This window comes from Salmo salar, unplaced genomic scaffold, assembly GCF_905237065.1.
Source record: "Salmo salar unplaced genomic scaffold, Ssal_v3.1, whole genome shotgun sequence".
NCBI lineage: Eukaryota > Metazoa > Chordata > Actinopteri > Salmoniformes > Salmonidae > Salmo > Salmo salar.
This window is the reverse complement of record NW_025549156.1, coordinates 15,219-159,397: the sequence shown is the minus strand read 5'-3', so window position 1 is coordinate 159,397 and position 144,179 is coordinate 15,219. Positions and strand designations below refer to the sequence as shown.

The 144,179-nt window shown below is 43.5% G+C and overlaps 5 protein-coding genes and 1 long non-coding RNA gene across 13 annotated transcripts in view; 3 read left to right on the top strand and 3 right to left on the bottom strand.

Annotated features, from left to right (window-relative positions):
* The window catches only part of LOC106592660 (protein NLRC3-like), a 72,280-nt gene extending 42,631 nt beyond the window's left edge, over positions 1-29,649 (bottom strand). Inside the window, exons 1-2 of the mRNA XM_045713053.1 lie at positions 29,573-29,649; positions 19,871-20,148 (exon numbers count right to left, since the gene is read on the bottom strand). Coding sequence (XP_045569009.1) covers positions 19,871-20,076 — 206 coding nt within the window. The 5' untranslated portion in view covers positions 20,077-20,148; positions 29,573-29,649. The remainder of the gene's footprint in view (positions 1-19,870; positions 20,149-29,572) is intronic.
* A 9,063-nt stretch (positions 29,650-38,712) lies between these two features.
* LOC106591772 (uncharacterized) lies at positions 38,713-40,892 on the top strand. The gene is made up of 3 exons (XR_001325485.2): positions 38,713-39,143; positions 39,707-39,825; positions 40,007-40,892. It is a non-coding gene; the product is annotated as an uncharacterized lncRNA (long non-coding RNA).
* Positions 40,893-41,521: 629 nt separating this feature from the next.
* Positions 41,522-46,997, bottom strand: LOC123735853 (uncharacterized). Of its 7 annotated transcripts, XR_006765807.1 has the most exons (7): positions 45,930-46,986; positions 45,228-45,659; positions 44,768-44,924; positions 44,384-44,606; positions 43,517-43,701; positions 41,777-42,993; positions 41,522-41,574 (listed from the first exon to the last, which is right to left on the bottom strand). XR_006765807.1 is itself a non-coding variant. In XM_045713055.1 (5 exons), the coding sequence occupies exons 1-4, from the start codon at positions 46,096-46,098 to the stop codon at positions 44,432-44,434; spliced, it is 933 nt and encodes a 310-aa protein (XP_045569011.1). In that variant the 5' UTR covers positions 46,099-46,986; the 3' UTR covers positions 43,463-43,701; positions 44,384-44,431. The 7 variants fall into 7 exon arrangements, 2 of the variants coding, with proteins under 2 accessions (XP_045569011.1, XP_045569010.1); XR_006765810.1 differs by lacking the exon at positions 45,228-45,659 and having other exon boundaries at positions 41,777-44,606; positions 45,930-46,063; positions 46,479-46,997; XR_006765808.1 differs by lacking the exon at positions 45,228-45,659 and having other exon boundaries at positions 41,777-44,606; positions 45,930-46,063; positions 46,693-46,997.
* Positions 46,998-50,339: 3,342 nt separating this feature from the next.
* Positions 50,340-76,534, top strand: LOC106594467 (NACHT, LRR and PYD domains-containing protein 12-like). 2 transcript variants are annotated; one of them, XM_045713051.1, is made up of 20 exons: positions 50,340-50,518; positions 52,143-52,465; positions 60,109-60,275; positions 60,379-62,176; positions 62,260-62,433; positions 62,713-62,886; positions 62,965-63,138; positions 65,106-65,279; positions 65,448-65,621; positions 68,223-68,269; positions 68,406-68,961; positions 71,046-71,092; positions 71,718-71,755; positions 72,482-72,546; positions 72,679-72,893; positions 73,080-73,336; positions 73,578-73,712; positions 73,840-73,972; positions 74,054-74,083; positions 74,577-76,534. In XM_045713051.1, exons 2-20 carry the CDS (start codon positions 52,170-52,172, stop codon positions 74,957-74,959), a joined length of 5,037 nt encoding a protein of 1,678 aa, XP_045569007.1. In that variant the 5' UTR covers positions 50,340-50,518; positions 52,143-52,169; the 3' UTR covers positions 74,960-76,534. The 2 variants fall into 2 exon arrangements, with proteins under 2 accessions (XP_045569007.1, XP_045569006.1); XM_045713050.1 differs by having other exon boundaries at positions 74,559-76,534.
* A 6,645-nt stretch (positions 76,535-83,179) lies between these two features.
* On the top strand, positions 83,180-111,572 carry LOC106597344 (uncharacterized). Its single transcript, XM_045713052.1, has 18 exons — positions 83,180-83,237; positions 93,987-94,153; positions 94,257-96,108; positions 96,192-96,365; positions 97,805-97,978; positions 98,242-98,415; positions 98,995-99,041; positions 99,178-99,724; positions 101,310-101,353; positions 101,977-102,014; positions 102,741-102,805; positions 102,938-103,152; positions 103,341-103,600; positions 104,213-104,347; positions 104,484-104,616; positions 104,715-104,744; positions 110,110-110,392; positions 110,838-111,572. The coding sequence occupies exons 1-18, from the start codon at positions 83,212-83,214 to the stop codon at positions 110,842-110,844; spliced, it is 4,371 nt and encodes a 1,456-aa protein (XP_045569008.1). The 5' UTR covers positions 83,180-83,211; the 3' UTR covers positions 110,845-111,572.
* A 32,483-nt stretch (positions 111,573-144,055) lies between these two features.
* The window catches only part of LOC123735854 (apoptosis-associated speck-like protein containing a CARD), a 4,646-nt gene continuing 4,522 nt past the window's right edge, over positions 144,056-144,179 (bottom strand). Inside the window, exon 5 of the mRNA XM_045713056.1 lies at positions 144,056-144,179. This exon is cut by the window's right edge and continues 525 nt beyond it. The gene's annotated coding sequence lies outside the window, so the exon portion shown is untranslated.

Sequence of the window (144,179 nt, the reverse complement as noted above, 5' to 3'; positions counted from 1 at the left end):
CTCTCTATGGGCCATGTGGCAAGAGATTCTCCTGGAATGTTAGAGTTTTTACAACCCTTTCACACAGGGCCTGGGTGGAGGGAGGTAGGTTGGGGGATGGTGCAAAGGGGGGGAGGGGGTCAACTGTCCTCCCTGTACTCAAAGAGGCCAACGTCATGACAGAATCTAAGGAAGGTCTTTGGTCAAGATGTCAACATGGTGGTGTGTATCTTTGACTAGCCTGACTATCAGCCTCCCCATCTGTATAGAACAAGAGATCATTCCAGTTCATTCCCTTAATTGTGTTTTCAAAATCGTTGTGGAAATTCTTTCACACAGAGACACTCGAAGTCAATCTGAAATGAATCATTGTTTATTGTCAGCAAGCTGGAGAGGTTCCAACCAATCAGGAGCTCTCCCTAGTCAGACCCAACTCAATGTACCATAGTACACATGTCAATCAGGATCTCTCCCTGGTCAGACCCAACTCAATGTACCATAGTACACATGTCAATCAGGATCTCTCCCTGGTCAGACCCAACTCAATGTACCATAGTACACATGTCAATCAGGATCTCTCCCTGGTCAGACCCAACTCAATGTACCATAGTACACATGTCAATCAGGATCTCTCCCTGGTCAGACCCAACTCAATGTACCATAGTACACATGTCAATCAGGATCTCTCCCTGGTCAGACCCAACTCAATGTACCATAGTACACATGTCAATCAGGATCTCTCCCTGGTCAGACCCAACTCAATGTACCATAGTACACATGTCAATCAGGATCTCTCCCTGGTCAGACCCAACTCAATGTACCATAGAACACATGTCAATCAGGATCTCTCCCTGGTCAGACCCAGCAGTCGTCTTATATACGGCTATACACAGACAAGTTATATTTGCATGATTTAGCATAATTAATGAATCATTACCGTTTTGTTCCATTCATGTGACCGACCAATACTGGTTAATAGCATTTAACAGACCAATACTGGTTCATAACATTTGACAGACCGACACCTCACCAGTCTTCTTCTCTCTAAGCTGAGACCTTGAAACTGAGATATCTCCTTCTCAAAACAACATCTGGGCTTACTGCCAAATTACAGCTACTGATAGTGAGGATTTGTACAGTCAGCCACTTGATGAACACACAAATTAGTTTATAGAACAGCACATTAATAAAACACAGACATTTGTTAAAAGAATAGCACAAACATAAACATTTTCCTTACAATCATTTAAGTGTCTTTGTCCACAGACCAGGAGACAGGTCTCAGCGTCTTCAGATTAGGTGAAGAAGTGTCTTTGTCCACAGACTAGGAGACAGGCCTCAGCATCTTCAGATTAGGTGAAGAAGTGCCTTTGTCCACAGACTAGGAGACAGGCCTCAGCATCTTCAGATTAGGTGAAGAAGTGTCTTTGTCCACAGACTAGGAGACAGGCCTCAGCATCTTCAGATTAGGTGAAGAAGTGTCTTTGTCCACAGACTAGGAGACAGGCCTCAGCATCTTCAGATTAGGTGAAGAAGTGTCTTTGTCCACAGACTAGGAGACAAGCCTCAGCATCTTCAGATTAGGTGAAAAGTGTCTTTGTCCACAGACTAGGAGACAGGCCTCAGCATCTTCAGATTAGGTGCTACAAGACAGAGGATGGAGGAGAAGGGAAGAGAGAGATCAAAAAGTATGGAGAAGAATGAGGACTGAGATACACCTGAGATAATGATGTGATGAAGGTCCTATGATACACCTGAGATAATGATGTGATGATTGTCCTATGATACACCTGAGATAATGATGTGATGATGGTCCTATGATAGAACTATAACAAGATACATTTATTACAGACAGCAACACAAAAACATGCTTCCATTCTGAAAAAGACTTTCTCTTTGATCTGGGTAGCTATGTTTTTATTTGACCTATATTTAATCATTCCACATACTGAAGGGAGGGAGAAAAGAAAACGGTCTTACCTAGATTCACTCAAGTGCTTAACAAGATGGTGTTCATGTTCAATGAGAGCTTTGAGACAAGCTCCCGTCACTTCTGGTCCTTTAGGGAGGACTGCATTCAGTAGTTCTCTCATTCGGTCCTGTTCAGTTGTTTCAGCTTTTATTCTGGAGTACTCTTCATCACCAATCATGCCCTTTGACGACAGATCATCTGCTATTGGCATTGGGTTTTTGACTCGCTGAATGAGTATAGCCCTGTGATTCTTCAGAAACTCCTCAGCAGGAATCCCAGGGAGTGTTAATGCTGAAGGGGGGTGAATTAAATGAATATGTCTTTAGGGTGAACAGCAGCTGTTTCTACATCTAACAGTCTCTCCAGTTATCATTCCCCTGATAGTCATTTCTTGTATAGAGCTGATTCCAGGGTTGTAGTCAATTCAGACTCAAGTCAGTCAAAATGAAACCATTTTATTTATCTTCCTATTAGTCATTGAAAATTGATGCCCTTTTCTGGTTATTGAATTGGAATTTCAGTTTACTTCCGGAATTGACTGATTTATTTGGTATTGACGCCTACCCTGGCTGACACGATTGCCTATTCTACATAACATACAGAGCCTTACAAAAGTGTTCATACCCCTTGGATTTCTCTATTGTGTTACATAGTGGGATTAAAATGTATTTAATTGTAGTGTTTAGTCAAACATCTATTGAAAATACTCTGTAATGTCAAAGTGGACCTGTCCCCCATACATTCAACATCTGGAAGGTCCCTCAGTCCAGTATCACATTTCAAGCACAGATTCAACTATACACAAAGACCAGGGATGTTTTTGAAAGCCTCATATACAGCGCCTTCAGAAATATTCAGACCCCTTGACTTTTCCTCACAATCCTCAGCAATCTAGTGACACAGCTCAGTGCTAGAGGAATCACTACAGACCCTGGTTCGATTCCTGGCTGTATCACAACCGGCCGTGATTGGGAGTCCCATAGGGCGGCGCACACATTGTAAATAAGAATTTGTTCTTAACTGGCTAGTTAAATAACAGTTAATCAAAAAATTATACACACAATACCCCATAACGACATCACAATAGTCCATAATGACATCACAATACCCCATAATGACATCACAATACCACATAACGACAAAGTGAAAACAGGTGTAGAATTTTTTTGCAAATGTATAAAAAATAAGACACAGAAATTCCTTATTTACATAAGTATTCAGACCGTTTGCTATGAGACTCGAAATTTAGCTCAGGTGAATCCTGTTTCCATTGATCATCCTTAAGATGTTTCTACAACTTGATTGGAGTCCACCTGTGGTAAATTCAATTGATTGGATATGATTTGGGAAGGCACACACCTGTCTATATAAGGTCCCACAGTTGACTGTGCATGTCAGAGCAAAAACCAAGCCATGAGGTCTCAGGAATTGTCCGTAGAGCTCTGATATAGGAATGTGTCGAGGCACAGATCTGGGGAAGGGTACCAAAACATTTCTGCAGCATTGAAGGTTCCCCAAGAACACAGTGGCCTCCATCATTCTTAAATGGAAGAAGTTTGGAACCACCAAGACTCTTCCTAGAGCTGGCCACCCGGCCAAACTGAGCAATCGGGGGAGAAGAGCCTTGGTCAGGGAGGTGACCAAGAACCCGATGGTCACTCTGACAGAGCTACAGAGTTCCTCTGTGGAGATGGGAGAACCTTCCAGAAGGACAACCATCTCTGCAGCACTCCACCAATAAGGCCTTTATGGTAGAGCGGCCATACGGAAGCCACTCCTCAGTAAACGGCACATGACAGCCCGCTTGGAGTTTGCCAAAAGGCACAAAGAGACTTTCAGATCATGAGAAACAAGATTCTCTGGTCTGATGAAACCAAGATTGAACTCTTTGGCCTGAATGCCAATCGTCTGGAAGAAACCTGGCACCATCCCTACGGTGAAGCATGGTGGTGGCAGCATCATGTTGTGGGGATGTTTTTCTGCAGCAGGGACTGGGAGACTAGTCAGGATTGAGGGAAAGATGAATGGAGCAAAGTACAGAGATATCCTTGATGAAAACCTGCTCCAGAGTGCTCAGGACCTCAGACTGGGGTGAAGGTTCACCTTCCAAGAGGACAACTACTCTAAGCACACAGACAAGACAACGCAGGAGTGGCTTCGGTACAAGTCTCTGAATGTCTATGAGAGGCCCAGCCAGAGCCCGGACTTGAACCCGATCTAACATCTCTGGAGAGACCTGAAAATCACTGTGCAGCGATGCTCCCCATCCAACCTATCAGAGCTTGAGAGGATCTGCAGAGAAGAATGGGAGAAACTCCCCAAATACAGGTGTGACAAGCTTGTAGCGTCATACTGTGACGGCCCTGAATTTTCCTGAACCGTCTCAGTGCTTCTCCTTCCAATAGGGCGCTTCCCCTATGTATTCCCAATTAAATAGCCAGCATCAGCTGCGCAAAAGTGGGGTTGTGATGGAGACGTGAATGAGGATGTGTTCAACCCTCAGTTCCGAAGCTTCTCTCTTCCGTTTGTTTTGTTGCAGTTAAAAGTGTGCTTTGTAGCCTAATAGAAAGTCTACTCAGGATCGGATCCACTCTTTGCGTCAGTGGACTACACCTCTCCGTTGTTTTTTGTGGCCTTTCTCCGCTGGAGATCTGTCGGCTGATTGTATGTTTGACTGACTACAACCTTTTTGTATAGGGCATTTCATTTGTTTTGGTGTGATGTATACCGTGATGATTTATGTAGTTAGTTGTAGTTGAGGACTTATTAAGATGTGATACGCTTTATAGTTGTGTGGTAAAATATTTGTTATTTTGATTGTATTGTAATGACCTGACTAGATCATGAAGGAACAATTGTCCAGAAAGAGGATGGAGTTCACGAATGGACGGTTTATTAACACAACTTAACACAGGCTACTGTTTGGCCGTAGCCCATGCCAAATAAATGAAAGGTACACTACAAAACGAACCGTGACCTTCTCTTGTGAAGCCCAGACGTAAGAGAGAGAACAATGGCTAAACCCGGTCTTAACTTCCAATGCTCCATCCCCCTGCCCAACCCCCCTTCACGCCACTCCGCCAACCACCAGGCTGCCCGGTATCCGAACATTCCAGGCAATCCGTGATTGGCAGATAGCAGGTTGATTGGCATGACCCCGCGAACACTGGTAAGTACGACACAACCCACTAATAGCCTAACACATAACCCACAACTGTCTGTGCGGGTCGCTACACAGCCCCCCCCACCACAAAGTCCCTCGTCCCCGAGGGAACAAACAAAGTCTCTGAAGCGAACCGGAGGTCTCCTTTGCCTGCGTGGCCATGATGGTCGCAGAGTGTCCAGATGTGAAACAGGGGGCTCCATCCGTGGCAGGGGGCTGCCCCTCAGGGACCCAGGGGATGAAGGAAGGGATATGGGGGACAAGGAAGCGGGAACGGGGAATACAGTCCGTGGCACCGGGGAACCACGCGGTGACACAGGGAGGGAGACAGGGGGAGTGGGCCGTCTGGAGCCTTGTCGACGGCCCCTGGGGGTGGGTGCCTGGAGAATGTCCTTGCCAGAGAGGGGAATTGTGGGGGTCCCTGGGGTTTGGGGAGAAGCGGCCCTTCTGTATGGGGCTAACCTGTCCCGGTGCAGTGCCACCTTTCTCCCCCTGGAAGGAAGCTGCACCCGGTACACAACCTCCCCTACCCTCTCCAGGATGCTGCAGGGCCCCACCCAGTGACTGTCCAACTTGGGGCATCTGCCTTTTTTTCCTTAGGGGGCTGTAGACCCAGACCAGCTCCCCAGCCACAAAGTGCCTTCCTCGGGTGTGCACGTCATAGTTCCTCTTCTGCCTCACACCTGCATTCACCAGCTGCTCTCTGGCGAAGTTGTGGGCTGTCTCCAGGCGGTCCTGGAGTCTCCGGGCATACTCCGGCCCCCGGGGGGAACATGAGGGCTATCCAGGGGACGACCAAACGCCATCTCCGCAGGGGTGCGGATCCCTCTCCCCAGCATGAGGAGGGCAGGCGTGCAGGAGGTGGAGTCTTGGACAGCGGAACGGCATGCCATGAGGACCATAGGCAGGTGCTTGTCCCAGTCACGCTGGTGTTTGGCAGAGACGATGGCCAGCTGCTGTCCAAGCGTTTTGTTGAAGCGCTCCACAAGACCATCACTTTGAGGATGGAGAAGAGTAGTGCGGGTCTTGTGCATACCCAGCCTCTCACACATGGTGGCGAACACACGGGACTCAAAGTTTCTGCCTTGGTCGCTGTGGATGGACTCCGCAGCTCCAAACCTGCTGAACATCCCCGCTGTCAGGGCGTCGACGATGGTCTCTGCCTCCTGGTCAGGCAGAGCATAGGCCTCAGGCCATTTTGTGAAATAGTCCATAGCTGTGAGCACCCAGCGGTTTCCACTGTCTGTGGTGGGGAACGGCCCAACTACATCCACTCCCACCCTCTCCATGGGAGCCCCCACTGGGAACTGTTGGAGCTGAGCATGAGAGCGGCCTGGGGGGCCCTTTCTCGCTGTGCAGTTGTCACAGCGGTGGCAAAAGTCCTCCACATCCCTCTTGTGCTGCCCCCAGTAAAAGCCCTGACGGAGGCGGCGGAGTGTTTTTGTAACCCCAAAGTGTCCAGTCCCCACCCCCCCATGAGTACTCTGGAGCACCGCCTCCCGCAGTGCTTTTGGGACCACCACCTGCCACCTCTCCTCTCCCGTAGCTGACTCCTTCCATGCCACCTGTAGCACGCCATCAGCCAGCCGCAGTCTCTCAAACTTTGACCACAACCCTTTGGTCGCGAGTGAGAGCGCTGTCACCTCTTCCCGTGGTGGCCTCACTTGTGCCTATACCCACTGTAGCACTGGCTGTAGGTCTGTGTCCCGTCCCTGCTGCTGCCCCCATTCAGCCACGTCGACAGTCTGCAGCTCACAGCAGACAGGGCCGCTCACCCGACACACCGTGGCACAGACCCCCTCCTCTGCACTCAGCGCTCTCTCCCGTCCCTCTCTCTGTTCACAGTGGTGGCAGCCAACCGCAGTACAGGGCCGACGGGACATGGCGTCGGCGTTGGAGTGGCGTGCCCCTGCCCTGTGCACCACTGTGAAGTCATACGGCTGAAGCTCCTCCAACCAGCGTGCCACCTGCCCCTCTGGTTCTCTGAACGACATGAGCCACTGGAGAGCAGAGTGGTCAGTCCTCACAGTAAATGGCAGGCCACCCAGGTAGTACTTGAAGTGTTTGATGGAAGCCACAACAGCCAAGAGCTCCCGCCGGGTGACACAGTAGCGGCGCTCATGTTTGTTAAATGTTCTGCTGAAGTACGCCACCACTCTCTCCCCCTCTGGCCCCACCTGGGCCAGCACCCCACCCATGCCCACATTGCTCGCGTCTGTGTCCAGGATAAAGGGCAAGGTGAGGTCAGGGGGGACGAGCACAGGGGCCTCGATCAGTGCACATTTGAGGGTGTTGAAGGCCTCCTCACACTCCCCTGTCCAAGTGAAGGCCTTGTCCTTCTGCAGCAGGCGGTTCAGGGGAGCAGCGACGCTTGAGAAGCCCCGTACAAACCTCCTGTAGTACGAGGCCAGGCCCAGGAAGCTCTTCAGCTGATGCTGGTCGGTGGGGGTGGGCCAGTCTCGGACAGCCCCCACCTTGTCCTCCATGGTGCTGATCCCCTCCTTCCCCACTCGGTGGCCCAGGAAGGACACCTCTCTCCTCATGAAGTGGCACTTCTCGGGGTGGAGCTTCAGACCTGCGGCAGCCACCCGCTCCAGCACACTCCGTAGCGCCACCAGAGCTGACTGGAAGGAGATGCCATGGGCCAGGATGTCATCGAGGTATACCAGACACTGCTGTCGGGGGATGCCATCCAGCACCCTGTCCATCAAACGCTCAAAAGTAGCTGGAGCGTTGCACAGGCCGAAGCACAGGACCTTGAACTGCCAGTGTCCTCTGTTAGTGGAGAACGCAGTTTTGGCTCTGGCCTCTGGGGAGAGGGGCACCTGCCAGTAGCCACTGCGGAGGTCTAGTGAGGAGAACCAGGAGGACCCCTAACCAGGTCCAGCGACTCATCGATACGTGGTATGGGGTATGAGTCCTTTCTGGTTACCTCATTCAGCCGCCTGTAGTCCGCACAGAACCTCAGCTTGCCCCCCTTCTTAGGAACCATGACAACCGGCGCCGCCCAGGGGCTGTCTGAGGGCTCGATGAAGTCTGCCCGCTGCATCTCCAACACAGCCTTGTCTGCCGCCTCCTGGCGTGCCAGCGGGATACGGCGGGGACGCATCTTGATGGGTCGAGCATCACCTGTGTCGATCTCATGCTGCACCAGATGAGTCTGACCCACCTCTCCCTCACTCAGCGCAAAGCTGTCTCTGAATTCAAACAGCAACTGCCACAACCGTTCCTGCTGCTCAGGGTCAAGACCAACACAGTTCCTCCCCCATATCTCCCTCACTGCAGACAGTGTCCTCTCCTCTCCCATCTGGGGTAGCTGGGCTGGGGGGTGCGGCCCGGGCTCACGGAGGGCTGTGTCGTGGGGGTAGCTGGGGGAATGTAACACACAGCCGTAGGTGACAGGGGGGCTGGGGAAAAGTCACACACAGATGTGGGGGAGGGGGGGCAGCCATGAGTCTCTGCTGCTTTAACTGTTGGAGTAAAGGGTTTGTTGGGTTGAGTGTATGTGATATTAGGGGGGCCATGATGACTGCAGGCCCTCCCTGGAAGCTCAGTGTGCCCCCATTTAGGTCTAACTGGCAGCCTGTGCTCCTAAGAAAGTCCAACCCCAGGATACAAGGGTCCTGCACAGCCGCCACCCACACGGGATGACGCACAGTCCTGCCCCCCTACTGACAGAGTCATTATTCCCTTCCCTTTCATGGGTGCCAGCTCACCTGTGACTGTGCAGAGCTGCACAGTTGTGGGCTCACACTGAATCCAACCTGGTACAATATCTGGCCTCACCAGGGTTACTGTGGACCCAGTGTCCACCAGGGCAGAGCAGGGCACCCCCTCCACAGTGACAGGGACATGACAAAAGTCCCCAACACAGGTCCGGCCCACCACGACAACAGGCTCCGTCCGCTTGCCCACGTCTGCTTCTGGGGGAAGTGGAGCCTTGCTTCCCCGTCTGGGCCGGTGGGCTCCTCCTGAAGAAGATGGTGGTGGTTGGGATAGAAAGCCAGGGGTCCGCACTACCCGGTCAATGCGGACCCCGAGCCGTTTCCCTGAGCTCCGGGGACTTGGGGCAATCTCGGCGCAGATGGCCTGTCTGGCCACAACCCCAGCAGACCCGGGGACACCGGCGCGTGTTTCGTTCCACCTGTAGCGACACAGCACGAATGAGTTCTGTCATATCAGCCACGCATGCAGGCTTTTCCGGCTCTGGGCTGCTCTGCCCCCCAGCTCTCCCAGAGGGTCTGCCTCCCTGCGCCCCCACCAAAGACCCAGCTGAAGCCCCAGCCCACACCAGCTCCCTCTCCAAAGCCATCTCCAAGGCTATCTGCAATGACTCAGGATGAGCCAGCTGGGTCTGTATGCGCAGCTCCGTAGGAGAAAGCGCCTGTATGAACTGGTCCGGTGCTAGCTCGCTCTGCACGTAGGGGGGCATGTGAGCATATGCCCGCCGAGAGAGGCTCTCAATGTCATTAGGTAGCACCCATAGAGGCTCTCCAGGCTGCCTGCGTCTATTACTCAGTTCGGAGCGCAGCAGCCCGGGCTGTACACACTGTCCATAGCGCCTCCTCAGTGCTCCCACTAAGGCACCATAATCGCGTCTGTCCTCGGGGCTAATCAATAACAAACAGGCCAGAGCATCATCCGTCAGGCATAAAGCCAACTGCAGTGCCCTATCTTCATTCGACCACCCCCTAAAATGAGCTAACAGTTCAAACTGAGCATGAAAAGCTTCCCAATCCGCCTTACCGGAATACTTTGGGGTCTTAACGGATACGGACGCAGCCGGGGGGCTGGGCGCCGCCATGTTTGTTTACATCCCGAGCCCCAGATTCCTCGTCCCGCCGCGTCGACATCACCCCTTCGGTCCGCCCACCAGAATCCGCGCGAAACACGTTAGACGAAGCACTCATGCCCGCTTTAGCCGCCATCACTCTAACGTCCTCCCTCAAGCGGCCTCTGGGATCCCGACGCCCTGGCGATCTCCTCAGCCAGATCCTCCGACGTCCATGCACACGCACCTCCTTGGCCATAACCGTCCCCTACCTCCACCGTCACTTTTGGATTCCCTTGAAGCATTTTCAACCCCGTTCTCACCCACGTTAGCTAGCCACCGACGTCAGCTAGCTGGCTAACTACTATACACGTTTTTACTTCTGACACCAGTGTAATGACCTGACTAGATCATGAAGGAACAATTGTCCAGACAGAGGATGGAGTTCACGAATGGACGGTTTATTAACACAACTTAACACAGGCTACTGTTTGGCCGTAGCCCATGCCAAATAAATGAAAGGTACACTACACAACGAACCGTGGCCTTCTCTTGTGAAGCCCAGACGTAAGAGAGAGAACAATGGCTAAACCCGGTCTTAACTTCCAATGCTCCATCCCCCTGCCCAACCCCCCTTCACGCCACTCCGCCAACCACCAGGCTGCCCGGTATCCGAACATTCCAGGCAATCCCGTGATTGGCAGATAGCAGGTTGATTGGCATGACCCCGCGAACACTGGTAAGTACGACACAACCCACTAATAGCCTAACACATAACCCACAACTGTCTGTGCGGGTCGCTACAGTATGATTGACACTGGGTTTACGCTACACTGGTATGAACGGACAAACATTGCGTGACTAAGGTCACTTGAGTTCCCTGAACTTGTTTACCGGGCTGGACTCTCTTTAGGCCCGAGGTACAGGACATTTCTGGAGGAACCAGAGCTCTTTAAAGCTCATCGTTGTTATATTGTTGTGTGTGTGTGATCATTTGTTGTTGATACAACCCACGCAAAAGAATAGTTGTTTTTGAGGTTCTTTCCAATGTTTTAAGGGTTTATGAAAAGTGTATTTCCATCCTGACTTTTACATGAGTCCTTTGTATTGGTGTAGACTTGACGGACCAGATGGGACTCATTCCCTCCCAAACCAAAAGGAGAAACCAATATTTCCTCTGGTAGGCACAACCTACCTGGCACCCCTATAAACGATAACCTCAAGTCAAAACCGTTACAATACCCAAGAAGATTCTAGGCTGTAATTTCTGCTAAAGGTGCTTCAACAAAGTACTGAGTAAAGGGTATGAATACTTATGTAAATGTGATATTTTATTTTTAATAAACCTGTTTTTGCTTTGTCGTTATGGGGTGTTGTGATGTCATTATGGGGTATTGTGATGTCATTATGGGGTATTGGGTGTACATTGATGAGGAAAAAAAACAACTGAATCCATTTTAGAACAAGGCTGTAATGTAAGAAAATGTGGAAAAGTCAAGGGGTCTGAATACTTTCCTAATGCACAGTAAACTCTCATGTTTACTTACTTGTTGAATGGGTGTCAGAGACGTATTCTGTCACACCCTGTTCTGTTTCACCTGTCTTTGTGATTGTCTCCACCCCCCTCCAGGTGTCGCCCATCTCCCCATTAACCCCTGTGTACTTATTCCTCTGTTTGTCTGTTGCAAGTTTGTCTTGCCAGTCAATGTATAGTCTAATTCAAACATTATTCAGAAAACTACCAACACACTTATCTTCATTTAATGAGTGTCAACATAAACTGCACCACTGGTTAGTTAAGGTCACCTCTATAATAATGGAACCTCACCTGCATTTGGCCGGGGTTACTGGGGAACAGGTATAGACGTGGAATTAGTGTTTCCCTTTTCACTGTCAGATAGAGCATCAGCTCACAGTGGACATCTACGTTCCAAGAAAGGATATAGCTCAGTATAACAGAGATAGCTGAGAACTTGGGATGGAGAATCTTAGCATGGAATCTGGTGACCTCATGCACTTCCTCTAAAGACACTCCATGTTCCTCTACATGAAGAATCTTCATCTCATTCCTCAGGGAAGGGTTGGTCCCTGAACAACACAATAAAAATGAGACAGAAAGACAAATATTGTATTATTCATCCAACTACAACACAAAGAATATGCAGTACCAGATCACAGTAAACTCAAACTCCCAGAATAGTTCATTCATTCATTCAGGAAGTGAAACTCAGTTACATGGAAATGTCTTTCTGAATACTATTTCTATATGGTTTTACCTAAACAGACAAAGTGTGGCAGATGAACTTCCTCCAGTTCACCTAACTCCATAGTGATGTCCAGCAATGGACCACCTTGTGTGTACTGCATGTCTTTCAGAAGTTGACTGCAGGGTTCCCAGTTCCTGAAGTGATACTTCAGAATGACATCTCTCTCACACAGCCAGCGGAGCCCAGACACTGTGCACTCATAACTCCCTTTGGGTGTCCTGTGCCTGAGGGCAACAACAAGATATGGTAGAGAGGGTCAATCGTCAAATGGAGAGGTTGGATTAGAAGACTATTCCCAAAGGTAATGGGGAAATACTCTAGCAAGTGGAATGAAATGTTAAAAGTAGTTATTTTACCTGAACATTTTCACTCCCTGGACAGTGGAAGTCAAGGGTTCAATCTGAAGCCAGTGTGTGGAGTCCTGAACAAGGACAAGCATGTCAGTAATACATATGGGGCCTGTTTCCTGGACACAGATTGAGTCTAGTGCTGGACTAAAAAGCATGCTCAATGGAAGTTTCAATAGAAAGATCTTTAGGGTCCAGGACAAGACTTAATCTGTGTCTGGGGAACTGGCCCATTAACCAAAGTAACTAATCTAATGTATTTATTCAATGGTGATTTCTCAATTAAACTGTCTAATGACAAAATATGAAACCAGCTAAAATCCTGCATGCCTACAAGCAGAACACAGGACTGTCTATATCCCAGTATGAATGGTTGGTCAGTACACACCTGGCTTTGAGACTGTGTTTATATTATTAAAGCAGAACACAGGACTGTCTATATCCCAGTATGAATGGTTGGTCAGTACACACCTGGCTTTGAGACTGTACCTGACTCCTGCAGGTATGTAAAAGTAAGAATTGACATTATGACTTACCTCAACATGGTCACAAGTCTTACAGCTCTGAGGAATCCCTGAAGCCAAAAGTAGTTATTTAAGACTGACAATCTCATGTAATAATGAATTCATAATTATTAAATAGACTTGTAATAAAAATGAATATAAGTGATCAACAGTCTCAGAATGTACACTCATTAGCATACCATAATCTGACATTAGTGTTATATTAATTCATGTTTATGGAAGCAGGAAACAACATCGTTCTGGTCCATGTTTTGTAGATGTTGGGGGCCTGATTTCTGGTAGATCCTAGGATGAGAGCTTAAAGGTAGAGTCAGCTAAATGATGATGTACGAGCAGCATCACAGATATTGTGATGAGCAAGATGCCTGACTTCTCTCTCACACAGTCACACACAGTATTTGCCCATGTGCAAGGGTTCTCTTCACTCTCTTACAGAGTGTTAGCCACCGGACCAAAACAGCGGAGAAGTTTAGCATTGTGCTACAACACTTTTAGTTGTTGTAGAAATTGACCCACTATGCCGTTTACTTTGTGCATCTACGTCATATCGCTGACTCTTCCTTTAAGTTTGTTTTGACCAAATAGATCATGATTGTGTTCCTTGCCTGGGACTCAAGGATAATGAACGCTTTAAAACTATTTTGAGTAAAAAAAACAATTATCAGTTAACTCACATTTCTCAGGTCCAGGCTTGATCCAACTCTCTCCACCATGGTCTCTGGTGTTCTCAGGTCCAGGCTTGATCCAACTCTCTCCACCATGGTCTCTGGTGTTCTCAGGTCCAGGCTTGATACAACTCTCTCCACCATGGTCTCTGGTGTTGGAGAAGCAGAAGGATAGACTGTGATTAAACTAAATACAACTTATAAAGGCTTTATATAGCATACATACAGTCTTCATAACAATACAAAGGGTGACAGACCAGCTCCCTATGTAGGGTGCATACAAACACATTAAAACACACCACTACTACTAATCTAACTGCCTGTAGGTCCAACAGAACACATTCATTCCAGAGGAAACAAATGATGAAACATTGCTATGACTCACCTCTGAATGTGTTGGTCATCTATCTGACACAGGGTCACTGAGGAGGAGGAGGAGTTAACCTCAAACCCAAATACAGGATGGAGGGGTTCAGTGAATGTGGTGTGTTCTGTGTAAAGGTGTGTCAGTGTACCAGAGGAGGACACACTATAGAAGGACAAAGTACCAGCTGGCCAGTCCAGATACACTCCAACTCTGTTAGAATCAGGATGAGGGATGATACTGCCGACTCCAGCATGGTAAATGTCATAAGTACTATCATTGCAGTATAAACACCAGGACTTCCTATTGAGTCCAGTCCTACTGTCAACCTCTTCTCCCTTCCTCTTCATTCCTTTGTACACCACACCAATGTCAGCCATGTCACCATCCATCTCCACCTCCCAGTAATAACGAGATTCAGATAAGCCTTCTCTGCAGAGAACGTGGGAATGATAGTCAAATCTGTCTGGATGGTTTTCATAATCCTGCTTCTCTTTCACCAATGTCAACTTCCTGTTTCCCTCAGACAGTATCAGGTTTGGGTGTGCTGTATTTGGATCCAAGGTGAGATGACAGGCGTCTGTAGATAAAAGGAGAGTTTAATGAAACCACATCTTCATGTAAAATGTTGTTTTGTAGGAACAGAACAAGTATTGATTAGTTACTATGTTGCTATAGTTCTGAATATGTAGTTCATTAGGATTGAAGAGACTTACATTTCCTCAGCCCTGATTTCAGCCTGCAATCTCCACCATGATCCACACTGTAGAAGAAAAAGGTTATTGACTGACAAAGACCTAATAAAGCAGTCAACATTTAAACCATATTGTTGTGTTCTGGTGCACTATCCAAGTTCATCACTAGAGACATACAGGTATTCTATCCTACCTACTGCATACAGAACAGAGTACAATTCATTACTAGAGACATACAGGTATTCTATCCTACCTACTACATACAGAACAGAGTACAATTCATTACTAGAGACATACAGGTATTCTATCCTACCTACTGCATACAGAACGGAGTACAATTCCAACAGGATATCAGAGATGCAGAAGAAGAGTATTCATGTAGTGATGATGTATGCTGTGTTGGAGTGCTCAGTCTGCTGAGTAAACTTCCCCTTAATTCTACCATCATGTCCTCATCTTACTGACAATACTACACTACATATGACACAACCACTGCTCACACTATTAGGACATCAATTATGACTTACTTCAGCTTCATCAGTTTATATGTGGGATCCACCAGAGCAGCTGAAAGCAGTCCTCCTGCAGAGTCTCCTGGGTGATTGTAGCTCAGGTCCAGCTCTTTCAGGTGGGAGGGGTTTGACCTCAGAGCTGAAGACAGAGCAGCACAGCCCTTCTCTGTGACCAGACAGCCAGACAGCCTACAGAGAGACACACAACAGCTGTCTAGGTTGGTGTACTGGTGTCAATCATCTTGTAGGACACCAATACATTTGTCCATGACACAAACATTGTCATGAAACATCAGATTTTCAGAGTATTTGTTTTACTAAGCTCAGTACCGACCTGACTGAAACAGCTGTACTTACCCCAGTGTGTGTAGTTTACAGTCTGGATCCTCCAGTCCAGCAGACAGCAGTGTAACTCAGCTCAGTACAGACCTGACTGAAACAGCTGTACTTACCCCAGTGTGTGTAGTTTACAGTCTGGATCCTCCAGTCCAGCAGACAGCAGTGTAACTCCTGAGTCCTGCAGGTCATTGTCTCTCAGCTCCAGTTGTTTCAGTTGTGAGTTGGGTGAACTCAGGACTGAGGCCAGATCTGAACAGCAACCCTCTGTCAGACCACACTGACCTAGACTAGAGGGCAGAAGAGCACATGATTAACACATGTTTAAAACATCCACATAATAACTCATACTGAAGATATTTAACTCACACTAGTGTCTGTATGTTGCAGAGTGGACTGGTTAGTCCAACACAGAGCAGCTCCACTCCTCTGTCTCCCAGGTCATTGTAGCTGAGGTCCAGTTCTCTCAGGGGGGAGTTTGGTGTCTGCAGAGCTGAGGTCAGAGTCTCACAGGATTCATAAGTGAGTTTACAGCCAGCCAGTCTGGAGAGAGGAGATATGTTGATACACTGTTAAACATGCAAAACATTAAGAATAATGAGATGCATTAAGACAATAACAGAAGGACATGACTAGACTGTTAAAAACATACTAACTCAAGATATTTAATTTTAGTTTCATATATTTATCACATCGTATGTATGTTTCTGCATATTTACCAAGATGTTCAAATAATGTTAAAAACATAATAACACATAATTACTACAACTATATATAAACACTATAAAGACAGTGGATAGTGAAGATATTTAACTCACACAAGTGTCTGTATGTTGCAGAGTGGACTGGTTAGTCCAACACAGAGCACCTCCACTCCTCTGTCTCCCAGGTCATTGTTGCTGAGGTCCAGGTCTCTCAGGGGGGAGTTTGGTGTCTGCAGAGGTGAGGCCAGAGACTCACAGGATTCATATGTGAGTTTACAGCCAGCTAGTCTGGAGAGAGGAGATATGTCGATACACTGTTAAATATTTATTGCTTTAAGAATAATGAGATGCATTAAGACAATAACTGAAGGACATTATGAACCAATGTTAAAAACATACTAACTCACTAAAGATATTTAACCTTTGTTTCATATATTTATCACATTGTATGTATGTGTCTGCGTATTTCCCAAGATGTTCAAATAATGTTAAAAACTAAATAACTAGAAATATATAAACACTATATTGTCATGTCTTCCACCGAAGTCAGTCCCTCTCCTTTTTCGGGCGGCGTTCGGCGGTCGACGTCACTGGCCTTCTAGCCACCGCCGATCCACTTTTCATTTTCCATTTGTTTTGTCTTACACATCTGGTTTCACTCACCCAATTACCTGTTTATTATTTAACCCTCTGTTCCCCATGTTTGTTTATGAGTGATTGTTTGTTGTATTCGGTCCGTATTTGTGGGCTCATGATTATACTTTGTATATTTGTCTTTTGTGTAAAATAACGTTGATTACTCATATCGGCTGTCCTGCGCCTGACTCTCTACACCAGCTACACACAGGACCCTTACATATAAAGAAAGTGGATACTGAAGATATTTAACTCACACTAGTGTCTGTATGTTGCGGAGTGGACTGGTTAGTCCAACACAGAGCAGCTTCACTCCTCTGTCTCCCAGGTCATTGTAGCTGAGGTCCAGTTCTCTCAGGGGGGAGTTTGGTGTCTGCAGAACTGAGGCCAGAGTCTCACAGGATTCATATGCAAGTTTACAGCGATCCAGTCTGGAGAGAGGAGATAATCTGTTAGATATACAAATCCTTCATTGTAATGATACTGTATATATCAACTCAATAACAGAACTTACAGTGCTCTCTTGCAGGTTTTCACTACTGGCAGCAACCTCTGATAACCTTCATCTGATGTGTTGTATGTCTTCAGGTCAAACTCCTCCAGCACCTCCTCTGACATCAGTAACAGGTAGGCCAGGGCTGAACATTGGTCAGGTTTTAGCTCTGTTTCTGAAAGACTTCCTGATCGCAGGGAGGTCTGCATGTCTTCAACTAGAGAGTTGGCACCAAGTTCATTCAGACAGTGGAACAAGTTGATGATCCTTTCTGGTGAGGATTCCTCCTTGATCTTGACTGAAAGGTACCTGACTGTTCTCTCAACTGTTTCCTCATTGGTCTGTGTTGTACTGACTGTCTGTGTCAGAAGGCCTCGTAACAGATTCTGATTGGACTCCAGTGAGAGACCCAGAAGGAAGCGGAGGAACAGGTCCAGGTGTCCATTCTCACTCTTCAAGGCCTGGTCCACTGCTCTCCTGTGTCAGTCAGACAACTGGAATGACTCATTCTCTTCATCATTGTTATCATCATCCTCATCTTCATCATCCTTCTCCTCCTCCTCGTCCTGCTTATCATCAATATCCTCCTCCTCCTCCTCCTCATCATCACTGGTGACTGCTTTGGGGGGGAAAACATTTTCCTTCTTGTCCAGACATGATTCTAAAGCATGCACTGCTGCTAGAAACTCCTGAATGCTCAGATGCACAAAGCTGTAGACCTTCTCTTGGTACAGCCCAGATTCTTCTTTAAAGATCTCTGTACACAATGCTGAGTACTCTGATGCCTCTGTGACATCAAGGCCACACTCTCTCAGGTCCTCCTCATAGAAGATCAGGTTGCCCTTCTGCAGCTGTTGGAAAGCCAGCTTTGCCAGTTTCATGATAATCTCTTTGTCTGACTGAGACAGTTCCTTTGGGTTTGTCTCTGTGGCTTTGTTATACTTCTTGTTCTTCACAATGATTTGGATGAGTATGAAGTGTGAGTACATCTGGGTCAGAGTTTTGGGGACTTCATCCTTCTCTGCCTCTTTCAGTATCATCTCAAGGACAGTGGCTGATATCCAACAGAAGACTGGCATGTGGCACATGATGTGGAGGCTCCTTGATGTCTTCATGTGTTGGATGATTTCATTGGCCAGATTCTGATCTGGGATTTTCTTCCTGAAGTACTCGTCCTTCTGTGGATCATTGAACCCTCGTACTTCTGTCACCTGGTCAACACACTCGGGAGGGATCTGATTGGCAGCTGCAGGCCGTGTGGTTATCCAGAGGAGAGCAGAGGGAAGCAGATTCCCCTTGATGAGGTTTGTCAGCAGCACGTCCACTGAGGTTGGCTTCGTGACATCACAGCACTTCTCAGTTTTTTTGAAGTCTAGAGGAAGTCGACACTCATCCAGACCATCAAAAATGAAAACAGTTTTGGTTTCACCATCTTCAATGCTGTCAATCTCTTTCAGCTCTGAGAAGTAGTGGGAAAGAAGTTGCATCAGACTGTATTGGTCCTTTTTCAGGTTCAGATCACGGAAAGGAAGAGGAAACATGAAATGAACGTCCTGATTTGCTTTTCCCTCTGCCCAGTCAAGGATGACCTTCTGCACAGAGACGGTTTTTCCAATGCCAGCGATTCCTTTTGTCAGCACAGTTCTGATAGGTTTATCTTGTCCCGGTAAAGGCTTGAAGATGTCGTTGCATTTGATTGGTGTCTCTTGTCTGGTTTGTTTCTTGGATGCCATCTCTATCTGTCTAACCTCATGTTCATTATTGAGCCCTCCACTTCCACCCTCTGTGATGTAGAGCTCTGTGTAGATGTCCTTTAACAGACTTTGGTTTCCATGGTGTCCAATTCCTTCAGATATGTGTTGATACTTGTGTTTCAGTTTAGCCTTAATGTCTTGTTGGACTGTCAGCAGAGTTTGACCTGTAGGAAAACAATGAGAGTTGGGACTCATAAGTTTGTGTGTGTTTTATAAGGGTCTTTGTACCGTTCTTTGTAATATTGTATGAAACACAGTCTTACTTCTTCTGTCCAGAAGGTTGTGTGTGATCTTTAATGCATCCTCACTGTCCAAACTCTCCACTTCCTTATTGTCATCTGGTAATGGTTCCTGGCTGAAAGCAGGTGGCTGATCACTATTCATTGATAGCAGGCTGGTTGTAGGTGACTCTGCTCTGGGCTTCTGGACACTGAACAAAACAGGGAGACAGATCACCTCATCAATATCTCATCAATACCTCATCTACTTCCTTTTAACAACTGTATAATGGAACATCTAGAAGTCCTGATGTTTCTTTATAAAGATACAGTCTGCAATTGGTAAATCCATTTCTGGCCTTTTAAGTGAATGATATAGACCTACATTTTATGTAATTTGTAATTTGGGAACACTTTTCATTAGTTTGATATTTTTAAGAGCAATATACATTTTGCAAATCATCTCTTACCTCTTAGAACTGGTGTCTTGAGTCATTTTAGAGGCAGTGGTCTCTTCCTCTCTCTCCCCAGAGAGACTCATTTTAGAGGCAGTGGTCTCCTCCTCTCTCTCCCCAGAGAGACTCGTTTTAGAGGCAGTGGTCTCCTCCTCTCTCTCCCCAGAGAGACTCATTTTAGAGGCAGTGGTCTCCTCCTCTCTCTCCCCAGAGAGACTCATTTTAGAGGCAGTGGTCTCCTCATCTCTCTCCCCAGAGAGACTCGTATTAGATGTAAGTCACAGCTCACTCAGCTACAATAACCAATAAGAAATAACAGAACAGTCAATATTTCTAAACATTGAAGATCCATTAACAATGACAACACGTTTACTGTCTGAGGTCAGAGTTCAGATACTTCTTGTTGCATTTAAACATACACAGTCCAATATTATTAATTTGATTTGGATCCCCACTAGCTGACTCCATAACAACAGCTAGTCTACCTGGTTGGATCCCCTGACTCCCTAACAACAGCTAGTCTACCTGGTTGGATCCCCTGACTCCATAACAACAGCTAGTCTACCTGGTTGGATCCCCTGACTCCATAACAACAGCTAGTCTACCTGGTTGGATCCCTGACTCCATAACAACAGCTAGTCTACCTGGTTGGATCCCCTGACTCCATAACAACAGCTAGTCTACCTGGTTGGATCCCCTGACTCCCTAACAACAGCTAGTCTACCTGGTTGGATCCCCTGACTCCATAACAACAGCTAGTCTACCTGGTTGGATCCCCTGACTCCATAACAACAGCTAGTCTACCTGGTTGGATCCCCTGACTCCATAACAACAGCTAGTCTACCTGGTTGGATCCCCTGACTCCATAACAACAGCTAGTCTACCTGGTTGGATCCCCTGACTCCCTAACAACAGCTAGTCTACCTGGTTGGATCCCCTGACTCCATAACAACAGCTGTCTACATGGGCTCTTTTTGAGAAGATCAGGGAGTTTTGCTACGAACAAGCTATGGACATCACATGCCCTGCACCAAAGTCAAGGGCAGGACAGAAACAGCCTCTCCGAATATAGATTCCCTTGTTCATGCGTGGTTCGGACAGACCAGTTCATCACTGGGGAGAGTTCCCAGTCATCACCACTATCTACAGTGCCTCTTGTCACATGACTCTCTCCTAACACACACCATACGTTGCTGCTACTATAAAAAAATGTATCCTGCTGCTCAGCCACTTCACCCCTGATTGTCTACATATAACTACCTCATCTATCACCAGTATCACTGATATGGTTATTGATATTGTACATTTATTTTATTTATTTATTTTATTTCACCTTCATTTAAGGACAACAAGGTCAAGGTATTGGAGTTGCCATCACAAAGCCCTGACCTCAATCCCATAGAAAATTTGTGGGCAGAACTGAAAAAGCATGTGCGAGCAAGGAAGCCTACAAACCTGACTCAGTTACACCAGCGCTGTCAGGAGGAATGGGCAAAATTCACCCAACTTATTGTGGGAAGCTTGTGGAAGGCTACCCAACACGTTTGACCCAGGTTAAACAATTTAAAGGCAATGCTACCAAATACTAATTGAGTGTATGTAAAATTCGGACCCACTGGGAATGTGATGAAAGAAATAAAAGCTGAAATAAACCATTCTCCCTACTATTATTCTGACATTTCAAATTTTTGTTAATAAAGTGGTGATCCTAACTGACCTAAGACAGAGAATTTTTACTAGGACTAAATGTCAGGAATTGGGAAAAACTGAGTTTAAATGTATTTGGCTAAGGAGTATGTAAACTTCCGACTTCAACTGTATGTATGTATGTATGCATGCATGCATGCATGCATGCATGCATGCATGCATGCATGCATGTATGTATGTATACATTTTTTTATGAGATATCTTGGCATAGGTTATTGGTGTACTGTTGGAATCATGGAAATATAATGATTGTAATTAAATAGTTGGAATATAGTGGGCAGCACATTGAATGCATTGTTGTTTGACATAACAAATGAATAAGCCAGGGAAGATGTGTGTAAGGAATGGAACCAAAGTGTTGGTCAGTGTTTCCCAGGGGTCCCTATACGATGTTCCGTTCCTCTTTATGTGGCTAGCTAGCTAGCTAACATATTCATGCTTCGCCTATTCCTCTGATTTAGTAGATACCATTACACAAACATGCAGATCTAGGCCTACACCAGCACTGGTTTCAGGCTGTAATTAGACATTAGGTTTGCGCCAACTCCGATTACATTTAGCTAGCCAGCTAACTAGCAGTTAGCATTAGCTCCAGAGTGAACAGCAAGTGAAGTGCCTGTGACTACACCGCCAAGCAACACCTGCTCTCCTTGAGTGACAGGGGGCAGGGCTTGGTGTGGGAAGTGGAATGCAGGAACAGGAGAGACGACTTGCAAGTAGCAAACGGAGTGAACTCTAAAAATGGACATTACGGACACGCTGGTGTTGCGCGTCACATTCGGCCAACCAAACATTAAAATACTGTTATAGAAGGTGAAGTAAAAACACAAATCGGTCTGTGCATCAATACCAGTATACTGCCCAGCCCAACTGTTTATTACGTATAAAATAATTTATTTACATTACTTTAATAAAATATTTCAGTTCTCTATATAACATTTGATGACTGTAATTTCATTCCAAGTCCTTATCGATAGAGTTGCTGTAAAACTACAAAAAAATGGATATTGTCAAAGTAAGTAAAGCCTACTTTTGTGAATCCTGAATACCAACTATCACATAGATCATGTATTTTCAAGTAGAGAAGCAACTGCTCTCTAACCCTCTCGATCAGTGTTCTTGTCTCTTCTCTCGGTCTGCCCCACACAGACGGTCTGTGCTATAGACTGAAAAAGTAGTCTCGCAATGGATTATGGTCATTACCATGTATAATATTGGCCTGTAGGAAACTACAACTCCCTACTATATCACCCAGTTCGGACTAGTTCCGATTTCAAGAGAGAAACTGTGCATTGAGCTCACAGAAACACTAAATAGAATTCAAATAGTTAAAACAATTAAAAAATAACAAGTGTTGGTTAATCGCTCAGAACTACTGCCATCGGATGGTGGTGGGTTGGACACCAAAGGGCTTGGCGCAAAAGGCTGCCATTGCCTTTCCGGCTCTGTAGGCCTGGGAATGACGGGGACAGAGTGGGCTAAAATGGTGCTGCTATGTGCTCCTACCACCCACATCAGGTTCCAGAGTCGCCCAAGACCAGAGCACTCCATTAGTCATCCATATCAGACAAGGCCCTTCACATTTCTCCTTCATTCCTCATTGCATTGAAAGTAAAGAGAGCCCTTGTCTTCAACAACAGCCCAGCCCTGATATGGAGAAAATGGGGCAATAGACTCCCCACTGTATGAAAATGATTAAACTGAACAGTCGACAGCTTTTTTACTTATTTTTAATAAGTAAAAAATAATAATTTGCCGTATGGGTGAGAGGGAAGTGTCAAGGATAGAAATTTCCGGTAATATCTACAAGGCAGCTCTCGGAATTACAACAACCAATTGCAGCTGATGAAACACCATAAAAAGGCACAATTTGTCAATCAATAACGTTGGTAGCGTAGTATGATAATTCTACTCTAACTTGGGCAGCAGGACTGCACAGGGTGTGATTGTGGGATAACAACGCTCATATCAGGCTCCTGTAATATAATACAGAGAAGTAAAACAGGTCACTGCACAATGAGTGCAAGTGAGCTCCTTCAGCTCTCAGCCTGTTTAAAATATCTACTGATAATATCTCCCTACTTGCCGGCCCGGTTTCTGATCCCTTTAACCAGGTAGGCCAGTTGAGAACAAGTTCTCATTTACAACTGCGACCTGGCCAAGATAAAACAAAGCAGTGCAACACAAACAACAACACAGAGTTACACATGGAATAAACAAACAAAGGCAATAACACAATAGAAAAGTATATATACAGTGTGTGCAAATGAAGTAAGATAAGGGAGGTAAGGCAATAAATAGGCCATAGTGGCGAAATAATTACAAATTAGCAATTAAAACACTGGAGTTGATAGATGTGCAAAAGATGAATGTGCAAGTAGAGATACTGGGGTGCAAAGGAGCAAGATAAATAAAAAAATACAGTATGGGGATGAGGTAGTTGGATGGGCTATTTACAGATGGGCTATGTTCAGGTGCAGTGATATGTGAGCTGCTCTGACAGCTGTTGCTTAAAGTTAATGAGGGAGATATGAGTCTCCAGCTTCAGTGATTTTTGCAATTCGTTCCAGTCATTGGCAGCAGAGAACTGGAAGGAAAGGCGGCCAAATGAGAAATTGGCTTTGGGGGTAACCAGTGAAATATACCGGCTGGAGCGCGTTCTATGGGTGGGTGCTGCTATGGTGACCAGTGAGCTGAGATAAGGCGGGGCTTTACCTAGCAAAGACTTATAGATGTCCTGGAGCCAGTGGGTTTGGCGACGAATATGAAGCGAGGGCCAGCCAACGAGAGCATACAGGTCGCAGTGGTGGGTAGTATATGGGGCTTTGGTGACAAAACGGATGGCACTGTGATAGACTGCATCCAATTTGCTGCATCCAATCGCCGAAGTTAAGGATCGGTAAGATATCAAATCAAAGTTTATTTGTCACGTGTGCCGAATACAACAGGTGTAGACATTACAGTGAAATGCTTACTTACAGGCTCTAACCAATAGTGCGAAAAAAAGGTATGTGTGTGTGTGTGTAGGTAAGTAAAGAAATAAAACAACAGTAAAAAGACATTTGAAAATAAGAGTAGCAAGGCTATATACAGACACCGGTTAGTCAGGTTTATTGAGGTAGTATGTACATGTAGGTTTGGTTAAAGTGACTATGCATATATGATGAACAGAGAGTAGCAGTAGCGTAAAAAGAGGGGTTGGCGGGTGGTGGGTGGGACACAATGCAGACAGCCCGGTTAGCCAATGTGCGGGAGCACTGGTTGGTCGGGCCAATTGAGGTAGTATGTACATGAATGTATAGTTAAAGTGATTATGCATATTAGATAAACAGAGAGTAGCAGCAGCGTAAAAGAGGGGTTGGGGGGGGCAAATAGTCCGGGTAACAATTTGGTTACCTGTTCAGGAGTCTTATGGCTTGGGGGTAAAAACTGTTCAGAAGCCTTTTTGTCCAAGACTTGGCACTCCGGTACCGCTTACAATGCGGTAGTAGAGAGAACAGTCTATGACTGGGGTCTTTGACAATTTTTAGGGCCTTCCTCTGACACCGCCTGGTGTAGAGGTCCTGGATGGCAGGCAGCTTTGCCTCAGTGATGTACTGGGCCGTACGCACTACCCTCAGAAGTGCCTTGCGGTCGGAGGCAGAGCAATTGCCGTACCAGGAGGTGACGCAACCGGTCAGGATGCTCTCGATGTTGCAACTGTAGAACCTTCTGAGGATCTCAGATAGTCAGTTTTACAAGGGTATGTTTGGCAGCATGAGTGAAGGATGCTTGGTTGGGAAATAGGAAGCCGATTGTAGATTTAATTTTGGATTGTATATTGGTATTTGTAGATGTCCAAATATTCTAAGTCAGAACCGTCCAGAGTGCTGGACGGGCGGGCAGGTGCGGGTAGCGATTGGTTGAAGAGCATGTATTTAGTTTTACTTGCATTTAAGAGCAGTTGGAGGCCACAGAAGGAGAGTTGTATGGCATTGAGGCTCGTCTGGAGGTTAGTTAACACAGTGTCCAAAGAAGGGCCAGAAGTATACAGAATGGTGTCGTCCGCGTAGAGGTGGATCAGAGAATCACCAGCAGCAATAGCGACATCATTGATGTATACAGAGAAAAGAGTCGGCCCGAGAATTGAACCCTGTGGCACCCCCATAGAGACTGCCCGACATACTGTATAACTACCTCATCTATCACCAGTATCACTGATATGGTTATTGATATTGTTCTTCTACATACTGTATATTATGTAGTTCTTTCTCTATATTGACACTTGTTATTTTTGTATTTATATTATTTATATTGACACTATCTATTTCTGATATTGCTACTACGTAAGTAACCATTTGTCTGTACAGTTTCCACCTTCTGTAGAGACCCATCCACTTAGCTAGACGTGGCTGGGGGATATAGCATTTCTTTCACATGAACCATCAGTTTAGTGTCTGGATTAGCGTCATCTAACATTTATACAATATTTTTATCTGGACACTTTCTGCTTACCTGGGATTGTTCCTTATTGTAGGCTACTACTTTTAGTCTTAATCTTTACTACACTACTCACTGTTTATCACATGACCTCACATGTGAATCCTTCAACAGATGGGTGGGGCTAAGGCTTAAGAGGGTGTGAACAATGCTGAATGGGTGGAGACAAAGGAGAGCTCTCCAGTAGGCGCACCAAAAACATTCAGGGGCCATTTTCACAAAGGTGGGGTTTCAGGTTTATCAACTTTCAAAGCAGAATTACTTTCCCATTGTTCCTCAAATGCAGTGTATGATATACCTTTTTGTGCCTCTGACTCTGCTTTTTTTTCAATGTAAAAAACACAATTTCAAATGTTGCTACGTAAGACCGAATCAAGTCTGTCGGTCACATTTAGTTTCAATGCCCATTACCGCATGTCACTTTTTACCGAATTGACAAGAGCGACAATTATTTTTCTACAAAGAAACTAGATGACGTGACACACGTCTTCCTCCGGGATGTGAAAGAGCGCAAATAAATCAATCGCCCATACCCTACCTCATAACCCTGTAGCCTATATTATAACCCCATACCCTACCTCACAGCCCTGTAGCCTATATTATAACCCCATACCCTACCTCATAACCCTGTAGCCTATAATATAACCCCATACCCTACCTCATAACCCTGTAGACTATATTATAACCCCATACCCTACCTCACAGCCCTGTAGACTATAACATAACCCCATACCCTACCTCACAGCCCTGTAGACTATAACATAACCCCATACCCTACCTCATAACCCTGTAGACTATAATATAACCCCATACCCTACCTCATAACCCTGTAGACTATAACATAACCCCATACCCTACCTCACAGCCCTGTAGACTATAATATAACCCCATACCCTACCTCATAACCCTGTAGCCTATAATATAACCCCATACCCTACCTCACAGCCCTGTAGACTATAATATAACCCCATACCCTACCTCATAACCCTGTAGACTATATTATAACCCCATACCCTACCTCACAGCCCTGTAGACTATAATATAACCCCATACCCTACCTCATAGCCCTGTAGCCTATAATATAACCCCATACCCTACCTCATAACCCTGTAGACTATAATATAACCCCATACCCTACCTCACAGCCCTGTAGACTATAATATAACCCCATACCCTACCTCATAACCCTGTAGAATATAATATAACCCCATACCCTACCTCATAACCCTGTAGACTATAATATAACCCCATACCCTACCTCACAGCCCTGTAGACTATAATATAACCCCATACCCTACCTCATAACCCTGTAGACTATAATATAAACCCATACCCTACCTCACAGCCCTGTAGACTATAATATAACCCCTTACCCTACCTCATAGCCCTGTAGACTATAATATAACCCCATAACCTACCTCATAACCCTGTAGCCTATAATATAACCCCATACCCTACCTCATAACCCTGTAGACTATAATATAACCCCATACCCTACCTCATAGCCCTGTAGCCTATAATATAACCCCATACCCTACCTCATAGCCCTGTAGACTATAATATAACCCCATACCCTACCTCATAGCCCTGTAGACTATAATATAACCCCATACCCTACCTCATAACCCTGTAGACTATAATATAACCCCATACCCTACCTCACAGCCCTGTAGACTATAATATAACCCCATACCCTACCTCATAGCCCTGTAGACTATAATATAACCCCATACCTTACCTCACAGCCCTGTAGCCTATAATATAACCCCATACCCTACCTCATAGCCCTGTAGACTATAATATAACCCCATACCCTACCTCATAACCCTGTAGCCTATAATATAACCCCATACCCTACCTCACAGCCCTGTAGACTATAATATAACCCCATACCCTACCTCATAACCCTGTAGACTATATTATAACCCCATACCCTACCTCACAGCCCTGTAGACTATAATATAACCCCATACCCTACCTCATAGCCCTGTAGCCTATAATATAACCCCATACCCTACCTCATAACCCTGTAGACTATAATATAACCCCATACCCTACCTCACAGCCCTGTAGACTATAATATAACCCCATACCCTACCTCATAACCCTGTAGAATATAATATAACCCCATACCCTACCTCACAACCCTGTAGACTATAATATAACCCCACACCCTACCTCATAACCCCTGTAGACTATAATATAACCCCATACCCTACCTCACAGCCCTGTAGACTATAATATAACCCCTTACCCTACCTCATAGCCCTGTAGACTATAATATAACCCCATAACCTACCTCATAACCCTGTAGCCTATAATATAACCCCATACCCTACCTCATAACCCTGTAGACTATAATATAACCCCATACCCTACCTCATAGCCCTGTAGCCTATAATATAACCCCATACCCTACCTCATAGCCCTGTAGACTATAATATAACCCCATACCCTACCTCATAGCCCTGTAGACTATAATATAACCCCATACCCTACCTCATAACCCTGTAGACTATAATATAACCCCATACCCTACCTCACAGCCCTGTAGACTATAATATAACCCCATACCCTACCTCATAGCCCTGTAGACTATAATATAACCCCATACCTTACCTCACAGCCCTGTAGCCTATAATATAACCCCATACCCTACCTCATAGCCCTGTAGACTATAATATAACCCCATACCCTACCTCATAACCCTGTAGACTATAATATAACCCCATACCCTACCTCATAACCCTGTAGACTATAATATAACCCCATACCCTACCTCATAACCCTGTAGACTATAATATAACCCCATACCCTACCTCATAGCCCTGTAGACTATAATATAACCCCATACCCTACCTCATAACCCTGTAGACTATAATATAACCCCATACCCTACCTCATAACCCTGTAGACTATAATATAACCCCATACCATACTTCACAGCCCTGTAGACTATAATATAACCCCATACCCTACCTCACAGCCCTGTAGACTATAATATAACCCCATACCCTACCTCATAGCCCTGTAGACTATAATATAAACCCATACCCTACCTCATAGCCCTGTAGCCTATAATATAACCCCATACCCTACCTCATAGCCCTGTAGACTATAATATAACCCCATACCCTACCTCATAACCCTGTAGACTATAATATAACCCCATACCCTACCTCATAGCCCTGTAGACTATAATGTAACCCCATACCCTACCTCATAACCATGTAGACTATAATATAACCCCATACCCTACCTCATAACGCTGTAGACTATAATATAACCCCATAACCTACCTCATAGCCCTGTAGCCTATAATATAACATTGATACATATTGACTAGGCTGATCAATATGAATCAGCATCAATGTAAGGAAGCCTAAAATGATCATTATTGAAAGTTGAAATCAGTATTGTAATAACTTAACAATTCTGTGGATGTCTTACCCCCTAAATCACCTCTCTCTGCGATGGCCTAACTTCTCCAAAACACTTTTTGTCATAAAATGGTAAAAGAACGCTACAAACCTCAGAAACATTTTTCTTCGACCGACAGTGTCCAGTTCTGCCTCTACTTCCTTATAAATGTACTTCCTTGTTTCAACACAGTGGGCGGGTTCAACAGGTATAGGTTTATGTGAAGACACACAAACACAAAACACACGCGCAGACAGACACACACACACACACACACACACACTCACACACACCTTTCCGCTAACTTTAGACCATGTGTATGCACAGTTTCTAGTGGTTGAAGTATTGCATTTCAAGAAGGCCAGTAGATTAGTATTTAGTGTAAATGTGGGATATGATGGACACGCTTATTCATAACAATAAAAAGTTTAATAACAAGATGCAACAATTTGCCGTTACTGAGACATCCATTCCGTTTATCTTTGCATTTTAAAATAATTAGAAATAGCCATCTATTTCCTAGGCTTCTATTTATTTCGTTTCCATGATCGTTGCATAATACATTTCTCACCTTTTCTGTGATGTTTTCATACTCACGAGGTAGAATATAGGCCTACAACAAGGTTACCATTCGTCCCATCTCTCGTTTAATTGGACCGACTTCACAACAGTAAATAGATAAGCTATTTCAAGTATTTTGCTCTATGTAAAATACCAGGGACCACATTTGTAAACGTTGTCTACACACAAAATATGCCACAAAACATGCATGTGCCAGTTTTCACGCAAATGTTGTCATTTATAAAAAGTGAACTTGACATGAGAATTTGCTAATCCTCCTGCTAACTTTAGACCAGGCGTCCTTCCAGTTTCTAGTGGTTGAAGTCTTGCATTGCAAGAAGACAAAAGTAGACTAGTAGTAGCCTGGTGCAGATGGGGAATATATGACGAGACTCTTATTCAGAACTAAAGAACAGGTAGACCTGGCTAAATATAATAACAAGATGCAATCATTAGCTGTAAGTGAGAAGAGCGTTAATCGATGTGTCTTTACATTCTATAATAATTAGAAGTAGGCATATATTTCCTGTTATTTATTTCATTTCCATGATCATTGCAGAATAATTCCTATACTCGCCAAATATCCTATAGGCCTATAACAAGTTAGGATTGGCTACCATTCCTCCCATCTCTCATTTAATTGGATCCACTTCACAGTAGTAACTAGATAAACTACGGTATTTCAAGCAGACTATTTTGCTCTGTGCCAGTGGCCACCAACCGGTTTATCGCGATCGACTTGTCGATCTCCAAGGCATTTCTAGTTGATCGCCAAACGTTTCTGTAAAAACCCAACGATAAATCCTTGTGTTTCTATTCTTTGTTATTAGTCTCGGGCTGTTGGTGGTAGGTTCAGACAATTCAGCTGCTGTCCTGCGCGCCGGGTTGGCAAACTGTTGCCATTTCGTGTGTCTGAATGTAGAAACTGTTTCCTTTTCATGTGTCTGAATGTACAATCTGTTTCCATTTCATGTGTCTGAAGGTACAAACTGTTTCCATTTCATGTGTCTGAAGGTACAAACTGTTTCCATTTCATGTGTCTGAATGTACAAACTGTTTCCATTTCATGTGTCTGAAGGTACAAACTGTTTCCATTTCATGTGTCTGAATGTACAAACTGTTTCCATTTCATGTGTCTGAATGTACAAACTGTTTCCATTTCATGTGTCTGAAGGTACAAACTGTTTCCATTTCATGTGTCTGAATGTACAACCTGTTTCCATTTCATGTGTCTGAAGGTACCAACTGTTTCCATTTCATGTGTCTGAATGTACAAACTGTTTCCATTTCATGTGTCTGAAGGTTCAAACTGTTTCCATTTCATGTGTCTGAAGGTACAAACTGTTTCCATTTCATGTGTCTGAATGTACAAACTGTTTCCATTTCATGTGTCTGAATGTACAAACTGTTTCCATTTCATGTGTCTGAAGGTACAAACTGTTTCCATTTCATGTGTCTGAATGTACATACTGTTTCCATTCCATGTCTCTGAAGGTACAAACTGTTTCCATTTAATGTGTCTGAAGGTACAAACTGTTTCCATTTCATGTGTCTGAAGGTACAAACTGTTTCCATTTCATGTGTCTGAATGTACAACCTGTTTCCATTTCATGTGTCTGAAGGTACCAACTGTTTCCATTTCATGTGTCTGAATGTACAAACTGTTTCCATTTCATGTGTCTGAATGTACAAACTGTTTCCATTCCATGTCTCTGAAGGTACAAACTGTTTCCATTTAATGTGTCTGAAGGTACAAACTGTTTCCATTTCATGTGTCTGAATGTACAAACTGTTTCCATTTCATGTGTCTGAAGGTACAAACTGTTTCCATTTAATGTGTCTGAAGGTACAAACTGTTTCCATTTCATGTGTCTGAATGTACAAACTGTTTCCATTTCATGTGTCTGAAGGTACAAACTGTTTCCATGTCATGTGTCTGAAGGTACAAACTGTTTCCATTTCATGTGTCTGAATGTACAAACTGTTTCCATTTCATGTGTCTGAAGGTACAAACTGTTTCCATTTCATGTGTCTGAATGTACAAACTGTTTCCATTTCATGTGTCTAAATGTACAAACTGTTTCCATTTAATGTGTCTGAAGGTACAAACTGTTTCCATTTCATGTGTCTGAATGTACAAACTGTTTCCATTTCATGTGTCTGAAGGTACAAACTGTTTCCATTTCATGTGTCTGAATGTACAAACTGTTTCCATTTCATGTGTCTGAAGGTACAAACTGTTTCCATTTCATGTGTCTGAAGGTACAAACTCTGCTTCCCGGTGGGCCTGGGGAGGAAATCAAGTGCACCATGTGTCCGCTGGCCAATCAGATTGCACAGATGACCGAGTCTACAGTGACGTAGCAGACATAAAATAAAGCTACGGCAAAATTGATATTGTGAGATTCCAAAACGTTTAAAACCATGACTAGAGAGAGACTGTCAACGAATGCAGCAAAGAGCTGCTGTTTTTATGAGTGAGTTCATGTTAAGTTTTTACTCAGCGCTGTCAACACTTTGTATTCAACACTTTTATAAGCCATAAAATGCGCGTTGTTCCTATTTCCACTCAGCGCTACAACAAGCAGTGCAGCAGTAATGAATGAGGAGGAAAGTGGATCTATAGGCCTTGTTATTATTAGCGGCTTGGGTCTTTTTTAATATCAATAAATATTTCACTTTCTCTGTTCATAGGAGTAACAACATGAATTTGTGCATGAAGCAGAAATAATGAGGTGCGACTCGAGTTTCGCCATCAGCTGGAAGACGGTGTCCCTTTTTGGTCAGTGTCAGTGGAGGAAAGGGAGAGCGGAGGGATGTTGAGAGACTGACCCTCAGTCTGCTGCTCTCACCCTCTGCTGAGACAGACCCTCAGTCTGCTGCTCTCTCCCTCTGCTGAGACTGACCCTCATTCTGCTGCTCTCTCCCTCTGCTGAGACTGACCCTAAGTCTGCTGCTCTCTCCCTCTGCTGAGACTGACCCTCAGTCTGCTGCTCTCTCCCTCTGCTGAGACGGACCCTCAGTCTGCTGCTCTCTCCCTTTGCTGAGACGGACCCTCAGTCTGCTGCTCTCTCCCTCTGCTGAGACGGACCCTCAGTCTGCTGCTCTCTCCCTCTGCTGAGACTGACCCTCAGTCTGCTGCTCTCTCCCTCTGCTGAGACTGACCCTCAGTCTGCTGCTCTCTCCCTCTGCTGAGACGGACCCTCAGTCTGCTGCTCTCTCCCTCTGCTGAGACGGACCCTCAGTCTGCTGCTCTCTTCCTCTGCTGAGACTGACCCTCAGTCTGCTGCTCTCTCCCTCTGCTGACGGACCCTCAGTCTGCTGCTCTCTCCCTCTGCTGAGACTGACCCTCAGTCTGCTGCTCTCTCCCTCTGATGAGACTGACCATCAGATGCAGGCACCATCAGCCCAGTAAAATAAAAAGCTAATTATTTAAACGTATGCTCACTCAGCTGTGCCTCAAAAGTAATACAACAATGGATCTATTACCGGTGTGATCATATAGACTACCTCAAATATATATATTTTTAGATGTCCCGAACAACAATGCATTGGCAGGTAAATTCAAGCAAAGCCAGTATGCGGTGATAATGTATTGGGCCTGTAGTTTACTGCACAAACCTCATTGCTACAGAACTGTTTTTAATTGGTTAATGTTGCATGGGCTTACGTTTTATAAGTCATGGTAATAAAATATCAGAGCGGTAGATCTCTGCTTGCATTTTGACTCAGAAAGTGATCTTGACTCAGAAAAGGTTGGTGACCACTGCTCTGTGCGATCCGATCCGAAGTGCATTTTAACGTTGGAACAGACGACTCACCTTTTCCATTGACTTTTGTAGGTACGTCTGAATATTGTAATGTGACATTTCTTGCGTAGACAATTTAATTTATAAACATAAAACATTGTCATAATCATTGCGTAATAAATTCCTCACCTTTTGTGGCCATGATGAGTTCATATTCCCGATGTAGCCATACAACTAATTACCATGCGCATTTCTCATTGAATTGGGCCTATTAGATAGGCTATTATTTAAAGTTTATGCAGATGACATGGTGCGCGGTTTATAACATACAGCAGAATGTAACAGGTGAACAGACAGCTGATCTGGTTTATAACATACAGCAGAATGTAACAGGTGAACAGACAGCTGATCTGGTTTATAACATACAGCAGAATGTAACAGGTGAACAGACAGCTGATCTGGTTTATAACATACAGCAGAATGTAACAGGTGAACAGACAGCTGATCTGGTTTATAACATACAGCAGAATGTAACAGGTGAACAGACAGCTGATCTGGTTTATAACATACAGCAGAATGTAACAGGTGAACAGACAGCTGATCTGGTTTATAACATACAGCAGAATGTAACAGGTGAACAGACAGCTGATCTGGTTTATAACATACAGCAGAATGTAACAGGTGAACAGACAGCTGATCTGGTTTATAACATACAGCAGAATGTAACAGGTGAACAGACAGCTGATCTGGTTTATAACATACAGCAGAATGTAACAGGTGAACAGACAGCTGATCTGGTTTATAACATACAGCAGAATGTAACAGGTGAACAGACAGCTGATCTGGTTTATAACATACAGCAGAATGTAACAGGTGAACAGACAGCTGATCTGGTTTATAACATACAGCAGAATGTAACAGGTGAACAGACAGCTGATCTGGTTTATAACATACAGCAGAATGTAACAGGTGAACAGACAGCTGATCTGGTTTATAACATACAGCAGAATGTAACAGGTGAACAGACAGCTGATGTTTTACATTGAAGTGTCTAGGCTACCTATAAACTGTCGTTGATTTATTTTTTTCAAGTAGACAATGTTTCAGAAATTGTGGGCACTGCAGCATATTTAGGTTCGGGAAAAAGTCAATGCAAAAATTACTGAATTCAAACGATCAGTTTGTAGGTCCACAACAGTTTGCAATTGTTTTTGTCTTTCAGAAACGGTCAGATATGCCTACAGCAAATGTCACTGTAAAAGAAAACATTCTGCCAACACCTCCAAATATCACATCCTGACCAGTAAAGGGGTTATTTGTTATTGTAGTTTGGTCAGGACGTGGCAGGGGGTGTTTGTTTAGAGTGTTTCAGGGTTTGTTGGGCTATGTGTTTATGTAGAGAGGTGTTTGTTTAGAGTGTTCCGGGGTTTTTGTATTATGTTCTATGTTAGTATATTTCTATGTTCTAGTCTAGTCTTTCTATTTCTATGTTTAGGGTTGTTAATTGACCTTCAACTGGAGGCAGCTGTTCCTGACGGGACTGTTTAGTGTCGTTTATTGTTTTTGTATACGTGTTGATTTTGTTTTCCTTCTTCAAACAAAAAAGAAGATGAGTATACATATTCCCGCTGCGTTTTGGTCTACTCCTTACGACGCCCGTGACAGAACTACCCACCACCAAAGGACCAAGCAGCGGAGGAAGGAGCAGCAGAGGGACTATGGGGAATCATGGACATGGGAGGAAATTCTGGACGGGGCTGGACCATGGCACCAGGCTGGTGAATACCGTCGCCCACTGGAGGAAATAGAGGCAGCCAAGGCGGAGCGATGCCGTTATGAGGCATTATACGCGCCGATGGGCAAGTACGAGAGGCACCCCCAAGAAATGTTTTTGGGGGGGCACACGAGGAGATTGGCTATGGCAAGCAGTAGACCTGATCCAACTCCCCGTGCTTATTATGGGGAGCGCGTGGAGACAAGAGCGCCGGTGTATGCGGAAGTGCGCACGATCTCGCCCATGCGCACGTACAGTCCGGTGCGAGAGATCCCAGCCCCTCGCAAGTGCCGTGCTAGAGTGGGCATCCAGCCTGGAAGGAGGATGCCTGCGCAACGCATCTGGCCACCAGTGCGCATCCTAGGCCCAGGCTACCCTACGCCTGCTCTACGCACGGCAACCATCAGCCCTCTGCACATCCCAGTTCGCCCTGTGCCAGCATTCTACTCGTGCAGGGCTACTATTACCATCCATCCAGGACGGGTTGTGCAGGAGGTGCGCTCCAGACCTCCAGTGCTTACCCATGGCCCGGTGTATCCAGTTCCTGCTCCTCGTACTAGCCCTGAGGTGCGTGTCTCTAGTCTGGTGCCTCCTAAGCCAGCACCACGCACCAGGCCTCCAGTGCGTCAGCCCAGTCTAGTACGTCATGTTCCCGCTCCTCGCACTAGCATTGGGGTGCGTGTCTGCAGTCTGGTACCTCCAGTACCAGCTCCATGCACCAGGCCTCCAGTGCGTCAGCCCAGTCCAGCTCCTCCTGCTCCTGCTCCTCGCACTAGCCCTGTGGTGCGTGTTCCTAGTCTGGCGCCTCCGAAGCCAGCCCCACGCATCAGGCCTTCAGTGCGCAGTCCCCATCCAGAGTGTCCGGCAACAGTGCCCCGTCCAGAGTGTCCGGCAACAGTGCCCCGTCCAGAGTGTCTGGCAACAGTGCCCCGTCCAGAGTGTCCGGCAACAGTGCCCCGTCCAGAGTGTCCGGCAACAGTGCCCCATCCAGAGACGGCCCACAGTCCAGAGCCTGCAGAGACGGCCCACAGTCCGGAATCGGCGCAGCCAGAGTCGCCCTCCAGTCCAGAATCGGAGCTCCCAGAGTTGCCCTCCAGTCCGAGGTCTCCAGCGACGCGCATCAGCCCGAGGTCTCCAGCGACGTGCATCAGCCCGAGGTCTCCAGCGACGCGCATTAGCCCGAGGTCTCCAGCGACGCGCATCTTAGCCCTGAGCCTTCAGCGGGGTGGACAGGTTAGGTCTGAGACCTAGGCCGAAGCCTGAGCCACCTCCATAGTAGGTGGGTTGGGGAGGGGGGGTGTAGCACAAGAACCGTTGGTGAAGGTGGCCACCCTCCCTTTCCCTCCCTTTAGTTGGGGATTATATTTTTTGGTGTGTTTAGAGTTATTGGATTAGGTTTTGTTTTGTTGTTTTAGGTTTTACTGCTTGGTCTATCCGGGGTCTGCACCTTTGGGGGGGGAATGGGGGTACTGTCACGTCCTGACCAGTAAAGGGGTTATTTGTTATTGTAGTTTGGTCAGGACGTGGCAGGGGGTGTTTGTTTAGAGTGTTTCGGGGTTTGTTGGGCTATGTGTTTATGTAGAGGGGTGTTTGTTTAGAGTGTTCCGGGGTTTTTGTATTATGTTCTATGTTAGTATATTTCTATGTTCTAGTCTAGTATTTCTATGTTTAGGGTTGTTGATTGACCTTCAATTGGAGGCAGCTGTTCCTCGTTGCCTCTGATTGAAGGTCCTATGTATAGGGGTGTTTTTGTAATGGGATTTGTGGGTAGTTGTCTCCTGTTTTGTGTTTGTGCACCTGACGGGACTGTTTAGTGTCGTTTATTGTTTTTGTATACGTGTTGATTTTGTTTTCCTTCTTCAAATAAAAAAGATGAGTATACATATTCCCGCTGCGTTTTGGTCTACTCCTTACGACGCCCGTGACACCAAAGACATTTAATCAAGTTCACCATCGATATTTCCTTTAGATATACTGTCTTGGCCTAATTTCAATACGTCCAAAGTATACAGCAAATAAGGGCGTTATTGTCACCATAAAGGGTGAATAACGGGCGTATTTCACCTGAAGTTATAACCGGTGCCCTGGATTTACAATATTTTTGTGAATGCACATTTATCAATGTATAAATATTGTGTAGAAACTATTCAAAAATACTACTTATAAACGCAATATTTAATGTTGGAATGCCTAGAAAGTGTGATTTATCAAACAATCCAATGACGCAAACTTAGGAGATCTCCATTGATAAATACCAATTGTTCTCAGCCTCAGTTCTTGTGTATTACCTTGGCTATTTAGCGTTTAGAAACGCCCCTAACTAACCATATATGGTCAAAACCATGCCTTTAAAGCCCATGTGGAATATACTAAACCTTACAATTATTTTCCTAGATTGAATTATTATTTTTTTTTAACCAGGCAAGTCAGTTAAGAACAAATTTCTTATTTACAATGACAGCTACCCCCTGCCAAACCCGGACATGTGAGATTTAGACCAACCCCACAAAAAGTTTGTGCAATGTGTGTCCATGCCATCGGGTTAGCTAGAACCAGTTTTGAAAGTTTTAGGAGTAATGGCTAAAGCTATTGAAATTTGACAAATTTGATTTGTCACTATGTTGATGGTCCCTAACTGCTGTTGGTGGACGTAAGGAAAACTACAGGTGAATATCGGTCGAATATCCAACCTGAATCTGTCTTTACCTCGGTCAGAAAACCCTTCTAACCTGTTGCGCGATGGTGGAAATGGTATGTTACACGTGTTGCTGATGATTGCATCCAAAACATCGAGGGATGTGAGATGCCACTGGCCGATCGGCAAGCTCCCGCTGAAAAGTGCCTGTTGACAAAATCCATAGGGTGGATATGGAACGCCGTTTGGGTCTTAAAGCACCTGGTCAAAACGCGATCTTTTTAATGCTACGTGTGTAAAGTAAATAGGTGCACGAGTTAAATTAATGTCTTCACGCACTAAATTAACGCCTACACACGTCAAATAAGCGTGTGCAAATGTGCTTGCAGGCGATTCAACATGTGCTAAATAAACGGCTGCAAGCGGTCCTGCACACATCAAGTTAACGCCTACAGCTGCTAAATATACACCTACACACGCTAACTTAACACGTTCTTTAATATGCTAATTTTACTAGCCAATTTCCCTAGCTCCTCCTTTCAACCAGATTTCACAGATTGAAGGAACTTCCTTTTCCACTGCAAGCAGAGTTTGAACCTTTACAAGGGAACGGTTTTGTCTTTGAAATTTGTTGTTACTGAATCGTAAAGTTTATCAGCTAGTTTACAGTGGAAGGATCTGTTTCTTATCACTGGCTATAAAATTCAGCTAACATTAATCTAGCACCAGGATCAGCAGTGCTTAGCATAAGCTAAGTCAGATATTTTGCTAGCTAATTTAGCTAACGTCGGTAGCCTCGAACCCTGGCCATATTATATCATATAGTTAGCCTCAAACTTTGCCCGGTCATACTGCTAGCCGCAGTGAACGGCACCGTCTTGTGTTTTATTAAAAGCCCTGCTGAAAAAACATGTAAACTATAACAGCCACGGAAACACATTGGACTGTGTTGATACTATCAAGGTAAATTAACTTACATACTAGCAATATTGTTGCTTGCATGCAGGGCCAGGCATACATAGATTAGACAACTGAGATGCTCAAAATCCTGGTAGTTCTCGATTTTTGGACTATTGTCTTTATTTTGCTTTATCATTGACTAAAGGAAGACAAGCTACCTAAATGTGACTTACCGGCTAGTACTGAAGCAGGAAAAGTTTTGAGTTATGTTTTTAGCCCAAAATCTTGTATTTAAGCAAAACAACTTAAGGTAGGCAACTTCTTCAGCCTGACTGGCTTTCGTTTCAATGCTAGCGTTAGCCGCGCTAGCTCGTGATTAGCATGAAGACAGAAGAGCTCACATAAAGCAAATTTGGCTAGTGACAACCTTGTAAAACCTTTGCTAACATCTAACGTTACATGTCAGCTTTCAAACAGAGTAGACTTTAATGTGCACGTTCACTTTTTGAATATATTCCATCAAAGCTTATTAGGGTAAAATAACTTCAGGCATATACCCAGTACTGCTTCAAAGGAATAGGGTTCCCTTTCCTTCCGCTTTATTTTCACACAATTGTGTCTTGCAGAAGGGAACCATGAAGAGGAGCTTGGAGTGGGCAAGATAAAGCAGCAGAGAAGACTTGATTCATCAAGTATCAATTAATTTAGGTGATTCTCACCTGGTCGGCATGCACAACACGACAAGGTATGCAACATTAAGCCCAATCAAATTTACAGTCAAGCAACGTTTGTCAGTTGTGTTAATGTTATGAACTACAATCTATGGTTCTTGGAGTCAACGACTACAATTAGACATTTTAAAACTGTGCCAGTAAAGATGACAAAAAAGTAATCTGCTCTTATGGTTCTGTTTACATTTCTTCCAGACACTTCAATCCGACACTCTTGTTAATGTTTGACGTCAGGCAGAACGTCTTCAGCCACAGTAGGACGGAGAGCCGCTGGTTGGCATGTGACTGCAGTGTCTGTGGGTGAACCAGGAAAGGACGTTAGAAATTAGGTCCCCATGACATCGAAGCTTCTTACCGTCTCCACTGCAGCCCAGTCGATATCGATTAAAAAAACTGGAACAACAGATTGTGCTACACTATGTACTACTCCACTTTGCCTATTGTCCCAACAAATGTCAATTATACATTTTTAAATACGTCAGAGTGCATTTTCTTTTATAGCTCTGCTTTCAACGCCATCCTTACCCACAAACTGGTTAGCAGGCTCTGGGTGTAAATCCTGTAATAACAAATTCGATTTTTTACATTATAAGAATGTGTATCCCCAGAATGGACCCGACACTACCATGGTACACATGAGTACATGGAGGAGCTGTGGGGTCTGACATAATGGTGATAGGACAACAGTCTCAGCGTAAACAAAACAAAGTCAATGGTGATACTTGACCATTCTCCCATCTACTGTACATTAACATGGAGATGATCAGCAGCTTCAAGTTCCTGGGCACCCTGATATCCTTTTCTGCCCTCAGTTACTTCACTCAAAGTCCCACCAGTGCTTCTCCACTACCCTCAAAACTTGCTGCACCACGACCTATGTACCAACTACAGTGTCTTATTGCCATAACACATGCAAATGAAATGTCCATAATTACTGTAAGATTTATTTATGGTAACATTGCACATATTGTAACATAGTCCCTTGACATACATGACTTAACTACTATGCATAATGCTCAGTTCACCCACTAAGAAATCATACATGTATTTAAATATTAAAGCTGCATTATGTATTACTGTGTCCAATTGATTCTGGTTGGTTGTAATGTTTTTGAAAACTTTCATTACACAACTTTTTTTTGCTGATGGACAATCCTGTCAGAAACTTTCGTAATATCAATTATTTTGGGACACATCAATTAACATTGGCTGCAGTATTCTGAACTCACTAGGTAGTCATGCAATAAACATTTTGGATAATTCCCCTTAAATTAATTATTTAAATCAAATCAAATTGTATTTGTCACATGCGCCAAATACAACAGGTAGACCTTACAGTGAAATGCTTACTTACAAGCCCTTAACCAACAATGCAGTTACAAAAAAGTAAATAATTAAAGAGCATCAGTAAAATAACAATAGCGAGACTATATAGAGGGGATACCGGTACAGAGAATGTGCAGGGGCACTGGTTAGTCGAGTTAATAAATACATGTAGGTAGAGATATTAAAGTGACTATGCATAGATAGAGTAGCAGCAAATAGTCTGGGTAGCCATTTGATTAGATGTTCAATAGTCTTATGGCTTGTGGGGTAGAATCTGTTTAGAAGCCTCTTGGACCTAGACTTGGCGCTCCGGTACCGCTTGCCGTGCGGTTGCAGAGAACTGTAACTGGCTCCACTGGCTATCCCAGCCTAGGAATGCTGAAGCCCCGAAGTGAAAATGAAAACCTTCTCCATGGTTAAAGGGTATGTGCTCCTCCCTGAAAAAAGGAAAGGGGGGGGACATTAAAGTCCATAAGTAACACTTGTTGGAGAACACAATACACTTAAGTGAAAGTAGTTTGGGATTTAATTTTTCTTATTACATTCTTATGGGGGCCCATGGAAGAATAAGGCTACAAAATGCTGTCCCACAGTTGTGAGAGTGATTAGGTGATGTTTTACTGATGTGGGCCGTGTTACCTCAATGATCATGGTTTTGCATCGAACTTTCCACCTCCAGAAGTCAGTCCCTCCAGAAACATATGACTCTTCTCTCTATTGCTCTTTGATTGGTACCAGGTGGGGAGCGCTCTGCTTTGAAGAGAGAAGCTGTCTTTGGCCAAAACAGGTTTCTCAGCGTAGATGAAAACCTCTCTGGAGAGGCTTGAGTGTCTATTCATGTAAGGCAGGAGACCTAGACACTCCAGACCCTCTTTGAATCTATAAAGTAAAACAAGTCAATGAATTTGCCCTGAAGAATTTAACTAAACTTGAGATTCCTTAGATATATGGAAACTCACTGTTCAAGAGCATCCTGTATCCTGCTTTCTAAGTAGAACTTTGTGGCTGACTCCACCAGGGCATCCCTCTCCAATGTACGAATGTATCCCACTGGACCCAACATGACCGCTTCCTGTGCCTTGTCAACAGTTTGTGCTAACTGAATCTTAGATTGTTTATTGAAATGTGTTTTGGGGCAAATTATCAAAACAAAAACTGATTATCACTACCCTTAAAAAAGATTGACTGCCAACAAAAGGAAACCAAATCCATATGGAAAAGTATTCATGAACTACAGCACAACTTTGTGCAAATTAACAGTAATGTAACATCCATCACAGTATACAGTTACTTACCTTCTCCCTGAAGTCATATTCCACAATTTCTTTCATTTCTGGCACAGGAGGTTGTAGGCCAGACACTTGCCTGTATAGCCTCTCTGAAAAAAATGTGGCTCTACACCCCATGTACCAGACAGTAATCATACGGCCCACCTGCTAGTATACGCCATCATAGAGTGCTGTCACACAGAAGACAAACCGTAAATAAAGGACCCATTACATTCAAAAATAAAATTTCTTACTCAAGTCATTTATATTGCCATAAATAAATGTGTCTTTGTTGGTGTAAAAGTGTTACTCACCTTGAGAGTTGCAAGAAAGGCATTTTTGCCAATCAGGTCCCTCAAATATTGCAGAGGAATGGATGGCACTCATTAGCAGCCGGAGAAATTCTCTTGAGGGACCACCCTCATCAGCTGCCCCTTTTCCGTCAGCATCCCTAAAAACCATGTCTATTTTTGCCTCCGGATTAAAGCGGGCTCTCTTAAAGCCTCTCATTGCACAATCATAAATGTTGTCCCTCATCACTAATTTGGTTGGCATCTCATTAACTTCAGCAGTGTTTGGAGGTCAAAACTAAAAGAGACATTCAGAATAACAAAGCTCAGATACTTCCCACAATTCATCTGTAATAACAAGACATTGAAATATTTACATTGACGACTTAATCATTGTCATCACCAACATCAACAGAAGAGTGTGGTGAAGGTGGACGATAAGCCTCAGGGAATGGTGGAGGGAAGGCCACAAGAAGTGGTATAAGCGGAGGGGGGTCACAAGAAGTGGTATAGGCGGAGGGGGGCCACAAGAAGTGGTGCAGAAGATGGGGGGGGCACAGGAATAGGTGCTGCCACAAGTGTAGCCTCATTTGTAGAAGTAGTCAGTAAAAGGTCATTTAAAGGATTATACATTTCAAAAACATGGAGAAAGCAATAAAGCTGTCAAACATAATGTGATTGCGTTCTGAAAATGATTTACAGAAAGAAAATGTAGCCGCATGCATCACTCACTATAGAATGTAATCAATGTGTAGGTCCAGAATACATTTTAAGGATGCATGTAGCTCTATTTTTTAATTAATATTTTCAATATGTATTACATTCAACAAGCAGACAGTGCTGTTTTCTCCTCCATGGTCCGTCCTAACTCTGGAGGGAACGCCATATCTGGAGACAGCATTCATGAAGCAATCCATTACAGTACTGCTGTGACTGTTCCTGGAAGCACGGAGAAACAACGAGACGGCTGTACCCATCAATGCCACCATGTATGACTATCCTCCACCTAAATCAGAAAATACAGCACTGGTTGATACAAAAGCTGAAGACACGTGAAATATACAAACATCACCATCCTCCTTTACCACTTAGATGCTGCATCAGGTCCCTGCAGTATATAACAAAGCAGCAGACCAAATATTAAATTAACATCCAAAATGTGGAACAATGTTAATGAACAGTCTACCGTGGATCACAACTATAAGTACTTTCGTTAGCCCTCTAAAGGCTACAACAAGGGTTTGTTCTAGACCGTTTCCTGCAGCGGAAGATGTGTGATTACAATATCTACTTCAATTGGAAAAATAACCACATTTATCTTGATGAGTCAAGAGGACAGACTCTCCTGTTGTTCACACTTAGGCACAAATACTTTGCTCCAACTGTTATTGCCTCCGTATGTCCTCAATATAAGCATGTTTGTTCATTTCATGATGCAGATATTCCATCAATCACAGAAGTAGCAGAAACACAATAAAACAATTATTATCCACATGAGTGACATATGGTATCAGGGGCCATTGCTTACTGAACTGTTAGTTGTTGATGAACAATTTGAGATGTCACAATGTACAACTTCTCACCAGTGATATAGATAATTGTGTCTATCACAAAGATACATCTACCAAATCAGTTTGTGGTTTCCATCAAGGTGCCATAACAAGTTTGGTCCAGCAACATGGTATGACCTTCTATGCAGCCTCTGCCACATGGCTCTGAGGGCAGCCGTCCTCGGGTTAACACGAAGCATGCTGTCCCTCACTCTGCGTCTCTGCACCCAGAGCCCTTAATTGTGATCGAACAGCCTCCGGTCCACGTTTGTCGTTCCCAGCCACCAAGTCCTTCATCTTTTCATCCAGAGCCAAGTCTGACATGTCAGAATATAACGGTGCATGTGACAGGTTGAAGTGTCTGGGGAAAAAAGTAACAATGGATGAGGTGATGTATATCATTGTAATCATTTTAAAGTCCTGTCTTGATTGTTGTCATTCTAAATTGTTTGATTGGTAAGAAACTGGAAACCATGCATCTAAAGTCTGTAGTTTATAGCATTACTCCCAAGAACAACTGACCTTAGATGACGTTTGACTGTCGATCGGGACACATGTAGAATATCTGCCACACTGAAAGCACAGGACATCAGAAACCTCAGTTGCTCTTGAGTGATGGCATAACAAGGTGCACCTCTAGCTCCTCTCCAAGTCCGACGAGCCCGGAAACTGGAACTGGCTGTAACAATAATACACTGTGTTTAGGCTACTTAATGTATTGTGACACAGCCCACCCCCCTCATTCCAAAACAACTTTTAAATTATAGTAACTGTCACAAATTGCATCCAAGTAATGTTTTTATAATATTGGATTTTAAAGACATAAATAGAAATGTTGACCAAGAACGAATACATTGGGCAGCAGGAGAACGAAGAGTGAAAAAAAAACAACAGTAAACCCAACCACACCCACTACAATGCTGCTTACCTTGTCGTGCATGCCAGCCAGACGAACAACCACACCCACTACAATGCTGCTTACCTTGTTGTGCATGCCAGCCAGACGAACAACCACACCCACTACAATGCTGCTTACCTTGTTGTGCATGCCAGCCAGACGAACAACCACACCCACTACAATGCTGCTTGCCTTGTCGTGCATGCCAGCCAGACGAACAACCACACCCACTACAATGCTGCTTACCTTGTCGTGCATGCCAGCCTGACGAGCAACCACACCCACTACAATGCTGCTTACCTTGTCGTGCATGCCAGCCAGACGAACAACCACACCCACTACAATGCTGCTTACCTTGTCGTGCATGCCAGCCAGACGAACAACCACACCCACTACAATGCTGCTTGCCTTGTCGTGCATGCCAGCCAGACGAACAACCACACCCACTACAATGCTGCTTGCCTTGTCGTGCATGCCAGCCAGACGAACAACCACACCCACTACAATGCTGCTTACCTTGTCGTGCATGCCAGCCAGACATACAACCACACCTACTACAATGCTGCTTACCTTGTCGTGCATGCCAGCCAGACATACAACCACACCTACTACAATGCTGCTTACCTTGTTGTGCATGCCAGCCAGACATACAACCACACCCACTACAATGCTGCTTACCTTGTTGTGCATGCCAGCCAGACATACAACCACACCTACTACAATGCTGCTTACCTTGTTGTGCATGCCAGCCAGACATACAACCACACCTACTACAATGCTGCTTACCTTGTTGTGCATGCCAGCCAGAGGTACGCATCTCCTGAATGAACTGAGATACTTGATCAATTAGATCGTCTGCTGAAGCAACATTTATCAGCCTCCCCCTAGCCCAGTCAAGGCTCCTCTGTATGGTTTCCATTCTGCAAGACGACAGTTTGGTAAAAATAGAGACCATGGATGGGACTGAGATTCCTGTACCAACAGTGCCATAGTACTTAACGTTAACGTTCCTGGTTTAGGTCTGAAGTTGTTAATTTCTAGGTTTAGATGAAATATTCATTTTTCCAAAGGGTTTCAAAAGTAGTATCTGTTGGAAAGCTGATATGTTGTAGATATTAGCAAAAGTTTTTACAGGATTGTCCTAGGTCAAAGAAGCTTTGTGAGCTTTGTAAATGTTTTTAAGCTAATCGCGAGGTAGTGCGGCTAAGGCTAGGTAGCATTGAAATTATAGCTAGCTAGCCAGCCAGCCTGCCTGAAGTTTTAAACCTTCAGTTGTTGTTTTGCCAATAAATACAAAAACATGTTTGACGTCAGTACTCGTCGATAATAAATCACCTTTATGTAACTAGCAGGGCTGTAAAAATATAACAAGACGGCGCCGTTCACTGCGGCTATGGCCGGGGTGTGCGGCTAAGGAACGTTATCAAGCGAACTACTAACTAATTTAGCAATCCAGCCATTTAAATACCAGCATTCATTACAACAAAATATATATATTCTACATATACTAGCTAAATATAAAATACACCCTTGGCCTAATCAGACTTACAATATTAGCAACACATAGGCCTAAGTTACTTGCACTGCTCTCAGTGTCTGAGCCTCCAACATAGCTGCATAGCCATACACAGACCCGTCCTCTGTGTTAGCTAGCAGATCAACTTTATGATTAAGTAATAATAGTATTTCGTGGACTGAAGGGCATCAAGTCCAGGATTATCGGAGAGCAGAAGCCGAGTACAGCCATTTAGGGCCTGTTTGCAGCGGATAAGGGAGTTCCTTTTCGCCATCTTCAATTGTGGTGTTGTTGCATCAATCTGACTGTACACCAATTTAATGAAAGGAGGAGCTAGGGAAATTGGCTGGTAAAATTAGCATATTAAAGAACGCGTTAAGTTAGCATGTGTAGGTGTATATTTAGCAGCTGTAGGTGTTAATTTGACGTGTGCAAGACCACTTGCAGCCGTTTCTTTAGCACATTTGCACACGCTTATTTGATGCGTGTAAGCTTTAATTTAGCGCCTGCACCTGCTTACTTTACTCACGTAGCATTAAAAATATCGTAGCCAATCCTAACTTGTTATCGGCCTATAGGATATTTGGTGAGTATAGGATTTATTCTGCAACGATCATGGAAATGAAATAAATAACAGGAAATATATGCCTATTTCTAATTATTATAGAATGTAAAGATAAATCGATTTTCGCTCTTCTCACTAACAGCTAATGATTGCATCTTGTTATTATATTTAGCCAGGTCTACCTGTTCTTTAGTTCTGAATAAGAGTCTCGTCATATATTCCCCATCTGCACCAGGCTACTACTAGTCTACTTTTGTCTTCTTTCGCGTGAAAATTGGCACATGCATGTTTTGTGTGTAAGCAACCTTACAAATGAGGCCCCTGGTATTTTGCATAGAGCAAAGTACTTATCTATTATCTGTTAAGTGGGTCCAATTAAACGAGAGATGGGACGAATGGTAACCTCGTTGTAGGCCTATATGCTACCTCGTGAGTATGAAACCATCACAGAAAAGGTGAGGAATTTATTATGCAATGATCATGGAAACGAAATAAATAATAGCCTGGGAAATAGACAGCTATTTCTAATTATTTTAAAATGCAAAGATAAACTAAATGGATTTTCTCTCTACTCCCTAACGGCAAATGATTGCATCTTGTTATTAACCTTTTTATTGTTATGAATAAGCGTGTCCATCATATCCCACATTTACACTAAATACTAATCTACTGGCCTTCTGTGGGAGTTAATGTAAAGAAGCTAGATGCAGCTACTATGCTGAAGGAACATGATTTGGTTGCAGGAAGTAGCAAGGACAATGAGTACAATGACGGGATAGAGAGCTAGGGGGCTACTAGGGGCAGCTGATATGCTGAGCCACTAATGTAAACAATGAGTACATTGGCCGGATAGAGAGGTGGGGGCATGCAATACAATTGCCATCTCTGAGTAAGATGTCATGCCAGAGATTGCATTAGCTGAGAACATAGATACATTTGTGCCTTCTGACGTACCAATGTCAGGAGGAAGCAGGAGGAAAGATGGGGGCAAATTGACCGACATGTGAACCATATACAATAAAGGTATTTTTGTTGTGTAAGCTAGGGGGTTCTACCACCATTGTAATCCAAACCGGAACAGATGTGTGCGTCATCAGGCGTTAACAAGCAAGAACTGATGTGGAGAGATAATGGTGAAGAACGGTCTAGGGAAGCTATTTTCATAAAGAGGGAGGGGACTCTATACGTTAAGCAAAAACAGAATCCTATAAAGAGAGGACTGTAATATGGGAATTTAGTATTTTTCATGGAAGGGCTCGGCTTTGCTACTTTGTATTAAAGCCTATATTGAATTCAATAGTTCTTGTAAGAGTGTTATATTTTTGAAGAAATATTCCATGACACTTCTTGAAATGCAATACTTCAACCACTAGAAACTGTGCATACACATGGTCTAAAGTTAGCGGGAAGGAGAGTGTGTGTGCGTCTTTGTATCTGTCTGCGCGCGTGTGTGTGTGTGTGTGTGTGTGTGTGTCTGTCTTTCTGTTTGTCTGTCTTCACATATTTATTTATTTCTTAATTCCATTCTTCTACTTTTAGATTTGTGTGTATTGTTAGATATTACTGCACTGCTGGAGCTAGGAACACAAGCATTTCACTACACCCACAATAACATCTGCTCAATGTGTATGTGACCAATAACATCTGCTCAATATGTGTATGGACCAATAACATCTGCTCAATGTGTGTATGGACCAATAACATCTGCTCAATGTGTGTATGGACCAATAACATCTGCTCAATGTGTGTATGGACCAATAACATCTGCTCAATGTGTGTATGGACCAATAACATCTGTTAAATATGTGTATGGACCAATAACAACTGTTAAATATGTGTATGGACCAATAACATCTGTTAAATTTGTGTATGGACCAATAACAACTGTTAAATATGTGTATGGACCAAAAGCATTTGGTTTAAATGGCCCCTGAGTGTGAGAGTTCATAATTGAAAATATATTGAGAAAGGTTGATAAACCAATACATAGTCAGGATTGGGGTCAATGTCATTTAAGATCCACTCAATTCAGAAAGTAGCTGACTTTGAATTTGGTTTATTTTCTGAATTGACTGGAATTAAAATTGGGAAGTGACCCACACCATGTACCTAGTCACTATGAAAATATAGACCTTAATTATGTGTGTGTCACGACTTCGGCCGAAGTCGGTCCCTCTCCTTGTCCGGGCGACGTTCGACGTCACCAGCCTTCTAGCCATCGTCGATCCACTTCTCATTTTCCATTTGTTTTGTCTTTGTTTTACACACCTGGTTTCAATTCCCCAATTACATGCTCATTATTTAACCCTCTGTTTTCCCCATGGTTCTTGTGCATGTTTGTTTGTATTTACGGTCCGTATTGTGGGCTAGGTACTTTCGTCTTGTATTTGTAAGTCTTGAGTAAAATGTACATGTATTACTCATCTCTGCTGTCCTGTGCCTGACTCCTCTGCACCAGCTACACACAGCCCTATTACAGTGTGTGTGAATTGGTGAGATAATTAATAAATCATGAGTTAATTTGTGTAACATTGTAGGTCAGTTTATTCCAAACCTCTCCTCTGGGACCCCAAAGGGCTGCATGTTTTAGTTTTTACCCGAGAACGAACACCTTAGATTAAACTAATTAACTAATTATCATCAAGCCTTTGATTAGTAGAATCAGTTGTGTTAGGGCAAAAACATTTATTTAGTTTTTATTAAAATGTTTATCTACCAGCCCAGGGACTACAGTTGAAAACTAGCTAGCTGGCTAAATCTGTCACATTTACAGAAATGTTGATTGATGTGCAGAATCCCTGTCAAATACATTTTCAATAAATAAAATGAAAAGTTATGGAATGTATTTATGTGTCTCTGTGAGTTGGTCTTTAATAAATGTGATTAGTTCAATGTAACATCATATACTATACATTATAATCAGTCTGTTTTGGGTTCTGCAGAATCATTGTCTATCATTGGTTACCCATCCTATCATGTTACCATAACAACACAGATATGACCCGTCCAGCGTCCTTCTGCCGAACCTGGTTGTTGTCCCACTGCCCTCTGCTGGTAGCACTGCAAAACATCACTCAATCACATCACATTAATACAAATCCAGTTTTACCAGATACAATATGAATTTATGGGCTGAACACCTGCATGAAGTGTATGAAGACTTTATATGACATAAATATCAACATATAATATAAAAAACCTATACGTGTTGAACGCGTCGACTGTGTTGAAATGGGAAGTAGCCAACATTTTATAAGGAAGTAGAGAAATAACGGCCGAAGAAACATGTTTGAGGTTTGTAGCCTTTTACAATTTAAAATAGAAAAGTGTTTGAGAAGTTAGACTATTGTAGAGAGAGGTGATTTAGGGGGTTAAACATCCGCAGAATTGTAAAGTTATTACAATACTGATTTCAACTTTCAAGAATAATCATTTTAGGCTTTTATGTTGATTTATATTGATTAGCCTAATTAATATGTGATGTTATAGGCTATGAGGTAGTGAGTTGTTGTTATAGGTGATTGATTGCACATTATCGTGATTTGCTATCCGATGATCCCCAACACAGTCGACACTTTGCGTTGTTTCAATTCCTGAAAGAAGACGTGCGTCGGAATTGTGTAAATCTGTCGCTAAAGAAACTAGTCCGTCTCGTCAAGTCGGTCAAGTAAAAGTGACATGCAACAAATGGCACATAAACGATGTAAATGTTGACTAAATCAGGGTTTCCAAAAGTCAGTTCAGCTCTGAATTATTATTATTATTGCACAATCAAACGGACTTGCCAGACAAACCAATGTGTCAATTTTTGGACATTTTCTTGCATAACAAAGCAATGCGTGTCACCTTGTAGGCTACTACTAAACCAGAACAAGAAACGATGGTGTGTAGGCTGTATTCTCTTAAAGGGTAAGGAAGAAATATCTGTCAGCTGTTTTAACTTAAGCTCCCGAGTAGCGCAGCGGTCTAAGACACTGCATCAATACATAGCCGGGTTCGATCGCGGGCTGTAACTGTCCGTGATCCGGAGACCCATAGGGCGGCGCACAATTTGGCCCAGCGTCGTCTGGGTTTGGGGACTTAATGTTTCATAAATATGAACATATAATATAAAACTATACGTGTTGAACGCGTCGACTGTGTTGAAATGGGAAGTAGCCAACATTGTATAAGGAAGTAGAGAAATAACAGCCGAAGAAACATGTTTGAGGTTTGTAGCCTTTTACAATTTATTATAGAAAAGTGTTTGAGAACTTAGACTAATTTGAAAGTCGTTGTCGTTCCAAAACGCAACGGTTTGGTACGGTGTGCACTAAGTAGTACACCCCAGCTCATGCACAATCAAACGGACTTGCCAGACAAACCAATGTGTCCATTTTTGGACATTTTCTTGCATAACAAAGCAATGCGTGTCACCTTGTAGGCTACTATTAAACCAGAACTTAGACTATTGTAGAGAGAGGTGATTTAGGGGGATAAACATCCGCAGAATTGTAAAGTTATTACAATACTGATTTCAACTTTCAAGAATAATAATTTTAGGCTTTTATGTTGATTTATATTGATTAGCCTAATTAATATTTTATGTTATAGGCTATGAGGTATAGAGTTGTTATAGGCGATTGATTGCACATTATAATGTCTACTACCATCTTTCAATGTAAAGTAGATGTCTATAATGTATTTTAGTTGTGTGTGGAGCCCATGTAGACAGCTGTTGTTATGGACTGAGGGGATCCAACAAGGGAGACTAGCTAATGGAGATCCAGGTCAAAGTAATAACAGATTGGACTGTAAATGTTTAAATGCAACATGAAGTCTCTGTTTAAACTCTGACCACAGACCGTAAAAGTGTTGTCATTGTTATTGGTTCTTCAATGTTCAGAAATATTGACTGTTCTGTTATTTCTTATTGTAGCTGTGTGAGCTGTGACTTACATCTAAAATGAGTCTCTCTGGGGAGAGAGAGGAGGAGACCACTGCCTCTAAAACAAGTCTCTCTGGGGAGAGAGAGGAGGGGACCACTGCCTCTAAAATGAGTCTCTCTGGGGAGAGAGAGGAGGAGACCACTGCCTCTAAAATGAGTCTCTCTGGGGAGAGAGAGGAGGAGACCACTGCCTCTAAAATGAGTCTCTCTGGGGAGAGAGAGGAGGAGACCACTGCCTCTAAAATAAGTCTCTCTGGGGAGAGAGAGGAGGGGACCACTGCCTCTAAAATGACTCAAGACACCAGTTCTAAGAGGTAAGCGATTAATTGTAAATATATACAGTTCTCTTAAAGCTAGATTCCTTAACGGTGAAACCATCCGTTTGGGATGTTACAACAACAAAGATGTTACTACAAACAACGAACACAGTTTTCTTTCCCTCTCGGACATCGTTGCACACGCTGCCGGATGCTCTTCTCCCTCCGGTGTCAACAAATCACTGTTCATCAGATATGAGGAGTTAGAGAGTCAAATGTGGTCAACTCTGAATCAGTAGCGGTGTGTGGGTAAAATCACTGGGGGAGGCAGCCATATTAAAACCCATGTGTTGTGATCATTTCATTGTGTGCTCTATAACCTGTTAATTCATATGCCTTGACACCGTGATATATAGGACTAAAGGCCTAGACAATAATACACCGTGATATATAGGACTAAAGGCTGAGACAATAAGACACAGTGATATATAGGACTAAAGGCTGAGACAATAAGACACAGTGATATATAGGACTAAAGGCCTAGACAATAAGACACAGTGATATATAGGACTAAAGCCTGAGACAATAAGACACAGTGATATATAGGACTAAAAGCTGAGACAATAAGACACTGTGATATATAGGACTAAAGGCTTAGACAATAAGACACAGTGATATATAGGACTAAAGGCTGAGACAATAAGACACCGTGATATATAGGACTAAAGGTCTAGACAATAAGACACAGTTATATATAGGACTAAAGGCTGAGACAATAAGACACTGTGGCAGAATAAATTCAACCACAACTTTGTTTTATCACAAAACCGGATAGAAACCTCTGTCCAGTGAAGTCCACAAAGCATATTGCATGTAACAAACAGTTACATGACCTACAGCATGGTCAAGTTAATGTTTCTGACATTTTCTGACCACTGAACAACTATTGATTTAGAACCACAGAGAGTTACAGCAAGTCACAAAGAAAACAGGATCTGCCTCCACTGTTCCAACACCAGTTCAACCAAAAATAATTTAGTCCAATCAACATAAGCTAAATATGATGTGGCTGTGTGTGTGGAAGTAGAAAGATAATGTTGACTCACCCTACTTGTAAAGAAACACAAATGCCATCCTCCTGTCTTTCATGTTGACAAAACAGTCTGTCACCCTGTCACACAGTACCCACTTTAATGAATGAATGGTTGGATCAGAATCGCCGTTATAATCATTAGCCATTAAGGAGAATTAAGTAAAACCACAAGTCCAAATCCCTCTCTCCATCCATGGCTAATTTAGGAAAGGGCAAGATTTACCTAGCTGGCAAGCAAGCCACAATGAGGTAATTTTTGTATACTTTTTTTGTCAAGGAATGCCAGATGCTCTCTGGCTTCCCTTGTCTTCAATGCTACAGAGTACACAGTGGCAGAATACCTGACCACCGCGACTGACCCAAAATTAAGGAAAGCTTTGACTATGTACAGAGTCAGTGAGCATGGCCTTGCTATTGAGAGGCTGCCATAGGCAGACCTGGCTCTCAAGTGAAAACAGGCTTTGTGCACACTGCCCACAAAATGAGGTGGAAACTGAGCTGCCCTTCCTAACCTGTCAAATGTATAACCATATTAGAGACACATATTTCCCTCAGATTACAAAGACCCACAAAGAATTCCAAAACAAATCCAATTTTGATGAACTCTCATATCTACTGGGTGAAATACCAGTGTGCCATCACAGCAGCACGATTTGTGACCTGTTGCTACAAGAAAAGGGCAACCAGTGAAGAACAAACACCATTGTAAATACAACCCATTGTCACACCCTGACCAGTAAAAGGGGTTATTTGTCATTGTAGTTTGGTCAGGGCGTGGCAGGGGGTGTTTGTTTTGTGTGTTTTGGTGTTTTTGGTTTAGGTTCTATGTTTTCTATTTCTATGTTTAAATCTAGTTTTCTATTTCTATGTTGGTTTTTGGCAATGACCTCCAATTAGAGGCAGCTGGTTGTCGTTGTCTCTAATTGGAGGCCATATTTAGTTGTGTTTGTTTCACTTGTGTTTTGTGGGTGGTTATTTTCTGTATAGCCTGGGAGCCTTATGGAACTGTTTTCGTCTTTTGTTTAAGTGCTTTCTTTAAATAAATTAAGAAGAAGAGCACTTTACCCGCTGCGCCTTGGTCCAATCCTTACGACGCCCATGACACCCATATTCATGTTTATTTATTTTCCCTTTTGTACATTAACCATTTGTACATCGTTATAACACTGTACATAGCCATAATATGACATTTAAAATGTCCATTCCTTTGAAACGTGTGAGTGTAATGTTTACTGTAAATTTTTTATTGATTATTTCACTTTTGTTTATTATCTTTTTCACTTGCTTTGGCAATGTAAACATATGTTTCCCATGCCAATAAAGCCCCTTGAATTGAATAGAATAGATGTCCTACATGTTTAGAGACAGAGGGGGCGCTGTTTCACTCACTCAGATGCCTTCTCCTCTGAGATACATTCAGCCTCTTGTGAATTGAAGGAACATTATGAAAAGCAGAGAGGCGTAAGATGAATGGTTTTATTCTTTGTATTTTTTTTCTATTGGTCAATTTTTTGGGGAAGCCTGGCATCCATGAATACATGCCACTGCTCTGAGTTCAACTCGAGATACCCAGTACCACGAGTGTCTCATCTTTTAGCCAGGTACATCTCTATGGCAACGAATCCTTCAGAATTAACCTAAGTGTTACACTACGAAGCAAGCTATAGCTACATCTACTCAGGCATTTATAAAGCTAGCCAGCTTCAGTTAGCCAGCTTCAGTTAGCCAGCCTCAGTTAGCCAGCTTCCGTTAGCCAGCTTCAGTTAGCCCGCTTCAGTTAGCCAGCTTCAGTTAGCGTCACATTCCAGGTCAGGCTTCATCCATACTACGACGGTGGAAATTGCTCACCCGCCTGTCGCTATTAAAGCCAATTTCTGCTTGATCTGGCAATGTGGTATACGGTTCAGAGGATCAGCCAGAAGAGGACTGGCCACCCCTCATAGCCTGGTTCCTCTCTAGGTTTCTTCCTAGGTTCTGGCCTTTCTAGGGAGTTTTTCCTAGCCACCGTGCTTCTACACCTGCATTGCTGTTTGGGGTTTTAGGCTGGGTTTTTGTACAGCACTTTGAGATATCAGCTGATGTAAGAAGGGCTTTATAAATAAATTTGATTTGATCAGTTAAGCAATTGTGGAGCCTCCAGAGGCTTGGAGGCCAAATTGAGCTTTGTACGGCGATGCCATGCACCTCCCAAATTTTGCAACAATGTGGAGGGCTCCGTATAGCTCCACATTGACATGATTGGTTGATGGTAGGTGAGGGCGGGAGGTTTAAACTTCCTGATCAACAGCTCTGCTCTACTCAGCAAAGTGAAGAAGTATGAATGCCCTGACTTCTGGTCAATGCAGTCGGCAGATTGATCATGCAGAGCCTTTTCACTCTAGCAGGCTTTTAACTGCTCGTGAATGAGGCACATTGCTAGTCGAACACTGAACACTTTGTTGAGATCATGCTGAAATATCAAATCCATGAGTGTAACGGCCGTCGTCAGAATTAAACCAAGGTGCAGCGGAGGATGTGTTCATGATTAGAATTTTAATTGACTGAACGAACACAATACAAAACGAAACAAAAACGACCAGAAACAGTTCTGTCTGGAAAACACACTTACAGAATACAATCACCCACTAAAACCCAAAGGAAAAACAGGCTACTTATGTGTGACTCCCAATCAGCAACAACAAACTACAGCTGTGCCTGATTGGGAGCCACACACGGCCCAAAACAAAGAAATACAAAAACATAGAAAAATGAACATAGAACGCCCACCCAATGTAACACCCTGGCCTAACCAAAATAAAGAACAAAAACCCCTCTCTATGGACAGGGCGTTACAATGAGGCAGTAACAAATGTTCATTTGGGCCGAAATCACAATCAAAGAAAAGTTATCTTGCAAGTTCAGCAGACTATGTTGTGAAATAGGTTTTTAGAAGTTCCTCCTTTATTTTATTACTTAGCGTTAATGCCGACTTAGGATGCTTTGCTTTCATAAGCACACCAATCTGTTTAACAGCTTGTTGCATTGTGGCTGTAAACATATCATCCATAGAAGGTTTTGGTAGGCTGTCATTATAAATAAGAATTTGTTATTTTTTTATTTATTTTTTTATTTCACCTTTATTTAACCAGGTAGGCTAGTTGAGAACAAGTTCTCATTTACAACTGCGACCTGGCCAAGATAAAGCAAAGCAGATCGACACATACAACAACACAGTTACACATGGAATAAACAAACATACAGTAGAAAAAGGCTATATAGTGTGTGCAAATGAGGTAGGATAACAGAGTTAAGGCAATAAATAGGCCATGGTGGCGAAGTAATTAAAATATAGCAATTAAACACTGGAATGGTAGATTTGCAGAAGATGAATGTGCAAGTAGAGATACTGGGGTGCAAAAGGAGCAAGATAAATAAATAAATAAATACAGTATGGGGATGAGGTAGTTGGATGGGCTATTTACAGGTGGGCTATGTGCAGGTGCAGTGATATGTGAGCTGCTCTGACAGCTGGTGCTTAAAGCTAGTGAGGGAGATATGTGTCTCCAGCTTCAGTGATTTTTGCAGTTCGTTCCAGTCATTGGCAGCAGAGAACTGGAAGGAAAGGCGGCCAAAGGAGGAATTGGCTTTGAGGGTGACCAGTGAGATATACTTGCTGGAGCGCGTGCTATGGGTGGGTTCTGCTATTGTGACCAGTGAGCTGAGATAAGGCGGGGCTTTACCTAGCAAAGACTTATAGATGACCTGGAGCCAGTGGGTTTGGCGACGAGTATGAAGCGAGGGCCAGCCAACGAGAGTGTACAGGTCGCAGTGGTGGGTAGTATATGGGGCTTTGGTGACAAAACGGATGGCACTGTGATAGACTGCATCCAATTTGTTGAGTAGAGTGTTGGAGGCTATTTTGTAAATGACATCGCCAAAGTCGAGGATCGGTAGGATGGTCAGTTTTATGAGGGTATGTTTGGCAGCATGAGTGAAGGATGCTTTGTTGCGAAATAGGAAGCCGATTCTAGATTTAATTTTGGATTGGAGATGCTTAATGTGAGTCTGGAAGGAGAGTTTACAGTCTAACCAGACACCTAGGTATTTGTAGTTGTCCACGTATTCTAAGTCAGAACCGTCCAGAGTACTGATGCTGGATGGGCGGGCAGGTGCGGGCAGCGATTGGTTGAAGAGCATGCATTTAGTTTTACTTGCATTTAAGAGCAGTTCGAGGCCACGGAAGGAGTGTTGTATGGCATTGAATCTCGTCTGGAGGTTAGTTAACACAGGGTCCAAAGAGGGGCCAGAAGTATACAGAATGGTGTCGTCTGCATAGAGGTGGATCAGAGACTCACCAGCAGCAAGAGCGACATCATTGATGTATACAGAGAAGAGAGTCGGCCTGAGAATTTAACCCTGTGGCACCCCCATAGAGACTGCCAGAGGTCCGGACAACAGGCCCTCCGATTTGACACACTGAACTCTATCAGAGAAGTAGTTGGTGAACCAGGCAAGGCAGTCATTTGAGAAACCAAGGCTGTTGAGTCTGCCGATAAGAATGTGGTGATTGACAGAGTCGAAAGCCTTGGCCAGGTCGATGAATACGGCTGCACATTAATGTCTCTTATCGATGGCAGTTATTATATCGTTTAGGACCACGAGCGTGGCTGAGGTGCACCCATGACCAGCACCCATGACTAGATTGCATAGCGGAGAAGGTATAGCGGGATTCAAAATGGTCGGTAATCTGTTTGTTAACTTGGCTTTCGAAGACCTTAGAAAGGCAGGGTAGGATATAATAGATATAGGTCTGTAGCAGTTTGGGTCTAGAGTGTCACCCCCTTTGAAGAGGGCGATGTTCGCGGCAGCTTTCCAATCTCTGGGAATCTCAGATGATATGAAAGAGAGGTTGAACAGGCTAGTAATAGGGGTTGCAACAATTTCGGCAGATAATTTTAGAAAGAGAGGGTCCAGATTGTCTAGCTCAGCTGATTTGTAGGGGTCCAGATTTTGCAGCTCTTTCAGAACATCAGCTATCTGGATTTGGGTGAAGGAGAAATGGGGGAGGCTTGGGCGAGTTGCTGTGGGGGGGTGCAGTGCAGTTGGCCGGGGTAGCGGTAGCCAGGTGGAAAGCATGGCCATTGACCGCAGACCCATTACCGATGCAGGCAATAAGGCAGTGATCGCTGAGATCTTGGTTGAAAACAGCAGAGGTGTATTTGGAGGGCAAGTTGTTTAGGATGATATCTATGAGGGTGCCCGTGTTTACAGATTTGGGGTTGCAACTGGTAGGTTCATTGATAATTTGTGTGAGATTGAGGGCATCAAGCTTAGATTGTAGGATGGCCGGGGTGTTAAGCATGTCCCAGTTTGGTCACCTAGCAGCACGAACTCTGAAGATAGATGGGGGGCAATCAGTTCACATATGGTGTCCAGAGCACAGCTGGGGCAGAGGGTGGTCTATAGCAAGCGGCAACAGTGAGAGACTTGTTTCTGGAAAGGTGGATTTTTAAAAGTAGGAACTCGAATTGTTTGGGTACAGACCTGGATAGTAAGACAGAACTCTGCAGGCTATCTCTGCAGTAGATTGCAGCACCGCTGACGTGCCTGACTTGCCTAGTTAAATAAAGGTTAAATACAAAAATAAAGGCTCTGCATGGTCAATCTGACGTCTGCATTTGCCCTGCAGCATTTTACGGTGATACGGCCTTTGTAGAAGTCAGGGCATTCATACTTCCTGTTCTTTGAGGAGCAGTGCAGAGCTGTTGTCAAGGAAGTGATTTTGTGTTTAAACAGGACATCCCGCCCCCACCTACTGTCAACCAATCATGTCAATGCAGAGCTATATGATTAATCCAATCTTTAAATCGGTCATCTTCCTCAAATGAAGGGGAGGATGACCCAATCTGTGTGAGAGGAATGGTATCTGATTTCATTGGTCCTCAACTAGTGGCTCAGACACTTCATTCAGGATAAGTGGAGTTAGCTCTGAGTTAACCTGCCTAAATGAAGAGTTCGGGGTTCGACTAGCCATGTGCAACACACAGTTATAAGCCTACTAGACTTAGCAGCGGACGTATACACCATCATAGTATGGATGAAGCCGGACCTGGAATGTGAAGCTAACTGAAGATAGCTAGCTAACAGAAGCTGGCTAGCTAACTGAAGATGGCAAGCTAACTGAAGCTGGCTAGCTAACTGAAGATGGCTAGCTAACTGAAGCTGGCTAGCTAACTGAAGATGGCTAGCTAACTGAAGATGGCTAGCTAACTGAAGATGGCTAGCTAACTGAAGATGGATAGCTAACTGAAGATGGCTAGCTAACTGAAGATGGCTAGCTAACTGAAGATGGATAGCTAACTGAAGATGGATAGCTAACTGAAGATGGCTAGCTAACTGAAGATGGATAGCTAACTGAAGATGGCTAGCTAACTGAAGATGGATAGCTAACTGAAGATGGCTAGCTTTATAAAAGACAGAGTAGAAACCACTCAGTGCTGCTGTTTTCCCAAATGTGGATTCATTTAAAAAGAAACATCAGTAATTATACAGTAGAAGGTCCATTATACAGTTGTTAAAATGAAGTTGATGAGATATTGATGAGGTGATCTCTCCCTGTTTTGTTCAGTGTCCAGAAGCCCAGTGCAGAGTCCCCTACAACCAGCCCGCTATCAATGAAGAGTGATCAGCCACCTGCTTTCAGCCAGGAACCACTACCAGATGACAATAAGGAAGTGGAGACTTTGGACAGTGAGGATGCATTAAAGATCACACACAACCTTCTGGACAGAAGAAGTAAGACTGTATTTCATACAATATTACAAAGAACGGTACAAAGGCCCTTATAAAACACACACACACAAACTAATGAGTCCCAACTCTCGTTGTTTTCCTACAGGTCAAACTCTGCTGACAGTCCAACAAGACATTAAGGCTAAACTGAAACACAAGTATCAACACATATCTGAAGGAATTGGACACCATGGAAACCAAAGTCTGTTAAAGGACATCTACACAGAGCTCTACATCACAGAGGGTGGAAGTGGAGGGTTCAATAATGAACATGAGGTTAGACAGATAGAGATGGCATCCAAGAAACAAACCACACAAGAGACGCCAATCAAATGCAACGACATCTTCAAGCCTTTACCTGAACAAGACAAACCTATCAGAACTGTGCTGACAAAAGGAATCGCTGGCATTGGAAAAACAGTCTCTGTGCAGAAGGTCATCCTTGACTGGGCAGAGGGAAAAGCAAATCAGGACGTTCATTTCATGTTTCCTCTTCCTTTCCGTGATCTGAACCTGAAAAAGGACCAATACAATCTGATGCAACTTCTTTCCCACTACTTCCCAGAGCTGAAAGAGATTGACAGCATTGAAGATGGTGAAACCAAAACTGTTTTCATTTTTGATGGTCTGGATGAGTGTCGACTTCCTCTAGACTTTAAAAACAATGAGAAGTGCTGTGATGTCACGAAGCCAACCTCAGTGGACGTGCTGCTGACAAACCTCCTCGAGGGGAATCTGCTTCCCTCTGCTCTCGCCTGGATAACCTCACGGCCTGCAGCAGCCAATCAGATCCCTCCTGAGTGTGTTGACCAGGTGACAGAGGTACGAGGGTTCAATGATCCACAGAAAGAGGAGTACTTCAGGAAGAAAATCACAGATCAGAATCTGGCCAATGAAATCATCAAACACATGAAGACATCAAGGAGCCTCCACATCATGTGCCACATGCCGGTCTTCTGTTGGATATCAGCCACTGTCCTTGAGATGATGCTGAAAGAGGCAGAGAAGGATGAAGTCCCCAAAACTCTGACCCAGATGTACTCACACTTCATGCTCATCCAAACCATTGTGAAGAACAGGAAGTACAACAAAGCCACAGAGACAAACCCAAAAGAACTGTCTCAGTCAGACAAAGAGATGATCCTGAAACTTGCAAAGCTGGCTTTCCAACAGCTGCAGAAGGGCAACCTGATCTTCTATGAGGAGGACCTGAGAGAGTGTGGCCTTGATGTCACAAAGGCATCAGAGTACTCAGCATTGTGTACAGAGATCTTTAAAGAAGAATCTGGGCTGTACCAAGAGAATGTCTACAGCTTTGTGCATCTGAGCATTCAGGAGTTTCTAGCAGCAGTGCATGCTTTAGAATCATGTCTGGACAAGAAGGAAAATGTTTTCTCCCCCACTAGTGATGAAGAGAAGCAGTCAATACAGTTGTCTGACTTACACAGGAGAGCAGTGGACCAGGCCTTGAAGAGTGAGAATGGACACCTGGACCTGTTCCTCCGCTTCCTTCTGGGTCTCTCACTGGAGTCCAATCAGAATCTGTTACGAGGCCTTCTGACACAGACAGGAAGTACAACACAGACCAATGAGGAAACAGTTGAGAGAACAGTCAGGTACCTTTCATACAAGATCAAGGAGGAATCCTCACCAGAAAGGATCATCAACTTGTTCCACTGTCTGAATGAACTTGGTGCCAACTCTCTAGTTGAAGACATGCAGACCTCCCTGCGATCAGGAACTCTTTCAGAAACAGAGCTAAAACCTGACCAATGTTCAGCCTTGGCCTACCTGTTACTGATGTCAGAGGAGGTGCTGGAGGAGTTTGACCTGAAGACATACAACACATCAGAGGAAGGTTATCAGAGGTTGCTGCCGGTAGTGAAAACCTGCAAGAGAGCACTGTAAGTTCTGTTATTGAGTTGATGTATACAGTATCATTATAATGAAGGATTTGTATATCTAACAGATTATCTCCTCTCTCCAGACTGGATGGCTGTAAACTCACATATAAATCATATGAGACTCTGGCCTCAGCTCTGCAGACACCAAACTCCCCCCTGAGAGAACTGGACCTCAGCAACAATGACCTGGGAGACAGAGGAGTGAAGCTGCTCTGTGTTGGACTAACCAGTCCACTCTGCAACATACAGACACTAGTGTGAGTTAACTATCTTCAGTATCCACTGTCTTTATAGTGTTTATATATTTCTAGTTTTTACGTGTTACAATGTTTTTAACATTATTTGAACATCTTGGTAAATATGCAGAAACATACATGAAATGTGATAAATATATGAAACTAAGGTTAAATATCTTGCGTGAGTTAGTATGTTTTTAACATAGTCTAGTCATGTCCTTCTGTTATTGTCTTAATGCATCTCATTATTCTTAAAGCTTTGCATATTTAACAGTGTATCGACATATCTCCTCTCTCCAGACTGGATGGGTGTAAACTCACATATGAATCCTTTGAGACTCTGGCCTCAGCTCTGCAGACACCAAACTCCCCCCTGAGAGAACTGGACCTCAGCAACAATGACCTGGGAGACAGAGGAGTGGAGCTGCTCTGTGTTGGACTAACCAGTCCACTCCGCAACATACAGACACTAGTGTGAGTTAATATCTTCAGTATGAGTTATTATGTGGATGTTTTAAACATGTGTTAATCATGTGCTCTTCTGCCCTCTAGTCTAGGTCAGTGTGGTCTGACAGAGGGTTGCTGTTCAGATCTGGCCTCAGTCCTGAGTTCACCCAACTCACAACTGAAACAACTGGAGCTGATAGACAATGACCTGCAGGACTCAGGAGTTACACTGCTGTCTGCTGGACTGGAGGATCCAGACTGTAAACTACACACACTGGGGTAAGTACAGCTGTTTCAGTCAGGTCTCTACTGAGCTGAGTTACACTAATGTCTGCTGGACTGGAGGATCCAGACTGTAAACTACACACACTGGGATAAGTACAGCTGTTTCAGTCAGGTCTGTACTGAGCTGAGTTACACTGCTGTCTGCTGGACTGGAGGATCCAGACTGTAAACTACACACACTGGGGTAAGTACAGCTGTTTCAGTCAGGTCTGTACTGAGCTGAGTTACACTGTTGTCTGCTGTACTGAAGGATCCAGACTGTAAACTACACACACTGAGGTGAGTGTTTGAGTGTGTGTTGCTAGTGTTCAAGTATGTCCTCTACAGTATGTACTTTAAAGTACTTCCTAAGTCATTTTTTGGGGGTATCTGTACTTTACTTTACTATTTATATTTGACAACTTTTAGTTTTACTTCACTACATTCCTAAAGAAAATGATGTACTATTTACTCCATACATTTTCCCTGACATCCAAAACTACTCGTTACATTTTAATGCTTAGCTCGACAGGAAAATGGTCCAATTCACACACTTATCAAGAGAACATCCCTGGTCATCCCTACTGCCTCTGATCTGGAGGACTCACTAAACAGAGAACATCCCTGGTCATCCCTACTGCCTCTGATCTGGAGGACTCACTAAACAGAGAACATCCCTGGTCATCCCTACTGCCTCTGATCTGGAGGACTCACTAAACAGAGAACATCCCAGGTCATCCCTACTGCCCCTGATCTGGAGGACACACTAAACAGAGAACATACCTGGTCATCCCTACTGCCTCTGATCTGGAGGACTCACTAAACAGAGAACATCCCTGGTCATCCCTACTGCCTCTGATCTGGAGGACACACTAAACAGAGAACATCCCTGGTCGTACTGCCTCTGATCTGGAGGACAGACTAAACAGAGAACATCCCTGGTCGTCCCTACTGCCTCTGATCTGGAGGACTCACTAAACAGAGAACATCCCAGGTCATCCCTACTGCCCCTGATCTGGAGGACACACTAAACAGAGAACATACCTGGTCATCCCTACTGCCTCTGATCTGGAGGACTCACTAAACAGAGAACATCCCTGGTCATCCCTACTGCCTCTGATCTGGAGGACACACTAAACAGAGAACATCCCTGGTCGTACTGCCTCTGATCTGGAGGACAGACTAAACAGAGAACATCCCTGGTCGTCCCTACTGCCTCTGATCTTGAGGACACACTAAACACACATGCTTCGTTTGTAAATGATGTCTGAATGATGGAGTGTGCCCCTGGCTCTCCGTAAATAAATAAAATAAACTAGAAATGTTGCCATCTGGTTTGCTTGATATAAGGAATTTAAAATGATTTGTACTTTTACTTGTAATACTTAAGTACATTTCATCAATTCTGTAACGGTCGTCGGGAACACAGGACCAAAACGCAGTGGGAATATGAATGCTCATCTTTTTAATTTGAAGAAAGTGAACACTTACAAAAATAAACAAAACAACGACTACACAGTTCCATAAGGCAAAGTAGCTATACGGAAAACATCTACCCACAAAACCCAAAGGAAAAACAGGCTGCCTAAGTATGACTCCCAATCAGCAACAACGATGTACAGCTGTTCCTGATTGGGAGCCATACCTGGCCGAAACAAAGCAATCCCAAACATAGAACCACAGACATAGAATGCACACCCAAATCACACCCTGACCAAACCTAATTAGAGACATAAAAAGGCTCTCTCAGGTCAGGGCATGACAAATTCCATTTACTTTTGATACTTAAGTATATTTAAAACCAAATACTTCAAGACTTTCACTCAAATAGTATTTTACTGGGTGACTTACACTTTTTCTTGAGTCATTTTCTATTAAGGTATCTGTACTTTTACACAAGTATGAAAATTGAGTACTTTTTCCACCACTGGTCCTCTACTCCCCTCAGTCAAGCGTTCAAGTTTGTTCTCTACTCCCTCTAGTCTAGGTCAGTGTGGTCTGACGGAGGGTTGCTGTTCAGATCTGGCCTCAGTCCTGAGTTCACCCAACTCACAACTGAAACAACTGGAGCTGAGAGACAATGACCTGCAGGACTCAGGAGTTACACTGCTGTCTGCTGGACTGGAGGATCCAGACTGTAAACTACACACACTGGGGTAAGTACAGCTGTTTCAGTCAGGTCGGTAATAAGCTTAGTCAAACAAATACTCTGAGCATTTGATGTTTCATGACAATGTTTGTGTCATGGACAAATGTATGGGTGTCCTACAAGATGATTGACACCAGGACACCAACCTAGACAGCTGTTGTGTGTCTCTCTGTAGGCTGTCTGGCTGTCTGGTCACAGAGGAGGGCTGTGCTGCTCTGTCTTCAGCTCTGAGGTCAAACCCCTCCCACCTGAAAGAGCTGGACCTGAGCTACAATCACCCAGGAGACTCTGCAGGGGGACTGCTTTCAGCTGCTCTGGTGGATCCCCCATATAAACTGATGAAGCTGAAGTAAGTCAGAATAGATGTCCTAATAGTGTGAGCAGTGGTTGTCTCATATGTAGTGTAGTAGGTTCAGTAACATGAGGACATGATGGTAGAATTAAGGGGAAGTTTACTCAGCAGGCTGAGCACTCCAACACAGCATACATCATCACCACATGAATACTCTTCTTCTGCATCTCTGATATCCTGTTGGAATTGTACTCTGTTCTGTATGCAGTAGGTAGGATAGAATACCTGTATGTCTCTAGTAATGAATTGTACTCCGTTCTGTATGCAATAGGTAGGATAGAATACCTGTATGTGTCTAGTAATGAATTGTACTCCGTTCTGTATGCAGTAGGTAGGATAGAATTGATATGAGAATTTTGTTCTCAGGGTTCTTAAACTGAACTTCAATTAGACTACTCAGCCTGCACCGCAGAGTTTGTAAGATTCTGGTTAATAGAACAGACAGAGGCCCCAGCTTACAATTATCAGAAATGTTTATTCACGAGAGCTCTGAATATCATACAATGTACACAACCTTTTATTCCTGACATTTGGTCATACCATATGTCCTACCCCTTACAAATGCCTCTCCTCTTCTTTAACCCTGTCAATGCTTATTTACAAGTCTTCTCCATCACATACATTGCTTATCATATCCTGCCCCATGTTACATAATCTACTGCAAGCCTAAAGGTTTCTCCCCTCCCTGGGTGGGGAGACCTTCTTCCTGTTATCAGTTTCACAGTGGTCACAAGTTGTCTGCTGTCTGGTAACAGTTCCCCTTTTCCCTTGAATGTCTTGCTTACATTGTTAATCATTAAGCTTAAACTTTTCCGACACACACACATTAGTACATTTATCTTATAATCACTCGGTTATACCTTTTCAGGGGGAAATCATTTAGTCAAACCTTTAACCTGTTATGGATAGGGGGCAGTATTTTCACGGCCGGGAAAAAAACATACCCGATTTAATCTGTTTATTACTCCTGCCCAGACACTAGAATATGCATATAATTGTTTGATTTGGATAGAAAACACCCTACAGTTTCTAAAACTGTTTGAATGGTGTATGTGAGTATAACAGAACTCATATGGCAGGCCAAAACTTGAGAAGAATCCAAACAGGAAGTGCCCTCTCTGACCATTTCTTGGCCTTCTATAGCCTCTTTATCGAAAACAGAGGATCTCTGCTGTAACGTGACAATTTCTAAGGCTCCCATAGGCTCTCAGAAGGAGCCAGAACGTGGAATGAGATCTCTGCAGTCCCTGGCCAAAAAACAGTAGGGGATTTGGAAAGTGGTTGATCTGAGAACAATGAGATGGGTGTGCGCATGCACGTGAAGAGTCCATTTTGCATTTTCAGTGTTTGAACGAAAACGACGTCTCCCGGTCGGAAAATTATCGCTATTTTACGAGAAAAAAATCGCATAAAAATTGATTTTAAACAGCGTTTGACATGTTTCGAAGTACGGTAATGGAATATTTTGAAATCTTTTGTCACGATACGCGCTGGCGCGTCACCCTTCGGATAGTGTCTTGAACGCACGAACAAAACGCCGCTATTTGGATATAACTATGGATTATTTGGAACCAAAACAACATTGGCTGTAAACTAGAAGTCCTGGGAGTGCATTCTGACGAAGAACAGCAAAGGTAATCCAATTTTTCTTATAGTAAATCTGAGTTTGGTGAGTACCAAACTTGGTGGGTGTCAAAATAGCTAGCCTGTGATGGCCGGGCTATCTACTCAGAATATTGCAAAATGTGCTTTCACCGAAAAGCTATTTTAAAAGCGGACACCGCGATTGCATAAAGGAGGTCTGTATCTATAATTCTTAAAATAATTGTTATGTTTTTTTGTGAACGTTTATCATGAGTAATTTAGTAAATTCACCGGAAGTGTTCGGTGGGAATGCTAGTTCTGAACGTCACATGCTAATGTAAAAAGCTGTTTTTTGATATAATTATGAAATTGATTGAACAAAACATGCATGTATTGTATAACATAATGTCCTAGGAGTGTCATCTGATGAAGATCATCAAAGGTTAGTGCTGCATTTAGCTGTGGTTTTGGTTTTTGTGACATTATATGCTAGCTTGAAAAATAGGTGTCTGATTATGTCTGGCTGGGTACTCTCCTGACATAATATAATGTTTTGCTTTAGTTGTAAAGCCTTTTTGAAATCAGACAGTGTGGTTAGATAAAGGAGAGTCTTGTCTTTAAAATGGTGTAAAATAGTCATATGTTTGAAAAATTGAAGTTTTCGGATTTTCGAGGAGTTTGTAATTCGCGCCACGCTCTATCATTGGATATTGGGGAGGCGTTCCGCTAGCGGAACATCTAGATGTAAGAAGTTAATCAGACAATTTTCCATTACAAGAATACCTGTATGTCTCTAGTAATGAATTGTACTCCGTTCTGTATGCAGTAGGTAGGATAGAATACCTGTATGTCTCTAGTAATGAATTGTACTCTGTTCTGTATGCAGTAGGTAGGATAGAATACCTGTTTGTCTCTAGTAATGAACTTGGATAGTGCACCAGAACACAACAATATGGTTTAAATGTTGACTGCTTTATTAGGTCTTTGTCAGTCAATAACCTGTTTCTCCTACAGTGTGGATCATGGTGGAGAGTGCAGGCTGAAATCAGGGCTGAGGAAATGTAAGTCTCTTCAATCCTAATTAACTGCATATTCAGAACTATAGTAACATAGTAACTAATCAATACTTGTTCTGTAACTACAAAACAACATTTTATATGAAGATGTGGTTTGATTAAACTCTCCTTTTGTCTACAGATGCCTGTCATCTCACCCTGGACCCAAATACAGTAAACCCAAACCTGATACTGTCTGAGGGGAACAGTAAGGTGACACGGGTGGAAGAGATGCAGCATTATGAAGACCATCCAGACAGATTTGACTGTAGCCCCCATGTTCTCTGCAGAGAAGGCTTATCTGGGTGTCCTTATTACTGGGAGGTGGAGATGGATGATGGCATGATTGACATTGGTGTGGTGTACAAAGGAATGAAGAGGAAGGGACGGGGGAGAGACAGTTTGATTGGAGCCAATAGGAAGTCCTGGTGTTTAGTGTGCTCTTATAGTGGTTCCACATTTTACCATGATGAAGTCTGGAGATCCATCTCTGGTCCTGTTCCTAACAGAGTTGGAGTGTATCTGGACTGGCCAGCTGGTACTTTGTCCTTCTATTGTGTGTCCTCCTCTGGTACACTGACACACCTTTACACAGAACACACCACGTTTACTGAACCCCTCTATCCTGGGTTTGGGGTTTACTCCTCCTCAGTGACCTCAGTGACCCTGTGTCAGATTGATGACCAACACATTCAAAGGTGAGTCATAGCAGTGTTTTATATCATAGCAGTGTTTTATATTCCTCTGGAATCATTACTATAATTTGATTATTGTTGATGTGTTTTATTAACCCCCTGAAGTCGATTGGCCCAGTGGTGTGTCAATCTAAGTAACATAATAAAATAATCCCCATCGGGCTCCCGAGTGCTTGAGGCATCACTACAGATCCGGGTTCGATCCCGGGCTGTGCCGAAGCCGGGCGGACCAGTAGACCCGTGAGGCGGCCATAATTGTCCCAGCGTTGTCTGGGTTAGGGGAGGGTTTGGCTGGCTGGGATGTCCTTGTCCCATCACGCTCTAGCGACTCCTTGTGGTGGCTGAGCGCATGAACGCTGACTTCGGTCGCCAGCTGTACGGTGTTTCCTCTGACAAATTGGGGCGGCTGGCTTCCGGGTTAAACAGGCAGTGTGTCGAGAAGCAGTGGTACGGCTGGCTTCCGGGTTAAGCAGGCATTGTGTCAAGAAGCTGTCAAGGCTTTCGGAAGGATCGGACCAATACGCAGCGTGATCGTAGTTCCACATCTTTTATTAAATAGTGAAAGTAATGCTATAAACAATAAACTTGGAATACAAAATAAGAAAGCCGTGACGCAGAGCAGGCGTACACTACTCACAAAATATAATCACCCACAAACACCAGTGACACAAACATCAACTTAAATATGGCCTCCAATTAGAGACAACGACAACCGGCTTCCTCTAATTGGAGGTCATGCCAACCAAAACTAATCTAGAAATACAAAAAACTAGAAACTAAACATAGAAATACAAAAACAGACAAACACCCCCTGTCACGCCCTGACCTACTCTACCATAGAAAATAACAACTTACTATGGTCAGGACGTGACAGAAGCAGTAGTGCGGCTGGCTTCCGGGTTAAACAGGCAGTGTGTCAAGAAGCAGTGGTGCGGCTGGCTAGCTCTCGACCTTCGCCACTCGCGATTCCGTACTGTAACTACCAATTGGATATTATGAAATTGGGGAGAGAAATGGGTAAAAAGTACATCTGTGTTTTAATCCACTGCATCCACAGTGAAAAGTGGCAGAGCTAGTCAGTTAGATTAGTAGTAGTTAGATTAGTAGTAGTTAGATTAGTAGTAGAAATGGAAGGTGGCATAGCTAGTCAGTTAGATTAGTAGTAGTTAAATTAGTAGTACTTAGATTAGTAGTAGTTAGATTAGTAGTAGAGGTGAAAGGTGGCAGAGCTAGTCAGTTAGATTAGTAGTAGTTAGATTAGTAGGGTGTTTTGTCAGGGGACTCATCTGAAGTCAGAACCATCGATGTGCCAACTTCTGTTTGTAGCGTCCGAACCGGTTTGGCTACAAAATCATCTGACCCCACAATGGAAAGGGGAGATTCTCACGAACACAATGGTGTTCTTGTCACGCCCTGACCTGAGAGAGTCATTTTTCTCTGTTTGGTTAGGTCAGGGTGTGACATGGGGTGGGCATTCTATGTGTTGTATGTCTATGTTGTTTTTTCTTTATTGGCCGAGTATGGTTTCCAATCAGAGGCAGCTGTCTTTCGTTGTCTCTGATTGGGAATCATACTTAGGCAGCCTTTTCCCCACCTGTGTTTGTGGGTTATTATTCTTTCCGTGTGTGTACGCCACAGTTGCGTTACGTTTCTTGCTGTTTACCTAATTGTTAATTGTTTTGTTTCGGTTTTCTTCAAATAAAGATGTGGAATTACCGGCACGCTGCGCCTTGGCTCATATATGACAGGGAGTTTGAAGATAGAGAACGTGACAGTTCTCCATGTGAAGCTAGTATTGTCACTAACCCCCAAAAGAGGTTAAATACTGGATGTGTAAAAAATATTTCCTAAACTTTCTTATATCTCATACACTTCAAAACTTTACATGACTGTATTCTAGGAATGTGTTATTCAATGTGTTTTGATTAGTAGTGTGTTCTGTTGGACCTACAGACAGTTAGATTAGTAGTAGTGGTGTGTTTTAATGTGTTCTGTTGGACCTACAGACAGACTGTATGTATGCTAAATAAAGCCTTTATAAGTTGTATTTAGTTTAATCACTGACTATTCTTCTGCTTTACCAACAGCAGAGACCATGGTGGAGAGAGTTGTATCAAGCCTGGACCTGAGACATGTGAGTGTTAACTGATAATTGTTTTTAAATCAATATGATTAAAGTGTTCATTATTCTTGATTCCCAGGCAAGGAACACAATCATCATCTATTTGGTCAAAACAAACTTAAAGGTAGAGTCAGCGATATGACGTTGATGCACAAAGTAAACAGCATAGTGGGTCAATTTCTACAACAACTAAGAGCATTGTAGCGCAAGGCTAAACTTCTCCACTGTTTTGGTCCCGTGGCTACCACTCTGTAAGAGAGTGAAGAGAACCCTTGCACATGGGCAGATACTGTGTGTGACTGTGTGAGAGAGAAGTCAGGCATCTTGCTCATCACAATATCTGTGGTGCTGCTCGTACATCATCATTTAGCTGACTCTACCTTTAAGCTCTCATCCTAGGATCTACCAGAAATCAGGCCCCCAACATCTACAAAACATGGACCAGAACGATGTTGTTTCCTGCTTCCACAAACATTAATTAATATAACACTAATGTCAGATTATGGTATGCTAATGAGTGTACATTCTGAGACTGTTGATCACTTATATTCATTTTTATTACAAGTCTAATTAATCATTATTAATTCATTATTGCATGAGATTGTCCATTTTAAATAACAACTACTTTTGACTTCAGGGATTCCTCAGAGCTGTAAGACTTGTGACCATGTTGAGGTAAGTCATAATGTAAATTCTTACTTTTACATACCTGCAGGAGTCAGGCACAGTCTCAAAGCCAGTTGTGTACTGACCAACCATTCATACTGGGATATAGACAGTCCTGTGTTCTGCTTTAGTAATATAAACACAGTCTCAAAGCCAGGTGTGTACTGACCAACCATTCATACTGGGTTATAGACAGTCCTGTGTTCTGCTTTAGTAATATAAACACAGTCTCAAAGCCAGGTGTGTACTGACCAACCATTCATACTGGGATATAGACAGTCCTGTGTTCTGCTTTAGTAATATAAACACAGTCTCAAAGCCAGGTGTGTACTGACCAACCATTCATACTGGGATATAGACAGTCCTGTGTTCTGCTTTAGTAATATAAACACAGTCTCAAAGCCAGGTGTGTACTGACCAACCATTCATACTGGGATATAGACAGTCCTGTGTTCTGCTTGTAGTCATGCAGGATTTTAGCTGTTGTCATATTTTGTCATTAGACAGTTTAATTGATAAATCACCAGCATTCCATGTAACATTGAATAAATACATTAGATTAGTTACTTTGGTTAATGGGCCAGTTTCCCAGACACAGATTAAGTCTAGTCCTGGACCTTATAGAACTTTCTATTGAAACTTCCATTGAGCATGCTTTTTAGTCCAGCACTAGACTCAATCTGTGTCCTGGAAACAGGCCCCATATGTATTACTGACATGCTTGTCCTTGTTCAGGACTCCACACACTGGCTTCAGATTGAACCCTTGACTTCCACTGTCCAGGGAGTGACAATGTTCAGGTAAAATAGCTACTTTTAACATTTCATTCCACTTGCTAGTGTATTTCCCCATTACCTTTGGGAATAGTCTTCTAATCCAACCTCTCCATTTGACCATTGACCCTCTCTACCATATCTTGTTGTTGCCCTCAGACACAGGACACCCAAAGGGAGTTATGAGTGCACAGTGTCTGGGCTCCGCTGGCTGTGTGAGAGAGATGTCATTCTGAAGTATCACTTCAGGAACTGGGAACCCTACAGTCACCTTCTGAAAGACATGCTGTACACACAAGGTGGTCCATTGCTGGACATCACTATGGAGTTAGGTGAACTGGAGGAAGTTCATCTGCCACACTGTGTCTGTTTAGGTAAAACCATATAGAAATAGTATTCAGAAAGACATTTCCATGTAACTGAGTTTCACTTCCTGAATTAATTAATTAACTATTCTGGGAGTTTGAGTTTACTGTGATCTGGTACTGCATATTCTTTGTGTTTTAGTTGGATGAATAATACAATATTTGTCTCTGTCTCCTTTTTATTGTGTTGTTCAGGAACCAACCCTTCCCTGAGGAATGAGATGAAGATTCTTCATGTTGAGGAACATGGAGTGTCTTTAGAGGAAGTGCATGAGGTCACCAGATTCCATGCTAAGATTCTCCATCCCAAGTTCTCACTTATCTCTGTTATACTGAGATTACTTTCTTTGAACGTAGATGTCCACTGTGACGTGGTTCTCTATATGGCAGTAAAAAGGTCAACAGTCATTTCAAGGCTGTACCTGCTCCTCAGAAACTCCAGTCAGAAAGAGGTGAGGCACTTTCATTGAAGTGACAACAGTATGTTGAAACTTACTGAAGGAAATCTGATAGTTTGTTGAAAATCTCTAGATTACAAAGACAACATGCAGCTCTGTGAGAAATCTATTTCTGTTGTAACATTCATTAATACAATAAAAACTATGACTAACATTGGTTTCTCAGTGAGCTGCAAGTTGTGTGAATTACGAGACCACATTGTTCTGACTGACTACTACGCTGCTCATTTTGTAGGCTGTTCAGGAACGGGAGAAAAATCAGGTGTCCAAAGGATTTTCAGAATTCGTCCTGTCAAGTCCAAACGGGTCCTTAAAGCTGAACAGTTGGTTTGCACTCAAGAATCCCCACTCCACTTCCATTAATCCAGAGGTGCAGTTTTATCAGGCTGAGGACATGAATCTGTCATATTGTATATGAATAACTGGAATATCATTCTATTTCACTATTTCTCTCTCTCTCTGTTGTCTCAATCGTTGCACCATATGGCCTTCTACAGAAGATTCAGCTGTTACCTGCAGACACCACACCAAGCTGTTGTAAGATGATTATGAGAAACACAGGGGTTGACATTGAGATGGAGTTAATCGGTGATGATGAGAGGACTGTATGGAGAGAGATGGTACCAATAGGTAGGAGAATATGTCAATCATAACTGTTATTTTCTGACCGATGCTATTTAGAGTGGTATAACCTATTTTTGTTTCTTTCAGATGAATTCATCACTGAAACCCATTCAACCAGTAAGTAAACATGAGAGATACAAACCAATGACTTGAGGGTCAGTCAACATGGTTTACTGTAGGACCTGGACAAGTCCTGATTATAAAAGACTGTCTTCAAGAACAATGACATCTCCTCCAGGACTTGATGTAGATTAGCCTGGTTCTGAATGACCCAATGACATCTCCTCCAGGACTTGATGTAGATGAGCCTGGTTCTGAATGACCCAATGACATCTCCTCCAGGACTTGATGTAGATTAGCCTGGTTCTGAATGCTCCAGACTGTTTTTCTGTGAAACTGAATATGAATGAAACAGTAGTGGTGTGATGTGTTCATTGATGCAGGTCGTTATTGTTATAGAATATGTTCTTAGTGCAAAGATTCAATAATACAATTTAGACTTTTATTGTAGGTCACTTTGAAAGAAGTCTGTTTCTAAATGTCTGAAATGTGAATGAACAAATGTAGTTATTTTGTAACCTGACTCTCTCAGGTGTTGTGTTGTGGGCAGGAGGTCCGACTGAGAGCAGTCTGACTGGTTCTCCAGAGCAGCAGCTGCGTTCTGTAAGGACAGAGTTTGTGAAACGAGTATCAGGACCTGTCCTGGATGGTCTGCTGGATGGACTCCTGCAACAAACAGTCATCAACCAGGAGGAAATGGAGTCAGTGAGGGTGATAGCTGAGAGGGCAGAGAAGGCACGAGTCATCATCGACATGGTGTTGAGAAAAGGAAATGAGTCAAGTTCCAGGATGATCAACCTTCTTGGGGAGCTGGACCCCTGTCTTTGGTCACAGCCTCAGATCAACAGTTGTAGTCAACCCCTGGGTGTGGGGAGACAAGGCAGAATAGACAGGCAGGATGGTTCAACATGTTCTTGCTGTCTGTTGCTTTAATTCAGGCTCCCAAAAATGTACAGAAAATGTCAATCAAACATGACCACTATAATAGCAATAAACTTACAGAAGGACCAACCACACAGCCTCTCTCCTTCTGCAGCCTCCTGGAAGTGTGGATCTTCTAGCAGGAGGGTCAGTCAGTCCTCCACTAGGTACCTAGCTGGACCCCTATCTAGCAGGAGGGTCAGTCAGTCCTCCACTAGGTACCTAGCTGGACCCCTATCTAGCAGGAGGGTCAGTCAGTCCTCCACTAGGTACCTAGCTGGACTACTATCTAGCAGGAAGGTCAGTCAGTCCTACACACATTCAACATAAATGTATTTGATGAATATATTGTACAGTGTTGACCTGTTAGAGTTTCATGAGAGAGGCTGAATATCAACACAACCACCTCAGTCTATCAGCAGCTTTCCTGTTAGAGGTTCATGAGAGAGACTGAATATCAACACAACCACCTCAGTCTATCAGCAGTTTTCTCAGTGAGAGCCTCACGTCTGGAACACATTGACCATTGAAGAACATATAAGGAGCTGTGTAACCTGTCACTCCTTTACCAATGACTTGAGAGTGGCTGAAGGACATATACGGAGCTGTGTAACCTGTCACTCCTTTACCAATGACTTGAGAGTGGCTGAAGGACATATAAGGAGCTGTGTAACCTGTCACTCCTTTACCAATATCTTGAAAGTGGCTGAAGGACAATCAGACCCCATCTATACACAATGATTTACTAAATGTTTTTTAATGTTGTATTTTTTATGTTTATCTACCTGCCCAGGGACTACAGTTGAAAACTAACTAGCTGGCTAAATCTGGCACATTTAAAGAAATGTCGATTGATGTGCAGTATCCCAGTCAAATACATGTAATACATTCTGTGTGTGTATATCTATGTATGTTAGTAGGTCTCTGATTACTGTTAGTTCAATGTAACATCATATACTATACATTATAATCAGTCTGTTTTGGGTTCTGCAGAATCATTGTATATCATTGGTTACCCATCCTATCATGTTACCACACAGATGTGACTGTCTAGCTCAGCAGTTCCCAACCTTTTCCATTCTGGAGACCATCAAATCACTGTTAAAAGCTCTTGAGGACCACCATTCACGGAGTCGCTGATATTTTTCCACATCAAATATATTGCCGTTCAAATTCTGTCAATACATGTGAATGTAACAAGGCCTGTAATGGTCTATTATTATCAAACTATTTGCATTATGAAAAGGAATGTAAAATTGCTTATAATACCATTAATACTCCTAACTGTTATTATTTTTGAATAATAAAATACTACAATCTAAAAATAATTGTGGACCAGCTGCACCACCCCCAGGGACCACAGGTTGTGAACCACTTGTCTAGAGTCCTTCTGCCAAACCTGGTTGTTGTGTCACACTGCCCCCTCCTGGTTACACTGCAAAACATCACCTAATTAAAACAAAGGAAATAAAAAAATAACAGCACTTTTACTAGTTAGAATGTTAACTTATAGGCTGAATACTGGTATTAAGTGTTTGAAGACTTTACATGACATAAATATCAACAAATAAACCTGTAGGTGTTGAATCCGCCCACTGTGTTGAAACAGGAAGTCCATTTATAAGGAAGTAGTTGAGGAAAGGGTTTCTTTCTTATTATACGTTGACATTTATTAACAGCATTAATAGTAATGATAACTAGATAGCTGTCATGGTAACAGCAGTAATACAAATAACAAAACATTATTTATAATGCTTCTATTCATAATAACAATAATAATAACTATTAATAGTATTATTATAATAATAATACATTTAGAGTTTATTAGTCACATGGACAAGGGCAGGGTAAGAGTCTGTTGGGGGCAGGATGAGAGTCTGTTGGGTGGTGGGCAGGGTAAGAGTCTGTTGGGTGGTGGGGGCAGGGTAAGAGTGTTGGGTGGTGGGGGCAGGGTAAGAGTCTGTTGGGTGGGGAGGGAAGGGTAAGAGTCTGTTGGGTGGTGGGGGCAGGGTAAGAGTCTGTTGGGTGGTGGGGGCAGGGTAAGATTCTGTTGGGTGGGGAGGGAAGGGTAAGAGTCTGTTGGGTGGTGGGCAGGGTAAGAGTCTGTTGGGTGGTGGGGGCAGGGTAAGAGTCTGTTGGGTGGTGGTGGGGCAGGGTAAGAGTCTGTTGGGTGGTGGGGCAGGGTAAGAGTCTGTTGGGTGGTGGGGGCAGGGTAAGACTCTGTTGGGTGGTGGGGGCAGGATATACGTCTGTTGGGTGGGGAGGGTAGGGTAAGAGTCTGTTGGGTGGTGGGGACAAGGTAAGAGTCTGTTGGGTTGTGGGTGCAGGGTAAGAGTCTGTTGGGTGGTGGGGACAAGGTAAGAGTCTGTTGGGTGGTGGGGGCAGGGTAAGAGTCTGTTGGGGGGCAGGGTAAGAGTCTGTCAGGTGGTGGGGGCAGGGTAAGAATCTGTTGGGGGGCAGGGTAAGAGTCTGTTGGATGATGGGGGCAGGGTAAGAGTCTGTTGTGGAATGTCCATAGGGGGAGCAGCAGGAGGGGCAGGATAAGAGTCTGTCAGCAGGAAGTGAGAAGTGAATGAAACAGTAATAAAGTAATAATATCTAGATATTTACTCTGTAACAATGATACATGTCCATTGGGGGGTGTGGCTAGGGTAAATGAGGAAGTGATCCAAGTGATCCATGGGGTGTGTGGCTAGGGTAAATGAGGAAGTGATCCATGGAGGGTGCGGCTAGGGTAAATGAGGAAGTGATCCATGGTGGGTGTGGCTAGGGTAAATGAAGGAGTGATCCATGGAGGGTGCGGCTAGGGTAAATGAGGAAGTGATCAATGGTGGCCATCAGTAACAACAAACCAGCTATGGTTTCATTTAGTTTGAATGTTTCTCCCGTCTCATCATAGTTTTGATTCTCTCCTGTTGTGTTCTAAAATACAATTCTGGTTCAAACCCCCCAAACATACAAATGTGTTGTTTGTTAAACTTTATTTTCTAGTTTATTTTATGCACTTTGAGATTATTCTTCTAATCAAAATAATGATTATTATTCATTACCAGGGGCCTCATTTATCAATCATACGTAGGAGATAATCTGTATGTAAACCATGCAAGGGATCCTTACCACGCAAAGTGTGAGATTTATCAATATAAATGTTAGCTTGACAGTGTTCAGCCCCATTACCATGCATACGAACAGAACAGCGCCAAGTGGTGGAATAAGGGAACTGCTTGTCAAGTGCAGAATGGGGAAAATATACTGAATGTTGAAAATGTCTGAAATTGTGAGTAATAATGACATTATTGTTTTATTTAATTGTATTTACATTGTGAATTCATGCAACACGTCTTGACAGGCTATATATCATTTGACCACATCAGTGCATTTGTTACGATAATAATCCATATAAAGTACAGTAATGTATTAAATTAGAGGTACGTGTGAAAGGTAAACTATTGTGTAAATCCTATAACAGACTGAGATAATGGAAATCTAATGAGATGTCTGATCTGCTCTGTTGGAAGATTTGGCACCGTTGCATTTCACAGAGAGCACGTTTTTACAGACAGGTGGGACTTTTTAGCAGAAAGTACAGATTGGCTTATCAGATATCCCTTGGCAAAATCAATCTTATAGCATCTTTGCGAGGATTTAAGACCTACCATAGAAAGGCAACCCATGTCATTCTGGTGCACGTCAAAGTGCTATCTACCCTTGGGTTTTTGGCAACGGGCACTTTTCAGAGGAAGCTTTCTGATCGGCCAGCGACATCACACATCACTCGATGAGCCAGTGTTTTGGATGCAATCATCAGCAAAATGTGTAACATACAATTTATACCATCGCACAACTGGTTGAAGGGTTTCTTTGCCATCAATGGGTTCCCAAATACGAATGGAGAAATAGACGGTACCCACATCACCATGAAATCACCAAAACAAGTTCAACTAGGCTTCTACTCTTAATGTGACGGTGATAGACTATGTGAACAGAGAAGACTTCTACTCTTAATGTGAAGGTGATAGACTATGTGAACAGAGAAGACTTCTACTCTTAATGTGAAGGTGATAGACTATGTGAACAGAGAAGACTTCTACTCTTAATGTGAAGGTGATAGACTATGTGAACAGAGAAGACTTCTACTCTTAATGTGAAGGTGATAGACTATGTGAACAGAGAAGACTTCTACTCTTAATGTGAAGGTGATATACTATGTGAACAGAGAAGGTTTCTACTCTTAATGTGAAGGTGATAGACTATGTGAACAGAGAAGACTTCTACTCTTAATGTGAAGGTGATAGGTTATGTTATGTTCAAAAGACGCTACTAATAGGCCCAATTAAATGAGAAATGCGCATGGTAATTTGTTGTAGACTACATCAGGAATATGAACTCATCATGGCAGAAAAGGTGAAGAATTTATTACTCAATGATTATGATAATGTTTTATGTTTATAAATGAAATATTGTCTAGGCAAGAAATGTCACATTACCATATTCAGACGTAGCCTACAAACGTCAATAGAAAAGGTGAATCGTCTGTTCTAACGTTAAACTGCGCTTCGGATCGGATCGCATAGAGCAAAATAGTCTGCTTGAAATACCGTAGCTTATCTATTTACTACTGTGAAGTCGGGTCCAATTAAATGAGAGATGGGACGAATGGTAGCCAATCCTAACTTGTTATAGGCCTATTGGATATTTGGCGAGTATAGATTTTATTCTGCAATGATCATGGAAATGAAATAAATAACAGGAAATATATGCCTACTTCTAATTATTATAGAAAGTAAAGATACATCAATTTTCACTCTTCTCACTAACAGCCAATGATTGCATCTTTTTATTATATTTAGCCAGGCCTACCTGTTCTTTAGTTCTGAATAAGAGTCGCGTCATATATTCCCCATCTGCACCAGGCTACTACTAGTCTACTTTTGTCTTCTTGCAATGCAAGACTTCAACCACTAGAAACTGTAAGGACGCCTGGTCTAAAGTTAGCGGGAGGATTAGCATATTCTCATGTCAAGTTCACTTTTTATAAATGACAACATTTGCGTGAAAACTGGCACATGGATGTTTTGTGGCATTTTTTGTGTGTAGACAACGTTTACAAATGTGGCCCCTGGTATTTTACATAGAGCAAAATACTTGAAATAGCTTATCTATTTACTGCTGTGAAGTGGGTCCAATTAAACGAGAGATGGGAGGAATGGTAACCTCGTTGTAGGCCTATATGCTACCTCGTGAGTATGAAAACATCACAGAAAAGGTGAGGAATTTATCATGCAACGATCATGGAAACGAAATAAATAAAAGCCTAGGAAATAGATGGCTATTTCTAATTATTTTAAAATGTAAAGATAAACAGAATGGATGTTCTCTCTTCTCAGTAACGGTAAATGATTACATCTTGTTATTGACCTTGTTATTGTTATGAATACACGTGTCCATCATATCCCACATTTACACTAAATACTAATCTACTGGCCTTCTTGAAATGCAATACTTCAACCACTAGAAACTGTGCATACACATGGTCTAAAGTTAGCGGGAAGGAGAGTGTGTGTGTGTGTGTGTGTGTGTGTGTGTGTGTGTGTGTGTGTGTGTGTGTGTGTGTGTGTGTGTGTGTGTGTGTGTGTGTGTGTGTGTGTGTGTGTGTGTGTGTGAATTGGTGAGATAATTAATAAATCATGAGTTAATTTGTGTAACATTGTAGGTCAGTTTATTCCAAACCTCTCCTCTGGGACCCCAAAGGGCTGCATGTTTTAGTTTTTACCCGAGAACGAACACCTTAGATTAAACTAATTAACTAATTATCATCAAGCCTTTGATTAGTAGAATCAGTTGTGTTAGGGCAAAAACATTTATTTAGTTTTTATTAAAATGTTTATCTACCAGCCCAGGGACTACAGTTGAAAACTAGCTAGCTGGCTAAATCTGTCACATTTACAGAAATGTTGATTGATGTGCAGAATCCCTGTCAAATACATTTTCAATAAATAAAATGAAAAGTTATGGAATGTATTTATGTGTCTCTGTGAGTTGGTCTTTAATAAATGTGATTAGTTCAATGTAACATCATATACTATACATTATAATCAGTCTGTTTTGGGTTCTGCAGAATCATTGTCTATCATTGGTTCCCCATCCTATCATGTTACCATAACAACACAGATATGACCCGTCCAGCGTCCTTCTGCCGAACCTGGTTGTTGTCCCACTGCCCTCTGCTGGTAGCACTGCAAAACATCACTCAATCACATCACATTAATACAAATCCAGTTTTACCAGATACAATATGAATTTATGGGCTGAACACCTGCATGAAGTGTATGAAGACTTTATATGACATCAATATCAACATATAATATAAAAAAACCTATACGTGTTGAACGCGTCGACTGTGTTGAAATGGGAAGTAGCCAACATTTTATAAGGAAGTAGAGAAATAACGGCCGAAGAAACATGTTTGAGGTTTGTAGCCTTTTACAATTTAAAATAGAAAAGTGTTTGAGAAGTTAGACTATTGTAGAGAGAGGTGATTTAGGGGGTTAAACATCCGCAGAATTGTAAAGTTATTACAATACTGATTTCAACTTTCAAGAATAATCATTTTAGGCTTTAATGTTGATTTACATTGATTAGCCTAATTAATATGTGATGTTATAGGCTATGAGGTAGTGAGTTGTTGTTATAGGTGATTGATTGCACATTATCGTGATTTGCTATCCGATGATCCCCAACACAGTCGACACTTTGCGTTGTTTCAATTCCTGAAAGACGACGTGCGTCGGAATTTTGTAAATCTGTCGCTAAAGAAACTATTCCGTCTCGTCAAGTCGGTCAAGTAAAAGTGACATGCAACAATTGGCACATAAACGATGTAAATGTTGACTAAATCAGGGTTTCCAAAAGTCGGTCCAGCTCTGAATTACTTTTCCCTTTTAGTATTACCGCTCTGCACAATCAAACGGACTTGCCAGACAAACCAATGTGTCAATTTTTGGACATTTTCTTGCATAACAAAGCAATGCGTGTCACCTTGTAGGCTACTACTAAACCAGAACAAGAAACGATGGTGTGTAGGCTGTATTCTCTTAAAGGGTAAGGAATAAATATCTGTCAGCTGTTTTAACTTAAGCTCCCGAGTAGCGCAGCGGTCTAAGACACTGCATCAATACATAGCCGGGTTCGATCGCGGGCTGTAACTGTCCGTGATCAGGAGACCCATAGGGCGGCGCACAATTTGGCCCAGCGTCGTCTGGGTTTGGGGACTTAATGTTTCATAAATATGAACATATAATATAAAACTATACGTGTTGAACGCGTCGACTGTGTTGAAATGGGAAGTAGCCAACATTTTATAAGGAAGTAGAGAAATAACGGCCGAAGAAACATGTTTGAGGTTTGTAGCCTTTTACAATTTATTATAGAAAAGTGTTTGAGAACTTAGACTATTTTTAGAGAGAGGTGATTTAGGGGTTAAACATCCGCAGAATTGTAAAGTTATTACAATACTGATTTCAACTTTCAAGAATAATAATTTTAGGCTTTTATGTTGATTTATATTGATTAGCCTAATTAATATTTTATGTTATAGGCTATGAGGTATAGAGTTGTTGTATAGGCGATTGATTGCACATTATAATGTCTACTACCATCTTTCAATGTAAAGTAGATGTCTATAATGTATTTTAGTTGTGTGTGGAGCCCATGTAGACAGCTGTTGTTATGGACTGAGGGGATCCAACCAGGTAGACTAGCTAATGGAGATCCAGGTCAAAGTAATAACATATTGGACTGTAAATGTTTAAATGCAAGATGAAGTCTCTGTTTAAACTCTGACCACAGACCGTAAAAGTGTTGTCATTGTTATTGGTTCTTCAATGTTCAGAAATATTGACTGTTCTGTTATTTCTTATTGTAGCTGAGTGAGCTGTGACTTACATCTAAAATGAGTCTCTCTGGGGAGAGAGAGGAGGAGACCACTGCCTCTAAAACAAGTCTCTCTGGGGAGAGAGAGGAGGGGACCACTGCCTCTAAAATGAGTCTCTCTGGGGAGAGAGAGGAGGAGACCACTGCCTCTAAAACTGAGTCTCTCTGGGGAGAGAGAGGAGGGGACCACTGCCTCTATAACAAGTCTCTCTGGGGAGAGAGAGGAGGAGACCACTGCCTCTAAAACAAGTCTCTCTGGGGAGAGAGAGGAGGAGACCACTGCCTCTATAACTCTCTCTGGGGAGAAAGGGGAGGGGACCACTGCCTCTAAAATGACTCAAGACACCAGTTCTAAGAGGTAAGCGATTAATTGTAAATATATACAGTTCTCTTAAAGCTAGATTCCTTAACGGTGAAACCATCCGTTTGGGATGTTACAACAACAAAGATGTTACTACAAACAACAAACACAGTTTTCTTTCCCTCTCGGACATCGTTGCACACGCTGCCGGATGCTCTTCTCCCTCCGGTGTCAACAAATCACTGTTCATCAGATATGAGGAGTTAGAGAGTCAAATGTGGTCAACTCTGAATCAGTAGCGGTGCGTGGGTAAAATCACTGGGGGAGGCAGCCATATTAAAACCCATGTGTTGTGATCATTTCATTGTGTGCTCTATAACCTGTTAATTCATATGCCTTGACACCGTGATATATAGGACTAAAGGTCTAGACAATAAGACACCGTGATATATAGGACTAAAGGCTGAGACAATAAGACACAGTGATATATAGGACTAAAGGCCTAGACAATAAGACACTGTGATATATAGGACTAAAGGCTGAGACAATAAGACACACTGATATATAGGACTAAAGGCCTAGACAATAAGACACTGTGATATATAGGACTAAAGGCTGAGACAATAAGACACTGTGATATATAGGACTAAAGGCCTAGACAATAAGACACAGTGATATATAGGACTAAAGGCTGAGACAATAAGACACAGTGATATATAGGACTAAAGGCTGAGACAATAAGACACCGTGATATATAGGACTAAAGGCCTAGACAATAAGACACTGTGATATATAGGACTAAAGGCTGAGACAATAAGACACACTGATATATAGGACTAAAGGCCTAGACAATAAGACACTGTGATATATAGGACTAAAGGCTGAGACAATAAGACACAGTGATATATAGGACTAAAGGCTGAGACAATAAGACACAGTGATATATAGGACTAAAGGCTGAGACAATAAGACACAGTGATATATAGGACTAAAGCCTGAGACAATAAGACACAGTGATATATAGGACTAAAGGCCTAGACAATAAGACACCGTGATATATAGGACTAAAGGCCTAGACAATAAGACACAGTGGCAGAATAAATTCAACCACACCTTTGTTTTATCACAAAACCGGATAGAAACCTCTGTCCAGTGAAATCCACAAAGCATATTGCATGTAACAAACAGTTACATGACCTACAGCATGGTCAAGTTAATGTTTCTGACATTTTCTGACCACTGAACAACTATTGATTTAGAACCACAGAGAGTTACAGCAAGTCACAAAGAAAACAGGAGCTGCCTCCACTGTTCCAACACCAGTTCAACCAAAAATAATTTAGTCCAATCAACATAAGCTAAATATGATGTGGCTGTGTGTGTGGAAGTAGAAAGATAATGTTGACTCACCCTACTTGTAAAGAAACACAAATGCCATCCTCCTGTCTTTCATGTTGACAAAACAGTCTATCACTCTGTCACACAGTACCCACTTTAATGAATGAATGGTTGGATCAGAATCGCCGTTATAATCATTAGCCATTACGGAGAATTAAGTACAACCACAAGTCCAAATCCCTATCTCCATCCATGGATTAATTTAGGATAGGGCAAGATTTACCTAGCTGGCAAGCAAGCCACAACGAGGTAATTTTTGTATACTCTTTTTGTCAAGGAATGCCAGATGCTCTCTGGCTTCCCTTGTCTTCAATGCTACAGAGTACACAGTGGCAGAATACCTGACCACCGCGACTGACCCAAAATTAAGGAAAGCTTTGACTATGTACAGAGTCAGTGAGCATGGCCTTGCTATTGAGAGGCTGCCATAGGCAGACCTGGCTCTCAAGTGAAAACAGGCTTTGTGCACACTGCCCACAAAATGAGGTGGAAACTGAGCTGCCCTTCCTAACCTGCCAAATGTATGACCATATTAGAGACACATATTTCCCTCAGATTACAAAGACCCACAAAGAATTCCAAAACAAATCCAATTTTGATGAACTTCCATATCTTCTGGGTGAAATACCACAGTGTGCCATCACAGCAGCAAGATTTGTGACCTGTTGCCACAAGAAAAGGTCAACCAGTGAAGAACAAACACCATTGTAAATACAACCCATATTCATGTTTATTTATTTTCCCTTTTGTACATTAACCATTTGTACATTGTTATAACACTGTACATAGCCATAATATGACATTTAAAATGTCCATTCCTTTGAAACGTGTGAGTGTAATGTTTACTGTTCATTTTTTATTGATTATTTCACTTTTGTTTATTATCTATTTCACTTGCTTTGGCAATGTAAACATATGTTTCCCATGCCAATAAAGCCCCTTGAATTTAATTGAATAGATGTCCTACATGTTTAGAGACAGAGGGGGCGCTGTTTCGCTCACTCAGATGCCTTCTCCTATGAGATACATTCAGCCTCTTGTGAATTGAAGGAACATTATGAAACGCAGAGAGACGTAAGATCAATGGTTTTATTTTTTGTATTTTTTTGCCATCCATGAACACATGCCACTGCTCTGAGTTCAACTCGGGATACCCAGTACCACGAGTGTCTCATCTTTTAGCCAGGTACATCTCTATGGCAACGAATCCTTCAGAACAAACCTAAGTGTTACACTACGAAGCAAGCTACAGCTACATCTACTCAGGCATTTATAAAGCTAGCCAGCTTCAGTTAGCCAGCTTCAGTTAGCCAGCTTCCATTAGCCAGCTTCCGTCACCCCCATTAGACCGCTTTAGCCTTCTCAGCTTCAGTTAGCCAGCTTCCGTTAGCCCGCTTCAGTTAGACCGCCTTAGCCAGCTTCAGCTAGCCAGCTTCAGTTAGCCAGCTTCCGTTAGCCCGCTTCAGTTAGACCGCTTCAGTTTGCCAGCTTCAGCTAGCCAGCTTCAGTTAGCCAGCTTCCGTTAGCCAGCTTCAGTTAGCCCGCTTCAGTTAGCCAGCTTCAGTTAGCGTCACATTCCAGGTCAAGCTTCATCCATACTACGACGGTGGAAATTGCTCACCCGCCTGTCGCTATTAAAGCCAATTTCTGCTTGATCTGGCAATGTGGTATACGGTTCGGAGGATCAGCCAGAAGAGGACTGGCCACCCCTCACAGCCTGGTTCCTCTCTAGGTTTCTTCCTAGGTTCTGGCCTTTCTAGGGAGTTTTTCCTAGCCACCGTGCTTCTACACCTGCATTACTTGCTGTTTGGGGTTTTAGGCTGGGTTTCTGTACAGCACTTTGAGATATCAGCTGATGTAAGAAGGGCTTTATAAATACATTTGATTTGATCAGTTAAGCAATTGTGGAGCCTCCATAGGCTTGGAGGCCAAATTGAGCTTTGTATGGCTCCGTATAGCTCCGCATTGACATGATTGGTTGATGGTAGGTGGAGGCGGGAGGTTTAAACTTCCTGATCAACAGCTCTGCTCTACTCAGCAAAGTGAAGAAGTATGAATGCCCTGTCTTCTGGTCAATGCAGACGGCGGATTGACCACGCAAAGCCTTTTCACTCTAGCAGGCTTTTAACTGCTTGTGAATGAGGCACATTGCTAGTCGAACATAGAAGGTTTTGGTAGGCTTTCATTGTAAATAAGAATTTGTTATTTTTTATTTATTTTTTATTTCACCTTTATTTAACCAGGTAGGCAAGTTGAGAACAAGTTCTCATTTACAACGGCGACCTGGCCAAGACAAAGCAAAGCAGATCGACACATACAACAACACAGAGTTACACATGGAATAAACAAACATACAGTACAGTAGAAAAAGGCTATATACAGTGTGTGCAAATGAGGTAGGATAACGGAGTTAAGGCAATAAATAGGCCATGGTGGCGCAGTAATTACAATATAGCAATTAAACACTAGAATGGTAGATTTGCAGAAGATGAATGTGCAAGTAGAGATACTGGGGTGCAAAAGGAGCAAGATAAATAAATAAATACAGTATGGGGATGAGGTAGTTGGATGGGCTATTTACAGGTGGGCTATGTACAGGTGCAGTGATCTGTGAGCTGCTCTGACAGCTGGTGCTTAAAGCTAGTGAGGGAGATATGTGTCTCCAGCTTCAGTGATTTTTGCAGTTCGTTCCAGTCTTTGGCAGCAGAGAACTGGAAGGAAAAATTGGCTTTGAGGGTGACCAGTGAGATATACTTGCTGGAGCACGTGCTACGGGTGGGTGCTGCTATGGTGACCAGTGAGCTGAGATAAGGCGGGGCTTTACCTAGCAAAGACTTGTAGATGACCTGGAGCCAGTGGGTTTGGCGACGAGTATGAAGCGAGGGCCAGCCAACAAGAGCGTACAGGTCGCAATGGTAAAATCAAATCAAATCAAATGTATTTGTCACATACACATGTTAGCAGGTGTTAATGCAAGTGTTCGAAATGCTTTGCTTCTAGTTCCGATGGTGGGTAGTATATGGGGCTTTGGTGACAAAACGGATGGCACTGTCATAGACTGTATCCAATTTGTTGAGTAGAGTGTTGGAGGCTATTTTGTAAATGACATCGCCGAAGTCGAGGATCGGTAGGATGGTCAGTTTTACGAGGGTATGTTTGGCAGCATGAGTGAAGGATGCTTTGTTGCGAAATAGGAAGCCGATTCTAGATTTAATTTTGGATTGGTGATGCTTAATGTGAGTCTGGAAGGAGAGTTTACAGTCTAACCAGACACCTAGGTATTTGTAGTTGTCCACGTATTCTAAGTCAGAAGCGTCAGAAGTACTGATGCTGGATGGGCGGGCAGGTGCGGGCAGCGACTGGTTGAAGAGCATGCATTTAGTTTTACTTGCATTTAAGAGCAGTTGGAGGCCACGGAAGGAGAGTTGAAAGGCATTGAAGCTCGTCTGGAGGTTTGTTAACACAGTGTCCAAGGAAGGGCCAGAAGTATACAGAATGGTGTCGTCTGCGTAGAGGTGGATCAGAGAATCACCAGCAGCAATAGCGACATCATTGATGTATACAGAGAAGAGAGTCGGCCCGAGAATTAAACCCTGTGGCACCCCCATAGAGACTGCCAGAGGTCCGGACAACAGGCCCTCCGATTTGACACACTGAACTCTATCAGAGAAGTAGTTGGTCAGCCAAGCAAGGCAGTCATCTGAGAAACCAAGGCTGTTGAGTCTGCCGATAAGAATGTGGTGATTCACAGAGTCGAAAGCCTTGGCCAGGTCGATGAATACGGCTGCACAGTAATGTCTCTTATCGATGGCGGTTATTATATCGTTTAGGACCACGAGCGTGGCTGAGGTGCACCCATGACCAGCTCCTGAAACCAGATTGCATAGCAGAGAAGGTATAGCGGTATTCGAAATGGTTGGTAATCTGTTTGTTAACTTGGCTTTCAAAGACCTTAGAAAGGCAGGGTAGGATAGGATAGATATAGGTCTGTAGCAGTTTGGGTTTAGAGTGTCACCCCCTTTGAAGAGGGCGATGATCGTGGCAGCTTTCCAATCTCTGGGAATCTCAGATGATATGAAAGAGAGGTTGAACAGGCTAGTAATAGGGGTTGCAACAATTTCGGCAGATAGTTTTAGAAAGAGAGGGTCCAGATTGTCTAGCTCGGCTGATTTGTAGGGGTCCAGATTTTGCCGCTCTTTCAGAACATCAGCTATCTGGATTTGGGTGAAGGAGAAATGGGGGAGGCTTGGGCGAGTTGCTGTGGGGGGGTGCAGTGCAGTTGGCCGGGGTAGCGGTAGCCAGGTGGAAAGCATGGCCAGCTGTAGAAAAATGCTTATTGAAATTCTCAATTACAGTGGATTTATCGGTGGTGACAGTGTTTCCTAGCCTCAGTGCAGTGGGCAGCTGGGAGGAGGTGCTCTTATTCTCCATGGACTTTACAGTGTCCCAGAACTTTTTTGAGTTTGTGCTACAGGATGCACATTTCTGCTTGAAAAGCTAGCCTTAGCTTTCCTAACTGCCTGTGTATATTGGTTCCTAACTTCCCTGAAAAGTTGCATATCATGGGGGCTAATGCAGAATGCCACAGGATGTTTTTGTGCTGGTCGAGGGCAGTCAGGTCTGGAGTGAACAAAGTGCTATATCTGTTCCTTGTTCTACATTTTTTGAATGGGGCATGCTTATTTAAGATGGTGAGGAAGGCACTTTTGAAGAATAACCAGGCATCCTCTACTACCGGGATTAGGTCAATATCATTCCAGGATACCCGGGCCAGGTCGATTAGAAAGGCCTGCTTGCTGAAGTGTTTTAGGCAGCGTTTGACAGTAATGAGGGGTGGTCGTGTGACCGCAGACCCATTACGGATGCAGGCAATGAGGCAGTGATCGCTGAGATCTTGGTTGAAAACAGCAGAGGTGTATTTGGAGGGCAAGTTGTTTAGGATAATATCTATGAGGGTGCCCGTGTTTACAGATTTGGGGTTGTACCTGGTAGGTTCACTGATAATTTGTGTGAGATTGAGGGCATCAAGCTTAGATTGTAGGATGGCTGGGGTGTTAAGCATGTCCCAGTTTAGGTCACCTAGCAGCACGAGCTCTGAAGATAGATGGGGGCAATCAGTTCACATATGGTGTCTAGAGCACAGCTGGGGGCAGAGGGTGGTCTATAGCAAGCGGCAACAGTGAGAGACTTGTTTCTGGAAAGTTGGATTTTTAAAAGTAGGAACTCGAATTGTTTGGGTACAGACCTGGATAGTAAGACAGAACTCTGCAAGCTATCTCTGCAGTAGATTGCAACACCGCTGACTTGCCTAGTTAAATAAAGGTTAAATACAAAAATAAAGGCTCTGCATGGTCAATCTGACGTCTGCATTTGCCGTGCAGCATTTTACGGTGATACGACCTCTGCAGAAGTCAGTGCGTTCATACTTCCTGTTCTTCGAGGAGCAGTGCAGAGCTGTTGTCAAGGAAGTGAGTTTGTGTTTATACAGTACCTCCCGCCCCCACCTACCGTCAACCAATCATGTCAATGTATTAATCATATAGCTCTGCAATCTTTAAATCGGTTATCTTCCTCAAATGAATGGGAGGATGACCAAATCTGTGTGAGAGGAAGGGTATCTGATTTCATTGGTCCTCAACTAGTGGCTCAGACACTTCATTCAGGATAAGTGGAGTTAGCCCTGAGTTAAGAACAACAAAGAATATCTAGTTAACAGAAGAAAAGAAAGAGAAAATCAGGACAGAAGAAAAAGTATATCAAAGTGAAACAGTTCTCTAAAGACACAAGAGACAATAATACAAGAAACAACACTTCTGTAGCTTGTCAACTATGTGTCTGTCTATCCCTGTTCTCTACTCTCTGCACAGGCCATACAAACGCTTCACACCGCGTGGCCGCTGCCACTCTAACCTTGTGGTCCCAGCGCGCACGACCCACGTGGAGTTCCAGGTCTCCGGCAGCCTCTAGAACTGCCGGTCTGCAGCCAACAAGGCTGAGTTCATCTCAGCCTATGCTACCCTCCAGTCCCTAGACTTCCTGACGCTGACGGAAACATGGATTACCACAGATAACACTGCTACTCCTACTGCTCTCTCTTCGTCTGCCCACGTGTTCTCGCATACCCCTAGAGCATCGAGCCAGCGGGGTGGTGGCACTGGAATCCTCATCTCTCCCAAGTGGACATTCTCTCTTTCTCCCCTGACCCATCTGTCTATCTCCTCATTTGAATTCCATGCTGTCACAGTTACCAGCCCTTTCAAGCTTAACATCCTTATCATTTATCGCCCTCCAGGTTCCCTTGGAGAGTTCATCAATGAGCTTGACGCCTTGATAAGTTCCTTTCCTGAGGATGGCTCACCTCTCACAGTTCTGGGTGACTTTAACTTCCCCACGTCTACCTTTGACTCATTCCTCTCTGCCTCCTTCTTTCCACTCCTCTCCTCTTTTGACCTCACCCTCTCACCTTCCCCCCCTACTCACAAGGCAGGCAATATGCTTGACCTCATCTTTACTAGATGCTGTTCTTCCACTAATCTCATTGCAACTCCCCTCCAAATCTCCGACCACTACCTTGTATCCTTTTCCCTCTCGCTCTCATCCAACACTTCTCACTCTGCCCCTACTTGGATGGTATTGCGCCGTCCCAACCTTCGCTCTCTCTCTCCTGCTACTCTCTCCTCTTCCATCCTATCATCTCTTCCCTCTGCTCAAACCTTCTCCAACCTATCTCCTGATTCTGCCTCCTCAACCCTCCTCTCCTCCCTTTCTGCATCCTTTGATTTTCTCTGTCCCCTATCCTCCAGGCCGGCTCGGTCCTCCCCTCCTGCTCCGTGGCTCGACGACTCACTACGAGCTCACAGAACAGGGCTCCGGGCAGCCGAGCGGAAATGGAAGAAAACTCGCCTCCCTGCGGACCTGGCATCCTTTCACTCCCTCCTCTCTACATTCTCGTCTTCTGTCTCTGCTGCTAAAGCCACTTTCTACCACTCTAAATTCCAAGCATCTGCCTCTAACCCTAGGGAAGCTCTTTGCTACCTTCTCCTCCCTCCTGAATCCTCCTCCCCCTCTCCCCCCTCCTCCCTCTCTGCGGATGACTTCGTCAACCATTTTGAAAAGAAGGATTGACGATATCCGATCCTCGTTTGCTAAGTCAAACGACACCGCTGGTCCTGCTCACAATGCCCTACCCTGTGCATTGACCTCTTTCTCCCCTCTCTCTCCAGATGAAATCTCGCGTCTTGTGACGGCCGGCCGCCCAACAACCTGCCCACTTGACCCTATCCCCTCCTCTCTTCTCCAGACCATTTCCGGAGACCTTCTCCCCTTCCTCACCTCGCTCATCAACTCATCCTTGACCGCTGGCTACGTCCCTTCCGTCTTCAAGAGAGCGAGAGTTGCACCCCTTCTGAAAAAACCTACACTCGATCCCTCCGATGTCAACAACTATAGACCAGTATCCCTTCTTTCTTTTCTCTCCAAAACTCTTGAACGTGCCGTCCTTGGCCAGCTCTCCTGCTATCTCTCTCAGAATGACCTTCTTGATCCTAATCAGTCAGGTTTCAAGACTGGGCATTCAACTGAGACTGCTCTTCTCTGTGTCAAAGAGGCTCTCCGCACTGCTAAAGCTAACTCTCTCTCCTCTGCTCTCATCCTTCTAGACCTATCTGCTGCCTTTGATACTGTGAACCATCAGATCCTCCTCTCCACCCTCTCCGAGTTGGGCATCTCCGGCGCGGCCCACGCTTGGATTGCGTCCTACCTGACAGGTCGCTCCTACCAGGTGGCATGGCGAGAATCTGTCTCCGCACCATGCGCTCTCACCACTGGTGTCCCCCAGGGCTCTGTTCTAGGCCCTCTCCTATTCTCGCTATACACCAAGTCACTTGGCTCTGTCATATCCTCACATGGTCTCTCCTATCATTGCTATGCAGACGACACACAATTAATCTTCTCCTTTCCCCCTTCTGATAACCAGGCGGCGAATCGCATTTCTGCATGTCTGTCAGACATATCAGTGTGGATGACAGATCACCAGCTCAAGCTGAACCTCGGCAAGACGGAGCTGCTCTTCCTCCCGGGGAAGGACTGCCCGTTCCATGATCTCGCCATCACGGTTGACAACTCCCTTGTGTCCTCCTCCCAGAGTGCTAAGAACCTTGGCGTGATCCTGGACAACACCCTGTCGTTCTCCACTAACATCAAGGCGGTGACCCGATCCTGTAGGTTCATGCTCTACAACATTCGCAGAGTACGACCCTGCCTCACACAGGAAGCGGCGCAGGTCCTAATCCAGGCACTTGTCATCTCCCGTCTGGATTACTGCAACTCGCTGTTGGCTGGGCTCCCTGCCTGCGCCATTAAACCCCTACAACTCATCCAGAACGCCGCAGCCCGTCTGGTTTTCAACCTTCCCAAGTTCTCTCAAGTCACCCCGCTCCTCCGCTCTCTCCACTGGCTTCCAGTTGAAGCTCGCATCCGCTACAAAACCATGGTGATTGCCTACGAAGGGAACGGCACCTCCATACCTTCAGGCTCTGATCAGGCCCTACAGCCAAACAAGGGCACTGCGTTCATCCACCTCTGGCCTGCTGGCCCCCCTACCTCTGAGGAAGCACAGTTCCCGCTCAGCCCAGTCAAAACTGTTCGCTGCTCTGGCACCCCAATGGTGGAACAAGCTCCCCTTACGACGCCAGGACAGCGGAGTCAATCACCACCTTCCGGAGACACCTGAAACCCCACCTCTTTAAGGAATACCTAGGATAGGATAAAGTAATCCTTCTAACCCCCCCCTTAAAAGATTTAGATGCACTATTGTAAAGTGGTTGTTCCACTGGATATCATAAGGTGAATGCACCAATTTGTAAGTCGCTCTGGATAAGAGCGTCTGCTAAATGACTTAAATGTAAATGTAAATGTTAACCTGCCTAAATGAAGAGTTTGGAGTTCGACTAGCCATGTGCAACACACAGTTATAAGCCTACTAGACTTAGCAGCGGGAGTATACACCATCATAGTATGGGTGAAGCCGGACCTGGAATGTGAAGCTAACTGAAGCTGGCTAGCTAACTGAAGATGGCTAGCTAACTGAAGATGGCTAGCTAACTGAAGATGGCTAGCTAACTGAAGATGGATAGCTAACTGAAGATGGATAGCTAACTGAAGATGGATAGCTAACTGAAGATGGCTAGCTAACTGAAGATGGCTAGCTAACTGAAGATGGCTAGCTAACTGAAGATGGCTAGCTTTATAAAAGACAGAGTAGAAACCACTCAGTGCTGCTGTTTTCCCAATTGTGGATTCATTTAAAAAGAAACATCTGGATTTATACAGCAGAAGGTCCATTATACAGTTGTTAAAATGAAGTTGATGAGATATTGATGAGGTGATCTGTCTCCCTGTTTTGTTCAGTGTCCAGAAGCCCAGAGCAGAGTCCCCTACAACCAGCCTGCTATCAATGAAGAGTGATCAGCCACCTGCTTTCAGCCAGGAACCATTTCCAGATGACAATAAGGAAGTGGAGAGTTTGGACAGTGAGGATCCATTAAAGATCCCACACAACCTTCTGGACAGAAGAAGTAAGACTGTATTTCATACAATATTACAAAGAACGGTACAAAGGCCCTTATAAAACACATACACACAAACTTATGAGTCCCAACTCTCATTGTTTTCCTACAGGTCAAACTCTGCTGACAGTTCAACAAGACATTAAGGCTAAACTGAAACACAAGTATCAACACATATCTGAAGGAATTGGACACTATGGAAACCAAAGTCTGTTAAAGGACATCTACACAGAGCTCTACATCACAGAGGGTGGAAGTGGAGGGCTCAATAATAAACATGAGGTTAGACAGATAGAGATGGCATCCAAGAAACAAACCACACAAAAGACACCAATCAAATGCAACGACATCTTCAAGCCTTTACCTGGACAAGACAAACCTATCAGAACTGTGCTGACAAAAGGAATCGCTGGCATTGGAAAAACAGTCTCTGTGCAGAAGGTCATCCTTGACTGGGCAGAGGGAAAAGAAAATAAGGATGTTCATTTCATGTTTCCTCTTCCTTTCCGTGATCTGAACCTGAAAAAGGACCAATACAGTCTGATGCAACTTCTTTCCCACTACTTCCCAGAGCTGAAAGAGATTGACAGCATTGAAGATGGTGAAACCAAAATTGTTTTCATTTTTGATGGTCTGGATGAGTGTCGACTTCCTCTAGACTTCAAAAACAATGAGAAGTGCTGTGATGTCACGAAGCCAACCTCAGTGGACGTGCTGCTGACAAACCTCATCGAGGGGAATCTGCTTCCCTCTGCTCTCCTCTGGATAACCTCAAGGCCTGCAGCAACCAATCAGATCCCTCCTGAGTGTGTTGACCAGGTGACAGAGGTACGAGGGTTCAATGATCCACAGAAGGAGGAGTATTTCAGGAAGAAAATCCCAGATCAGAATCTGGCCAATGATATCATCAAACACATGAAGACATCAAGGAGCCTCCACATCATGTGCCACATGCCAGTCTTCTGTTGGATATCAGCCACTGTCCTTGAGATGATACTGAAAGAGGCAGAGAAGGATGAAGTCCCCAAAACTCTGACCCAGATGTACTCACACTTCATGCTCATCCAAACCATTGTGAAGAACAAGAAGTACAACAAAGCAACAGAGACAAACCCAAAGGACCTGTCTCAGTCAGACAAAGAGATGATCCTGAAACTGGCAAAGCTGGCTTTCCAACAGCTGCAGAAGGGCAACCTGATCTTCTATGAGGAAGACCTGAGAGAGTGTGGCCTTGATGTCACAGAGGCATCAGTGTACTCAGCATTGTGTACAGAGATCTTTAAAGAAGAATCTGGGTTGTACCAAGAGAAGGTCTACAGCTTTGTGCATCTGAGCATTCAGGAGTTTCTAGCAGCAGTGCATGCTTTAGAATCATGTCTGGACAAGAAGGAAAATGTTTTCTCCCCCAATAATGATGATGGTGATGATTACGATGCTGATGATTATGAGTATTACGATGATTTTGAGGATTACGATGATGAGTCAATCCAGTTGTCTGACTTACTCAGGAGCGCAGTGTACCAGGCCTTGAAGAGTGAGAATGGACACCTGGACCTGTTCCTCCGCTTCCTTCTGGGTCTCTCACTGGAGTCCAATCAGAATCTGTTACGATGCCTTCTGACACAGACAGGATGTACGACAGAGACCAATGAGAAAACAGTTAAGAGAACAGTCGGGTACCTTTCATACAAGATCAAAAGAGAATCCTCACCAGAAAGGATCATCAACTTGTTTCACTGTCTGAATGAACTTTGTGCCAACTCTCTAGTTGAAGACATGCAGACCTCCCTGCGATCAGGAACTCTTTCCGAAACAAGACTAGAACCTGACCAATGTTCAGCCCTGGCCTACCTGTTACTGATGTCAGAGGAGGTGCTGGAGGAGTTTGACCTGAAGCCATACAACACATCAGAGGAAGGTTATCAGAGGTTGCTGCCGGTAGTGAAAACCTGCAAAAGAGCACTGTAAGTTATGTTATTGAGTTGATGTTTACAGTATCATTATAATGAAGGATTTGTATATCTAACAGATTATCTACTCTCTCTAGACTGGATGGCTGTAAACTGACATATAAATCCTGTGAGACTCTGGCCTCAGCTCTGCAGACACCAAACTCCCCCCTGAGAGATCTGAACCTCAGCTACAATGACCTGAGAGACAGAGGAGTGGAGCTGCTCTGTGTTGGACTAACCAGTCCACTCTGCAACATACAGACACTAGTGTGAGTTAAATATCTTCAGTATCCACTGTCTTTATAGTGTTTATATATTTGTAGTAATTATGTGTTACTATGTTTTTAACATTATTTGAACATCTTGTTAAATATACAGAAACAAACATACGATGTGATAAATATATGAAACTAAGGTTAAATATCTTGAGTGAGTTAGTATGTTTTTAACATAGTCTAGTAATGTCCTTCTGTTATTGTCTTAATGCATCTCATTATTCTTAAAGCTTTGCATATTTAACAGTGTATCGACATATCTCCTCTCTCCAGACTAGCTGGCTGTAAACTCACGTATGAATCCTGTGAGACTCTGACCTCAGCTCTGCAGACACCAAACTCCCCCCTGAGAGAACTGGACCTCAGCTACAATGACCCGAGAGACAGAGGAGTGGAGCTGCTCTGTGTTGGACTAACCAGTCCACTCTGCAACATACAGACACTAGTGTGAGTTAAATATCTTCAGTATCCACTGTCTTTATAGTGTTTATATATTTGTAGTTATTATGTTAACATTATTTAAAAATCTTGGTAAATATGCAGAAACATTCATCAAATGTGATAAATATATCAAACTAAGGTTAAATATATTGAGTGAGTGAGTTAGTTTGTGTTTTTAATAAAAAATATAAACTATAGGAACCAAGACTTAAAAAGAACTGATATTGGTCACAAGATGGAGGGAATGTTGGAACATAACTAATGAAATTATAGTTAGCAGAAATATATGATTAATCCAGTATAAACTAATGTATAGAGTTTAATACACGAGACAAAATTAACAAATTGTACAGCACAACGACAGTCATGTCTTAAGTGTAAAACTAACAATGAGTCAATAATTCATGCTTTCTGGGAATGCTATAATTCCAAAAGTTATGGGTGGAGTTAGAAGTTGTCTGTCAGAAGTATTACAATGGAAACACACTTTTAATCCGTCTGTCTGCATATTTCATGACATGGCATATGGGAGTGTAGAGAGAGACCCAATGAGCTGGATGATTCTCTTCTCGTCACTCATCTTGTAAAAACATATACTACAAATATATGAAAATATGAAAATGGTTGTAAAAAGTTAACATTGGTTAATAATGTGTCCTTCTGTTATTGTCTTAATGCATCTCATTATTCTTAATGTTTTGCATATTTAACAGTGTATCGACATATCTCCTCTCTCCAGACTGGATCACTGTAACCTCACATATAAATCCTGTGAGACTCTGACCTCAGCTCTGCAGACACCAAACTCCCCCCTGAGAGAACTGGACCTCAGGTACAATGACCTGGAAGACAGAGGAGTGGAGCTGCTCTGTGTTGGACTAACCAGTCCACTCTGCAACATACAGACACTAGTGTGAGTTAAATATCTTCAGTATGAGCTATTATGTGGATGTTTTAAACATGTGTTAATCATGTGCTCTTCTGCCCTCTAGTCTAGGTCAGTGTGGTCTGACAGAGGGTTGCTGTTCAGATCTGGCCTCAGTCCTGAGTTCACCCAACTCACAACTGAAACAACTGGAGCTGAGAGACAATGACCTGCAGGACTCAGGAGTTACACTGCTGTCTGCTGGACTGGAGGATCCAGACTGTAAACTACACACACTGGGGTAAGTACAGCTGTTTCAGTCAGGTCGGTACTGAGCTGAGTTACACTGCTGTCTGCTGGACTGGAGGATCCAGACTGTAAACTACACACACTGGGGTAAGTACAGCTGTTTCAGTCAGGTCTGTACTGAGCTTAGTAAAACAAGTACTGTGAAAATCTGATGTTTCATCACAATGTTTGTGTCATGGACAAATGTATGGGTGTCCTACAAGATGATTGACACCAGTACACCAACCTAGACAGCTGTTGTGTGTCTCTCTGTAGGCTGTCTGGCTGTCTGCTCACAGAGGAGGGCTGTGCTGCTCTGTCTTCAGCTCTGAGGTTAAACCCCTCCCACCTGAAAGAGCTGGACCTGAGCTACAATCACCCAGGAGACTCTGCAGGGGGACTGCTTTCAGCTGCTCTGGTGGATCCCACATATAAACTGATGAAGCTGAAGTAAGTCAGAATAGATGTCCTAATAGTGTGAGCAGTGGTTGTGTCATATGTAGTGTAGTAGGTTCAGTAACATGAGGACATGATGGTAGAATTAAGGGGAAGTTTACTCAGCAGACTGAGCACTCCAACACAGCATACATCATCACCACATGAATACTCTTCTTCTGCATCTCTGATATCCTGTTGGAATTGTTCTCCGTTCTGTATGCAGTAGGTAGGATAGAATACCTGTATGTCTCTAGTAATGAATTTTACTCTGTTCTGTATGCAGTAGGTAGGATAGAATACCTGTATGTCTCTAGTAATGAATTGTACTCCGTTCTGTATGCAGTAGGTAGGATAGAATACCTGTATGTCTCTAGTAATGAATTTTACTCTGTTCTGTATGCAGTAGGTAGGATAGAATACCTGTATGTCTCTAGTAATGAATTGTACTCTGTTCTGTATGCAGTAGGTAGGATAGAATACCTGTATGTCTCTAGTAATGAACTTGGATAGTGCACCCGAACACAACAATATGGTTTAAATGTTGACTGCTTTATTAGGTCTTTGTCAGTCAATAACCTGTTTCTCCTACAGTGTGGATCATGGTGGAGAGTGCAGGCTGAAATCAGGGCTGAGGAAATGTAAGTCTCTTCAATCCTAATTAACTGAATATTCCGAACTATAGTAACATAGTAACTAATCAATACTTGTTCTGTACCTACAAAACAACATTTTATATGAAGATGTGGTTTGATTAAACTCTCCTTTTGTCTACAGATGCCTGTTATCTCACCCCGGACCCAAATACAGTAAACCCAAACCTGATACTGTCTGAGCGGAACAGGAAGGTGACACGGGTGAAAGAGGAGCAGCATTATGAAGACCATCCAGACAGATTAGACTGTCTTTACCAAGTTCTCTGCAGAGAAGGCTTATCTGGATCTCGTTATTACTGGGAGGTGGAGAGGGATGGTTACTGGGCTGACATTGGTGTGGTGTACAAGGGAATGAAGAGAAAGGGAAGGGAGGATGACAGTTGGATTGGAGCCAATAGGAAGTCCTGGTGTTTAGTCTGCTCTGATGGCCTCTACTCATTTTTCCATGTTGGAGTCAGCAGAATCATCTCTGGTCCTGTTTCTAACAGAGTTGGTGTGTATCTGGACTGGCCAGCTGGTACTTTGTCCTTCTATAGTGTGTCCTCCTCTGGTACACTGACACACCTTCACACAGAACACACCACATTCACTGAACCCCTCTATCCTGGGTTTAGGTTTTACTCCTCCTCAGTGACCCTGTGTCAGATAGATGACCAACACATTCAGAGGTGAGTCATAGCAATGTTTTATCATTTGTTTCATCATTTCTATAATTACATTAGTAGTGGTGTGTTTTAATGTGTTCTGTTGGACCTACAGACAGTTAGATTAGTAGCAGTGGTGTGTTTTAATGTGTTCTGTTGGACCTACAGACAGTTAGATTAGTAGTAGTGGTGTGTTTTAATGTGTTCTGTTGGACCTACAGACAGTTAGATTAGTAGTAGTGGTGTGTTTTAATGTGTTCTGTTGGACCTACAGACAGTTAGATTAGTAGTAGTGGTGTGTTTTAATGTGTTCTGTTGGACCTACAGACAGTTAGATTAGTAGTAGTGGTGTGTTTTAATGTGTTCTGTTGGACCTATAGACAGTTAGATTAGTAGTAGTGGTGTGTTTTAATGTGTTCTGTTGGACCTACAGACAGTTAGATTAGTGGTAGTGGTGTGTTTTAATGTGTTCTGTTGGACCTACAGACAGTTAGATTAGTAGTAGTGGTGTGTTTTAATGTGTTCTGTTGGACCTACAGACAGTTAGATTAGTAGTAGTGGTGTGTTTTAATGTGTTAGTAGATTCCTGTCCTCTATTTAATTTCAGTCTGTTAAATAGAACAGCCTCTCTGTTATGTCATTCTCTCTCTAACCACTAGAGGGCATCAGAACCTGGTAAATAGAACAGCCTCTCTGTAATGTCATTCTCTCTCTAACCACTAGAGGGTATCAGAACCTGTTAAATAGAACAGCCTCTCTGTAATGTCATTATCTCTCTAACCATTAGAGGGCATCAGAACCTGTTAAATAGAACAGCCTCTCTGTAATGTCATTCTCTCTCTAACCACTAGAGGGCATCAGAACCTGTTAAATAGAACAGCCTCTCTGTAATGTCATTCTCTCTCTTACCACTAGAGGGCATCAGAACCTGTTAAATAGAACAGCCTCTCTGTAATGTCATTCTCTCTCTAACCACTAGAGGGCATCAGAACCTGTTAAATAGAACAGCCTCTCTGTAATGTCATTCTCTCTCTAATCACTAGAGGGCATCAGAACCTGTTAAATAGAACAGCCTCTCTGTTATGTCATTCTCTCTCTAACCACTAGAGGGCATCAGAACCTGTTAAATAGAACAGCCTCTCTGTAATGTCATTCTCTCTCTTACCACTAGAGGGCATCAGAACCTGTTAAATAGAACAGCCTCTCTGTTATGTAATTCTCTCTCTAACCACTAGAGGGCATCAGAACCTGTTAAATAGAACAGCCTCTCTGTAATGTCATTCTCTCTCTAACCACTAGAGGGCATCAAAACCTGTTAAATAGAACAGCCTCTCTGTAATGTCATTCTCTCTCTAACCACTACCTGGTGACTTCACACCTCTAAGGGCTTTCCTCAAGATATGCAATGTCACCTGTCAGTATTGCCTATATGAAAGTTGACATAGTGGGTTATGTCACATTTAGGCAATGTGCCCTACATAGGGAGTTGTTCTCTCACCCCATATAAACTTGTTGTATGTCTTATGAAGACTGTATGTATGCTATATGAAGCCTTTATAAGTTGTATTTAGTTTAATCTCAGTCTATCCTTCTGCTTTACCAACACCAGAGACCATGGTGGAGAGAGTTGGATCAAGCCTGGACCTGGGAAATGTGAGTGTTAACTGATAATTGTTTTTAAATCAAAATTGTTTTAAGCGTTCATTGTAGTTGAGTCCCAGTCAAGGAACACAATCATGATCTATTTGGTCAAAACAAACTTAAAGGTAGAGTCAGCGATATGACGTAGATGCACAAAGTAAACAGCATAGTGGGTCAATTTCTACAACAACTAAGAGCATTGTAGCGCAAGGCTAAACTTCTCTGCTGTTTTGGTCCCGTGGCTAACACTCTGTTAGAGAGTGAAGAGAACCCTTGCACATGGGCAGATACTGTGTGTGACTGTGTGAGAGAGAAGTCAGGCATCTTGCTCATCACAATATCTGTGGTGCTGCTCGTACATCATCATTTAGCTGACTCTACCTTTAAGCTCTCATCCTAGGATCTACCAGAAATCAGACCCCCAACATCTACAAAACATGGACCAGAACGATGTTGTTTCCTGCTTCCACAAACATTAATTAATATAACACTAATGTCAGATTACGGTATGCTAATGAGTGTACATTCTGAGACTGTTGATCACTTATATTCATTTTTATTACAAGTCTATTTAATAATTATTCATTCAATATTCCATGAGATTGTCCATTTTAAATAACTACTTTTGACTTCAGGGATTCCTCAGAGCTGTAAGACTTGTGACCATGTTGAGGTAAGTCATAATGTCAATTCTTACTTTTACATACCTGCAGGAGTCAGGCACAGTCTCAAAGCGAGGTGTGTACTGACCAACCATTCATACTGGGATATAGACAATCCTGTGTTCTGCTTTAGTAATATAAACACAGTCTCAAAGCCAGGTGTGTACTGACCAACCATTCATACTGGGATATAGACAGTCCTGTGTTCTGCTTTAGTAATATAAACACAGTCTCAAAGCCAGGTGTGTACTGACCAACCATTCATACTGGGATATAGACAGTCCTGTGTTCTGCTTTAGTAATATAAACACAGTCTCAAAGCCAGGTGTGTACTGACCAACCATTCATACTGGGATATAGACAGTCCTGTGTTCTGCTTTAGTAATATAAACACAGTCTCAAAGCCAGGTGTGTACTGACCAACCATTCATACTGGGATATAGACAGTCCTGTGTTCTGCTTGTAGTCATGCAGGATTTTAGCTGTTGTCATATTTTGTCATTAGACAGTTTATTTGATAAATCACCAGCATTCCATGTAACATTGAATAAATACATTAGATTAGTTACTTTGGTTAATTGGCCAGTTTCCCAGACACAGATTAAGTCTAGTCCTGGACCTTAAAGAACTTTCTATTGAAACTTCCATTGAGCATGCTTTTTAGTCCAGCACTAGACTCAATCTGTGTCCAGGAAACAGGCCCCATATGTATTACTGACATGCTTGTCCTTGTTCAGGACTCCACACACTGGCTTCAGATTGAACCCTTGACTTCCACTGTCCAGGGAGTGAAAATGTTCAGGTAAAATAACTACTTTTAACATTTCATTCCACTTGCTAGTGTATTTCCCCATTACCTTTGGGAATAGTCTTCTAATCCAACCTCTCCATTTGACGATTGACCCTCTCTACCATATCTTGTTGTTGCCCTCAGGCACAGGACACCCAAAGGGAGTTATGAGTGCACAGTGTCTGGGCTCCGCTGGCTGTGTGAGAGAGATGTCATTCTGAAGTATCACTTCAGGAACTGGGAACCCTACAGTCAACTTCTGAAAGTCATGCAGTACACACAAGGTGGTCCATTGCTGGACATCACTATGGAGTTAGGTGAACTGGAGGAAGTTCATCTGCCACACTTTGTCTGTTTAGGTAAAACCATATAGAAATAGTATTCAGAAAGACATTTCCATGTAACTGACTTTCACTTCCTGAATTAATGAATGAACTATTCTGGGAGTTTGAGTTTACTGTGATCTGGTACTGCATATTCTTTGTGTTTTAGTTGGATGAATAATACAATATTTGTCTTTCTGTCTCCTTTTTATTGTGTTGTTCAGGGACCAACCCTTCCCTGAGGAATGAGATGAAGATTCTTCATGTAGAGGAACATGGAGTGTCTTTAGAGGAAGTGCATGAGGTCACCAGATTCCATGCTAAGATTCTCCATCCCAAGTTCTCAGTAATCTCTGTTATACTGAGCTATATCTATCCTTGGAACGTAGATGTCCACTGTGACGTGGTCCTCTATATGGCAGTAAAAAGGTCAACAGTCATTTCAAGGCTGTACCTGCTCCTCAGAAACTCCAGTCAGAAAGAGGTGAGGCACTATCATTGAAGTGACAACAGTATGTTGAAACTTACTGAAGGAAAGCTGATAGTTTGTTGAAAATCTCTAGATTACAAAGACAACATGCAGCTCTGTGAGAAATCTATTCCTGTCTCATTCATTTGAAGAGCCAGTAGACAGCACTCCTCCCTCTGGTCGAAGGAGAACCCAATGCCCCTGGGCAGTGAAAGGGACATTTCCCTGTGTAGGGTGCTGTCTTTCAGATGGGACGTTAAACGGGTGTCCTCTCCATGGTCACTAAAGATCCCATGGCACTTATCATAAGAGTAGGGGTGTTAACCCGGTGTCCTGGCTCAACTCCCAATTTGGCCCTCATACTATCATGGCTACCTAATCATCCCCAGCTTCCAATTGGCTCATTAATCCCCTCTCCTCTTCCCTGTAACTCTTCCCCAGGTCATTGCTGTAAAAAGGAAATCTCTTCTCAGTCAACTTGTACACCTTTAAAATAATATCCTGGTAAAATAGGGATAGTAGAACAATAGTCTACACATTTTTTGTTGTTGACAAAAATGGATTGCATGTTGTGTGAATTACGAGACTACATTGTTCTGACTGACTACTACATTGCTCATTTTGTAGGCTGTTCGGGAACAGGAGAAAAATCAGGTGTCCAAAGGATTTTCAGAATTCGTCCTGTCAAGTCCAAACGGGCCCTTAAAGCTGAACAGTTTGTTTGCATTCAAGAATCCCCATTCCACTTCCATCAATCCAGAGGTGCAGTTTTAGCAGGCTGAGGACATGAATCTGTCATATTGTATATGAATAACTGGAATATCATTCTACTTCACTATTTCTTTCTTTCTATCTCTTGTCTGTTGTCTCAATCGTTGCACCATATGGCCTCCTACAGAAGATTCAGCTGTTACCTGCAGACACCACACCAAGCTGTTGTCAGATGATTATGGGAAACACAGGGGTTGACATTGAGATGGAATTAATCGGGGAAGATGAGAGGACAGTATGGAAATCAGTGGTATCAAAAGGTAAGAAATACTGTACATGAACAGTATGTCAATCATCAATGTCCTTTTCTAACAGATGCTACTCAAATGTTTGATATTTTCTATTGTTTGTCTTTCAGATCTATACAGCAAAGACTCTCATCCAACAAGTAAGTTTGTTTTTGTGGATGAGGTTTATAAAACGGGTTACAGAGCTAACATCTCTTCAAGTTGTGATGAAGGACACTGATGAAGGTCTTCATGAGTCATGTTCAGTGGGGTGATGAAGGTCTTCATGAGTCATGTTCAGTGGGGTGATGAAGGTCTTCATGAGTCATGTTCAGTGGGGTGATGAAGGTCTTCATGAGTCATGTTCAGTGGGGTGATGAAGGTCTTCATGAGTCATGTTCAGTGGGGTGATGAAGGTCTTCATGAGTCATGTTCAGTGGGGTGATGAAGGTCTTCATGAGTCATGTTCAGTGGGGTGATGAAGGTCTTCATGAGTCATGTTCAGTGGGGTGATGAAGGTCTTCATGAGTCATGTTCAGTGGGGTGATGAAGGTCTTCATGAGTCATGTTCAGTGGGGTGATGAAGGTCTTCATGAGTCATGTTCAGTGGGGTGATGAAGGTCTTCATGAGTCATGTTCAGTGGGGTGATGAAGGTCTTCATGAGTCATGTTCAGTGGGGTGATGAAGGTCTTCATGAGTCGTGTTCAGTGGGGTGATGAAGGTCTTCATTAGTCATGTTCAGTGGGGTGATGAAGGTCTTCATGAGTCATGTTTAGTGGGGTGATGAAGGTCTTCATGAGTCGTGTTCAGTGGGGTGATGAAGGTCTTCATGAGTCATGTTCAGTGGGGTGATGAAGGTCTTCATGAGTCATGTTTAGTGGGGTGATGAAGGTCTTCATGAGTCATGTTCAGTGGGGTGATGAAGGTCTTCATGAGTCGTGTTCAGTGGGGTGATGAAGGTCTTCATTAGTCATGTTCAGTGGGGTGATGAAGGTCTTCATGAGTCATGTTTAGTGGGGTGATGAAGGTCTTCATGAGTCGTGTTCAGTGGGGTGATGAAGGTCTTCATGAGTCATGTTTAGTGGGGTGATGAAGGTCTTCATGAGTCATGTTCAGTGGGGTGATGAAGGTCTTCATGAGTCATGTTCAGTGGGGTGATGAAGGTCTTCATGAGTCATGTTCAGTGGGGTGATGAATGTCTTCATGAGTCATGTTCAGTGGGGTGATGAAGGTCTTCATGAGTCATGTTCAGTGGGGTGATGAAGGTCTTCATGAGTCATGTTCAGTGGGGTGTAATGATATAAAACATTCAGACATAAATACAGAGCCTTATCTGCGTCACATTTTGTTTAACAGTGGGATTAAAAGGGATTTCATTGTCATTTCTTGACGACAATCTACACAAAATACTCAAATGTCAAAGAATATATATATTTAGATTGATAGAAATGAAATACCTAAAATAGTCGTTCCATAAGTATTCAGCCCCCCGAGTCAATACTTAGAAACACCTTTGGCAGCGATTACAGCTGGAAGTCTTCTTGGGTAAGTCTCTAAGAGCTTTCCACACCTGGATTGTACAATATTAGCCCATTATTATTTTCATAATTCTTCAAGCTCTGTCAAGATGTTGGAGATCATGGCTAGACAGCCATTTAAATCTTTCCATAGATTTACAAGCAGATTTAAGTCAGAACTGTAACGTGGCCACTCAGGAACATTCAATGTCTTCTTGGTAAGCAGCTCAAGTGTAGATTTGGCCTTGTTATGTAGGTTATTGTTCTGTTGAAAGGTGAATTCCTCTCCCAGTGTCTGGTGGAAAGCAGACTGAAGCAGGTTTTCCTCTAGGATTTTGCCTATTCTTAGCTCCATTCCATTTATTTTTATCCTGAAAAACTACCCAGTATTTGCTGATGACAAACATACCCATACTATGATGCAGCCACCACCATGCTTGAAAATAAGGAGGCAGTTACTCAGTGATGTGTTGGATTTGCCCCAAACATGAGGCTTTGCATTTAGGCCAAAAAGTGTCTTCCTTTGTAGATGTTTTTTACAGTATTACTTTAGTACCTTGTTAGATATAAGATGCATGTTTTGGAATATTTTTATTCTGTATATTTGTATTCTTCTTTTCACTCTGTCATTTAAGTCGTTATTATGGAGTCACTACAATGTTGTTGATCCATCCTCAGTTTTCTCCCATCACAGACATTTAACTCTGGAACTGTTTTAAATTCACCAGTGTCCTGATGGTGACGTCCCTGAGCAGTTTCCTTCCTGTCCTGCAACTCAGTTCAGAAGGACGACTATCTTTGATGTGTCTGGGTGGTTTATTGGTGGCCTTGATAAGTTCCTTTCCTGAGGATGGCTCACCTCTCACAGTTCTGGGTGACTCTCTGCCTCCTTCTTTCCACTCCTCTCCTCTTTTGACCTCACCCTCTCACCTTCCCCCCCTACTCACAAGGCAGGCAATACGCTTGACCTCATCTTTACTAGATGCTGTTCTTCCACTAATCTCATTGCAACTCCCCTCCAAATCTCCGACCACTACCTTGTATCCTTTTCCCTCTTGCTCTTATCCAACACTTCTCACTCTGCCCCTACTCGGATGGTATTGCGCCGTCCCAACCTTCGCTCTCTCTCTCCCGCTACTCTCTCCTCTTCCATCCTATCATCTCTTCCCTCTGCTCAAACCTTCTCCAACCTATCTCCTGATTCTGCCTCCTCAACCCTCCTCTCCTCCCTTTCTGCATCCTTTGATTTTCTCTGTCCCCTATCCTCCAGGCCGGCTCGGTCCTCCCCTCCTGCTCCGTGGCTCGACGACTCACTACGAGCTCACAGAACAGGGCTCCGGGCAGCCGAGCGGAAATGGAGGAAAACTCGCCTCCCCTGCGGACCTGGCATCCTTTCACTCACTCCTCTCTACATTCTCCTCTTCTGTCTCTGCTGCTAAAGCCACTTTCTACCACTCTAAATTCCAAGCATCTGCCTCTAACCCTAGGAAGCTCTTTGCTACCTTCTCCTCCCTCCTGAATCCTCCTCCCCCTCCCCCCTCCTCCCTCTCTGCGGATGACTTCGTCAACCATTTTGAAAAGAAGGTTGACGATATCCGATCCTCGTTTGCTAAGTCAAACGACACCGCTGGTCCTGCTCACACTGCCCTACCCTGTGCTTTGACCTCTTTCTCCCCTCTCTCTCCAGATGAAATCTCGCGTCTTGTGACGGCCGGCCGCCCAACAACCTGCCCACTTGACCCTATCCCCTCCTCTCTTCTCCAGACCATTTCCGGAGACCTTCTCCCCTTCCTCACCTCGCTCATCAACTCATCCTTGACCGCTGGCTACGTCCCTTCCGTCTTCAAGAGAGCGAGAGTTGCACCCCTTCTGAAAAAACCTACACTCGATCCCTCCGATGTCAACAACTACAGACCAGTATCCCTTCTTTCTTTTCTCTCCAAAACTCTTGAACGTGCCGTCCTTGGCCAGCTCTCCTGCTATCTCTCTCAGAATGACCTTCTTGATCCTAATCAGTCAGGTTTCAAGACTGGGCATTCAACTGAGACTGCTCTTCTCTGTGTCACGGAGGCTCTCCGCACTGCTAAAGCTAACTCTCTCTCCTCTGCTCTCATACTTCTAGACCTACCTTCTGCCTTTGATACTGTGAACCATCAGATCCTCCTCTCCACCCTCTCCGAGTTGGGCATCTCCGGCGCGGCCCACGCTTGGATTGCGTCCTACCTGACAGGTCGCTCCTACCAGGTGGCGTGGCGAGAATCTGTCTCCGCACCATGCGCTCTCACCACTGGTGTCCCCCAGGGCTCTGTTCTAGGCCCTCTCCTATTCTCGCTATACACCAAGTCACTTGGCTCTGTCATATCCTCACATGGTCTCTCCTATCATTGCTATGCAGACGACACACAATTAATCTTCTCCTTTCCCCCTTCTGATAACCAGGCGGCGAATCGCATCTCTGCATGTCTGTCAGACATATCAGTGTGGATGACGGATCACCAGCTCAAGCTGAACCTCGGCAAGACGGAGCTGCTCTTCCTCCCGGGGAAGGACTGCCCGTTCCATGATCTCGCCATCACGGTTGACAACTCCCTTGTGTCCTCCTCCCAGAGTGCTAAGAACCTTGGCGTGATCCTGGACAACACCCTGTCGTTCTCCACTAACATCAAGGCGGTGACCCGATCCTGTAGGTTCATGCTCTACAACATTCGCAGAGTACGACCCTGCCTCACACAGGAAGCGGCGCAGGTCCTAATCCAGGCACTTGTCATCTCCCGTCTGGATTACTGCAACTCGCTGTTGGCTGGGCTCCCTGCCTGTGCCATTAAACCCCTACAACTCATCCAGAACGCCGCAGCCCGTCTGGTGTTCAACCTTCCCAAGTTCTCTCACGTCACCCCGCTCCTCCGCTCTCTCCACTGGCTTCCAGTTGAAGCTCGCATCCGCTACAAGACCATGGTGATTGCCTACGGAGCTGTGAAGGGAACGGCACCTCCATACCTTCAGGCTCTGATCAGGCCCTACACCCAAACAAGGGCACTGCGTTCATCCACCACTGGCCTGCTGGCCCCCCTACCTCTGAGGAAGCACAGTTCCCGCTCAGCCCAGTCAAAACTGTTCGCTGCTCTGGCACCCCAATGGTGGAACAAGCTCCCCTCACGACGCCAGGACAGCGGAGTCAATCACCACCTTCCGGAGACACCTGAAACCCCACCTCTTTAAGGAATACCTAGGATAGGATAAAGTAATCCTTCTAACCCCCCCCCTTAAAATATTTAGATGCACTATTGTAAAGTGGTTGTTCCACTGGATATCATAAGGTGAATGCACCATTTTGTAAGTCGCTCTGGATAAGAGCGTCTGCTAAATGACTTAAATGTAATGTAATGTAAATGTTTAATATGTAATCCACAGCATAATTATTAAATGTCTGATTTTGTTATTGTTACCCATCTACCAATCACTGCCCTTCTTCACGAGGCTTTCAAAAACATCCCTGGTCTTTGTATATAGTTGAATCTGTGCTTGAAATGTAATACTTCCAGATATTGTATGTATGGGGAACATGTCCACTTTGACATTACAGACTATTTTCAGTAGATTGATGACAAAACATTACAACTAAATCCATTTTAATCCCACTATGTAACACAATAGAGAAATCCAAGGGGTATGAACACTTTTGCAAGGCTCTGTATGTTATGTAGAATAGACAATCGTGTCAGCCAGGGTAGGTGTCAATTCCAAATAAATCAGTCATTTCAGGAAGTAAACTGAAATTCCAATTCAATAACTGGAAAAGGGCATCTACTTTCAATGACTTCTCAATAAACAGAATAGTAATTTTATTTATTTTTTATTGACTGACTTCAATTGGAATTGACCACAACCCTGGAGTCAGCTCTATTCAATAAATGACTATCAGGGGAATGATAACTGGAGAGACTGCATGATGTAGAAACAGCTGCTGTTCACCCTAAAGACATATTCATTTAATTGATCCCCCTTCAGCATTAACACTCATTGGGATTCCTGCTGAGGAGTTTCTTCAGAATCACAGGGCTATACTCATTCAGGGAGTCAAAAACCCAATGCCAATAGCAGATGTTCTGCGGTCAAAGAGAATGATTGGTGATGAAGAGTACTCCAGAATAAAAGCTGAAACAACTGAACAGGACCGAATGAGAGAACTACTGAGATCAGTCCTCCCCAAAGGACCAGAAGTGACGGGAGCTTGTCTCAAAGCTCTCATTGAACATGAACACCATCTTGTTAAGTACTTGAGTGAATCTAGGTAAGACCGTTTTCTTTTCTCCCTCCCTTGAATATGTGGAATGATTAAATATAGGTCAAATAAAAACATAGCTACCCAGATCAAAGAGAAAGTATTTTTCAGAATGGAAGCATGTTTTTGTGTTGCTGCCTGTAATAAATGTATCTTATTATAGTTCTATCATAGGACCATCATCACATCATTATCTCAGGGGTATCATAGGAACATCATCACATCATTATCTCAGGTGTATCATAGGACCATCATCACATCATTATCTCAGGTGTATCATAGGACCATCATCACATCATTATCTCAGGTGTATCATAGGACCATCATCACATCATTATCTCAGGTGTATCATAGGACCATCATCACATAATTATCTCAGGTGTATCTCACTCCTCATTCTTCTGCATACTTTCTGACCTCTCTCTTCCCTTCTCCTCCATCCTCTGTCTTATAGCACCTAATCTGAAGATGCTGAGGCCTGTCTCCTAGTCTGTGGACAAAGACACTTCTTCACCTAATCTGAAGATGCTGAGGCCTGTCTCCTAGTCTGTGGACAAAGACACTTCTTCACCTAATCTGAAGATGCTGAGGCCTGTCTCCTGGTCTGTGGACAAAGACACTTAAATGATTGTAAGGGAAATGTTTATGTTTGTGCTATTCTTTTAACAAATGTCTGTGTTTTATTCATGTGCTGTTCTATAAACTAATTTGTGTGTTCATCAAGTGGCTGACTGTACAAATCCTCACTATCAGTAGCTGTAATTTGGCAGTAAGCCCAGACGTTGTTTTGAGAACGAGATATCTCAGTTTCAAGGTCTCAGCTTAGAGAGAAGAAGACTGGTGAGGTGTTGGTCTGTTAAATGTTATGAACCAGTATTGGTCTGTCAAATGTTATGAACCAGTATTGGTCGGTCACATGAATGGAACAAAACGGTAATGATTCATTAATTATGCTAAATCATGCAAATATAACTTGTCTGTGTATAGCCGTATATAAGACAACTGCTGGGTCTGACCCGGGAGAGATCCTGATTGACATGTGTACTATGGTGCATTGAGTTGGGTCTGACCAGGGAGAGTTCCTGATTGACATGTGTTCTATGGTGCATTGAGTTGGGTCTGACCAGGGAGAGCTCCTGATTGGTTGGAACCTCTCCAGCTCACTGACAATAAACAATGATTCATTTCAGATTGACTTCGAGTGTCTCTGTGTGAAAGAATTTCCACAACATGATTTTGAAAACACAATTAAGGGAATGAACTGGAATGATCTTTTGTCCTATACAGATGGGGAGGCTGATAGTCAGGCTAGTCAAAGATACACACCACCATGTTGACATCTTGACCAAAGACCTTCCTTAGATTCTTTATGGGATTACAACTCACTCTGTCTGAAGGAAGTGAGGAAATGGACTCACTATAGGGGATAGCTGAGAGGGCAGAGAAGGCACGTCATTTTTTTCATTTTATTTTAGTCATTTAGAAGACACTCTTATCCAGAGCAACTTACAGTAGTGAATGCATACATTTCATACATTTTTTTTCTGTGCTGGCCCCCCGTGGGAATCGAACCCACAACCCTGGTGTTGCAAACACCATGCTCTACCAACTGAGCTACAGGGAAGGCTCGTGACATCATCGACATGGTGTTGAGAAAAGGAACTGAGTCAAGTTCCAGGATGATCAACCTTCTTGGGGAGCTGGACCCCTGTCTTTGTTCACTGCTTCAGATCAACAGTGTTGGAGTACCAACCTAATGGTAGAATGGATAGTAACAGTGTTGGAGTACCAACCTAATGGTAGAATGGATAGTAACAGTGTTGGGGTACCAACCTAATGGTAGAATGGATAGTAACAGTGTTGGGCTACCAACCTAATGGTAGAATGGATAGTAACAGTGTTGGGCTACCAACCTAATGGTAGAATGGATAGTAACAGTGTTGGAGTACCAACCTAATGGTAGAATGGATAGTAACAGTGTTGGGCTACCAACCTAATGGTAGAATGGATAGTAACAGTGTTGGGCTACCAACCTAATGGTAGAATGGATAGTAACAGTGCACAAATGTTATGGAGAAAAAAACATTTTATATATTGTGTGTGTTTGACGACCCTCCCGCTCTGTCACACTCTGACGACCCTCCCATTCTGTCACACTGTGACGACCCTCCCGCTCTGTCACTCTGTGACGACCCTCCCGCTCTGTCACACTGTGACGACCCTCCCGCTCTGTCACACTGTGACGACCCTCCCGCTCTGTCACACTGTGACGACCCTCCCACTCTGTCACACTGTGACGACCCTCCCGCTCTGTCACACTGTGACGACCCTCCCGCTCTGTCACACTGTGACGACCCTCCCACTCTGTCCTCTGCAGAATTCTTTCTCTTTGATCTTGTTTTCTTTAATAGGATGTCGGTGGGTGGAGCCGGAAGGGTCGTCAGTGAAATGGGACACACCTGGGCTCGGCTGTGTCCCGGGGATAAATACACCTTTCCCCCATTCATTGAGGAGACTCTCTCCACCCAGACACACTGTTGTTTTTGGTTGTGGCATTTTGGGGCTTCGTTGTGTTCATTTGTTTTGGCACCTTTCAACAGCCCTCATTATCACCATCTGTGAACACATCCACTCCCTTCCACTACTGACTACACACCCCATTATAACTTGTATATAGTTGACTTTATTTAATACATGTTTTTCTATATCTCCACGTTGTCTCCCTCTTTGTTACGGACTATGAGCCGGTTCATAACAGTGGATGAGAATTATAATCTTAATCATTTGGACCGGGGAGACCTGATCCTAGATCAACCCTCCTATTCAACACCATGGGGTGTATTCACTAGGAAACAGACCTGATCCTAGATCAACCCTCCTATTCAACACCATGGGGTGTATTCACTAGGAAACAGACCTGATCCTAGATCAACCCTCCTACTCAACACCATGGGGTGTATTCACTAGGAAACAGACCTGATCCTAGATCAACCCTCCTACTCAACACCATGGGGTGTATTCACTAGGAAACAGACCTGGTCCTAGATCAACCCTCCTACTCAACACCATGGGGTGTATTCACTAGGAAACAGACCTGATCCTAGATCAACCCTCCTATTCAACACCATGGGGTGTATTCACTAGGAAACAGACCTGGTCCTAGATCAACCCTCCTATTCAACACCATGGGGTGTATTCACTAGGAAACAGACCTGATCCTAGATCAACCCTCCTATTCAACACCATGCGGTGTATTCATTAGAGACCTGATCCTAGATCAAAACTCCTACTCAACGTTTAGGATTACACTGAGTGCTTTCCCCCTAAAACAGGTAGGGACCTACCTGACTTTTTCCAAAAGAAACAATTTTTTTGTTGCAAAACGTTGTGCTACGGTGGGTGACTAATTAATACACCCCATGGTGTTGCTCATAGCTGTAAATCTTTGTCAAATCTTTGTCAAAAAAGCAACAAACAAAAAAATACATATATTTTTTTACCTCTTCTGAGGACAAATATCTTTAGTTTTTTCCCCCAGCTTTTTATCTACACATACGTACATATACATATATACATACACATTTCCATATGCCATATATTTTTAAATTGGGATGTGATGTTTTACAAAATGTTTGAATCTTTCTAATCGTATATTATCCACAGATTGAGAGCTAAAGATGTAAACATTTCCTGCGAGTATTATTGTGTTATTTATTGACTGACTGTGGTTTTCCAAACCACCCAACACTGATATTTGTAAGGTTCAGTTTAAGCATTCTGTTGGTGGCAAGAATTGTATATAATCATTTTAATTGAAAAACTCTAAGTGTTGAGTCAAGTGTCGTTTTTTTTGTACCAGTTCATAAACCGTGTGCCATGGAATTGGTACATTGAAAATCTCCTCCCATTTATTTTTCATCCTGTATGGTGCAGCTGTCAACATTTTGGTCCTCAGATGAAACTGGTATATTTTTCCATTTATGCCAGTTCCTTTCAGCCAATTTGTATCATTAATATATGGCAGGCAAACAAGTTCCCTACCTTCTCCCTTTTCCACTTGCCTCCTCCATTTTTGTGGTAGTGCTGCAATCAGTTGGTTGTAAATGTGGATTGAGCAGATATTCCCATATATTTTCGACAACTGCATATGTGACAACTCCATTTCTATTCATAATATCATTAATAAATATAATGCAATTTTTTTTACAATTTCTCCCGTAAATTATGTTTTTTTGTCACGACTTCCGCCTCTCCTTGTTCGGGCGGCGTTCGGCGATCGACGTCACCGGCTTTCTAGCCATCGCCGCTCCATTTTTCATATATCCATTTGTCTTGTCTTGTTTCCATACACCCCTGGTTTTCATTTCCCCAATTTATCTACTTGTATTTAACCCTCTGGTTCCCATCATGTTTTGTGTGTAATTGTTTCTTGTTATGTGGTGTTAGTTTACGCGCTTTACTTTTATGTTCCGTGTTTTGAGCGCGTTTGATTTATGTAGTGCTCTCGTTTTTGGAACTATAATAAAAGTGTGCCTGTTCATTATACTCTGCTCTCCTGCACCTGACTTCGCCTCCAATACACCATTTAATTTTTTTTATTAATCAATATATTTGAGTTTAACCTTAACATTTTGTAATGGAATTTATATGATTAAAGGTTTGGCTAAATGATTTCACCCTGAAAATGTATAACCACGTGATTGTAAGATTAATTTACTAATGTGTGTGTGGAAGAATAATTTACTCAAAGCTTAATGATTTAGCAATGTAAGCAAGACATTCAAGGAAAAGGGGAACTGTTAACAGACAGCAGACAACTTGTGACCACGGAGGAACTGATAACAGGAAGAATGTCTCCCCACCCAGGGAGGGGAGAAACCTTGAGGCTTACAGTAGATTAACGTTCTGATCATTGTAAACTGGGTCTCAGTCTGTTTCCTTCAACCGGAACCTTACACCTTCTGGTATACAAACTGAGTACTTAAATTGAAGTTCGGTTTATGAACATTGATAACTTAATTCCCGTATCACATTTGTTCTAATATTTTTTTCTATCTTTTACGAAGGATAACACTGAAATTGTAACCAGCTTTGTATGGCTTGTTTAAGAAAGTGCGATACTTTAAACAAAATGTCATTTTCAATTAGTCAGAAATGAGAAGTTGTAATCTGTATGAAGGCAAAAAAACAATGTTTGAACAACGGATGCGCTTTTCTTAATAATCTACTGGAGAACCATTTTGGGTTTAATTAAGTATAATTTATGTATGAGTGAAGCTTTTAGTGAGAGGTTTAAAGCTTTTTAATATTTAATCATTTTGGCCCCACAAACTCATATTCATTATATAATTAGGCACGTTTAATTTTGTCTGGCTTAGCATTCCAAATAAAATGAAATACATTTTTCGAAGCAATTAAATATAGTTTTTGGTTCTTAAAATGGTTCCATAGTGCTCTTGTTTGAGTTTTAACATGATAACATTTTTAAAAATAATTTAAAATATTTTGAGTCATTTAGCAGATGCTCTTATCTAGAGCGACTTACAGTAGTGAATGCATACATTTCATAAAACATGTTCTTGTACTGGTCCTCCGTGGGAAACGAACCCACAACCCTGGCGTTGCAAACACCATGCTCTACCAACTGAGCCACACGGGCTCAGATAAAGAGAAAGTATTCTGTTTCTGGGTAGTTTACTGCACACACCTGTTACATATACACCTGTTACACACACACCTGTTACATATACACACCTGTTACGTGATCATTCATACACACATCTGCCAGGATCATAACACACCTGTTTAGAAATACCAGACAAAGAATTTAAAAGGGGTGACCAAGATCAAATCATGGACTGAGATTACAGTTGAAAACACAACTACACACAAAGGAAATCTGCTTACAGCATTAAACTTGCTTTATATGTGAGGTAACCAATCAGAAAGCTAATTGATGCTGTATGAACCTAAAGTGGTCTTGGTGATATCAACCCTCCTCCCAGAGAGCTACTGGATCTGCAGGCTTTTGCTTCAGCCCTGCTCTAACACACCTCATTCTGCCAGTCAAGGTTCTGATTAGACTGATTAGTAGAATCAGGTGTGTTAGAGCAGGATCGGAGGAAAAGCCTGCACGGCCAGTAGTATCGCTCTAGGAGTAGGTTTGGCCGTCCCAAATGGCATTCTATTCCCTATACAGAGCCCTATGGGTCCTGGTCTAAAGTAGTGCACTACATAGGGAATAGGGCCCTGGTCTAAAGTAGCGCACTACATAGGGAATAGGGTGCCAAACAAAAACCAGAACAGGTAAACAAAACAACAGGGTGAAGAAAAACAAACAGTTCAGTTCTGTTCTTTCTGCATCATTTCTTTCTTTCTACTGCATCATTGATTGTATGTTGTTTTACTCCATGTGTAACTCTGTGTTTTTGTATGTTGTCGAACTGCTTTGCTTTATCTTGGCCAGGTCGCAATTGTAAATGAGAACTTGTTCTCAAATTGCCTACCTGGTTAAATAAAGGTGAAATAAAAATAAATAAAAAAATCGCTGATCAGTCCTCCGCCTGTCGCTAAGCAACGGTCACTAAGCTGACACTTCAACCCAGCGCCATGGATACAGGAAACCGGCCCATGTCCACGTGTAGCATATGGGTCCATACAAATAGGCTCTAATCCCAACTGGCACCCTGTTCTCTATGAAGTGCACTACGTTAGACCAGAGCTGTGGGGGAAGCAGTACATTAAATAAGGAGAAGGGTGCCATTTGAGGGTGTGACCATAGACTACAGTCAGAGTTTGTGTGATTGTCTCTGGTTTAGAGGTGACAGTCTAGTGTGCAGAGATGAGGGGAGAGGGGAGTCTAGAGCTGTGTTCGAATACCCATACTAACATACTGTATACTACATACTTAATGAGTATATACTACATACTATTAGTTCATTTTAGTATACTGTATACTACATACTTAATGAATATATACTACATACTATTAGTTCATGTTAGTATACTGTATACTACATACTTATGAATATATAGTACATACTATTAGTTCATTTTAGTATACTGTATACTACATACCTAATGAGTATATACTACATACTATTAGTTCATTTTAGTATACTGTATACTACATATTTAATGAATATATAGTACATACTATTAGTTCATTTTAGTATACTGTATACAACATATCTAATGAATATGTAGTACATACTATTAGTTCATTTTAGTATACTATATACTACATATTTAATGAGTATATACTACATACTATTAGTTCATTTTAGTATACTGTATACTACATACTTAATGAGTATATACTACATACTATTAGTTCATTTTAGTATACTGTATACTACATACTTAATGAGTATATACTACATATTATTAGTTCATTTTAGTATACTGTATACTACTGTCATGACGTTGGCCTGTGGGTAAGGTTTATGACCCCCCCCCGATAAATACCTTTCTCCCTTCCCCTCTCTTACTGACCCTACTGAAGGACTGCTGTCCTGTTAAATATAGAGAGTCTGGGAACATCAAACAAATGGGGAAAGGAACCATATTTTGGTAATAAAACCAGTTGGAAATATGCTTGATAACGTAATGAGTATGGATTTCATTTCAGTTGTCATCTGAGACATTATAATTGATGACAGGACGACATAAACTGTACCTGAGAAAGTATACGCCCACTAGTTATCAGAGTCACATGGAATTGTTATGCAATTGAAATGTTTGATATTGAAATTGTTTGTTAGGAGATGAAATGTAATTTTAGCTTCCAAATGAGAGATTTGGGTTTTCATAAGGAAAGTGCCCTGCTTGATCAGTGGCCCACCCCTGTGAAGAGGAGGGGTTATAAACGATGAAACACATCCTTCCCCCCTCTCCACTATATAAGCCTTTGACGAAAAGATAACCACGTGGTTCCAGCACGTGAGGTCTGCAGCTTCTACGTTAGAAGGACACACATGTCAAGAACAGAACTAAGCCAACCTCGGCGTGAGCTTTGGTGGCGAATGGTATGAACTTTGAGCTTATTCACTACAGAAGTGTTACTTCCTAGCCGTTGAGTTAGCAGCGGCCACTGTCGACGTGGGCTAGGAAAGGACGGACGACGGATCCAATCTAACAACCAGACGAAGATACCACCACGTATCCAATTGACCACCATTGACATTCTTCCGAAAACAGGGAGATCTGTTGGCCAACCCGGCCAGCATCTACGACCAATCTTCCGAAGCGCAGCTCAAGAGTAAATATTTATTGCATTTTCCTTTTCCAAATGGGCAGTAATTTAGAATGCATAAGATAATGTATTTACGATAGCATAGCTTCTGTTTCTGTGTTCTTAAATCTTCCCGCTCTTTCATTCAAGCCCAACCCCCTTTCCTTTGTGTAACCAGCCATGATACAGGTTCCGTTCACCAGGGGTGAATTCTGTATGACATCATTGTATTCTGTGTATTTGTAATTCTGTGTGATTAGTTAGGTATTTAGTAAATAAATAATTAAACCCAATTTTGTATTGCTGATTCAACTTGTTAGCCAGGGTTCGTGAAGATAACCAAGAATTTACAACTTTCATTATGAGACTGAAAATAAGATAAGGGTTAATATTGATTGCTATCGATGTAAAATATTACTAAGTATTTTAAGAGTTTATTCGGAAGATAACTGCTCTATAAACGTTCTTCCGTGGTGCCCCGACTTTCTAGTTAATTACATTTACATGATTAGCTTAATCAGGTAATATTAATTACAGAGAAATCATTTTATAAGTTAGCATGTCATATCACTTAATCCGGCATAGCCAAAGACACGACACTACATACTTAATGAGTATATACTACATACTATTAGTTCATTTTAGTATATTGTATACTACATACTTAATGAGTATATAGTACATACTATTAGTTCATTTTAGTATACTGTATACTACATACTTAATGAGTATATAGTACATACTATTAGTTCATTTTAGTATACTGTAACCGACCAGCTTTTTGCCTTCTCTACTGAAAGTTGATGCGGTTGCTATGCAACCTCTTGCTAGCTAGTTAGCGTAACAAATTACTAGTTAGACATTGTTCGACTTTGGGTGTGTTATTAAATTAAATCTGGAGTGCTGGACGCTCAGGCCGAGGAGTAGGGTTGAATTGAGCGCTCTGGTGCTGCTGGAAACAATTTAATTACGCTTGTAATTAAATAATATGTCAAACTTAGAAATTTCAATGGTTGTATGCAATTTGAGGCCAAGATGTATTTTTACATCAGTCCAGAACACTTCACTATATAAACAATTACAGAATAAGAGTTCAATAGATTCAGTTTCTAGTTCACAAAAACTGCATTCACTGGTAACATTAAGTATATATTTAGCTTAGCTAAATGGTATAGTCGTTGTGCTTTCGTAAATTCTCTCTGGCTCTACTCCGATTTCAGAGCATCTCGCCTGAGAGACCAGAGCGCAGAATAATGAATTTACGAGCCGCTCAACACCCGTTCAATATGGCCAGTGTCAGTAAACGTCGACAAAAAAGGGTAATTAAATTGTTTCCAGCCGCACTAGAAAGCTCAAATCAACCCTACTCCTCGGCCTGAGCGTGCAACACTCCAGATTTAATTTAATAACACACCCAAAGTCGAACAATGTTTAACTAGTAACTTGTTACGCTAACTAGCTAGCAAGAGGTTGCATAGCAACAGCATCAACTTCCGGTAGAGAAGGCAAAGAGCTGGTCGGTTACAGTATACTAAAATGAACTAATAGTATGTACTATATACTCATTAAGTATGTAGTATACACTATACTAAAATGAACTAATAGTATGTAGTATATACTCATTAAGTATGTAGTATACAGTATACTAAAATGAACTAATAGTATGTAGTATATACTCATTAAGTATGTAGTATACAGTATACTAAAATGAACTAATAGTATGTAGTATATACTCATTAAATATGTAGTATACAGTATACTAAAATGAACTGATAGTATGTGGTATATACTCAAGTATGTAGTATACAGTATACTAAAATGAACTAATAGTATGTAGTATATACTCATTAAGTATGTAGTATACAGTATACTAAAATGAACTAATAGTAGTGTAACGACACGGTTTATAAGCGCGTAAATCGACTCTGCCGCTTGAGCATGCTTTAGAGCTTTTGCGGCACAGTCGATAGCGCGCCGGACTTCGGGCTTGAAGGTCGAGGGTTCGAGATCTGCTCCCTGCTGTTTCATTACAGTATGTACTATATACTCATTAAGTATGTAGTATACAGTATACTAAAATGAACTAATAGTATGTACTATATACTCATTAAGTATGTAATATACAGTATACTAAAATGAACTAATAGTACGTAGTATATACCCATTAAGTATGTAGTATACAGTATACTGAAATGAACTAATAGTATGTAGTATATACCCATTAAATATGTAGTATACAGTATACTAAAATGAACTAATAGTATGTACTATATATTCATTAAGTATGTAGTATACAGTATACTAAAATAAAGTAATAGTATGTAGTATATACTCATTAAGTATGTAGTATACAGTATACTAAAATGAACTAATAGTATGTACTATATATTCATTAAATATGTAGTATACAGTATGTTAGTATGGGTATTCGAACACAGCTCTAGACTCCCCTCTCCCCCTCATCTCTGCACACTAGACTGTCACCTCTAAACCAGAGACAATCACACAAACTCTGACTGTAGTCTATGGTCACACCCTCAAATGGCACCCTTCTCCTTATATAATGTATTGCTTCCCCCACAGCTCTGGTCTAAAGTAGTGCACTTCATAGGGAACAGGGTGCCAGTTGGGATTAGAGCCTATTTGTATGGACCCGTATGCTACACCTGGACATGGGCCGGTTTCCTGTATCCATGGAGCTGGGTTGAAGTGTCAGCTTAGCGACCGTTGCTTAGCGACAGGCGGAGGACAGATCAGCGATGCAGAATGAACGGAACTGAACTGTTTGTTTTTCTTCACCCTGTTGTTTTGTTTACCTGTTCTGGTTTATGTTTGGCACCCTATTCCCTATGTAGTGCGCTACTTTAGACCAGGGCCCTATTCCCTATGTAGTGCACTACATTAGACCAGGACCCATCGGGCTCTGTATAGGGAATAGGATGCCATTTGGGACGGCCAAACCTACTCCTGGAGAGATACTACTGGCCGTGCAGGCTTTTGCTCCGACCCTGCTCTAACACACCTGATTCTGCTAATCAGTCTAATCAGAACCTTGACTGGCATAATGAGGTGTGTTAGAGCAGGGCTGAAGCAAAAGCCTGCAGATCCAGTAGCTCTCTGGGAGGAGGGTTGATATCATCAAGACAACTTTAGGTTCATACGGCATCAACTAGCTTTCTGATTGGTTTACCGGCCATCAACTAGCTTTCTGATTGGTTACCTCACATATAAAGCAAGTTTAATGCCGTAAGCAGATTTCCTGTGTGTGTAGTTATGTTTTCAACTGTAATCTCAGTCCATGATTTGATCTTGGTCACCCCTTTTATATTCTTTGTCTGGTATTTCTAAACAGGTGTGTTATGATCCTGGCAGATGTGTGGATGAATGATCACGTAACAGGTGTGTGTGTAACAGGTGTGTGTGTAACAGGTGTGTATGTAACAGGTGTGTGTGTAACAGGTGTGTGTGTACCAGGTGTGTGTGTAACAGGTGTGTATGTAACAGGTGTGTATGTAACAGGTGTGTATGTAACAGTTGTATATGTAACAGGTGTGTGTGCAGTAAACTATCCAGAAACAGAATACTTTCTCTTCATCATGTTAAAACTCCAACAAGAGCACTATGGAACCATTTTAGGAAGCAAAAACTATATTTAATTGCTTCGAAAAATGTATTGAATTTTATTTGGAAAGCTAAGACAGACAAAATTAAACGTGCCTATTTATATAATGAATATGAGTTTGGGGGCCACAATTATTAAATATTAAAAAGCTTTAAACCTCTCACTAAAAGCTTCACTCATACATAAATTATACTTAATTAAACCCCAAATGGTTTTCCGATTATTAAGAAAAGCTCATCCTTTGTTCAAAAATAGTTTTTTCTACTTCATACAGATTACAACTTCTCATTTCTGACTAATTGAAAATGAAATTTTGTTTAAAGTATTGCACTTTCTTAAACAAGCCATACAAAGCTGGTGTCACGGTTGTCGTACTGGATAGAAGACCAAAACGCAGCGGGTTGCGTGCTCATCATTGACATTTATTAAATCAACGTGGACACGGAAAAACAATAAACCAAAAGAGAATGACAGACCGACAGTTTACAGGCTAAACAAATACTAGCAGTGCAAAATACAATTACCCACAAACACACAGACAAACACACCCTACTAATATAGGACTCCCAATCAAAGGCAACTCAACACACCTGCCTTCAATTGGGAGTCCCACCCCAATTAACTATACATAGAAAATCACAGCTAGACAGAACGTAGACACACATATCAAACACAAACCCCTCTGCCACGCCCTGACCAAAACTAATACAATACTCCCTCTGCTGGTCAGGACGTGACAGCTGGTTACAATTTCAGTTTTTGTAATGGAAATTATATGATTAAAGGTTTGACTAAATGATTTCACTCAGAAACCATATAACCTGTTGAAATGTATTAGAAATTATAAGGCTATAATAAGGTGTTAAAGACTATAATCCAATGCTGTGTGTGAGTAGATTTTTAAGACTAGGACACTGTTACTACTTCAAAATGAGCAGGGCAGAGTTGATAAGACGACCTTGGGAAAGGAACAGGAGAAGAGGCCTCCCTAAGTTAGGGAGAGAAACAATGGCCTGAGAACAGCTTATCTGCAGGAGATTAGAAGACAGGTGATTTGATAATGAATGTATGTGTACTGTGGGAAAATACAGCCTCCTAAAGCAGGGTGGAGTTCTCTACTGATGCGAGTTCATTTGGGTCTGTGTGTGTGTTAATATAAAAGGCTTTGTGCATTGTATGGATTTTAGAGCTCTCATAAAAAAACGTTTTGACCATTGTTGTCTGGGTCTTCGTCTGCTTCATTCAACCAGAATCTTACACACTCTGGTGGGGCAGACTGAGTAGTTTAATTGAAGTTCGGTTTAAGAACATTGATAACTTAATTCCCGTAACAATTTGGTCCTTCGAGCCGGATTCCAAAATCTGTCCCTGTCTTCCTAAGGTAACATGCCGAAAACCGTGCATGGGCGGGTCATTGACTCGTAAATTAAAGACCTGCCCCCCGAAATTGGGGTTCAATAACAGGCCGGTAAATATCTAAGGTCGACAGAGACGGTGACGGAATCCAACCAACATTGCTTTTCCCAGCCTACAAGACGAAGGTCAGTAATTCTTTATTTACGAATTTGGGGGAATGATTTAAGATATCTTGGATTTGATGTTCTAAATACTTGGAATTGATCAATAATAGGAGCTTAGTTATTCTACACAGATTCACTAAGGTGTTTTTACTTTGTGTATTAACAAAATCGATAAGGGAGCAGGTCCGCGAAGACCTGAGGTACAAGTGCACTACCATAAATAAAACTAGCTTAAAATAGCTTTTCGGTGAAAGCACATTTTGCAATATTCTCAGTAGATAGCCCGGCATCACAGGGCTAGCTATTTAGACACCCAGCAAGTTTAGCACTCACCAAAGTCAGATTTACTATAAGAAAAATGTTATTACCTTTGCTGTCTTCGTCAGAATGCACTCCCAGGACTTCTACTTCAATAACAAATGTTGGTTTGGTCCCAAATAATCCATTGTTATATCCAAATAGCGGCGTTTTGTTCGTGCGTTCAAGACACTATCCGAAAGGGTAAATAAGGGTGACGAGCATGGCGCAATTCATGACAAAAAAATTCTAAATATTCCATTACCGTACTTCGAAGCATGTCAACCGCTGTTTAAAATCCATTTTTATGCAATTTTTCTCGTAAAAAAGCGCTAATATTCCGACCGGGAATCTGCGTTTAGGTAAACAGAGGAAAGAAAACAAAGCATTCGGTCGACGCGGGCACGCGCCTGAGTCTCACAGTACTGTAACCAGCCACTACCCAAACGCGCTACTTTTCTCAGCCAGAGCCTGCAAAGCCACGATTCAGCTTTTTGCCGCCTTCTGAGAGCCCATGGGAGCCGTAGGAAGTGTCACGTAACAGCAGAGATCCTTTGTAATGGATAGAGATAATCAAGAAGGGGAAGAAATTGTCAGACAGGCCACTTCCTGCATGGAATCTTCTCAGGTTTTGGCCTGCCATATGAGTTTTGTTATACTCACAGACACCATTCAAACAGTTTTAGAAACTTTAGGGTGTTTTCTATCCAAAGCCAATAATTATATGCATATTCTAGTTACTGGGCAGGAGTAGTAACCAGATTAAATCGGGTACGTTTTTTATCCGGCCGTGTCAATACTGCCCCCTAGCCCTAACAGGTTAATTCCTGCACCTCCTTTGAGGATTTGCCACCCATGGTTATCCAAGAACTATCGTTGTTATTATGCTTCTTCTCACAATCTGTGTGTACTTACTATTAATCTCTATGTGAGTGCATTCTACCGTTATGTAATGTCTTGTCTGTGGTGTGGCGGAAAGAAGCGCAGGAAGCAGCGAACACTGTGTGGTAATTTTAATCAAGAACCACCCGTACAAAATAAGAGGTCTCCCAACAACAGGGAAAAATACAATGAACAAGCACAGTCAACAAACGCAGTTGACATACAGAAAAACAATCCCGCACAATAGGGTGCGGGCCAGCTGAACTAAATAGCCCTCTTAATTACCTAACTCAGGGCAGGTGAGAAAACATAAAAAAAGGGAAAAACAAAAAGGGAATCGGTGGTAGCTAATAGGCCGGTGACGACGACCGCCGAGCGCCACCCGAGCAGGAGGGGGCGCCACCGTCGGTAGGAATCGTGACAGTACCCCCCCTCCTGACGCGCGGCCCCTGCAGCGCGCCGACACCGGCCTCGAGGCCGACCCGGAGGACGAGGCGCAGGGCGATCCGGACGGAGGCGGTGGAACTCCTTCAACATGGATGGGTCCAAGACGTCCTCCGCCGGCACCCAGCACCTCTCCTCCGGACCGTACCCCTCCCAGTCCACAAGGTACTGCAGGCCCCCCCGCCCGGCGTCTCGAGTCCAGAATGGCCCTTACGCTGTACGCCGGGGACCCCCCGATGTCCAGGGGGGTGGAGGGACCTCCGGCACCTCATCTTCTTGTAGGGGACCAGCCACCACCGGCCTGAGGAGAGACACATGAAACGAGGGGTTAATACGGTAATAGGAAGGGAGTTGCAACCGATAACACACCTCGTTTATCCTCCTCAGGACTTTGAAGGGTCCCACACACTGCGGCCCCAGCTTCCGGCAGGGCACGCGGAGAGACAGGTTCCGGGTCGAGAGCCAGACCCTGTCACCCGGTGCGAACACCGGCGCCTCACTGCGGTGGCGGTCAGCACTCCTTTTCTGCCTAGCACTGGCCTCCTTCAGTGAGTCCTGTACTGCTTTCCAGGTCTCCTTGGAGTGCTGAACCCAGTCCTCCACCGCAGGAGCCTCGGTCTGGCTCTGGTGCCATGGGGCCAGGACCGGCTGGTACCCTAGCACACACTGGAAGGGTGACATGTTAGTAGAGGAGTGGCGAAGTGAGTTCTGGGCTAACTCTGCCCAAGGAATATACCTCGCCCACTCCCCTGGCCGGTCCCGGCAATACGACCTCAGGAACCTGCCCACCTCCTGGTTCACCCTCTCCGCCTGCCCATTGCTCTCGGGGTGATAACCGGAGGTTAAACTGACCGAGACCCCAGCCGCTCCATAAACGCCTTCCAGACCCTGGATGTGAACTGGGAACCCCGATCAGAGACAATATCCTCCGGCACCCCGTAGTGCCGGAAGACGTGGGTAAATAGGGCCTCCGCAGTCTGCAGGGCCGTAGGGAGACCGGGCAAGGGGAGGAGACGGCAGGACTTAGAAAACCGATCCACAACCACCAGAATCGCAGTGTTCCCCTGAGAGGGGGGAAGATCTGTCAGGAAGTCGATAGACAGGTGCGACCATGGCCGTTGCGGAACGGGGAGGGGCTGTAACTTCCCTCTCGGTAAATGCCTAGGAGCCTTACTCTGGGCACAGACCGAACAGGAAGAGACATATGACCTCACGTCCTTAGCCAAGGTGGGCCACCAATACTTCCCCCTTAGACTCCGCCCTGTCCTCTCTACACCAGGATGACCCGCCGCAGGTAGCGTGTGCGCCCACCGAATCAACCGATCGCGAACATCGAGCGGCACATACATGCGCCCCACGGGCACCTGCGCAGGCGCAGGATCCAACACCAGTGCCCGCTCGATGTCCGCGTCCACCTCCCACACCACTGGTGCCACCAGCCTAGACGCTGGAATGATGGGAGTTGGATCGATGGGGCGGTCATCCGTGTCATACAGACGGGACAGCGCGTCGGCTTTAGTATTAAGGGAACCCGGTCTATATGAGATGGTAAACCTAAACCGGGCGAAGAACATGGCCCACCTTGCCTGACGTGGATTCAGTCTCCTCGCTGCCCGGATGTACTCCAGGTTTCGGTGGTCGGTCCAGATGAGAAAGGGGTGCTTAGCCCCCTCAAGCCAGTGTCGCCACACCCTCAAGGCTTTGACTACCGCTAGCAACTCCCTGTCCCCCACATCGTAGTTACGCTCCGCCGAACTGAGCTTCCCTGAGAAGAAAGCGCAGGGGCGGAGTTTCGGTGGCGCACCCGAGCGCTGTGATAGCACGGCACCCACCCCAGCTTCGGATGCGTCCACCTCTACCACGAACGCTAAAGATGGGTCCGGGTGCGCCAACACGGGCGCGTCGGTGAACAGGGTCTTCAACTTCTTGAAGGCTCCGTCCGCCTCCGTCGACCATCTCAAACGCGCCGGCCCCCCCTTCAGCAGTGAGGTAATGGGAGCCGCTACCTGGCCAAACCCCGGATAAACCTCCGGTAGTAGTTGGCAAAGCCCAAGAACCGCTGCACCTCCTTCACCGTGGTTGGAGTCGGCCAATTACGCACGGCCTTAACGCGGTCACACTCCATCACCACCCCCGTGGTGGAAATGCGATAACCCAGAAAGGAGACGGCTCGTTTGAAAAACTCACACTTCTCAGCCTTAACGTATAGGTCATGCTCCAGCAGTCTACCAAGCACCCTGCGCACCAGGGACACATGCGCGGAGCGGGTGGCGGAATATATCAGAATGTCATCGATATAGACAATCACGCCCTGCCCGTGCAGGTCCCTGAGAATCTCGTCAACAAAGGATTGAAAGACGGCTGGAGCATTTTTCAACCCATACGGCATGACGAGGTACTCATAATGGCCTGATGTGGTACTAAAGGCGGTTTTCCACTCGTCTCCCTTCTTGATACGCACCAGGTTATACGCGCTCCTGAGATCCAATTTTGTGAAGAACTGTGCTCCGTGAAATGATTCCACCGCCGTAGCGATAAGAGGTAGTGGGTAACTAAACCCCACCGTGATCGCGTTTAGACCTCTATAATCAATGCACGGACGCAGACCTCCCTCCTTTTTCTTCACAAAAAGAAACTCGAGGAAGCGGGTGAGATGGAGGGCCGAATGTACCCCTGTCCCAAGGATTCCGTGACGTATGTCTCCATAGCCGCCGTCTCCTCTTGTGACAAGGGGTACACGTGACTCCTGGGAAGCGCAGCGTTAACCTGGAGATCTATCGCACAATCCCCTGTCGATGAGGTGGTAATTTAGTCGCTCTCTTTTTACAAAAAGCGATCGCCAAATCGGCGTATTCAGGGGGAATGCGCACGGTGGACACCTGGTCTGGACTCTCCACCGACGTGGCACCTATGGAAACTCCTAGACATTTCCCTGAACACTCCTCCGACCACCCCTGGAGAACCCCTGTTTCCATGAAATGAGGGGATTGTGACCAGCCAGCCAGGGGACCCCCAGCACCACTGGAAACGCAGGTGAATCAATAAGGAAAAAGTTAATGCTTTCCCTATGATTCCCCAGCGTTACCATGTCCAGCGGCACCGTAGACTCCCTGACTAGCCCTGACCCTAATGGTCGGCTATCTAAGGAGTGCACGGGGAAGGGGGAATCTATCGGCACCCGTGGAATGCCCAGCTTAATGGCAAGTCCACGGTCCATAAAGTTCCCAGCTGCGCCTGAATCGACTAGCGCCCTATGCTGGGAAGAGGGAAAAAATTTAGAAAATGAAACAGGCAAAAACACATGACCAACAGGGGGTTCTGGGCGAATCTGGTGCTGACTCACCTGAGGTGACCGAGAAGTGTTCTGCCTGCCTTCTCGACTCCCAGACTGGCTCCTCCAGCACCGGTCGGCCGTGTGTCCTCTCCGACCACAGCTGGTGCAGGAGGAGCCACCTCCTCCGGTGCCCCTTGGCACGGCCCCCCCTACCTCCATAGGGGTAGGGGCGGGGGTGCACGGGGGTGGAACGGGCAGGACCCTCTCCGAACGCCCGCGGGCAGCCAGCAAATTGTCCAACCGTATGGACATGTCAATGAGTTCGTCCAGGGATAGATTGGTGTCCCTACAGGCCAGCTCCCCTGCGGACGTCCGCCCGGAGACTACACCGGTAGTGGTCTATGAGGGCCCTGTCATTCCACCCCGCTCCAGCAGCCAAGGTCCTAAACTCCAGCGCGAAGTCTTGAGCGCTCCTCGTCTCCTGCCTGAGGTGGAACAGCCGTTCACCCGCCGCTTTACCTTCGGGGGTGGTCGAAAACAGCCCGAAAGCGGCGGGTGAACTCTGGGTAGTGGTCCCTCGCCGAGTCTGGAGCGTTCCAGACCGCATTAGCCCACTCCAGAGCTCGGCCCGTCAGGCAGGAAACGAGGGCACTTACGCTCTCCTCTCCTGTAGGAGCAGGTCTGACGGTGGCCAGGTACAACTCTAGCTGGAGAAGAAACCCCTTGCACCCAGCCGCCGTCCCATCGTACTCCCTCGGGAGTGCCAGGCGAAGCGCGCCAGAGCCAGACGTCGTAGGAGGAGGAGATGGTTGTATCGGGGGGTGTAGGTGGAGAGAGGATACCACTCCTCTCCATCGTTCCATCCTCTCCATCATCTGGTCCATGGCGGATCCGATGCGATGCAGGACCGATGTATTGTGCTGGACACGTTCCTCCATTGAGGGTAGTGGAGTGCCCGCTGCTCCCGCTGATTCCATGCTCCTTCTGGTGGTGCGGGATTCTGTAATGTCTTGTCTGTGGTGTGGCGGAAAGAAGCGCAGGAAGCAGCGAACACTGTGTGGTAATTTTAATCAAGAACCACCCGTACAAAATAAGAGGTCTCCCAACAACAGGGAAAAATACAATGAACAAGCACAGTCAACAAACGCAGTTGACATACAGAAAAACAATCCCGCACAATAGGGTGCGGGCCAGCTGAACTAAATAGCCCTCTTAATTACCTAACTCAGGGCAGGTGAGAAAACATAAAAAAAAGGGAAAAACAAAAAGGGAATCGGTGGTAGCTAATAGGCCGGTGACGACGACCGCCGAGCGCCACCCGAGCAGGAGGGGGCGCCACCGTCGGTAGGAATCGTGACACGTTATTATTAAAACTCTAATTCAATTTAAAACTTCTATGTGTATCATAATCTATGTGTCTTCTTCTCACAATCTAGGGCTAAGTGGGACGTCAGCGTCCCACTCTATTCAACAGCCAGTGGTTTTCCGTGGCAAGAAATCCAAAAACCTTAAAAATGCTATAACTTCAATTTCTCAAACATATGACTATTTTACACCATTTGAAAGATAAGACTCTCGTTAATCGAACCACATTGTCCGATTTCAAAAAGGCTTTACAGCGAAAGCAAAACATTAGATTATCCTGTTAGGTCTAGGGGGCAGTATTTACACGGCCGGATAAAAAACGTACCCGATTTAATCTGGTTATTACTACTGCCCAGAAACTTGAATATGCATATAATTATTGGCTTTGGATAGAAAACACCCTAAAGTTTCTAAAACTGTTTGAATGTTGTCTGAGTATAACAGAACTCATATGGCAGGCAAAAACCTGAGAAGATTCCAAACAGGAAGTACCATCTCTGACCATTCCTTGGGCTTCTTGGCTCTGTTTATTGAACATTTAGGATCTTTGCTGTAACGTGACACTTCCTACGGCTCCCATAGGCTCTCAGAACCCGGGAAAAAGCTGAATGATGTAATTCCAGCCCCAGGCTGAAACACATTAGCGCCTTTGGTAAGTGGCCGATCAGAGGACCATCAGACTGAGGCTCGTGCACGAGGGGATCCCATGTTTTTATTTTCTCTCTCTTTGAACGTAAACACGCTTTCCCGGTCGGAATATTATCGCTTTTTTACGAGAAAAATTGCATAAAAATTGATTTTAAACAGCAGTTGACATGCTTCGAAGTACGGTAATGGAATATTTAGAATTTTTTTGTCACGAAATGCGTCGTACGCGTCACCCTTCTTTACACTTCGGATAGTGTCTTGAACGCACGAACAAAACAGAGGATATTTGAACATAACTATGGATTATTTTGAACCAAACCAACATTTGTTATCGCAAGCGTCCCACCTAGCCCATAGAGGTTAATAATTGAGGTCAGTGTTTTACTTTGTGAAGTGGCCGAGAGGTTATTAAGGGATGTAAAATAGGTGCTGTGAGATAGGATGGTGATTTTGTGCAAATAGGATAACTTAAATGGTTAATTAACGAGTGGTAAATTAACCATACAGTGAGGGGAAAAAGTATTTGATCCCCTGCTGATTTTGTACGTTTGCCCACTGACAAAGAAATGATCAGTCTATAATTTTAATGGTAGGTTTATTTGAACAGTGAGAGACAGAATAACAACAACAAAAAATCCATAAAAACACGTCAAAAATGTTATAAAATGATTTGCATTTTAATGAGGGAAATAAGTATTTGACCCCTCTGCAAAACATGGCTTAGTACTTGGTGGCAAAACCCTTATGGCAATCAGAGAGGTCAGACATTTCTTGCAGTTGGCCACCAGGTTTGCACACAACTCAGGAGGGATTTTGTCACACTCCTCTTTGCAGATCTTCTCCAAGTCATTAACCTGTTGGGGATAGGGGGCAGTATTAGCACGGCCGGATAAAAAACGTACCCGATTTAATCTGGTTACTAATCCTGCCCAGTAACTAGAATATGCATATAATTATTGGCTTTGGATAGAAAACACCCTAAAGTTTCTAAAACTGTTTGAATGGTGTCTGTGAGTATAACAGAACTCATATGGCAGGCAAAAACCTGAGAAGATTTCATGCAGGAAGTGTCCTGTCTGACAAGGTGTTGTTGTTCTTGCCTCTGTTTATTGAAGAGTCAGGATCTTAGCTGTAACGTGACACTTCCTATGGCTCCAATAGGCTCTCAGAGCCCGGGAAAAAGCTGAACGATGTCGAGGCAGCCCCAGGCTGAAACACATAATCGCCTTTGCCAAGTGGCCGATCAGAGGACAAAGGAATTAGGCGCGTGCCCGAGTCGACCCAGTGATATATTTTCTTTCGGCTGTTTACCTAATTTCAGATTCCCGGTCGGAATATTATCGCTTTTTTACGAGAAAAGTGGCATAAAAATTGATTTTAAACAGCGGTTGACATGCTTCGAAGTACGGTAATGAAATATTTAGAAATCTTTTGTCACGAAATGCGCCGTGCGCGTGACCCTTATTTACCATTCGGATAGTGTCTAGAACGCACGAACAAAACGCCGCTGTTGGAACATAACTATGGATTATTTTGGACCAAACCAACATTTGTTATTGAAGTAGAAGTCCTGAGAGTGCATTCTGACGAAGAACAGGAAAGGTAATCAAACTTTTCTAATAGTAAATCTGATTTTGGTGAGTGCTAAACCTGCTGGGTGTCTAAATAGCTAGCCCTGTGATGCTGGGCTATCTACTGAGAATATTGCAAAATGTGCTTTCACCAAAAAGCTATTTTAAAATCGGACATATCGAGTGCATAGAGGAGTTCTGTATCTATAATTCTTAAAATAATTGTTATGCTTTTTGTGAACGTTTATCGTTAGTAATTTAGTAAATTGTTAGTGAATTCGCCGGAAGTATGCTAGTTCTGAACGTCACATGCTAATGTAAAAAGCTGGTTTTTGATATAAATATGAACTTGATTGAACAAAACATGCATGTATTGTATAACATAATGTCCTAGGGTTGTCATCTGATGAAGATCAAAGGTTAGTGCTGCATTTAGCTGTCTTCTGGGTTTTTGTGACATTATATGCTAGCTTGAAAAATGGGTGTCTGATTATTTCTGGCTGGGTACTCTGCTGACATAATCTAATGTTTTGCTTTCGTTGTAAAGCCTTTTTGAAATCGGACAGTGTGGTTAGATTAACGAGAGTCTTGTCTTTAAAATGCTGTAAAATAGTCATATGTTTGAGAAATTGAAGTAATAGCATTTCTAAGGTATTTGAAAATCGCGCCACAGGATTCAACTGGCTGTTACGTAGGTGGGACGAATTCGTCCCGCCGGTCCTGGAGAGGTTAAGGTTTCGAGGCTGACGTTTGGCAACTCGAACCTTCAGCTCATTCCACAGATTTTCTATGGGATTAAGGTCTGGAGACTGGCTAGGCCACTCCAGGACCTTAATGTGCTTCTTCTTGAGCCACTCCTTTGTTGCCTTGGCCGTGTGTTTTGGGTCATTGTCATGCTGGAATACCCATCCACGACCCATTTTCAATGCCCTGGCTGAGGGAAGGAGGTTCTCACCCAAGATTTGACGGTACTTGACCCCGTCCATCGTCCCTTTGATGCGGTGTCCCCTTAGCAGAAAAACACCCCAAAGCATAATGTTTCCACCTCCATGTTTGACGGTGGAGATGGTGTTCTTGGGGTCATAGGCAGCATTCCCCCTCCTCCAAACACGGTGAGTTGAGTTGATGCCGAAGAGCTCCATTTTGGTCTCATCTGACCACAACACTTTCACCCAGTTGTCCTCTGAATCATTCAGATGTTCATTGGCAAACTTCAGACGGGCATGTATATGTGCTTTCTTGAGCAGGGGGACCGTGCGGGCGCTGCAGGATTTCAGTCCTTCACGGCGTAGTGAGTTACCAATTGTGTTCTTGGTGACTATTTATCCAGCTGCCTTGAGATCATTGACAAGATCCTCCCGTGTAGTTCTGGGCTGATTCCTCACCGTTCTCATGATCATTGCAACTCCACGAGGTGAGATCTTGCATGGAGCCCCAGGCCAAGGGAGATTGACAGTTCTTTTGTGTTTCTTCCATTTGCGAATAATCGCACCAACTGTTGTCACCTTCTCACCAACCTGCTTGGCGATGGTCTTATAGCCCATTCCGGCCTTGTGTAGGTCTACAATCTTGTCCCTGACATCCTTGGAGAGCTCGTTGGTCTTGGCCCTGGTGGAGAGTTTTGAATCTGATTGATTGATTGCTTCTGTGGACAGGTGTCTTTTATACAGGTAACAAACTGAGATTAGGAGCACTACTTTTAAGAGTGTGCTCCTAATCTCAGCTCGTTACCTGTATAAAAGACACCTGGGTGCCAGTAATCTTTCTGATTGAGAGGGGGTCAAATACTTATTTCTCTCATTAAAATGCAAATCAATTTATAACATTTTTGACATGCGTTTTTCTGGATTTTTGTTGTTATTCTGTCTCTCACTGTTGAAATAAACCTACCATTAAAATTATAGACTGATCATTTCTTTGTCAGTGGGCAAACGTACAAAATCAGCAGGGGATCAAATACTTTTTTCCCTCACTGTAGATCCGAATCAAGAGACATATCTAAATAAAGTCCTAAATTGAGGAGAGGAGAGGCTATAAAATAGGTTTTGTGAGATAGGACGGTAATTCTATGCGAACAAGATAACTCAAATGGTCAATTAACAAGAGTGATTTAACCATAGATCTGATTCAAACGACAACACAAGAAATAAAGTCCAAAAAGGAGGAGAGGCGAGAGCATTAAATTAAACAAGACGAGGTAAATTAATTGTAGATCCAAATTAACAGATTGGAATTAAACAAAACAAGGTAAGATCAATCATAGATCCAAATTAGTAGTCATAATAGAACAAAACCAGGTTAAAGTGAAAAGCAAATACACATAGATCGTGAGCATAGAGTGGGAGCACCCACGTAGAGAGGAGTGACAAAATTCTAGATTGTGAGAAGAAGACACATAGATCGTGAGCATAGAGTGGGAGCACCCACGTAGAGAGGAGTGACACAATTCTAGATTGTGAGAAGAAGACACATAGATCGTGAGCATAGAGTGGGAGCACCCACGTAGAGAGGAGTGACACAATTCTAGATTGTGAGAAGAAGACACAGATTGTGATACACATAGAAGTTTTAAATTGAATTATAGTTTTAATAATAACGGTAGAAAGCACTCACATAGAGATTAATAGTAAGTACACACAGATTGTGAGAAGAAGCATAATAACAACAATAGTTATTGGATTACCATGGGTGGCAAATCCTCAAAGGAGGTGCAGGAATTAACGGGAGATGAGCGATAGATGGAGTTAAATGTTATAAAATAAGTATTTATTTTGGTCCAATGTGGAGAAGGAAGTATGAATTTGATGGAAGTTTGGACGTAGAAAAGTTGGGACTAATGATCAGAAAGATACATAAGGTATGTGGGGACGAGACAGGGAAACAGCAGGTCGAAGGTTAGACATAGCCAGAGTGTGGCTGTCTGAAGCCCGGAGAAGAAGGCAAGTATAGAGAAAGAGAGAGAGAAGGTTTGAAGAAGGATATCAGCAGGGGGAAAATAAATAAAAATGATGTGCGTGTGAGATAGGGTTATTGACCAGTTAACCTGTTGGGGATAGGGGGCAGTATTTGCACGGCCGGATAAAAAAACGTACCCGATTTAATCTGGTTACTACTCCTGCCCAGTAACTAGAATATGCATATAATTAGTAGATTTGGATAGAAAACACTCTAAAGTTTCTAAAACTGTTTGAATGGTGTCTGTGAGTATAACAGAACTCATATGGCAGGCCAAAACCTGAGAAGATTCCATACAGGAAGTGCCCTGTCTGACAATTTGTTCTCCTTCTCTGGCATCTCTATCAAAAATACAGCATCTCTGCTGTAACGTGACATTTTCTAAGGCTTCCATTGGCTATTAGAAGGCGCCAGAAAGTGGAATGACGTCTCTGCAGTCTCTGGGCGAAAAACAGCAGAAGTTTTTGTGAGTGGTCAATTGGGAACAGTGACACTGGAGATGCGCATTCATGTGAATTCTCCATGTTTTTTTTTCTCTCTTTGAAAGAATACAACGTCGCCCGGTTGGAATATTATAGCTATTATATGAGAAAAATCGCATAAAAATTGATTTTAAACAGCGTTTGACATGCTTCGAAGTATGGTAATGGAATATTTAGATTTTTTTTGTCACGAAATGCGCTCGCGCGTCACCCTTCGGATACTGACCTGAACGCATCGAACAAAATGGAGCTATTTGAATATAACTATGGATTATTTGGAACCAAAACAACATTTGTTGTTGAAGTAGAAGTCCTGGGAGTGCATTCTGACGAAGAACAGCAAAGGTAATCCAATTTTTCTTATAGTAATTCTGAGTTTAGTGAGCGCCAAACTTGGTAGGTGTCAAATTAGCTAGCCTGTGATGGCCGAGCTATCTACTCAGAATATTGCAAAATGTGCTTTTGCCGAAAAGCTATTTTAAAATCTGACACCGCGATTGCATAAATGAGTTCTGTATCTATAATTCTTAAAATAATTGTTATGTATTTTGTGAACGTTAATCGTGAGTAATTTAGTAAATTCACCGGAAGTTTGCGGTGGGTATGCTAGTTCTGAACATCACATGCTAATGTAAAAAGCTGGTTTTTGATATAAATATGAACTTGATTGAACAAAACATGCATGTATTGTATAACATAATGTCCTAGGAGTGTCATCTGATGAAGATCATCAAAGGTTAGTGCTGCATTTAGCTGTGTTTTGGGTTTTTGTGACATATATGCTTGCTTGAAAAATGGCTGTATTGTTATTTCTGGCTATGTACTCTCCTAACATAATCTAATGTTTTGCTTTTGCTGTAAAACCTTTTTGAAATCGGACAATGTGGTTAGATTAACGAGAGTCTTATCTTTCAAATGGTGTAAAATAGTTGATTGTTGTTTTGGTTCCAAATAATCCATAGTTATATCCAAATAGCGGCGTTTTGTTCTTGCGTTCAAGACACTATCCGAAGGGTGACGCGCCGGCGCATATCGTGACAAAAAAATTCAAAATATCCCATTACCGTACTTCGAAGCATGTCAAACGCTGTTTAAAATCAATTTTTATGCGATTTTTCTCGTAAAATAGCGATAATATTCCGACCGGGAGACGTTGTTTTCGTTCAAAGACTGAAAGAAGAAAATGGTGTCTTCACGTGCACGCGCACGCCCGTGTCATTGTTCTCAGATCGACCACTATCCAAATCACCTACTGTTTTTCGCCCAGGGACTGCAGAGTCATCATTCCCCGTTCTGGCGCCTTCTGAGAGCCTATGGGAGCCTTAGAAAATGTCACGTTACAGCAGAGATCCTCTGTTTTCGATAAAGAGGCTATAGAAGGCCAAGAAATGGTCAGAGAGGGCCACTTCCTGTATAGAATCTTCTCATGTTTTGGCCTGCCATATGAGTTCTGTTATACTCACAGACACCATTCAAACAGTTTTAGAAAGTTTAGGGTATTTTCTATCCAAATCATACAATTATATGCATATTCTAGTTTCTGGGCAGGAGTAATAACCAGATTAAATCGGGTACGTTTTTTATCCGGCTGTGAAAATACTGCCCCCTATCCTAAACAGGTTAATGGCACCTGTTTGAACTTGTTATCAGTATAAAAGACACCTGTCCACAACCTCAAACAGTCACACTCCAAACTCCACTATGGCCAAGACCAAAGAGCTGTCAAAGGACACCAGAAACAAAATTGTAGACCTGCACCAGGCTGGGAAGACTGAATCTGCAATAGGTAAGCAGCTTGGTTTGAAGAAATCAACTGTGGGAGCAATTGTTAGGAAATGGAAGACATACAAGACCACTGATAATCTCCCTCGATCTGGGGCTCCACGCAAGATCTCACCCCGTGGGGTCAAAATGATCACAAGAACGGTGAGCAAAAATCCCAGAACCACATGTGGGGACCTAGTGAGTGACCTGCAGAGAGCTGGGACCAAAGTAACAAAGCCTACCATCAGTAACACAATACGCCGCCAGGAACTCAAATCCTGCAGTGCCAGACGTGTCCCCCTGCTTAAGCCAGTACATGTCCAGGCCCGTCTGAAGTTTGCTAGAGAGCATTTGGATGATCCAGAAGAGGATTGGGAGAAAGTCATATGGTCAGATGAAACCAAAATATAACTTTTTGGTAAAAACTCAACTCGTCGTGTTTGGAGGACAAAGAATGCTGAGTTGCATCCAAATAACACCATACCATACCTACTGTGAAGCATGGGGGTGGAAACATCATGCTTTGGGGCTGTTTTTCTGCAAAGGGACCAGGACGACTGATCCGTGTATAGGAAAGAATGAATGGGGCCATGTATCGTGAGATTTTGAGTGAAAACCTCCTTCCATCAGCAAGGGCATTGAAGATGAAACGTGGCTGGGTCTTTCAGCATGACAATGATCCCAAACACAATGCCCGGGCAACGAAGGAGATGCTTCGTAAGAAGAATTTCAAGGTCCTGGAGTGGCCTAGCCAGTCTCCAGATCTCAAGCCCATAGAAAATCTTTGGAGGGAGTTGAAAGTACATGTTACCCAGCGACAGCCCCAAAACATCACTGCTCTAGAGGAGATCTGCATGGAGGAATGGGCCAAAATACCAGCAACAGTGTGTGAAAACCTTGTGAAGACTTACAGAAAACATTTGACCTGTGTCATTGCCAACAAAGGGTATATAACAAAGTATTGAGATAAACTTTTGTTATTGACCAAATACTTATTTTCCACCATAATTTGCAAATAAATTCATTAAAAATCCTACAATGTGATTTTCTGGATTTTTTTTTCTCATTTTGTCTGTAATAGTTGAAGTGTACCTATGATGAAAATGATCTCTCATCTTTTTAAGTGGGAGAACTTGCACAATTGGTGGCTGACTAAATACTTTTTTGCCCCACTGTATGTTTCCATATGGAGTTTGATGTATCAGTATGTATTATTTAGTCATTAAGGGTGGATTGATAAGGGATTTATGTGTTTAAATGTAATGATTAAGTAATTCCACCCTGAAACCTAACTATTAGTGATTTTTAGTTTATGTAGCATGTATATTGAACAATTAAAGTACTAAACGTAAGTCCCATAAGGTTTAGTAGAGACCTGTGAGGAAGAGAAATGTATGTGTGTATGTGTGTGCCTAAGAAAATACCGAGAACAATAGAGACTGTGTTTGGCTCGACCTGGCTAGAAACTCTGAGAAACTTATGATAGGACAGGGAGTACTTCTCAAGGTTCCTCTAATCTCGGGGAATGGAATGGACAGCGCTGGGTAGTGATAAACAGTGGTGAGAACTCTGGGGAGGGATACATCCCACCTACTGTTCGTGTGGATGTATGTGCGTAGGATACCTACAGTTTGTGTGTATGTATGTGCGTAAGGAAGAAGCAAGTTATAAAATTAATGTCTCTGTATTATGGACTTCAGAACGTTCTCTGAATAAACTGTACGAACCTTTGCATAAGCTGAGTCTTTGACTAATTATTATTAACCAGTGTCTTACAAACCTTGGGGATTGGTCAAAGCTTATTGATTGTTAGTTATCATTTGGATTGAAAATTCTCATGACAATAGTCTACACTTGACAAGCAGTTACCTTATTCCACCACTTGGGACTGTTTAGTATGTACCATGGTCATGGGGCTGAACACTCTCAAATTAACATTTATATTGATAAATCTCACACTTTGCGTGGAAATGGTTTACCGACAGATTAGCGCCTATGTATGATTAATAAATGAGGTAATGAATAATAATAATAATAATAACAGTAATAATAATCATTATTTTGATTAAAAAATAATCTCAAAGTGCATAAAATAAACTAGAAAGTAAAGTTTAACAAACAACACATTAGTATGTTTGGGGGTTTGAACCAGAAATCTATTTTAGAACACAACAGGACAGAAACAAAACTATGATGAGACGGGAGAAATATTCAAACTAAATGAAACCATAGCTGGTTTGTTGTTACTGATGGCCACCATGGATCACTTCCTCATTTACCCTAGCCGCACCCTCCATGGATCACTTCCTCATTTACCCCAGCCACACCCCCATGGATCACTTCTTAATTTACCCATTACCCAAACAGACTCTTACCCTGCCCCCCACCGCCCAACAGACTCTTACCCTGCCCCACCACCCAACATACTCTTACCCTGCCCCACCACCCAAAAGACTCTTACACTGCCCCCACCACCCAACATACTCTTACCCTGCCCCACCACCCAACAGACTCTTACCCTGCCCCACCACCCAACATACTCTTACCCTGCCCCACCACCCAAAATACTCTTACACTGCCCCCACCACCCAACATACTCTTACCCTGCCCCACCACCCAACAGACTCTTACCCTGCCCCCCACCACCAAAAATACTCTTACCCTGCCCCCACCACCCAACAGACTCTTACCCTGCCCCCCACAACCAAAACTACTCTTACCTTGCCCCCACCACCCAATATACTCCTACCATGCCCCATCACCCAACAGACTCTTACCCTGCCCCCCACCAAAAATACTCTTACCCTGCCCCCCACCACCAAAAATACTCTTACCCTGCCCCACCAACTACCAGACTCTTACTCTGCCCCCCCACCACCCAACATACTCTTACCCTGCCCCCACCATCCAACAGACTCTAACTCTGCCCCCCCACCATCCAACAGACTCTTACCCTGCCCTCACTACACAACGGACTATTACCCTGTCCCCACCACTCAATGGACTCTTATCCTGCACCCACCACCCACCACCCAACAGACTCTTACCCTGCCCCCCCTACCATCCAACAGACGGTTACTCTGCCCCCACCACCCAACTGACTCTTACCCTGCCTGCACCACCAAGAATACTCTTACCTTGCCCCCACCACCCAACAGACTCTTACTCTGCCCCCCCACCACCCAACAGACTCTTACCATGCCCCCACACCATCCAACAGACTCTTACCCTGCCCCCACACCATCCAACAGACTTTTACCCTGCCCCCACAACCCAACAGACTCTAACCCTGCCCCCACCACCCAACAAACTCTTACCCTGCCCCCCCACCATCCAACAGACTCTTACCCTGCCCCCACCACCCAACGGACTCTTACCCTGTCCCCACCACTCAACGGACTCTTACCCTGCACCCACTACCCAACAGACTCTTACCCTGCCCCCCAACCATCCAACAGACGGTTACTCTGCCCCTCACCACCCAACTGACTCTTACCCTGCCCCCACCACACAACATACTCTTACCCTGCCCCACTACCCAACAGACTCTTACTCTGCCCCCCCACCACCCAATAGACTCTTACCCTGCCCCCACCACCCAACATACTCTTACCCTGCACCAACACCCACCAGACTCTTTCCCTGCCCCCACCAACCCAACAGACTTTTACCCTGCCCCCCACCACCCAACAGACTCTTACCCTGCTCCCCCACCACCCAAGAGACTCTTACCCTGCCCCCACAACCCAACAGACTCTTACCCTGCCCCCACCACCCAACGGACTCTTACCCTGCCCCACCACCCAACAGACTCTTACCCTGCCCCCACCACCCAACGGACTCTTACCCTGCCCCAACCACCCAACAGACTCTTACCCTGCCCCCACCACCAAAAATACTCTTACCCTGCCCCCATCACCCAACAGACTCTTCCCTGCCCCCACCACCCAACAGACTCTTAACCTGTCCCCACCACCAAAAATACTCTTACCCTGCCCCCACCACCAAAAAAACTCTTACCCTGCCCCCCACCACCCAACAGACTCTTACCCTGCCCCCCACCACCCAACAGACTCTTACCCTGCCCACCACCACCCAACGGACTAGTTGCGGCACCATTGAGCTATAATAAGAGACCCTTTCCTGTACTACTTCCTTATAAATGGACTTCCTGCTTCAACACAGTGGGCAGATTCAACACCTATTGGTTTATTTGTTGATATTTATGTTATGTAAAGTCTTCCTACACTTAATACCAGTATTCAGCCTATAAGTTAAGATTCTAACTAGTAAAAGTGCTGTTACATTTTTTTCTTTCCTGATTTGCTTTAATTAGGTGATGTTTTGCAGTGTAACCAGGAGAGGGCAGTGTGACACAACAACCAGGTTTGGCAGAAGGACTCTAGACCAGTGGTTCACAACCTGTGGTCCCTGGGGGTGGTGCAGCTTGTCCACTATTATTTTTAGATTGTAGTATTTTATTATTCAAAAATAATAACAGTTAGGAGTATTAATGGTATTATAAGCAATTTTACATTCCTTTTCATAATGCAAATAGTTTGATAATAATAGACCATTACAGGCCTTGTTACATTCACATGTATTGACAGAATTTGACCGGCAATATATTTGATGTGGAAAAATATCAGCGACTCCGTGAATGGTGGTCCTCAAGAGCTTTTAACAGTGATTTGATGGTCTCCAGAACGGAAAAGGTTGGGAACTGCTGAGCTAGACAGTCACATCTGTGTGGTAACATGATAGGATGGGTAACCAATGATATACAATGATTCTGCAGCTCCAAAACAGACTGATTAGAATGTATAGTATATGACGTTACATTGAACACATCACAGACAGACAGACAGACAAAGACACACAATAAAAATACATTCCTTTAAATATACATGTATTTGACAGGGATTCTGCACATCAATCAACATTTCTGTAAATGTGCCAGATTTAACCAGCTAGCTAGTTTTCAACGGTAGTCCCTGGGCAGGTAGATAAACATAAAACATTTAAATTAAACATTACATAAAAAAAACGTTCAAAAACATTGAGTAAAACATTGTGTATAGATGGGGGCTGATTGTCCTTCAGCCACTCCCAAGTCATTGGTAAAGAGGTGACAGGTTATACAGCTCCTTATATGTCCTTCAACCAATCTCAAGTCATTGGTAAAGGAGTGACAGGTTACACAGCTCCTTATATGTCCTTCAGACACTCTCAAGTCATTGGTAAAGGAGTGACAGGTTACACAGCTCTTATATGTCCTTCAGACACTCTCAAGTCATTGGTAAAGGAGTGACAGGTTACACAGCTCCTTATATGTCCTTCAGACACTCTCAAGTCATTGGTAAAAGAGTGACAGGTTACACAGCTCCTTATATGTCCTTCAATGGTCAATGTGTTCCAGACGTGAGGCTCTCACTGAGAAAACTGCTGATAGACTGAGGTGGTTGTGTTGATATTCAGTCTCTCTCATGAACCTCTAACAGGAAAGCTGCTGATAGACTGAGGTGGTTGTGTTGATATTCAGTCCCTCTCATGAACCTCTAACAGGAAAGCTGCTGATAGACTGAGGTGGTTGTGTTGATATTCAGTCTCTCTCATGAACCTCTAACAGGCCAACACTGTACAATATATTCATCAAATACATTTATGTTGAATGTGTGTAAGACTGACTGACCCTCCTGCTAGATAGTGGTCCAGCTAGGAACCTAGTGGAGGACTGACTGACCCTCCTGCTAGATAGGGGTCCAGCTAGGAACCTAGTGGAGGACTGACTGACCCTCCTGCTAGATAGGGGTCCAGCTAGGTACCTAGTGGAGGACTGACTGACCCTCCTGCTAGATAGGGGTCCAGCTAGGTACCTAGTGGAGGACTGACTGACCCTCCTGCTAGAAGATCCATACTTCCAGGAGGCTGCAGGAGAGAGGCTGTGTGGTTGGACCATCAGTAAGTTTATTGCTATTATAGTGGTCATGTTTGATTGACATTTTCTGTACATTTTTGGGAGCCTGAATTAAAGCAACAGACAGCTAGAACATGTTGAACCATCCTGCCTGTCTATTCTGCCTGGTCTCCCCACACCCAGGGGTTAAAGCAACAGACAGCAAGACCATGTTGAACCATCCTGCCTGTCTATTCTGCCTGGTCTCCCCACACCCAGGGGTTGACTACAACTGTTGATCTGAAGCAGTGAACAAAGACAGGGGTCCAGCTCCCCAAGAAGGTTGATCATCCTGGAACTAGACTCAGTTCCTTTTCTCAACACCATGTCGATGATGTCACGTGCCTTCTCTGCCCTCTCAGCTATCCCCTTTAGTGAGTCAATTTCATCACTTCCTTCAGAGAGAGTGAGTTGTAATCCCATAAAGAATCTAAGGAAGGTCTTTGGTCAAGATGTCAACGTGGTGGTGTGTATCTTTGACTAGCCTGACTATCAGCCTCCCCATCTGTATAGGACAAGAGATCATTCCAGTTCATTCCCTTAATTGCGTTTTCAAAATCATGTTGTGGAAATTCTTCCACACAGAGACACTCGAAGTCAATCTGAAATGAATCATTGTTTATTGTCAGCGAGCTGGAGAGGTTCAAACCAATCAGGATCTCTCCCTGGTCAGACCCAACTCAATGTACCATAGAACACATGTCAATCAGGATCTCTCCCTGGTCAGACCCAGCAGTTGTCTTATATAAGGCTATCCACAGACAAGTTATATTTGCATGATAT

Coding starts and splice junctions, on each gene's coding strand:
- LOC123735853 (XM_045713054.1), bottom strand. CDS start 46,098: ATGGTCTCTATTTTTACCAAACTGTCGTCTTGCAGAATGGAAACCATA. Junction 45,660..45,929: donor TGGCTGGCATGCACAACAAG/GTAAGCAGCATT, acceptor ATGCACGACAAG/GTAAGCAGCATTGTAGTGGG. Junction 44,925..45,227: donor TGGCTGGCATGCACAACAAG/GTAAGCAGCATT, acceptor TTATTGTTACAG/CCAGTTCCAGTTTCCGGGCT.
- LOC106597344 (XM_045713052.1), top strand. CDS start 83,212: ATGACTCAAGACACCAGTTCTAAGAG. Junction 97,979..98,241: donor TGTAAACTACACACACTGGG/GTAAGTACAGCT, acceptor GTCTCTCTGTAG/GCTGTCTGGCTGTCTGCTCA. Junction 102,015..102,740: donor AGACTTGTGACCATGTTGAG/GTAAGTCATAAT, acceptor GTCCTTGTTCAG/GACTCCACACACTGGCTTCA.
- LOC106594467 (XM_045713050.1), top strand. CDS start 52,170: ATGAGTCTCTCTGGGGAGAGAGAGGAGGAGACCACTGCCTCTAAAACA. Junction 62,177..62,259: donor AAAACCTGCAAGAGAGCACT/GTAAGTTCTGTT, acceptor TCCTCTCTCCAG/ACTGGATGGCTGTAAACTCA. Junction 72,547..72,678: donor CAGGGAGTGACAATGTTCAG/GTAAAATAGCTA, acceptor TGTTGCCCTCAG/ACACAGGACACCCAAAGGGA.